The sequence below is a fragment of the Gossypium raimondii genome, chromosome 12 (genome assembly GCF_025698545.1).
Source record: "Gossypium raimondii isolate GPD5lz chromosome 12, ASM2569854v1, whole genome shotgun sequence".
NCBI classification, from domain to species: domain Eukaryota; kingdom Viridiplantae; phylum Streptophyta; class Magnoliopsida; order Malvales; family Malvaceae; genus Gossypium; species Gossypium raimondii.
Window position 1 is genome coordinate 45,033,980 of NC_068576.1, and position 144,179 is coordinate 45,178,158.

Here is a 144,179-nt window from a genome sequence, read left to right on the forward strand (position 1 = left end):
CAAATAGGGCCTACAAGACCCGGTACTTACTGAGGTAATTCAAATCTTCATTTCCATTTTATTCAATTCACAATCTCTCATGTTCACAATTCAAAACAATTTCTCAATTCAATATATATATATTTCAATACCACTCTCTCATACTATGAAACTTATATTTTCCCATCACATAAACCGAATTAACCAATGCAAATCAATGATATAATCACCCATATATCATTATTATCACACATATATATATCATGACTAAATTTCTTAAGTATTTGATCAATTGCTTTTCAATACCGCAATAGCTCCTTCAGTACCAATACGTATTTACCATTCGATTTAACATTTACCGATTATAATTGGGCATATGACCATTATACACAATTCTTTCATACATTTTATTGTCCTCCTCCTCCTCTCCATTCCACATCCTTTATGTATAAAACATGCTTAAATAGCATTATACATAATTTCACTATACACTTATATTAAAATTTAAAGCTGTCTATTTGAGTCAGAGTCACTAAATCATTTTTATTCGGAGCTACAGAGCTCCAAATTAAGATCCGTCAATTTTTCCAGAAACTAGACTCACATATCTTCTTGTCATAAAATTTTCAGAATTTTTTACTTTGTCAATTAGTACAGTTTATTCTTTAAAGTCACCCATGTTCCATTGCTCAACATCTCTGACCTCTCTTCACTAAAAATAAATTATCTCATTGTACAGAACTCGGATGGTATTTATGTTTGTTCCCTTTGAGAATATACTCATTAAGGATTCTAAGCATATAAATTATAACTCATAATAATTTTTGTACAATTTTTAATTATTTTCCAAAGTCAGAACAGGGGATTCTGAAATCAATCCGACCTTGCCTCACTAAAATTCAAATATCTCAAAATGTATAACTCTTTTGCTTGCTCTATTTCTTTTATGTAAAAATAGACTTTTTAAGCTTTCATTTCATATCTTATTCACTCTCTAATTCAATTTCCACCATTTTTGGTTATTTTTCAAAGTTATACTAATGCTGCTGCCCACAACTATTTTAAGGTCAATTTCACTCATTCAATAATTGTTTGTGTTCACTTTCATTTATATACACTTACACCAAAGCATATCATGTCTTGGCACATAACAATCAAGTGATCATAGACACACCTTACTCGTTTGCATCCTTATCAATAATGCATCATAATCTGAGCACATTATTTATGAGTCTCATATACATACCTGTGCCTAGTCATAATACTCACATATCCTACTCTTACTTATCTTGAGCATACTCCTTGAATTTCCCGTTGAACTACTTGTAATATTAGGGGTGTTCGGGATATCTTGTACACCTGGTAGGACGCCAATGCCATATCCTAGATATGGTCTTACATGGGATCACATATCGGTGTCGATGCCATGTCCGCATATGGTCTTACACGGCACTCAAAACTAATCTCGAGCCGATGCCATGTCCCAGACATGGTCTTACACTGACTCTCATATTGAGCCGATGCCATGTCCCAGACATGGTCTTACACTGACTCTCATCTCGAGCCGATGCCATGTCCCAGACATGGTCTTACACTGACTCTCATATCGAGCCGATGCCATGTCCCAGACATGGTCTTACACTGACTCTCATATCGAGCCGATGCCATGTCGCAGACATGGTCTTACACTGGCACACTCACTGCCATGGTCCAACCATGGTCTTTTCTGTCAATTCATTACGAGTTGTAGTACGAATGTACTTGACCCTGCATTTCTCACGATTGATCCTTCAATCTAATCTCGTACTTGCATAAAGGCATGATTAGATAACAAATTTATATATAAAATAATACATCATCTCAATTCAAATTTAATTCACATGTCAAACATAATTCACAAGTTATAAAAATATAACTATTATTTATACATAACTTACTTTGATGCAACAATATAAAATTTTAGCAATTTAGTCTTTAATCTTTTCTTTTCTCCGGTCAAGGTCGATTCCACTTCTTTCTTGATCTATAATAATACAATTGACTTATTTAGTACTCACATTTATCAAAACAGTCCTTGACTCAAACTTTGGAAAAATTACAATTTTGCCCCTAAACTTTTGTATATTTCCATTTACGTCCCTAGGCTCGAAAATTTAATTTCACACCTTATTCTTATGTTTTACAACATGCTGAACACTTTTCCCTTCTATGGCAACATCAAATTCTCACTCTAACATACACTTATGAACAATAAATATTTATACCGATTATGTCAATTTACCCGGTTTTACTTAAAATCACTTAGTAAAAGTTGTTTATCATAAATTCTAGCTTCATATTCTACCATAAAACAGCAAAATAAACACATTTCACCTCTGGGTATTTTTCCAAATATGCACCCTACCGTGAATTAATGGTAGAATAAGCTAAACCGAGCTACGAGGATTTCAAAAATGCGAAGAACATTAAAAACGGGGCTAAGATGCACTTACTATGAGCTTGGAAGCTTGAACAAACCCCATCTATGGCTCCCTGACACATTCGGCAGCCCCTCATGGAGAAGATGATGAAATTTGGCTTATTTTGTCTTTTTAATATGTTTTAATTACTAAATTACCAAAATACCCTTAACTTAAAAATATCTTATTTCACCTATTTCACGTCCATTTTTGTCCATGACATAACCAATGGTCTAATTACCATTTAAGGACCTCCAATTTAAAATTTCATAACAATTAGACACTCCTAACATATAGAACTCAACTTTTGCACTTTTTACAATTTAGTCCTTTTGATTAAATTGAGTGCCCAAACGTCGAAATTTTTGAACGAAATTTTCACAAAATTATTATGTGAAATTTTAGACCATAAAAATATAATAAAAATAAAAAAATTTTCCTCTTCGAATTTGTGGTCCCGAAACCACTATTTCGACTAGGCCTAAAATCGAGTTGTTACAACAAATCTTATCTCCCTAAAGTTGTAGTGGAGCAGATTAAAACAACCAATCTTATCTCCTTGAAGTTGCAGTGCAGTAGATTGAAGATAACAAATCTTATTTCCCTGAAGTTGCAGTGGAACAGATTAAAGCTACAAGTTACAAACCTTATCCCCCTGAAGTTGTAGTGGAGTAGATTGAAAATAGAAAATCTTATTTCCCTGAAGTTGCAGTGGAGCAGATTAAAGATAGCAAATCTTATCTCCTTGAAGTTGTAATGGAGCAGATTGAAGATAGTGAATTTTATCTCCCTAAAGTTATAGTGGAACAGATTGAAAATAGCAAATCTTCTTTCCCTGAAGTTGCAGTGGAACAGATTAAAGCTATAAGTTACAAATCTTATCTCCCTGAAGTTCTAGTGGAACAGATTGAAGACAGTGAATCTTATCTCCCTCAAGTTGTAGTGAGCAGATTGAAGCTACAAATCTCATCTCCCTGAAGTTGCACTGGAGCAGATTGAAGATAACGAATCTTATCACCCTGAAGTTGCAGTGGAGCAGATTGAAGACATCAAATCTTATTTCCCTAAAGTTGCAGTGGAACAGATTAAAGCTACAAGTTATTAATCTTATCCCTCTAAAGTTGCAGTGGAGTAGATTGAAGCGACAAATCCTATACCTCTAAAGTTCAGTGGGTTAGAACGGGGCTTCTTGAAAAAGAGAAAGCACCAAAGGAGTCGAGATTCAGCGAGACCAGACAAAATTGGCCCTTTTAAAGCCTTTGCTCCATTCCCATTACACGTCAACGAGCAAAGAGGGGCAGCTGTAACAGGTCAATTTTATTCGGCCCGAATAAAATAATGCAAACCAAAAATAAAAAAATAAATTCCAAAATAAAAACAATCCATTTACAACAAATATGACCCAATATACTACAAGCCCAGTGGCCCAAAACACTGAAAAATTTTCAGAAAGCTAGAAACCCTAAGGTTTCTAGCGCCGCTGCCCTTTTGCCACGTCAGCGCTCCTCGTCCGGAGGCCTGACACCCTTTCTGCTGTCATTTTACCAGAGTAGCAAAAGGTCTGCCCTTCTTTCCTCCGTTGACCTCGCCAATGCCTGCAAAAAAAAGATAAAGAAAAAAGATAGAAAAAGCAAAAGAATAGTTTCAGAAACAACAATGAAACAAAGAGAAATAAAAACAAATAATATGTATAAATGACTATAAAAAGTCGGATCCACAATGTAATTTTTTACTGAGAAGAGAAATAAAAAACAGAATTAAAAAATTTCAAAAGGTGATTTTTTTTCTTTTATTTTTTACAAATTTATTTTACAAAAAAAAAAAGAAAACAAAAAATAAAAATAAAAAAGGATGAAAACCTACCTGGTTCTTCATGTTCTACCACCGTGAGTGACTGAGGACCGTCATCTCTAAAGAAAGATAGCATTTTTCGGATGAAAGGGTTTTCGAAACCTAGACAACCAAAAGGTTCTTTAGGGATTTCTGCTATTTTGGCATTTAAAAAAAAAACAACCTCAGATCTGGATTTGGGAGGGTTGAAAGGATAAAATGAGTTTTTGTTGTGATTTTCGACCACCCGAAACGGCGAAGCCCCTCGCCGGACCTGATGGTCGGACATGGGGAGACTGGAGAGAAAAACGAGAGGGTTTTCAATTTTTTTTAATTGAAGGAAGAAATGATTTTTTGAATTTTTTTGGTTTAAATAGGCGGTCTAAATGGCGCCGTTTTGGGCCGATTTTCAGACGTCAAAACGACGTCGCTTTGAGACGACCTGCGGCTCGACCCAATCCATCCCCTAGGATCTGCGTGTTTTCACCTGGAGGGGATATTTATGCTTTCGATCCTTCCGCTTTTATGGCCAGTTTCAATTTAGTCCTGTTTCTTTTTTCTTTTTTTAAATTTTACCCTGTGATTTTGATTTTGTGTCGTTTCAGTCTATCATAAAATTACGCGTTTGAGATACTAGGAATAATTTTCCATCCAGTCCCCGTCCCTTTTCGCTCATTTTATTTTGGCCCTTCATTCTGCCTTTTCTTCTTTTTTTTTTTACAATCTATCCCTTAACTTTGTCTAAATTGTGACTTGACCCTTATTTATTTAATTTCAACCCTTTATAGATTATATATATTATTTTATTATTTATTTATCTATTTAGTATCTTTTACCCTTTTTTTTATATATTTAAAGATTATAATGTTTATATTTTCTATATTTACGCACTTGTTGTTCGTATTATTTTTATTCTTAATATCATTTTATTACTATTATTTATTTATTTATCCATTTATTTATTATTTGCTTTTTTATATTTAAATAAGATTGTTATATTTTTCTATTTGTACATTTTACTCATTTAGTATTATTATTGTTATTATGTTATGTTTTATCTTATTTTAATACATTTTATTTCTTTTATTTTTATTACCTTATTTATTTTATTACTAATGCCATGAATTAATATTCTTATTATTGTTATAATTATATTGATTTTATTATAGCATTCCTTTATTTATTATTTCTCATTCTAGTGTTCTACCCATGTAGTTTTACTTTATTATCATTATATCATATGCTATATTTAAACATATTTTTCTGTTTTCATACTATGCTCGAATAAATTAAATATATATCATCTTATGTATTACATTCGTTTTTTCACGCGATGCATAAAAAAAGAAATTTTTTAAACCGAAGCAAATTTTCATTATTTTGGAATTAGAAAAGTCGTGTTCCTAACTTACAGAATATGGCCTCCTTCTAAAACCTAGATAGTCGAATATTTACTTTTTAAAAAAAGAGAGAGATTTAAGTAATGATCAATCAACGCATATTCTCGTTTTCGAGGATTTAAGACATTGTGTCCTAACTTACGGGACATGATCCTTCCTTCTCGATTAACTTGAAATAAGCCCTTTTCATGAAAATTAATTTAGTAATGCCTTAATACAAAAAGGGATCATATTTTAAATTCTCTTCAAATTTTTAATTCTCGACAGTAAGACATCAAGTAATCAACTAGGTACCAATTTTGGGCATCACGAGGGTGCTAATCCTTCCTCGTGCGTAACCGACTCCCGGACTCATTTTCTGGATTTTTGTAGACTGAAAATCATTTTTAATAAATCAAACCTTTTATTAAAACGATCAAATTACGAGATGATCCGATCACACCTCCTAAAAGTGATTGGTGGCGACTCTCATTTTCACCAAAAGTCGATTTGAAAAAAAAAAGGATTCGACACATATATTATAGCATAGAAGCATATAAATTACTTTGTTAACCAAATACGTGAAAATTATAATTCTTTATAATTACAAGAAAGTGTAATTACTATACTAATAACCCTTAATCTTAATTTTAATTTTAACCTCAACGTAAACAACGGTGTAATGCAAATATATGAGTGAGAAAGAATACAAAATTATAATAGTTTTCATATTTACCAAACATTTTCTACTATTTATATAAAGTAAAAATGCTAAATAATTATAAATTTAAAAATTTAAAAATATTGTCAATTAATAGAAAATGATAAATATGGAATCATTTTATTTATCCATTTTATGAATTTATTGAAATTAATACAAAATAGATGAGATTATTAATAAGAGCAAATCTTTTCACAATCAGCCTGTACATTAAAACATCTGAAATCAAGTTTTGCAATACAACAATAATAATTATGTAACCCATTGCAAAGCAATCTCCGGCATGGTGACAATGTTATCGCATCGCTCTGAATTTTCTTCCCATTTTCTTCAAACCAATCCATATCATTTTCGGTACCTGCAAGTTTTCTTGTTTTACCTACAAAATTAAACATCCAATATATAATTATTTTTCTAATGAAATAAAATATATATATGATACGAATATATATTTTTTATTTTTATTGAGGAGTAAGAAATGTGATTTTTCTATTAATTTGAACCTGAAACCTCATATAAATTATGCCAATCATGTCATATACTTACATTCGTAAAGATTCAAGTTTTCAGCAAAGATAATATATAAGAGAGTTAGACAAATAGAAAAGAACTTGAAATTTGCCATTATATCAATACACAAAACGATGGTATGATTCAAATTGAGAATTTGGGGTTTCATATATATATATATATATATATACATCTTAAGCTTATTATTTTGCAATGACCGATAGTTACGGGAATCGAAAGTATATTTTTGGGTCTCCGTTTCAGTAAAATGGATTCGTAAATATTTATTAAAATATTTATAAAGCTAGTTGTGTAGTTAATTAGGTTTTGGTTGGGTGAATTTGTATGAATTAAGGGTAATTAGGTATAAGGATTAAATTGCATAAAGAGTGAAACTTGAATTATAGATTAAAGAAAAGTAAAAGTACTAAAGAAGCAATTAATTCTTATTTCAACAAGTGTATGGGAAAAGTATTACATGTGTAAAAATAATATACATATGTATATATTAATAAAATATGTATTACTTAATATTTAAGTATATATATATAATATAATAATAAAGTAAATATAATCAAATAAATAAGAAAGAAAGAAAGAAAGAAAAAAGGAATTGAAAGAACAAAGCAAAAACGAAACAGAGAAGGAAAGAAAGAAAAAGGAAAGAAAAGGAGAAAGAAGGATAATTAGGGTTTCAAGGGTTCAAAACTCAATTGCTAACGTTGTACCGGAAATATCGACTAAGAAGGGAAAAGATAAAGTCAACGAGAAGTAGCTCGGAAATTCTGGTTTGTATTTCTATAATCCAAATTTAATTATTAATTGTTGTATTTTGATTTAATGTTTATGGTAAGTGATTGAGGTGAGTAATTAGCGTTTTGATATTGAATTGAATTTATATAAATTTGTGATTAATGTGAAATTTGAATATTGGATATTTGTTGCATTTGAAAAGTAAATTGAAACCCTATAAATTGTATCGGGTTAAGTTGGATATAGATGGCATGCCATAGGATTGGAAGAGTTCAGGGATTACTTCGACTTCAAGTCGATGAGGCACTTGGTGTCAATTTATTACTTCGGATTAATTAGATGAGGCACTAGGTGCCAGTTTACTTCGGTTTAGCCGATGAGACATTGGGTTTCAAATTATTATTTCGAATTATCCGATGAGGTACTGGGTATCAAACTGGTGTGTTTTGGTTGGATCCGTGTATCCGTCCGAGTCTGAGTCGTGTTAATAGGGGTAATTAAATGAAATGGTACTATGATTGGTATTGGAAAACATTGAATGTGAAATGAAAATGAGACACATGGATTGTGTATCATATTGTGAAAAGCTATTTGAGATAGCAAATGATGAGAATTGAATATGTTATGAATGACTTGTTATGAACTGATTAATTGAATAGCTATTGTTATTGTATGATTAAATTTGCATGTTATATTAATTTTACTTTTAAATATTCGGATTATAGAAATACCACTGAGTTTATACTCAGCGTATGGTTTTGTTTTCCGTGCGCAGGTTAGGAACTTGATTTTGATTGCTGATTCAACATCTATCAACGATCCCGATCTCAAACGCTGTGATCTATATTTCTTTTGTGTCGGCATGTACCTAGGGTGTCTAAATGTTAATTATTTTGTGGTTTAGTTGTAAATAAGATTATGATTTTAATGTTGGTTGATATATATATATATAAGCATATGTTTGTGTTTGAAGCTTCAATATGGTATGTCAAATTGATGTTTAAGTGTTCATGATGTAGGTAAAATTTGATTGAAATTGGCATCATTATAAATTTGATTTGAATGATGTTTAAATTATTATGTTTTGATAATATAAATATGGAATCTATAAAGGAATTTTGGTTAGGCATTTAAGTTGATTGTTTTGATATGCTTCTAAGGTAGTGCTCAGGTAATTTCACACGGGCAGAGACACGGTGTGTGTCTCAGTCGTGTGTAACACACGGCCTAGCACACGGGCGTGTGACTTGGCCGTGTGAGCCCTACACCTTAATATAGCAAGTCAGTATGCTTACACGGCCTAGCACACGGGCGTGTGACTTGGCCGTGTGACCCAAGTCAGTATGCACCTAAGTTTGAACACGAGCTGGGACGCGGCCGTGTGCCCCTATTTCGAATGCCCACATGGTCTGGCCACACGGGCGTGTGTCCCCTATTTCTTTGAAATTTTTTGATGTTTTCAAAAAAATTGTCTAAGTACCCGGTTTAGTCCCGGTTTATTTCTAAAACATATTTTAGGCCTCGAGGGCTCATATAAGGGACCATATGATTTATTTACAATATATTTGTTAAACGATACGTAATGTTCGTATTTGATCTGAAATGTCCGATAATACTCCATAACCCTGTTTTGGCGACGAATAAAGGTTAGGGGTGTTACAATTTTTTATTCTAAAGTCAAAATTTTCATCAATATGGAAACAAATACTTTTAAGATTTCGTGTTTCCATTTGCATTAATCATTTCGAACTTGGACTTTTCATTCATATGGAAACATTAACTTATTCTTTCCTTTTTAAAAATCTTATAAAATCTTTTTGAGGATCTTTGTTCTAAATTTTTTCCTATAAAGTGAAGCTTGTAAATACATATAACTCTTTAGTTATTAGTTTAAATATGAAGGTTTGAACAAAAATAAAGCTTAAAAATAAGTTTAGATAATAATATTAAATCTATTTAAAATATGGGTTGAATTTTACTTCAATAATCAAGGCTCAATTTTTTCCATTTTCATTTTTTATAATATGTTGAAAAATTATTGCTCTTTTTTCTCTATCGTCTTGCTATCCCAAGGAGTGCTGCTATCGTCGATTCTGTTGGCTTCTCTAATCATGGTGAGAGACGTTTAATTCCTTTCATCTCATTTTCCTCACTGTACGGGTCACTGTTCTTTTTTTGTTCTTGTTTCCCATCTTTCGCCCAGTTTAGTTTGTGGAATAGTTACTTTTTGTTAGGATATTATTTTGTGATATTAAATAATATTATCTCTTAGCAATTTGATTCCTAATGGGATATTATAAGATATTATTATGGGATATTATCTTTTAGCAATTTGATTCCTACGTAACTACTACTATATAGATATATATACCCTTGAGATCTATCAATAAAAGTCAAGAGATTACCCTATTCTTGTCATGACATCTGAGGAAGGTTTTTAACACAATTTTTTTTCTCTTTCATCGTTTTAAATGGCTGGTAGTGAGACTTCTCCTCCACCACCACCACCACCTAAAATTGAACATAAACTCTCCATTTTTCTTGGATCCTCAAGATTGACCGAATGACTTTATTACTATTATTCGATTAAAACTCGACAATTTTAATGATTGGGGTTATGCTATTCGTGTTGCTCTATCTTCTTGGCGCAAATTTGGATTTCTTGACAGTACCATTATAGATTTTGTTTCCTCTCACTCAAAGGATGGTTGGGTTACCATCCATTGTATGCTTGTGTCTTGGATTCTCAATACTATTGATTCGAAGGTAAGATCAATGATTTCCAATTATGATAATGTGAAAATTTTGTGGGATGATTTACATGAATGTTTTTCTGTTGTCAATGGTTCACGTATTTAATAATTAAAAGAATATATTAGTCATTGTGAGCAAACCAAGACTATGAGAGTTTCAATTTATTTCAGTAAATTAAAGGTTTTGTGCGATGAATTAGATAATCATGAACCTTTGATTTGTTGCAAGTGTGGACAATGTTTATGTAACTTAGGGAAGGCGCATGGACAACGTCGTGAGCATGACCGGCTTCATCAAATTTCTTCTTGGTCTCTATTCTGATTATTATGCCCAGAATAGGTCTACACTGCTTTCCCAATATCCTTTGCCTTCCTTGAATCGAACATTCCAACAAATTACTCAAGAGGAACGCATACACAGCATTACATAGGTCAAGGAAGAGAAGCCCAAAATTCTGGGCTTTGCGGTGAACACAGAGGGTCGTAACAAAAGTCGGGCTGATCTTATTGATAAGTCGACCTTGTTGTGCACTCATTGCCATCGCAAGGGGCATGAGGTGGTTACCTGTTTTGACTTACATGGCCGCCCAAATTGGTGGCTCGAGAAGTATGGGAAGTCGGAGATGAAAAGTGATGGCCATAGTGGCAAGACAAGTGTCGCATCTTCCACGTAACAAGTTTCTTGTGGCAAAGGTAGTGTGTGAGCCAATGCTACTGCCGTTGATACCAACCATAGAGCAACACTAGCGCAGAACACAATAGGGGCGACACTTCCTAGTTTTACTGTTGAGCAATGGTAATCTCTTTTGGCGGTGTTCGGTAATAAACAATCAACTTCCACTCGGTTGAATGGTAAGTCCAAGAATAATTGGATTATTGATATTGAGTGTTCAAATCATGTTACGAGTGATCTTATGTGTTTGGCGAAATTCGAAAAAGCATGATGAACACATAACCAAGATGAAAAAAATGAACTAAATCAAGAAAACCAAGTGAGAGGTTGGGGCATGACGTCTTAGCTAAACAAATGGTGACACCGAAGTGTTGGGGCATTGTTGCAATGCGCATCGAAGTGAAATTCATTTTTGTTGTATTTTTGTGATCAAAATAATCAAGTTGGTACACATGTTGATACTTTTATTCACCCTATTCATAAAACATTAGACTATCAACAGATCTATCATGAATTAGGTAAAGAATGGCTAAAAGAGTGGACTAACTCTTCAAAGGTGTTGACAGGTTTGTTTGGAAGCATAATTGTTCGAGATTAATTTTTTTTGTTAATAGTGCATATGAACATTTATGGCAAACATACTATGGTAATGACACGACTAAAGGTTTTGGATTTAATTAGACTAAATTATGGAGCATAAAGATCCCTTTTAGGGTATGCGTGTTTATTTTGAAGTGCTACAATAATTTCTTACCCTCGAGCATTAAATTGAGGAAACGATCTATTTAGGTAAATGAAATATATACACATATTACAAAGTGAAGTTTGTGTACACGGCAGTCAGTCCAAAGACGTGCTGTAACATTAAATGGATCGAACGACGAAGTTAGCTGCTAACTAGAGAATCTACTCTACTCTAGCTGCTCATGATTAAAAATTGTTTTGTTACCCAAAATTCCTCCAACCACCGAAAAAATAACCCCAATAGAATCGATAGTTTGTTAAAAGAAATTATGTGTAGAAGGTGATTTCTCCAAGGTTGTCACTTGCACCAATAGCATGTGAGATGTTGAAAAACTGAAAGGGATAAGATAACAGTTAGTCCTTAAATTTAGTATTTTTTTCAATTTGATCCCTAAATTTTTTATTGGTTCACATTAGTCCTTAAACTTGACATTTTCTCTAGTTTTGGTCCATGTGATGATGTGGTGCTCTAAGATTGTGCCACATCATCACATAAAAATATAATTTTTTCTAAAATATTTAGGTGATAATGTGACACAATCTCAAAGTGTCACGACCAAAACTGAGAAAAGTTGTCAAGTTTAGAGTCTAATGTGTGTATCATATCATTTTTTGTTTATATACTGTATGCACGAATAATTATATTTATCTAATATAAAAATAAATTGATATATTTATTTATTCAAATGTGAGTGGTTGAATAAAAACTAAAGTTTAATATATATATTTGAACCACAATCAAAATTTTATATGTATAATTATATCAAATTAAAATTATGTATCAAATTGCATACCAGATTAAATTTTACGTCTAATTTTGAGATTTGTCCATAAAATGATGGAACACATTTCTGTAAACTTCGAATTTCCGGTAACAACCCACTTAGCTCCAATTTGGCCCAAAACAAATCATCCGAATCTAATTTTGAAATCTTGAGTATAAATTTTATATCAATTTTATTATAATTATTATTAGTTCTGGATTTCCCTCAGGTGCTTTTTGTGTAACGACTAACCATGGCGTTGAGATCGTCAGGTAGTCGAAAGCTCTCTTTCGAGATTTTAAGCAAGAATAAATATTTAGAAGGAGGAGGTCCATCTTTAATTTACCAATCGAGTTCAGATCCATTCCAATCCCAAAACGGCGGTAATCCTTCCCGCCATAATCGCAAGAAGAAGAAACATAAGAAGAGAAAGGATTCTACGACTGACCTCCCGATTATCGCGGAAGATCTGGTCGACAAACAGCGCGGGAGCAGTGGCGGCAGCGTCTTGGCTGAGTCGAAATCGGAGAACTATGGGAGCAGAGACAATGGAAACGTTAACAGGATCAGTTACGTTGGTGGCGGGAGCGTCGTGGTTCTGGAGGAGAGCGTGTGCCAGAATGTCTGTGGTTTTGGAGAATTGAGGCAGAGGAATGTAAATGGAGTGGTCGCTGGCGGAGGGGATGATATGGAGACCGTGGCAGCAAGGGCGGACGAGAGTGTTGTTGAGGTGAGTAGTTCGAAGGAGCCGTTTCCGCCAGTGGCGCCTCAGTCAATGGCCAATGGGAATGTGGTGAATACGCTGAAAACATCTGAGTTGCTGGATTGGAAACGGGTCATGGCAGAGGATCCTAACTGTGAGTTTTTTTCGCAATTCCATTCTTTTATGAGTTCCTTTGGTTTCCAAATTGACGAGAATCTATTTTGGTGTATGGAACATAATAGAAACGAAACTAAGAAACAAGTATAAATAAACTGTTCAAAGAAGATTTTTTTTCCTGATAAGCTGCTCAAAGATGGTTTTAATCATTACTTCCTTCCCAATTCAATAAAACAGTTACTATAATTTTATAAATGATGGTGGGTGATGGTAGAGTGTCAATCATATATCAGCATTAGCAGTTATTAAAAGGGTCTTGGTTGATGTTGTAGAGACTGAGAAAAGAGATTGCTATGGAGCACAAATTGTAATCTTTTGGAGAAACAAATGTAACTCATTAAAGCGGTTCAATGAGTTAAAGAGCTCTTTAGAGCTCCTGGTCTGATGTCCATCAAACCTCTTCACAAACCATAGTTGAGTCAAACGGAGGAAATCATGCAGCAGACCTGAAGTAGTTTCTGATTGAGGCTGACTTGTATTAATGTATGTTATCAAAATGGTCGCAATCATAATTCTGCAAAACATGAAAGAGAATGCTACTTATGCATGCATTATAGGTAGAGTTTGGCATGCTGTAAAAAAAAGCCTTTGCTTTTCTTTTGTTGTAAGTTGCAACCCCTGTTTTTTGTCTTTGTCTCTTTGATTCAAAGGGAACCTCAAGGTGCTGGCAGAAGCATGTACCGGTTGTTGAATGGTTGACTATCATATTTTTATATCTTCTTATCTTTTGATTCTCTGAGCGATGCTCCTGATGTTGGATCCAGAAAGTTATGAATGCTGACATACAGTCTAAATTCTTTGTGGAACTTTCCTTAGAAAGATGTCCTCTTTTTTTATTAACTGAGGATTCTGACCTTGAGTTAGGTTTCTTGGGGAAAAATTAGGGAAACTGACAATTATATATTTCTATAAATACATTCTGTGGTTTCTTTCAGTTATATGTTGTGGAAATGTAAGTTTAAGATCTACTCTTGTTTTGGTCCTTGGCTTGTCAGATCTTTATACTGTGGATAAATCGCCATTAAAATATTTTTTGGACGAAATGCATTATGGAAATTCATTGCGGAACACTACAACACTTGGTAGTGAGAAAGAACGAGAAAGAGTATATGACACCATCTTCCGCTTGCCATGGAGATGTGAAGTGGTAATCTTAGCTCTCCTTTTTTGAATTTTAATAGAGATAAAAGAAAATGGAGAAAACAAATAGATGGGTTTTGTTGTTAATTTTCTACCTGTATCTTTATGGATAGTAAGTTTCCTTACACTTCTTATTCAGTCTTTCTTTGATTTAAATTTTACCCCATTTGATTACTTAAATAAGATTGAATTGCGTGAATTGAAAATAAATGTCTACTCTATTTTTTAGAACGCTGAAATAATGGTGTACTACTGGTCGATTGCTTAATCTTCAATTTATGTTCTGGTAGCTTTACTTTTTGAAACATTCTCAAGTGTAGTAACATTATTTCAGCTAATATCTGTTGGATTCTTCATCTGCTTCGATTCATTTCTGTCCTTGTTAACTATCATGCCAACAAGGGTTCTGATTACGTTTTGGAGGCTCCTGACTACAAGGTTAGCTATCATTTTAAGATGTATATGCACATACATACTTTTGCTACATATGATTTGTTGGAAATGCATGCATGGAAATGTACAACTGAAATATATGCAAATAGATGAGCATTATTGGGTTGGTTGATTAATCTTACTACACCTCGTTACTCATTTAAAATGATTTGGATTCCCCATTCCTGTAACAAAATTGTGTCATACAGTTCTGCATTTACTCTTTTCTGCTCATGCTTGAAAGAGTATAACTATTCCCTTAAATTATGACTCATCCTTTAATTTGAAAGCTTCGCTTTTCTTAAAGACAGTCCTCATAATCATTCTTTTTTTTTTCTTAATTGGGTTATTAGAACTCTGATCCATGCATATATTTAATACTTCCTCTTACTTTTCCTGATTATTCTTTTTATTTTGTTGAGAAAACCACTTTATTCAAATAATAATTATGCTTCAGCAGATATCAGTGTAGATTCTGGCTTGTGATTTCTGGACATTGTGTAGCCCAAAGTGTAGTATTGTGATAGTAGGTGCTAAAATTGGAAACCTGAAAATTTTCAGGGTGTTTTTTTTAATGGTAGGCAGAATTAAATTTAAATGACCCCGTCCCCCCCAAAAAAAAAAAAAAGAAAAAAGAGAAAGGTGGTGAAATTAGGGTGTATAATTCTATTTTGGAACATAGCGCAGTTATTGTAACTTGTAATGATTGCAAAATAACCTAACCATGTTTGTGGCAGGCAGTTCAAATGGCCTTCTGCAGCAGAACTGTGTGATTTTGGCTGCTTTCTTGTTCTGGCCTGTGGAGTCATTGTCTTGGGTCGAACAGGTATATCTGCCCTATCACTGCTTGCATGTTTGTAATATAAAATCATTAACATATTGTGTTATTGCTGCTTCTTAAGACTTTGAGGCATAATTAGTGCTCTTCCACAAGTGGACCAAGAGTTGAACCAGTGGTACTGATTTATTAAGCGGTGTTCTTTTCTAATTTTTAGTTTTGGCTTCCCAGATATCAGCCTGATATATCACATGATTCGCGGTCAAGGAACAATCAAACTCTATGTGGTTTACAATGTGTGGGAGGTGAGAATGAACAGCCGAACCTGATTTTTACTTATTTTTAAATTACTTTGAGGGGTTTAGGATATGCATTTAAGGGCACAGACCAGAGGTTACAATAAACCAAGCAATGAACTGTCTGAGATTTCGGTACTTAATGGATTTAGGGGCTGACTTTGATGAACATGTTGGTTAGAAATTTTTTTTTTGGGGGGGGGGGGGGAGTTCTTTTCTTCCACTTATAGGTTAAAAGTTTGCATAAAAGCAGAGAGGGAAAAAAGTGGCAACATATGGGAAAAGCTTTTGGAATTTCTCTCCAAAGATTTTTAATTGAATGTCATCATCAACAGGGTGCAAAAGAACTTCTTCAAGCAGACTTTCTTTGTCAGTAATAGAATTTTCAGATCTCACAGTCTAGTAATGCTAGAATCAAACAAACTCAACAAGTGCTATTAGAGGTGTTTACACTATTGGACTGTGGTGGTGTTTATAATTGGAGTCCACTTTGGTTTTTCTAACTTCAGGAGACACAAGTGCTACTTGTTGAGAATTAAATATTGCTTGTTTCATATATTGAAAAATGAGAAATTTTAGCTCCCAGCCTTTTAATCATTAAGCTCCATAATTGAAATTTGTCTGCACAATTGCTTATTTCTTATATTCTTCCATGCTGTTAATCAAACTATTTAAAGTTGGGAGTTGGGACATTTCTTTTCTGAGGGAGAAGTATAGAAGAATATCTCAAAGGAAAGAGATTAAGGTCATGGATTCAAAGTTTGCTTAGTATGCTGCTTAAATAAATTCTATGCTTTTGGAATTTGTTGTTTATTTTCATCACAGTAAAATAATTACTAGTATGTTATTTTCAAAGAGTCATATTAAGGTTTTCTAAAGTAAGATTAGAAAGTCTTTTAGAGTTTCTTTTTTCTTTTTTTTTTCGTTTTTTTTTTTGGGAGGGTGGGGGGATTTTTATGATTGTTAGGTGGTATCTAGGGTTTCATTCATTTTGTATTTTATAACTAGCACGTGTTCCTCTAGTATTCATTTTATTCTACCACCATTAGCTATATCTTTTCACAATATCTAGCTGAATTTTCTATACATTATTTCTTGTGTCCACATACAGATATTCGATAAATTATGCCAAAGATTTGGTGGAGATGTGTTAGAAACGCTATTTAATTCTGCAGAAGGACTAGCTAATTGCTCTCAGGAAAACATGGGATTCTGGATTCGCAGATTTGTTTCTGACCAAGCATTGACCATGGCTTTCTCAAATATCCTTATGCTCAAGCACTGTTCTCTATCTCACTTTCTTCCCTCTTCATAAATATTCTTGTTCTATTTGTTTCCTTGACTATTATTACTTCTTCATTCTTTTATTTTATTAGCTCAGGCAATTACTTTATCGACTTGCATCGTCGCTCATAATAATGCACTATTTGCTTTGTTGGTATCCAATAACTTTGCTGAGATAAAGAGCAATGTCTTCAAGCGCTTTAGCAGGGATAACATCCACGGTCTGGCATACTCAGGTGAGTTGCCCTTTGCACATTTCTTTTTATGGTAATTGTGTGTTGTTATTGATGATGTTTTGGATTCTTGAGGAATTTAAAGTACGAATGGAGCTAGTGTAATGTTTGTCAGATGATGATGTTTTTTTGATTCATGGGAAATGTTGTAGATGGTTTCCTATTAAAGTCATTTTGAAAGTTATGAAACCAGAATCCAAGTTATGGCCATGGTCTTTAATGTTCCATATACCTGATAATATCTCATATCTATCATGGTTGTCATATTTGGCTTGCTTTGCTTTAGGCTGTATCTTTTTTTATATTTATTTTTCTATAAAGTACATGTATTCTTTTTTGGCAGCTTAGTTGAAATTTACCGCTTTACACTCTTCTTTCCCTTTTTCAATACCTCTCATTCTCTTTCCATCCTTTCCATCCAATTTTATTGTTGACTTCTCTTCCTTTTTTGGTATATTTTTTTTGACTCCTTGTGTTCTACCTTGTTTGTTGCTGCAAACTGCCTTATTCCTTTCCTGTGAGAGATAGTGTTTTTAGAAGGTATTTATGAATACTTCAGGGGAAGGCGATGGACCCCTCACCGATTTTAATCTTTATTCTTGAAACCTATCTTACATGATGGTTAGGATTTTTCTTACTGGCCATTGTGATTGAGTATGCTTGAAAATGCACATATCTTTTGAAAATATTGAGCTGCCAAGCTGATTGAAATATCAGTTAGAAAGCACAAGAAGTAACTGCAGAATGCACACATCGTATACCTGTATCAGTTAGTATGTAACAACAACCTTGAACTATTAAAATACATGTGCGTGCGCACACACACACACACACATATATCATTTCGTTTCCATGTTTCCTTTTTGTTGATACCAAAATAACAATGTTTCCTTTTTGTGGTATGGCTAATTGCTGTGGTTTTATCTTTTTTTTCAAATATAAACTATTGAATTATTTTACCTCTCAGACTCGGTAGAGAGATTCCACATTTCAGCATGTCTCTTATTCGTTTTAGCTCAAAATATTTTGGAAGCAGAAGGTCCTTGGTTTGAAAGTTTTCTATTTGTAAGTCACTGTATAAAATCATGGTACTTTATGTTTTAAGATATTTTCTTATCAGAATACTTTAGAGAATTTTCTATAGTTTGCTCATATGTCATGTATGAACTGAATTCTGCAGAACGCGTTTGTGGTTTTTGTTTGTGAAATGTTAATTGATATCATAAAGCATTCATTCCTCGCCAAATTCAATGATATAAAACCCATTGCATACTCCGAGTTTCTCGAAGATTTATGCAAGCAGGTACGTGCTTCTGTAGCTAATGTCTGCTGATCATTTCCCCTGAAACTGTCATTTTGGCAACTAAAACTGCCCTCGTATATAATTTCGTCTGTCATACTTGTCTTATTCCATTTTTCTTTCTGTAGATTAGCTTCTTTATTTATAAAAGAAGGAAAAAAGTAAAAGAAAAAGATCATTCTTTAGTTGCTTTAACAATCTTGTATTAATAAAATTTTAAAGTTAATCAATGTCAACATTTTCAGACCTTGAATATACAAACTGAAGATTGCAAGAAAAATCTCACTTTTGTACCTCTTGCACCAGCTTGCGTGGTAAGTGCCTGTTATGTTTTGTTCAGTTGTTTATCTTTACATTGTTTTCTCGTATGGCTTTTCTTTTGCAGTTCTTTTTTCTTCTCGTTTTAATGTTAAATGAAAAGGTTTCTCCATGATTACATATTCTTCCCTAAACACACTCTGATGGCATAGTAACGTTTGAAAGTAGAGCCCAATTTTTCAAATATTAAGGGAAAACCTGACAGATATTCACCAGCTAACCATATTAGGAATTACTTATTCTTTTGTGTTTTTTTGGTGTTTTTAAGGTAATTCGAGTGTTGACTCCGGTGTATGCAGCTCACCTTCCCTGCAGTCCTCTGGCATGGAGATTCTTTTGGATCCTTGTATTGATTTCCATGACCTATATCATGCTCACAAGCTTAAAAGTGATGATCGGTATGGGACTACAAAAACATGCAACCTGGTATGTCAGTAGGTGTCGTAAAAGAAAACATCATCTCGATTGATTTGATTCAAAAATGGTGGCCCGTTACCTGTTGCATGCATATGGTTGTTTTGGGTTCAGCACTTATCAATCAATCATATAATAAATGCAACAAGAAGATGGAGGTTTCAGAATGAGAGTGGTAGCAGGACATAGCATATGATATCGCGATCTGACTACCGACGAGTATACTGATTCTTTTGTAGAGAAGATGTTCAGTTGCTGGGTTCAGGGAGTTAGTCTTTTGATATGATTGAAGGTTTAAGTATTCCAACTCCTCTTTAATCTTATGCTGCTGCTGCATTTCTTGCATTTACATTGCTTCTTCTTCTTTTCTTTTCTTTTCTTTTTTTTTTGTTTTTGGTGTAGTGAGGAAGGGGATGGTGAAAATAGAAATAAAAATTATTTGTATAGTTTTAACTAATTTTTGGCTCCTAATGCCTTGTTGGCCCTAATCTTCTAACTAGTCCCACTTTTCCACTTTGTAGTTGACTGTTTAAAGTCCAGTTAATAAAATAAAATTTTAAGTTGAATTATATATGAACTTACAAAAGTTTAAATATTGAAAAAAAGAACTAAATTAAAAATATCTAAACTTGAAAAGTATGTTAAAATGATGATTTAGTTCGCAAAATCTAAAATTAATCTAATTAACTCCAACACTCAAATCGAAAGAAAACATAAATTCTGAAAAAAAAAAATGTAAGATGAAAATGATACTTAAAATTAGAAAAAACCAAACCTAAAACTGCCTAACGTCCCCATTTGCCTCGGACTAAGATTCGAGCCGTCAATTTAGATAAAGGGAATTTTTATAAGTTTTGATTTTAGATATCGAAAAAAAAAAATTGCATTTTGGTTACCAATGATCTATCCAATTTTAGTAGGCTTTTATTTTTATCACTTGTTTTATCTTTTTAACTTTTTATGTTTTCTAGAATTAGTTTTAATTATTCTCAACAAAGGAGAACACTTAAAATTTTACAAAAGATTACCTAAGTTTTATAGAAGATTTTTGGTTTTTATACGAAAAGTCATTTTATTTTTTAAATAAATTTTATTTTTCAATAAAAAGAGAAAACTTATGTTTCTACAGGAAAAATCATTTTGTCTCTTTAATTTCATTTTTTGTAGAATTAGTTTTAGTTTTTCTCATAAAAAGGAAAACTATAGTTTTATCTCAAGAGTTGAATAACTCAATTCTTTGTAAATATTCAGATTTTTAAAAATATAATAAAATTAGTTCTAAAAAAGGTATAAGTATCATGAAAACCTACAAAAGTTAGGTGACTAAAATGAGTGTAAAATCACATTGCATAACATCAAATTAACGGCAGATGATTAAAATGAAAACATTGTTAACAAAAGTGGCCAAGATGTAATTTTTTTATTTTCAATGCCCAAAATGAAATTTATGAAAGTTCAATAACTAACTATGTATTTTACCTTTTAGACATTAAGTCGAATGTCATAAGTTATAGTTTAGTCCCTTTTAGAAGTAAAGTAAATCTTATGAATAATCAACTTAGTTATGAGAGTATTTTTATTTGTCATTCAACTATAAAAAAATTCAATTTAGCCATTAATATTTTCAAATTTTAATTTTTGATCATTTTGCCATTAAACCTTTAGTGGAAGGCTGGCGTGGCCCTTTTGATTTACATAATTACAAATTTAACTCTCAAATATTTATATATTATATCAAATTGGTTATAATTCTAAAAAATCAATAAATTTAGGGGTAAATTTGTAGCAGTCTAATTTTCAGTGATGTCAGAAATAGTGGTTCGAGACCACCAAATCCGAAAAATAAGCTCGTAAATTTTTATTATTTAATATTTACGAGCCAAATGTGGTTTTTAAAATATTTTTGAATTAGTAATTTGTGTATTATAAGGTTTTATTAGGTTAAGTGATTTAGAAAAGAGGTATCGAGATCTCAGTCCTATAAACCGAGCCGTAAATATTTTTATAAATATTTACGGGTGTCATTAAGGTAGTATTAAAGTTTTGTTAGAAATTTTAACATTTTGGTAGTTAATTAATTAAAAAGGACTAAATTGAAAAAGGTGCAAAGCTTGCTAATTAAAGAAATAGTAATTAAATAGCCTAAATAGTAAATAAAGGAGGACTAAAAGGGCAATTGGACCCACATGGGATGGCTGAGGCGGCATAAACATAGAAATAAGGGCAAAATTGTAAATTTTGCCAAATTTAAGTGAAATAAAAGGGAAATTGAAATTCTAGACATTTTCATCATCATTTTTCAGTTCTAAAACATCCATTGAAGAGGGTTTAAACTGGTTTTTCAATATTTTCTTCATGTAAGTTTAATTCTTGCTCTTTCCTTGAAATTTTTTGTTTTGGGACTTTTACAATTAGGTCCAACTAACCATTTCATTAGTTTTTGATTTTTTTGAAAGTTTTGGAAGATACCATTGATAAGTTTATATTATTTTAGTTATTAGATGATGAAATTGAGATGTTGATGGATATTTAAAGGTGTTTTATTAAAGGATTTTGGATGAAATCATGATTGAGGGATTAAATTGAAAAGTTGCTGAATTCATGGAAAATTTTGAAATTTCAAGGAATTCATGGGCTGCTATTGATATATATATATATGAAAATATCTAGGCTTGGGATAATCATTTAAATTGCATGAATTTCATTTTCCGAGCCTAAGGATGAAATCGTCATTAATTAAAAGTATAGGGGCAAAACGGTAATTTTACCTAAGATGTGACTTGGATTGAATTGAATGTAAATTGTATTAAATTGATGTTAAATTTACTCTTATAGATCCTAATAGATAAAAAATGAAGTTAGATCGTGGAAAAGAAAAAGTATCGGATTAGTAGTTTACAAGTCACGAATAATTGTTGAGGTAAGTTCGTGTACCTTAATTGTGTAATACTTATATGCTTATATTGAGTGTTGAATATGTAAATTGTGTAAATGTCATATATGTGTACGTAATTGATCTAATAACTGAAAATATCTGATAAATAAATAAGTCCCGTTTGGATTATTAGATTCGGTGGATACAGGGTTCTGTTTCCTGAAATGGTAGTATCTCTGCATATGTTGCGAACATATTGTAGCTCGAAAGAGCGTCCCGTTACAAGCCCTCTCAAGCTTCCCATTATAGTGTTCTTGCGAGCTTCTCGTTAAATGCTCTTCAGAGCATCTCGATCAGTTGTGACCCTACATGTGTTATGGGCACACAACAGCTCTTATGAGCGTCCCGTTATATGGCTCTTCGTGAGCTTCCCGATTAAAGGCTCTTTGTGAGCTTCCTGTTAGTGCTCGCTTGAACTTCCCGTTATATGGCTATCCAGTGCTACCCGTTAATTGCTCTTTGGAGCTACCCATTATAGACTCTTTGTGAGCTTCCCGTTATATTGCCCGGATAAGCTTCTCGTTACAAGGCTCAATGAGCTTCCCCTTATAGTGCTTGAGAGAGAGCTTTCTGTTTAAGTGCTCATAAAAGCACTCCCGGATATGAATTGACGAATTTATAGTATTGTACACTTTAGGTGTACTACCCAAGTATCATTCGAGATTTCAAATGATTCAACAGGTAAAATTTTGACATGAGAACATGTGAAATCAAAATGAAACTATTATCTGTATATGCATGAAATACTTGAAAACTCGATACCTGATGAGCTTATCCTTACTCTTGTTATTCACATGAAATACATGACTAACATGTTTGTTGAGGTTATATGTGTTAAGCTAATTGTCAAATTGCTTTGTATGTATTATGCATGTTTATTATATAAGTAAATGAATGGTAAGTTAATTTCCCGTTATACGAACTTACTAAGCATTAAGTGCTTACTCTGTCTTATTTCCTCTGTTTTATAGTACTCGGAGGCTCGTAAAGGTTGGAAGCTGGTCGGAGCTACATCACACTATCTCACAAACTTTTCGGTATATATATAAATAGTAAACTAATTTTAGTAATAATGGCATGTATAGGTTAAATGTTACCATTAATGGCAATTTAATGTTGGTTGAAATTAGCCATTGGAATGCCTATTAAATGACATGTTTTGATATGTAAATAGTTTTAATATGCTTGATGAGTATGTTTAAAGAGTTGAATGAGGAAAATCATATAAGTATATTGGATATTAGTTTGTGATAGAGTATTTGGTAAAACATGTTTATAAGTATTAGGCTATCTTGGTAAGTTGGACATTTGATCATAGGTATTAATATGTCATGCATAAGACTTGAATTTGGCTAGGTTTAAATGTCTTGAATTGGCTCTTGAATGTGTTTAAATGTTTATATAGGTGGAAGGTGAAATTGGGTGAAGAATAAGGCTTGGAAATGGCCTTATTTTATCCACATAGGTAGAGACACGGGCATGTGTCTCAGCCGTGTGTGGCACACAGCCTAGCACATGGGCGTGTGTTCTGGCCATGTGTCCCCTGCATCTTAAAATTTTAAAACAGAATGCTCAAAATTGATCTCACGGCTTGGCACACAGGCGTGTGGCTTGGCACACAGGCGTGTGGCTTGGCCGTGTCACCCCTGCACTTAAATGTATTGCAAGTCAGAGAGTTACACGGGCTAGGGACACGGTCGTGTGCCCTACTTCAAATATCACACGGCCTAAAACACGGGGGTGTCACTTGGCTGGGTGAGCCACACGGGCATGTGCCCCTTGCACCTTGGAAAATTTTGAAATTTCGTGAAAAATTCTCTGAGTTTTCGATTTAGTCTCGACTTGTTTCTAATGTATGTTTTGGGCCTCGAGGGCTCATATAAGAGACAATATGATAAATTTATGACTAATCTCTGATATGAATGTAAAGTAATATGAAATATTTGAGTCTGATCGGTAAACCCTGGTAATGCTCCTAAACCCTGTTCCGGCAACGGATACTGGTTAGGGGTGTTACAAAATTACACCCATGGTCACTCTAAATTTTTTTCCTCAATTTAGTCATTCTAATTAAGATAATTGTTCAAAGTAGTCATTGCCATTAAAACTTTCGTCAATTCACCAACGACTTACTAACGTGGGACATTAGCCCATTGAGTGACTGATGAAATTTTTAAAAACTTTTGATTGAATTTTTTAATGGATCCAACATGTCACAGTTGTCTTGGGTTCGGCTTCAAAAAAGGCTTTGCCATCCCCCCCCCCAAAAAAAGGGAGAGAAGAGAAAGAAAAAAAATATTTTGGCCTAATTATAGAGAGGTATCCAAATTTAATCAAAAGTCAAAATATGTCACCTGTCAGTCACTCAATATGTAATATCCCCAAAACCCCATTGGTTGAAAATAATATAAGATAGATTTTTAGTGAAATAAGATATAAAGAAAGTAAAAGATAAGGGTGTTAGAGAAAATGAAACAAGAAGTATGTTGTGAAATATTAATTTGAGTTAGGGATTAAATCGTAAAATATGAAAAGTTTAGTGGTTCAAGTATAAATATTTAAAATGTGAGAGGTTAAAGTATAAATATAAAAAGTTGAAGGCCTAATAGTGCAGAATCTTAAGGGTGAAAGGGTCTATACAATAAGGAAAAATGGATGAATAAGGACCAAATTGAACAAATAAAGAAATGAGAAGGATTAAATTGAAAATTTTACCAAAAATATGTCATGAAAATGATGGAATTGTAGAAAAGTACAAGGGTAAAATAGTTATTTCCTAAATAAGATAATTATAAGAAAATATCTTGGATATGGACAAATTTGGGCCATTGGATTAAATTAAAAAGTAAAAAAAATTATGGCCACTGGATTGAAATCATTAAAACTTAGATTGTTTTATTAATTAATAATATTTTATTAAAGATATTTTGATAGAAAAATGGAGAAAATTCTCCATTTCTCCATGCTTCAATCGTCCAACACCAATATAAATAGGAGAAGAGTTTTGCTTTTTATGCAATTTAGTCCCTTACCAAGAAATCTCACTATTTCACCCAAAATTCTTGGAAATTTCAATAAACAATGAAGAGGAAAGAGGAAATAGAGTTCCTAGAGAGCAAGTTCATCACTTTAGAAGCAAGAAATAGGTAGATGAAAGTGAAAAAGATTAAAAGAAAATAGAAGGATGGTGAGGATGATGAGAAAGAAATGGAAGTAAGGAAAAAGGGAAGAAACTCTTGACAAAAAAGGTAAATTTTCATACAAAACCATACTTGTATGCAATAAGTTGAATTAAATATGTTGCGAATAAAATGTATGAAATGTGTATTTTAATCTAAATTCTTGAAATAGAAAGTATGTAATAAAACATGACATGTAGAATTTTGAAATTCTAAGCTTTCAAGTAAGAGATAATATAACGTGTGTTGTGAAAACATTAAGATTAAGAAATAAGCATCTTGTCTATACATAAATATGAGTGATTAAATTGAATAGAAATCGACTGTATAATGACTGTGTATGATTAAATAAAAGTAATGTAAAGAACCTTTTCTGATTTCAGACAAAGATTAGCCTCAGCTCCGACAATTATTGTCCAGTAATTCTGAATCTTTTGTTTCATTTCATGCTTTCAGAAGTTTATTATTGATATTTAGTTTTTTTAAAAGCTAATATAATGTATTACAAATAATATAAATATATTTCTTGGGTTTTATATTTTTATGTTTTTTTATAAAATTTTAGAATTTTTATCAAAAAGTTTTAACAATATTCCATTTAAAAAAATTTCTACTTATTATTTTTTGAATTTTTGAAATTAGGACTAAATTGATCGAATTTGTAAACATCAAGAGTTAAATTTATTAAATTTTTAAAATTATGATCAAATTGATAGAATGTGGATAATACAGTTAAAACCATGCAAACGAATGGAACTTGATGATTTGCGAAGCATATTTAATTGTGTTGATTGTACATATTAAAAAAAAGGCTTTGGACAAGGAAATAAAAATTGGGTTGCAAAGTAGGTTTGAAGAAAGACGAATGCAAAGTTGTTAGATAAACACAATCACGAAATTCTTACCCTTAGAAGTACAAATCCGCATAGTTGCAGAAGAAGAAAAAAAGGAAGAGAATATAAATGAATGTATCGAGCAGTTGCGCGAAGAGTTTGTCCAGAAGCATTGATTGCAATCAAGAAGAATTTTCTTTAAGTAGGTCCTTTGACCCTATTAATGGGGAAGGCCAAAGCATGAGAGGGTTGGAAAAGGGTTGTCCACGCAGAAGAACTGTGTTTAATTATTTGTTTTTTTTAAATAACTCATTTAAATTGACATAAAGAGGAGATTTTATATAGATGTGTATATTAATAATTTTTGTCTTTAAAAATGGATGACATATCTTTATTTCATTAGTTCTTAAAATTAAAGTTTTAGGGTCATTATATATAAGAATCGAATCCATACTCAAAACCTTTTGAAGGTTACACTCAAAAAAATTTACAATCTCTCAAGTTATTATTGTTGTTATGTAAAAATGCTTTTAAAAATTGTATTTGGAAAAATATTGTGAGAAAGTGCTGTAAAAAGTGTGATTTATTAATTTAATGTGTTTAGTATTATTAAAAATATTGTTGTTGAAAGTCAAAATGTCCGTATTAAAGTTAAAAAATTCATGTAATAACTAGTGTTAATAGTTCCACAATAACAATTATTATTAAAGTTAGGGTAAACTACATTAGTAGTCATTCAATTATGATTTTTTTAGTTATCCAACTATCTTATACTTTTGGGTAATTCTATTTTTACGTTAGTCACCGTCATTTGGTCACAAAAAAAAATTGAATAGTTGAACAATTATTTTGTAACTTTTCATAGTTGGATGATTAAAAAGAAAAAATCATAATTAAATAACATTTATTGTACTTTACCTTTAAAATTAAATAAAATGATACTTATATAATTTAATTTAATTATTTAAGTCATAGATAGAAGTAATATTATAACAATTATTATTTATGCAATTTAAAAAATTAATATGAGTGATAATATTTTCACATCCCAAACCCCTAAACCCCAAAGTCAATACACTTGAAAAGCTTGGCTCTAAAAGCATTTTTCAAAAATTAAAGTGATTCCGTATTTTTTATATAATTAATATTTTAATAATTTAATTTTGTATATTAAATTTTCATTCAAAAATTACATAAAAATAACTAAGTTGAACAATTTAATCATATAAAATATTATTTAAAGATGCAAAAACTTTTGATTTTACATTTTCATCCAAAAACAAAGTGATTTTAATATTAAGGAAGTTTCCTCAAAATATGTAGTCTAAAGTCTAAACAATTTAAATTTAAAATTAATGAAAACATAAATATATTTATAATAGAATTTATCACTTGAAGCTGGTATCAAATGCAGATATAGATGAAATGGCTTATGTCTATCAATTGGAAGTCAAAGTCAGAGAATAAGAGGGTGGGTAGGTCACTTCATTTTCTTTAGCACCAATTACTGACAAAATTTTCTCTTTCCATTTCTGTGTCAATAACTTTTACTGCACATTCCTCATTTTACTCTTTCCGCGTTCTCGACTCTCTTCTTCTTTTCCCACCATCTCTTCCTTTCCTTTCTCTATATTTCTTCATAACAGAACACCATTCATCACTCATCATATCTATATTAATCAGTCTCACAGCAAAGAAATGGTGAGTGTATTCTTCCATCACTAACTGTTGCTGTCTCCTTTTATATTGTTTTTTTTTATTTGATGTTAGTTTTTCTCTCATGGTTGGTTCCCAGGAAAATTTAGATTTTTGAGTATTGTATTCATTGCATCACTGATATTCTCAGGAAAAGAACAGGCAGTAAAGCTTCTTGGGTTAATATATATGGTTTTTGCTGAAACTTTTTACTTTTTCATGAATTCAACAACTTTATAGTTGGTGTCGAAATTAATATGTTTCCCAGATTGTGTATTGATTGCATCGTTGCGTATCCTTGGAATTTGAGTAATTATTAAAGCAGCAAAACTTGGAATGAATTGTTATTTGTAGGTGGGCTGCGGGATATACATAAAGAAGGAAAGAGATTGGGTTAGAAGCCTTGTGGAAAGCGAGTTCTTTGGGGTTTGTGTTGAACATCAAAACCTGAGAAAAAATGAGAAAAACGTGTTTTGCATCCATTGTAGTATTGGGTTTTGCAGGCATTGTAAGGCTCACACTCACCATCCCTCCTTTCAGATTTGCAAATATGTCTATCAAGATGTTGTTCGTCTTCAAGAAATCCACAAACTTCTCGACTGTTCGAAAATTCAGGTTTTATTTCTCTTTTTTTTTTTTTTTTTGTCATAGCTACCTGGGTGATTATGGTCATCTCTATAATTATTTCCCAATTTTAATTTTTTATAATTCCCACAAAAATCTGGGTCTGGTTGAATCATGTGACAGACATACAAAATCAATGGTGAGAAAGCTGTACATTTGAATCCTCGGCCTCAAGGTAAAGATGCCAAGCCATGTACAAAATCAAAAACTGGTGCTGCTTGTGAAATTTGTGGAAGATACCTTCAAGACCCTCCTAATCGTTTTTGTTCCATTGCATGCAAGGTAATTTCACTTTTAATTCTCCGACTGACATAAGTAATAAAGTGACCAATGCCTGAATCCGAGTAATTAATAATATTGAAATGGTCAGGTAACGGCCGTTGATTTGAAGCCTAAAGACCCAAGTCATAAACTGGAGTTGCCAATACAAGAGCTTCCAGATAAACTTTCCTGGAAACACAGTCAAAATGCAGAAACAAACTCGGAAGAAAAGCAATCCACCATCTCGTCAACCGATGTTTCGGAGGAGATGAAACCATGTTTAAGCACAAGTTTAAAGCCTAGGAAACGAATGACCAAAAGAAAAGGCATTGCCCATAGATCTCCTCTCACTTGATACTCAAGCAACAGAAATCCATAGCTATATAACAGTTGATATATAGGTAGAATTTCAACTGCATTTTTAAATTATTCCTCCTCAGATATTGTACAGTATAGGATAGAAAATGGATGAAATGTTGGATTGTGAAGCATTATTTTAAGTTCCATTTTGAATATTTTTATGTACCACTTTTTAACAGATCTTGTTTTCATGTTCTTTTTAAATCCCAAACATGATTTAATTATCTTAGTCATGTTTTAATTAGTATTATATATTAAGCATGGGTTGGAATGGACCAACTGCTTGTCTGGATCTTTGTCGGTATAAGGACTGGTGTTTATGTCTCATATCTGTTTTTGGGACCATCTCCTTTGATTATGGCAGCATATTTATTTATAAATATACACCTCTAGTTTTTTTTTTTAAAAAATATATAAGTAATTAAAATAAAAATCAAATAACATAAAAACCTTAAATTTTAAACAATTCTTATTACAATCCACTGTCTAGAAACTCAAATTTTTTAAAAAATTGATTGCATAAAATAAAAATATTAACTTCTGGAAAAAATAAAATTATTAAAAGTTGTAAAAGAAATAAATTTTGAAAAATTAATTATTAAAACTTATTTAATTAAAGTTAAATTAAGCTGGAAAATATAGTAGATATAGATGAGTGTATAATAATATTTTGCTATCTTTAAAATTTAATGACATGGCACTATTTTATTGATTCCTAAAATTATACTTTTAGAATATACTAATATGAATTATTCCTTAATAAAATATATGAAAATTATTTTTAAATTTGTACTTCAATTTCAAATAAAAATCATTTATAGTATTATAAAAAAATTCAAATATTAAATTTGTTGATAATAAATGATATATATATTTAGAAATATCCATTATTATTTTCAATATTTAAATAATAAGATAAATATTGTTGAGTGCGTTCGAATAATACATGTTTTACTCACGATATCTTACCTTAACAATAATATTAATATTAATTAAATCTAATAAATAATATTTTTTAAACAGTCAAATGATTGCCAGTCTCCTATACAGCAACAAACAGAGTATTGTATGAATGGATCAGAGTTGATAGATTTGAATCACGAAAAAATGATATGAAATCTGTGGCATAAGTGGTGGTGGACCCGCACGTTATTATAATAAAAAAAGAAAATGTTCCCGTAAAAATAAGGTGTGAGAATGAGGTCTCAAAGGGGTGGGTTGCAAAATTATTTTCACTGATGAAGTGAGTCACATAATGTTATTATTTTCATTTTTTAAAATAAGATTTAGATGTTATCTAGAAATTAAACTTGTTAATTAAAATTTTACTCTTTTGAAGTTAATAAACAAGAAGAAATTGGAGATCTCAAAAATAATATAAAAAGATAGAGAAAAGGAAGGCTTGAAAGTAATTTGTTATATGGGATCGATATGTTAAATTAATTCCACTAAAACTAATGTAACTACGAAACTACAAGCAACCATTCGGCTAGGAAGCTTTGCCTTTTTTTTGTTTTTCTCTTAAACCTAAAAATATCTGAATAAAATAAAACCTAGAAATATGAAGTGGGAAAATATTTCATCAGCCCCTGTTCCACTTAACAACAACGTGTCAATTTCTGATACATTCTAACACGGAGTGCCAAAAGACAAGATGGGAAAGAGTACAGGTATTAAAATAACAAATTAAAAGTACAGATGCCACATTGATAAATTTGTCAAAGTACAGGGGTGAAACTTGCTATTATCCCACTATAAAATATGAAAAAGAAAATTACAACCAGTTTTAAAAGAAAAGAAAATTAAATATTGATAAATAAAACTTGGAATCTCAGCCCATTTCCGGGGAAAGGCTGATTATTATCCGTTTTCTTACTGTTCAAAGTTAAAACTCAACGCGTTTTACGCTCATAAAGACGCTTTTGCCCCTATCTCTATCACAATCCGATTCCATCCAAGCTACATTTTTCCATTCATATCGTAGGTTTCTTTGTGAATCTTCTTCTTGGGAATTCTTTCTCCAATCATGTCGGTGAGTTTGTTTCTTTACCTTCTTTTCTTCTTCTTTTTTTTTTTTAATGTTTTTGATGAATGGTGACCCTTTGTTTAGTTAGATCCAACAGCTTATTCTTTATGGGGTGTTAAAAAAAAAAAGACTTACTGAAAGAGAATTGTGGGTTTTGCTGTGTTTGGTTGCTGGGAAAGTATAGGAAAAATGAGACCGTAAATGCTGGGATTATATTGTAGTTCTTCGGGTTTTTAGACTCCACCTTCGTGGGTTATGAAAACAACTTCGATACAAAGATTCAGTTGGAGATACTTCCTTTAGTTTTTTTTTCTTTTTCTTTTTCTTTTTGAAGCAAAACTTGGAGCTTATGAACTGTTATTGAAAAATCATGAATTGCCCTGTGAAAATTGTAATTTTGATGTTTTTAACCAAAAAAAGATCGTAGGTTTTCCTCTTATGTTGTATGACATTGGAGTTTGATGATCATTTTATAATTACTTGTGTGGATTTGCCTTACATTTCATGCTATTTCTAGTTTATGAATCTTGTTTTATAGTTTTTAATGCAATGTTTGAAACATGATTCGTTGATATATGATTTAATTACAATTGATGTTTTGTTTCCAAGCATTATAAGCATATTCAGCATTGTTTCTGTTGATGTGGCAATGACTAGTGAGCATTTTCCTTTGGTAAATTGTTATCTGTATTCCGCTTTTACTTGCCATCTATATTACTCCGACTCCGGTGCATTGGATATGGGCATATTCAATTGTTTAAAGTTTTTCCATATATTTGGAGCATCCTTGGAGGGTTATATGCCCTTACCATATCCAAATATGCATCGGATATTGTATACTTTAAGAAAAATGAAGAGCCAGGCAATGTAGCTTTCCGTGAATCCTCTGGTTGAATATCTTACAATTGTAATTGTGAACCTGGTTTTTGTTTATGTTTGTGGTGTTCGTTTAGTATATCGATGTCCATCATACCTGTCCCATGCTATTTAGCTCAATATTTCATTTTTTGCCAAGTAGAGCTTCTCTCTTTTACACCTTACTGATTGTGGCATATGCAGGTCACCTTGGATCATATGGATCTCAGTCTTGGAGCAGTACCACGTACAAATGCTACAACGAACTGGATGATCAATGTTTCGGATGTGAGGAAAAAACGTTTTTATTATTATTTTCTGTTGGTGCAATTAACAATAGAGCTCTGTTGATTATTATTTCCTATAGTTAAACCTCTTTTAGACTTCTAAATTAGATATTTATATTTGCAGCTTTTTTATAATAGCATTTAGTATCGAAAAATCCATGAATTTTTGCCCTCTCGCACACTATTTTTGGGTTGAGAAGAGTATAAATTAACTTAACTTTTATCTCTTTGTTTTTCGAAAGATTTTATACATATCATAACAAGTTTTATCTTGAAATTTTTTGATGAGTATGACTCTTATGATATCCACTGGCCGTAGAACTCGAAAACAAAGCAAGCAGGTTCATATTTTAGCTATATGTTTATTTAATTGCAAATTAAGGTATCAAAAGGTTGAGTTGTGAAATTAAGATACTTGAATCAATTCAACATGTAACAAACATCAAAACCTGCTTGTGACTATTCGAACTTTATCACCAGTATATAGGAATAATAATCAGAAATTCTAAAAGCAGTGATCCTTGTTATAAAATGCAAGCATAATTTGTCTGCTCTTGTGTTCTGTACAGATAAGAACAGTTAAGGTCAGTAATATCTCGCCATCTGCTTCAGAGAGTGATATCAAAGAATTCTTTTGTTTCTCTGGTGACATTCAGTATGTTGAAATGCGAAGGTGAGTACCGTCGATTGGAGTGCAAGTGAGTTGTTTCGGGAAGTGGTGCTTAAGATTGTGATGAATTTTGCAGGGAGACTGGAAATGCTCAAGTCGCTTATGTTACCTTCAAAGAGTCGCAAGGAGCGGATACAGCAATGCTGTTGACTGTATGTTAATCAGTGAGATTAAACTTGATAGTATCGGAGGACAAAAGCTAAATTGTTTTGACTCTTCATTTTTTTCTTGAAATACTCATGTCCAACACATGTCCAGACATGGGAATCGAGAAATGATTTTCAGAGGACTCTCCAAATTCATTAAAATTTTGGCAAAATTAAGCATATCCATGTCAAACACATAACTATATTCGACAGTCTCTTTGAGTCTAAGTAACATAGGGTAAAAGCGTTACCAAAGGCACTGAGATATCTTGAGATATTAGCTTTAATGCTTTATGAATTTTGAATTGATAGGAAACTTGAAACATCTGGAAATAAATTAATAATGTTTTTGCATGGTCAAACCTATTCGAAGACATCTTTCAAAAAGAGAAATCGGAAGCGAAGAATCAAACTTGACTCAAAGTTTAAAGGTCCGTTCTTTGCAAACTTATATCAACATTGTCTTTGTTGTATCTTAAAAGGTAAGGGGGTTCTTGTGAGAGAATCACTATCCGAGTCCTAATGGTAAAACCTCGAATATGCAGCTGTACATGCTTGCTTTCTACTTATTTGAATTGAGTGCTCATTTTGATTAATTCAACTTATTCGTTGATTCAGGGAGCTACAATAATTGACTTTTCCGTCAATATCTCACCGGCTGAGGATTATGAGCTACCCCCCGGAGCTCTCCAATCTAACGTGGTATAGTTCCTCCTTTAAACTGTATCATACAGCTTTTATCTCTATAGGATGATCGATGCAGTACAACACTTCTATTGTGCGTGCTTTTAGCTTGTGGAAAAATGCCAGAGTCTATGTTTTGTTTTTGGATGCATATATTAGTTATGCCAGTAGCTACTTACTTCCAGATACTATTATAGCAAATGCATGATCACTCGTATTTCAAAACTGTTGCTTTGATTCTTTATCATATTGAACACATATTTATGAGAACACAACAACTAATTCTTTTGCTCTCGCTCGAGCAGTCTTATTTGTATTTTTGTGCTTATATCTATTTGCAAGTCATGTTTTTCTCAAGCATTCATTAGAATTTGATGGTAAGAAATGACTGCATTTTCGCTGTCTTATGCTTAAATCATCATTTTACGGTTATCTTTATGAAGGAGAAAAAGCCAGATGCTACGGATTCTAATGTGAATAAGGCTGAAGATATGATGAGCACGATGCTGGCCAAAGGTTTTATCTTGGGAAAGGATGCTATCAGCAGGGCAAAGGCATTTGATGAACGGCATCACTTGATTGCAAATGCCTCTGCTGCAGTCACTTCAATTGATGAGAAAATGGGTCTGCGTGAAAAGTTTAGCATCGGGACAACCGTTGTAAATGAAAAGATGCGAGAGATGGACGAGCGGTTCCAAGTGTCCGAAATGACGAAATCTGCATTGGCTGTTGCTGAGCTTAAGGCAAGTAGTGCAGGAACAGCCATCATGAGCAACCCTTATGTATCCACAGGAGCTTCGTGGCTTTCAAATGCATTCAGTGTAGTTGCGAGGGCCGCAGAGGACGTGAGCATGTTGGCAAGGGAGAAGGTCGAAAAGGCTGAGGCAGAAAAAAAGGACATTATTTACAAGGAGAGAACAGGGATCATCAATGACTTTGCTCATCTCCATCTCGATGAAACTTCATCACCAAGCCTATGATAGTTCCGACTTGTTGATTCAACCGATAGCAAACTGTAAGTATGGAATGATATGATTGCTTTTGAATTTTTTCAATTTTCCCTTTAATGCCTTGATTCTTTCCATCCTTGCTTGTTGTACAATACACTGTTACAAGGGATTATAATTGATTCAAATAAATTTTAAATATAGAGTTTGTGTAAAATATTTTATTCTTTGGTACATATTTGTTGTTCTTCTTTTGAAAAGCTTTTAATAATAATAGTAATAATCAATTGATTATTATCCTTTTAATAAATGATTAATTACATTTTTCACTTATTTTTAATGAGATGGATTCGTTTTTCGACAAGGGTTTATTTGTATTTATTTATTTTCTTACATCTTAAATATGATGCATGTTCTTTGAACTTCATTCCATTGAATTTATCAAATAATTTTGTAAAAGTATAGATATAGTTTTTAACTTCTTATTTATTTGCCTTAGTTTATATTCACATGGGATTGAACCCTATACCCAAGGGATTGACCCCCATTTTAAGAGGTCCATCATTTATGTTTTGGTCAACTTTCGGTAGCTTTCAGAACGTATATAAAAAGCGGGAAAATATTTTCAAATAGAAAAAAAATGGTTAATTTCTCATTGACAAGTTAATTTTTATTTAAAAAAAACGCCAAACATTGTAAAACTATATTTCGAAATCGAAATTATTTTAGTTTTTCTTTCTTTAAAGAAAACACCAAGTTGATTTTAATGATTATGTTGGAACAGTCATAACTTAAAAAAAACTCGTCTTATATAACTATATGAATTCTCTTAAATTTATTCTAATTAATTTTAATTAAGTTTAAATTTAGTTATTCAATTAAGTGCTTTTAGTAGTTCCTTGTATGGATATGTTATAAAAAAAAAAATCTGTCTTCCTTATGTTTAGTATTACAAAACTTTTTCAACATACTGATTATACTTGCTATTCCTGCACATGCAGAAAAAAAAAATCACATTCGCTTCGGCTACAATTACTTACAACTTAAGACTGATGTCCATCAACTATCCTAATCTTATTATTCCGGTGAGGTTGAGGTGGCGGTGGGGGCAAATTTAGTAACCTGTAATCGGTGGTTTGATAAGGCTTTGCTGACGTCTTGTAACCCGCCTTCCCACGTGATGGAGGAACGAGGGTAATAGCAAATGATGTTGGGATTCCTTTCTTTTGCCACTATGCTACCTTATATACTGTACCAACCAGTCCAAGCTCTGTTTAGTCAACATTATCAGTAAATTTTAATGTAATGAAATCAGTGATAAATATGAAGCAGAGCAGCAACATTTTTAGGCATTATAACGATGTAATAGAAGATTATCTTTTGTAGCAATACTATTCCATTGTGTATTACTAGTCTTACCTTCATGCATTCAGGCAAATCATTATCTTTGGTTCTCATATGAATCTGCAATAAACACAAGTAAAAGTTATGTGAATCTTTGACACTTTTTATTGACAACATCAGAACATAAGGACGTTTTCGCATGAATTTGGATACCATATAATATATATGCGATTAATTCAGGTCAAGGAGTCATTTATGCTGTGTTTTTTACCTCAATGACTTGGTGATACGGTCCATGTTGATTGCTATCCATGGAAGCCATGATGACGACACCAGCGGCAACAGTTGAAGGCCAATAACGTAGCTGTTCATGGTCTGACAATGCAAGCACTGCCAGGTACTTGGCCCTTTTTTCAACATCTGCATCGGCCTTGGCTGCTTTCAGATAGAACCTAAGGATGATTTTTTGTAGATAAAATCTTGGTTCAGCACTTGTATAATGTTGTCTAGGAGGGTTTTTTACTAAACTAGGCTAAAATTTTTTTTTTTGTACTGAAATAGGGTGTCAGAAAAATTATTTACGAAAATGGTTACTTTTTTCATTGGTGCCTATCTCAGAGGCGCCAATGAATAAAAAACTATTAAATTTTTTTTCTTTTTTTTGAATAAAATATTATTTTTTTTATTTTTTTTAAATTTAAATAAAAATACGGGTCAAAATACGTCAACGGGTCAAAGGGGAAAATGGGTCGGGTGGCGCCTCATAGGCAGGCACCATTAAAAGTGCCTCATGGGTAGGCGCCAATGGTAATTTTGTATGTATATTGTAACTTTTTGTGTGAATATTATAATTTTGTATGAATATTGTAATTATTTAATAATTAATTTTGTATTTATAGTTATTGATTAGTATTTTGTATGAATATTGTAATTTTGAATGAATATTGTAATTATTTTATAATTAATTTTGTATTTATAGTTTTGGATTAGTATTTTGTATGAATATTGTAATTTTTGTATGAATATTATAATTTTGTATGAATATTGTAATTTTTTATAATTAAATTGTTAGTAATTTAAGATTATGCTATAAATTTTGTGTTTGTAATTATTTAAAATTTAATTTATTAGTAATTTGGGATTAAACTATAAATTGTTGTGTTTAATTTAGTATTTGGTGAGTTTAACATAAAAGTTTATAAAAAATTAAAATCATTTTATTAAAAGTTTAATTATAACTGACTTTTTAATTATATAGTTGTTGTTAACTCATTTAATTTTTATATAATGTAACTTTTATATTATGTAATTTTATTTGATTTTGTATTTATTTAACAGTATTTATTGATTTTTTGAAACAATTTTTTATATAAAATAATACCATTGGCACCTCTCAGATAGGCACCACCATTGGCGCCTCTGAGATAGGCGCCAATACTATATATTATACGGGTCATATACTAACCCGGGAAAATATTTAATTATATTTTATAAATAAAAAAAATTTAATATAAAATATCATTAAAAAAGAAAAAAAAAATTAATATTTTTTTATTCATTGGCGCCTCTGAGATAGGCTCCAATGAAAAAAGTACCCCATTTCGTAAATAAATTTTCTGACACCCATTTCAGTACATAAAAAAAAATTTAGCCTAGTTTAGTAAAAAACCCTGTCTAGGATCTTTCATTAGAACAAAATAATAATAAAAAGAAGTGTACCATAAGAAGTTATAGATGGTAGGCAGGAAACATTGGAAGTTGAGAACCTCCATCACCAGCCATTCCATGGCCACCACTTCATTTCTGCTGTACTTGTTGGTTCCTATGTAAATAGTCCTTTGCCGCACACTGACATAGATAATTAGCCACAAGTTCACATTAGCCAAAACCCCTTTTTTTTTTGCCAAAAGCTAGGTTCGTGGAAAGAGTGAATGGAACTTAGCTTATAACCTGTTGTAAGGCTGATTTTCTTCGATTCTGGTGGCCAATGCAAGGCAGGCTATTCCAACGATCTGAAGACTCCTTTTATTTCTGAAGAACCCTTTGCTTAAGAATCTGTCAAGCAAGCAAACGCCAAGGAAAATTGTCTCGTGCTGAAACTCCTTTGCAGTACATTGCTGCTTATTCATAATTAGCAAACACGAATCATCTTTAACAACAGATTATCATTAAACAAGTTTACAATATAAAATATACATTAAGTCACGCTACAGCCTAGTTTATAACAAAGACAGCCATAACAAAAAAAAAAACCTTCATACATCGTCTATTACGTGGAATTGCTTTAAGAATCGAAAATCGAATTCCAATGCTTTTTGATCTTTTCTTTCTCTATTAGAACTTCAAACCATCTAACTCACCATCTCGATATAAAAGGACGTCAGCAACAGAGAATCGGGTTTAGCTCAAAACGACGAGTTGTTGGACGCTTTGATTAAGCCCATTGAACGAGTTTGATTTTACACACAAGTCTCATTCGGTTACAAGCTAATTTGGGTGAATACGCTCGCTTTAGCACCGAAATTACTTGCCACTGTAAGTGAGAGCAGTCTATCACCCAACGGTTCAAACAAGATAAGATAGCCTTGGCCAAAGCGAAGCAATCCAAGGAAAGCGAACTAACTGTAGATTATTCGAGTAACGACTCAACTTTCATGAACGTAATGAGTGGTAGTATGTCTTTTCATGGACTAAAATGGTGATGTGTCGCAATTTGATTCAATTACACAGGGCTCGTGAAAAATCGTCAATGCAAAGAACATCTAAATGTACTTCTTTGCTTTGATTCAAGCTTATTTTCAAACGTGTTCAGAAAAATTAACCCAAAAAAATGACTGACCTCAACAATCCAGCGGATCATGAAAGAACGTTGCTGGAGAATAAGATCGCCGTAGTCAGTCATGAATCGGTATTCCTCGGCATAATCATGCAAATAAACTTGTCGTCTCTCTCTGTCCCTCAACCTTTTGTAACTCTCCTCGTCTTCCTCATTTTCAAATCTCGCCAACTTAAAAACAAAAAAGAGAACACAAATCATTAAATTAATTCAAATAAAAAATTCAACATATAACTGTAAAAAAGACTTGAGTAGACTTATTACTGTAGAATTAAGTTGACGCTCATCTTCAGCGTGCGAAGTAAATTTAGGATCTAAATGAGAGGATGATCTGGAGAATTGTTGTTTGAACTCGAGAAAAAGAGAGTAAGTGGCTGAAGTAGGAGAGTCATTTGTTGATTTCTCAGAGAATTGGCTTCCGGAATCAAAAGATAGTAAAGGAGTATAATCTGAAAAATCTAAATCCGATGTTTCAGGGAAAAAATCTGATTGCAACTCAGAGAACACGGTCTCGTGACTCGATGAGTAATCAGATACGAGTACGACTTCTTCCAATGAGAACTGTTCATTGCAAGCGAGATGTGAAGAATCTAAACCGGAGAAGCTCTTCGGCTTTTGGTCCACAACGGACTCCGAGTTCGAAACTGTGAAATTGGCGTCCACGACGTCTTTTACATTCTCTTTGATTGCAGCGTCTAAATTCGAAGTTGAGGAGTATTCAAAGCCGGAAGTCACAGAAACGAGGTCGTTTTCTTTATTCTCCGACGAGAGTTTTGAGATTTCATGAGGAATCAGCTCGACGCCGGAAATGTCAGATTGCGTAGACGCTCCAAGAGAAGCAGAAACCGCGTCGTTTTTCTCAGTTTTCTCCAAATCTTGGCTTGCCTTTCTCAACTTAGAAGTTCGTTTCCCAAAGGCAAGAAAATCAGTACCAGAATTCGATTCGACGCATGAAGATTCACTCACTTCAGCAGCTTGTTCATGTCCTTTGGCTTCTAGCTCCTTCTTGTAATACGATCTGGTGATCCTCCTAAACTTTGACTCTCCAATTCCTTCATTTCCTAAATTCTTCTTAGCTTTAGCTACACAGCCACCTTTGATTTCAGCGAACTTCCTCTTCTTTTGATTAGAAACACTGCATGAATCGCAAGAAACATCAACAACGTCGAAGTTGGAGCAAGAACCGGAATCAACGGAGAGATCAATGGTTTGGTTTTGGATAACAAAAGAAGCGATCTGAGAACGTCCTCGCCGAGGTCGCTTCGAACGGAGTTTCTTAATTATGAATATGGACGACGTTGCAGCCAGTGGCAGTGCCTCTGGTTCCATTATCTTTTGGTTCTTCGTTGATTTGATATTCAATTTCATTTCCAGTGATTTTGCTTAAAATTTGATTTAGGATTTTTGAAAAAGAAGTTTTGTTTGGAAATAGGTGTTTGAATTAAGCAAAAGGTGGCGAAGGTGAAGTTGAAGCTATTCGGTTATGGACTTTGTGGGGGGGCGTAGTGGGACTGGGACTGGTACTGGTACTGGTACTGGTACGGGGGACTACTGCGTGATAGATTTTTTATGTGCTGTGTGCGGCCTTACGTTAGTACCCATGAAGATGCATTTATACTAATGCTTTAATTAAATTGTTTTTCTATTCATTTTGGTATCCAATTAATGGTATAATTTTTTTAGTATCTAATTCAGTTTTATTAATTAATTATAATTTCTCATCAAATTAATTTTTTAATAATATATTCAACATAATTTTTATATAAACTTTAACTTGGCATGGTTGTTTAGACTTTTCTATAAATGTAAAATTGAATTAAGGTGTTAATTTTTATATAAATTTATAATATCATTATTTCATATACTACTAGAATTTAACTTTTTTTTATCTTTTATGTCTGCTCTAGGTTTGAAGTTCGTGATTATTCCTCTTAGTAATGTCATTTTCAAGATTTATTGTGTTTTCTTTAGAGGTACAATATGTCAAGGAGAAAATAACATCCGATTTTAAACAAAAAAACTGAGGCAATAGTTTGTTTCGATTTTGATTTAATCAGGTGATGCGGGTTGGTCAATTTTGACTTCGATTTAATTAATTTTGAAGGTTGATTCTTGATTTTTTGATCTCGAAATCAAATTGATCGAAAAACCCAACTTATTTTATCTTATTTCTGAATCATTTAAAATATATTTATTTTTATAATATATAATAAATATATTACTATATAAATCCAGCTCAATAATTCTATACCCAACTCAATCGAATTGACCGAATCAATATCATTTCAATTTGATAAATTTTTTAATTAAAATCAATTAAATTGATTTAAAAATCGATCAAATCAACTGATGTCTCCCTAAATATGTGATATACATCCTAATATAGTGTATAATACAATAATAATAAAATTTAAACGTTTCATCATAAACATGAAATTATCCGAAATAATAATTATTATGAGATTTAACAAATTGCTAGTTAGCCACATTCATGATCAACCTGCTGCATGGAATCAGTATTTAGACATAGCGTAATGAAAAGAAGAAAAGAAACATATAGAAATTTTATATAAATTAGACATAAGATAACAGGCAGCAAGGATGCGCGGCTATTCGAAATTTTACTTTTCTTCAAATATTTGTTTAAAACTGTGTCCGGTACATATTTGAACACCAATATAGAAATATGATTCTTCAAAGATATGAACAAAATTAAACAAAATTTGAACATAACTTGTATCAGACACATTCATATGTTCTTTCAGAAGTTCTAAGTTCTGAGATATCTGCAATTGCCATCCATTTACCAGTTGGTTCAATCTCCACTTTTTGTGATTTCCTCATAATTTTGTAGTAAAAGCTCGAAACTACAAGTTTTTTCCAAAAGAGCTCCAGAGCCTGTTATCTCCATTCCCATACCAGAGTAAAGGGATCCGTCTTCATCTCGATTTCCATCATCATCATTATTCCCCTGAAAATCGTTTGCAAGAAGCTTTTCCCATGCACCATCATCGTGCAAATCCGGAGGAAGGAATGGTGTGTGACTTTCATCCATAAGCGCTTTAACAAAATCAATATCCATCCAAAAATCTTTGGTTTCAGATTCATGAGGATTTTCAGAATCTATTATTGGTGTCAATACAGGCTTTGAAGTTTCGATCGTTGGTGGCTGATACCGGACTATCATATGCTCAGAAGCCACTGGTTCAGTGTCCTCTGAAACTTGTTCTAGCATATTGTTTGCTTCAGTCATGCGCCAATTATTTTCTTTCGGTTGAATCAGTTGGACCAAAAATCCCGGGCTTTGCATCGCCATTATTAAGAATGACAACAACTGTTGCTGACTTTTCTCCATTCCTTGAAGACGATCCTTCAAGAGAAGCAACTTATTGTCCGCAATCTGCTGGTACTGCCCAAGTTTAACTAATTCCTGCGTAAGAGCATTCTTATCGGTCTTCAAATTTTCAACCTCATTCCACAGCCTATTATTTTCATTGTTTTCGAATGATCCAACAGAGTTCTCCGGCTGCTGTTGCTGCTGCAGAGACTTACGCTGCTCAGGTCCCTGAGAGTATTTCCGCCTAGCAATATTCTTCAGCAAGTCTTTTTGACCTCTGACAAATCCATCATTTGCAAATTCCCAACGATCGGTATCAATTTTTCTAAAACCCTGGAAAAACTTTCAAGTGTTACTACTTGTCAATGTCTTCAATAATGGTTAGTAATTCAAATAGAAAACAGCCATGCATTACACACCCCCTCCTCCCAAAAAAATTGTATTCTAATGCAACCGGACAAATATATGGGCATGTACAAAACACACGTACAAAGATGCTATAATTGCTCACTAAATCAAACTGCTTCATTTCTATCATAAGCAAATGTATCCTGAGTATCAAGATTTCTGGTTTATTAATCCACTAGTATTGCCGGTTGACAGAAATGACAAGAGGTACATAATATAGGTCAACCGTGCCTCTAATTATCTAATGATGCTGCATCCATCTATGTTGCTTTGACTCTTATTATTTTTCGAAGCACCCATGTCTGGCATTCATGCCTGGCACATAACCAAACATGGGTATGGGACATAACTCTCCATGAACCCTCTAGATACGCAGAAATACTTCAGAACAAAAATTGAACACTCCCTTATCCAACACTTACGTCCAAGTGATATAGGTATAAGCTCATGTATCAGATACGAACTAAGCTGCCTACCTGCTTAGACTCGGCATAAAACATTTAAATTCAGCATTTTATGGGCTTGTGTGATTCAAAATGTCAAATTAATGCCCTAGACAGCAAAATCCCGCACAAACTGCACAACCATTAAGGATTCCATTGTTTGAAAGTTGCCCGAATCGAGCATGATTTAGTGAGAAACCTTCTAGTCCAGAAGCAATTACTTTAGTACATCATGTAAAAGCTTATTGTTCACGGTTACAACAACTATCAGTTGTAAACGAAGAAAATTCATTAGTCGACCAAGCCCAGCCTATATGTTCGGACCTTTATTTTCATAGTCAATAGATTTAACTAATGAAAAGGCACCCTGAGGCTATTGAAACTCATTTGACGAATACTTCATAGTGGAACAGATCTAAAAGGGGATCCTTTATCAATCAGCAGAACATTCAAAAACAATGAGAGACCGGAAAAAACAAGAGGAAAGACCGAGATAATGTCAACCAAAATGCCAGCGGAAAAGGGGCAAAAGTAGATAAAGACTCTGCCTCTTTTACCACCTACAACAAAGTACAAAATCGAGATGGAAAAAGTCGAACAAAGTTGCAGAAATACCTTATGATTACCTTCTAAATAATCATGAAATAAATCACTGAAAATAAACCACTGAAAAAGTATCAAGAACTTAAATCAATAAATCATTTCATTCTGCTAACACAAATAAGAACCAAATAGAGCAGGAAAACACGAGGGCAGATGACTGTAGGAAAATAGCAGTTGGATAAAATAATTTCAACAGCTTTTTCTGAAATCTAACCAAAGGGGCATTAGACAACATTTAGATGTTGCTCATTGTTAGAACTGTGATATTAGCCACGAATGACACTAAAGTGCCCTATCAACACAAAGAAATTCCTAATTTGAATTATGCTTAATCACCATTTATCACTCTGCAACTCGCGAATCGCACTTCAGGGTGTATTGTCAGTGTATTCTTCCTAACAGTTAGTCTATGAACTTTTTAAAAACGGTATAGAGAATCATAATGATGATGAATACAAGGCAAGAACTTTAGAGTTCCACCGAAAGCTGACATTTACTCTCTTTTAACATGTAGTCATGAATTAGGCACACAATATCAGGATCCAAAGCAAATAATTCCCCCTTTTGGTACCAACAAGAAATTTTACACTGTGATTTCGATTGAATCGAATCATCCCCATGAAAATGAAAGGATCAACTAACAAAACTTAGTCATAGTCAAGCTTTGTTAGGCCTAAGATAAATAAATAAAGAAGTCCAACGAAGCCAACCATTTTTACTCTCATAAATCCAATCAATCAAACAAAAAAATTGAGCAAACATTCAACCTAACTGCTAGTGGTAGCGTATAGTCCTTTCCCCATCATTGCTACGTATTGAAACCAAGGCAAGAATCTCTACAAATTTAAATTCCGAAACTTGAATTCCCACTACTTAGAATATAACCCCAAGACTGCAAAGTGAACACCAAAATCAAGCTCTCACAAGCAAAGAACCAAACTCAAAACCACAAATAAAGCAATATTAACAAAATCCCAAATATTCAAAACAATAAAAATTCCAGCACAGATGTACCAAAGAACCCGATTCAGAACTCCAAGAACCCAACCACACATACACACACAAAAAGGAAAGAAAGAAAGAAACCAATTTTGACGTGTTTTAAAAAGGAAGGAGGAGGAGGAGGAGGAGGAGGGTAGAGATACTGACATAAATATTGAGTTGCCTGATGAAAGAAGAGAAATTGCTGTGCTTGAAGTACTGAGGAAGCAAACGAACTGAAAATTCAGTCATATCCCAGATTACAAAGCTATCATTATTTTGGGTCCATGAAATTATTGAATTGGTAGCCTCATCATCTACCATTTCATAACATTTTCTTAGAAACGGTGCTATTGACTGACACCCAGTTTCATTGGGTTTCACCATACTGAAGTTGGGTAAGAAAAAAGAAGTTAGAACCTGAAAATAGAATGAAAATAATTAATTATAGATTGTTGTTTAAGAAAAGAGAATGAAAAGGGCGTGTTGGGGGTTCTATGAAAAAATCTTTGCTTCTTTAGAACCGCGTGAAGTTTGGAATATGCTGTGGAAATACAACACCTCCCTCTCTCTCTCTCTCGTCTATTTGAAGGGGTCGCAATTGATGCAATGTACGACCAATCACCATAACTTGCGTCACCTTTTGGAGAATTGAAGGGATAACCAAGTTTCTTTGCCCTTGGCTTTGCTTTGTAATTACAGTTTCACTCCTATACTATTCCGTTCGTTTTAATCGATGAATGTCGATTCAATTTAGTGGATCGCTATTAGATCTCTCCAAAGGTGGGGGTAGTCCGCCCGGCCCGCTATTTAATTTTAATAATAATAATTATTTTAAAATTTAAATTTAATTATAAATGTATATAAAATATATATTTTTTATTTTTCATTAATTTTTGAATAGTGAAATGAATTTTTTGGGTGGATAAGGTCAACTAAAAAAGGGGCTTGGGTATGAATTTTTTTTAGGATTGAATCGACTCGGACACTTTTAATCGCTATTAATAAATTTTATAATTTAAAAGGATTGAATTAATTGATTTACAATATGTTTTAAAAATAATTTTAAATATAATTTTCAAAAATTTTAAATATAATACTTAATCTATATAATCTATATATATGTCTATAATATATGTATAAGCATGAGTTTGACATATTCAATAAAATTGGGTGTCAGTCAATAACATCGTCCGATTAAGAAAAACTATTTTGTACATTAAATATAGTGTAAATATTTAATTATAATTATTTTTAAATGTCAAACCCTGTTTGAAATTGGCTCATAACTTATTGTAGTGGCTGGTTTGACCAACTGATTCTATTAACAGTTTATTTAAAAGTGTTTAGTAAAACTTAACTGATAGCAAAAGCTGATATGTGTAAAATGACAAATAAATGCATGACACATTTTATTGTTAAGTATTTATTTGTTTATAATACTTTAGTTTTTATTGGGGGAAATTATTGAAATAAAACGCTATTACCAATGAATTCAAATATCCATTAATTAGTGTATATTTTAAAATTTTAAATAAACAAATTTATTAACTTCATTATTTGCAAATATTAACCTTAGAAATTGATAAATAGTAATAGTATATCAATATAATTGTAAACTATATTATTAGTGATAATTATGTCATGTTCTTAATATGTAAATTAATGATAATTATGTCACACTCCGAATAAATTTGTCAAGTAGCATATATCAATTAATATAATCATTTTACACAAGTAAATTGAAAATAAATTAAGAGTACATAAATATTCAAGAAATAGATAAATCTGACAAAATGAGTCATTTTTGAACAATCATGTGGCACAGGAAGTAATTTTTTAGCGTTTTTTGTTTTGGAGATTTTAGTTCAACAAACTCTTACAAATCACCATTCACCAAACACTACAATTAGAGGATTTGTCTACTCAATCATCTATTTGTGCCCAAATCAACTAAAAAAAACCCAAAACTCTATTTACTAAACACCCCCAATATAGTAATATTCAATAAATAGTATGCAATAATTAGACATATTCAATAAAGTACCTTCTAATAAAAAAGGGGTTGGTTAGAATTAATAAGTTAGAATTATACAAAAATAATGAAACATCGAAGCAAGTTTGAAAAAACTTTTAAACCAGGAGAATACATTTTATTTTCTATTGTATTATTAAATTAATTTTAAAATAATTTAAAATTATTAGTTAAAAATTATGATAATTTAAAAATAGAGTATATAACTCTAAACATAAAATATATATATAAAAATTTGTGATAATTATAATTTAATTTACCATTATTAGTTAAACAATTTTGAGGTAAAAAAGTTGTCAATTTTTTAAATTATGCTCATTTTATTTAGGTAAATACTTATTATTAGAATAGAAGTCTAGTATCTTAATTACCACTTAATTAATATTAAAATTATATATCAATTAAAATTAAAATTAAAATTTAGCTTTATAAATAACGTGCAAACGTTTTTGCTACATCAACACTAAAAGTGGCAACACCGATATTTTTTTTATTTCTTGGTGCCACCTATTAATGTGAAAATAAAACTTACAAAATATGTTTTTTATAGACCCAAAGTCTCATTTTTCTTGTTTTCTTAAGTGATGTGGGATGTGGGATATGAGTATATATAGACTCATAATTCATTTGCACCTTATTCTTGGAGAATGTGATATTGCTTACTCTTTTAACTAACAATATAAGATTAAATGCTACACTATATTTTATAATTTTTTTATTTTCATTCATTTTTACCATGAAAATTTTATACATTACCGTATTTGTTTTATTTTTCATTTCTATAATAATGTATTAATTTATATTTAAAAATGTTATTTACACTTGCAAATTTTTTATCATTTTTATAAATAAAACATAATATTAAAGGATACACAAACTGTTTTATCTATAGGAATATATAGAGTATTCTAGAATATATATATTAAATTGCAAATAAAAAAATACGAATGTAGAGTGTTGTATTTTATTTTATATTGAAATTTTATTTATTTTTAATTAGTTTTGTTGAGTTCATTTCACTTAATTCATAACCAACTTTGAGTTTTAGTATTTGTGTACACACAAATGAAAAAGTATTATATGATCTCATAATTATCACTAATAGCCACGTTTGTTTGGTTATTATTATTATTATTATTATTATTATACAATTGTTGTATAAAATAAAAGTTGGAATAAGCAACCTTCAAATTATATATTTTTTGTTAGATATTTAAATTTATTTTTTGTCAAAAACGATCTAAACAATAATTTCATTACTATTATGGCCTATAAAAATCTTTCAACTAATTAAGTGTTGATACATGACATTTTAATAATATTAAAAATTAAATTTAATTGAAATGTTATTTAATAATCTTTCACACACACAACTTCACATTTCTCTCCTTTTATTCACAGCACCAAACATGGGAAAAATATTGGTGTAAGAGTAAGTAATCTCATATTGTTTAAGAACAAGTTGCAAATGAATTATAAGTCTATATATAAAAATCGGTTTTGAAAGTTTATATCGCTTAAGAAAACAAGAAAATGAGACTTAAGTTTATATAAAACACGCTTTGTAAGTTTTATTTCCACATTAAGAGGTGAAATCAAGAAATAAAAAAATATTGGTGTTGATACTTTTAGGGAATTGTTTTCGTTAAAACAACTTATTCCGTATATTTCCCAAAAATTGGCCTAATTAAGTAATCATTTTAAAAATCAGCATTTATGAGTATTTTAGTCAAAAATTACCGAGCTTGTCAAGATTAATAAATTAGAATTATATAAAAAAGAATTATATAAAAATAATGAAGCATTAAAACAATCATTCTTCAAAGAGGCAATATCGAATCATATTTGAACAACTTCAAAAATGATCAAAGATTGTTTTAATTGATGATAATATAATATAATATTATGAGTACTCTTTAAAACCATTGATTTATCTATTTGTTATTTGTTTGGTGTTGGAGGAAAATATTTTATGGGTTTTTTTTTTAAAGGTCAAATTTTATTAATTATTTTTAATCACTATTATTAAATGTATTTATTACTCTAGTGTATATGTTTTTAATATTTATCATGAACTATTATTATAATTGTTACCTTAATTTTTTTTAAATTAGTATTTACAAGTAACAATGATTTTAAATAAATTATTTAAAAATTAATTAAAAAATTAAACGCACAAAATGCAAACTAATAAAAATTAAAAGTGTGGCACGAAAATAGATTTGATAAGGAGCTTTCTAGTGGTTTAGACCGTGCTAGTGTTGAGAGCCATTTGCGGACGTTGGGTTGTCGGAGGATTCTGCGTAGGTTTGGTAGATTTCTATTTAGCGGTGAGGGATGTCCCATTTGTAAGGACACGACTTCCTTCAAATGATTATCTTATGGTGTATGGCCAATTCAGTTAAATAAACATGACCCCAATACACAGATGATGGCTTCCACCTTTACAATGCAGCCTCTAAGAAGATTCTTTGAACAAAATTTCCCACCAACTGGGAACATTAATTAATGCACCTACATATACTTTGAGATACAAGACCTCTAGTTGTTTAAGCTACAAAAACACCCTCAAAATTTTTTTCAACTCTCCAAAACATGTTACATGTATTTTTAAATACCAAAATTAAATAAACTCAACACAAGTGAAATCCGAATCTAATTGCCTGAATGAATTTACCCCCGGCAAGATCATAAGAGCAACTCAGCGATCTGAACAGCATTGAGGGCGGCTCCCTTCCGTACTTGGTCACCACAGACAAACATGTCCAACCTATTATAAAATTTCGTATTCACATCAAAATTATCTACAAGGGAACACACACAAAAGAAATGTAGGGAAATGAGAAAATTTACCCATGATTGCCTTCTTGAGACACATCCTGGCGAATCCGGCCAACTGCAACCTCATCTTTGTTTGATACCTCCAATGGGGTTGGGAAGCGATTAGAAGTCCGATCATCGATAACTACTACCCCTGGTGCAGTTTTCAAAATTTCTCTTGCTGTGTCCTGATCAACAATTTCCAAATAAAGAATCATGATAAAACCAATGTTATATTTATCATGAAGAAGATTTATTAGGCCAGAAAACAGTTTGTTTGTCAGTGCACAATTTCTCTACAAGATCAAAGCAATAAACAAGCTTCTAAAACCCCGAATATTCCAAATTTAGTTTCAATGTGTAACGGATACTCTCATTTCTGTTGCAGTCTGCCCTCTTCCGTTTGATACAGACCACTATGATTAGGGATGATATAAATCAAGGTCCAAGGCCGTTCTTCTAGTACTGTACATTTTCTTATTGAAACCAACATGCTAAGATATCATACTCAAACAATAGTGGTCTCCGACAATGTGGCTTGAAAGTATGAACATGAGATGTTTCTGCCATTTCTAATTTCTCTTGTTCTAGTCATAAACTAAAAACTAAAATGGATGAAAGGAAAAAAAAAAAAAAAAAAAAAAAGGGGGCGACAAACTCATAAATACAAGTAAAATGAGAAGAAGCCCTAAAAACAATTGACAAAGAGCTTCAAAACTTGAAAGATGATGCAATGCATGTAGAAGCACAAAACTAGCTATAATGACAAGAATAAGTCAAATGTTTGTGGCTTTTTACATTACTTTTATTTCATATACTGATGATACAATTGCAAATCTACAACTTATTAAAATATTACCTCGTCAAGGGGCTTCTCAAACTGAAGATTCACACTCTCAGCATGAGCACGCATCACAGGCACTCGTATGCATGTAGCAGTGACTTTAACATTCATGTCGTTCTGATTAAAAAAAGGAACACAATCATGCAAATAAAACATGCCTCTCTCAGATGATTGTTCTTCACAATAGAAAATTCAAAAGAAAAGAACATATTTGATGATTTATACATACAGAACACTGATTACTTACCCAGATTTTTCTTGTCTCTTTTAACATTTTCATTTCCTCTTCGTTATATCCATTCTCAAGAACCGGAGCATTATGTGAGAACAAATTAAAGGCATACTGCATACGTGCAAGAAATAAGAGAAAACTGTAAGAAGCATGGCGAGACGAAAAGCATTTTATACAATGTAAGAGAAATATGCATACTTGTTGTTTAAAGATATCACAAGTTGGTGGTTTCCCTTCCAAGACCTAAAATAATGCAGCAATTAACCAATTTAGAAGATTTAGTCAAACTATCACATAAAATAGGAAAGAATAAAATGAAAAGGGAAAAGAAACTAAATCAAATAACCTCACGGGTTTGAAGCTCAAGCTCATGCATAGCAGCAGCACCAGCACCACTGGCTGCTTGATATGTACTGACCACCATTCGAGTCACCTGCCACACATCATGAATAGAATCAATGTTTGAAGCATAAATTGTCGGATGTTTAAGTTGCTTGATGAGGGAACTGAAACTGGCAAAAAGCTCTAAACAATGAACAATACATATGCTACACTAAAGACTAAAAACATATAGTTTTGTTTCTCAATATCTCATGTAAATTTCACACTATAAAATACAAACGACACAAAGCATTATACCATACTAATTGAAACTCTCATTATTCATTTCTTACTTCATGTCTTCAATTTCTTAGTAGAATTCTAATTCATGCAAGTGATTCTATATATTTGGACGGTCATATTCTCATACTCATAAACGGGAAATAGGTGTAGGACATGGATATTTCAAGAAAAATGAAGATTCCCGGCATCATAGTTTTCAACTGCAACTTCTAAAAATCATCCATGAAATCCAAATTAAAGCATAAAACAAACAATGCAAAACTAAATTCTATAATTAATCTACCAATCAAAAAGCTTAAATATTTAGAACACCCCCCAAAAAATGAAATGAAATGAAAGTTTTTAAGTTATACCTTAGCATGGCGATGAAGAGGGGTAGCAGCCATTAAGCAGATAATAGTAGAACAGTTGGGGTTTGCAATCAAAGCACCCTTTTTATTACCAATTTTAATCCCGGCCATTGCTTCCGGATTTACTTCAGGAATAACTAATGGCACTCCATCAACCATTCGAAACGCTGAGCTATTATCTACCACGATGGCGCCTTTATCAGCCGCAATGGGACCGAACTGTTTGCTTATCGACCCACCAGCACTAAAAAGCGCAATGTCAACGTCGTCAAAGCTGTCGGCGGTTAGTTCTTGGACGGTAAAGGTGCGGTCTTGGAATGAAATGGACTTCCGAGCGGAGCGTTTGGAGGCGAGAAGCTTGAGGGACCGGTAAGGGAAGTCACGGTCGGAGAGGACGGAAAGAAATTCTTGGCCGACGGCGCCAGTGACGCCCACGACGGCGATGGAGGGGCCTGATTCTTGGAAAGACATGCGGACTTTGGTGGGGCATTTGTTGGTTTGAAGTTTGGGCTTGGGGGTGGAAAGAAAACGGGGTTTGAGAGGGTGGCTGAGAGAAGCCATTGTTATGAGATCACTGAGATGTAAAAGGCAGAGAGAATGGGAATGGAAAGGGTGGTAGCGGCGGCGGCGGTTTGGAGTGATTGTACTATGCAGACTGCTGCTCTTTTTAACTTTGATTTTCTTATTGAGACATGCAACGAGTACTAATCTAATACAACAGCATAAGGGTTTTGGGTGTGTGACATCCAAGTTACAAATAAGGTTAAAGAATTTACTATTAGTGTAGATTTTAAAGGTTAAAGAACTTATGACCCACAAATTTCTTTTTATTTTTAAAGAAGTTTTCTCAACTATTATATGGACAAATTTAGCAAAGTTTTTCACAGCCTCAACCTCATTAGCTTTACAATATCAAGACAGCCCAAACAACTAATGCGACTTACACAATTTAAACCTAAATCACTCTTAAAATAATAAAAATTCTTAATTATTAAGTTATCACATTAAGTTCACTAAATATTTATTTTTCATAATAAAACATGAGAAACACTTTTTAATTTCAACTTTATTTAATATAAATAAAATTTAACAACTTTTATTATCAACTTTCTTAGTTGTCCAAAAACTTATAAATGGAAATACATTTTCGTCATTAATTTTTTTAATGTTTTTCTATTTTAATAAAATAAAACGAAAACCACACTTTCATTCAAAAGTCAAATTAATTACCCTTCCAACCAAAAAGTTACATTCATTACGAGATATTTTAGAAAAAAAATAGATAATTATAGGTTAAAATTTATTAGTCAAAATAATTTTATATTCTTTTCATATTTGTAAGGATTAGAAATAGAGTCGCTTTATAGTTAAAACAAACTTAAAGAACACTTAATTAGAACTTTCCTACTTTCCAAAACATCAAATATGCTTGACTTTTCTAATTTTTCAGAACATTTTAAATAGAATAATGAAAACGTTTTCTTTTCCAGAATTCTCATATATTTTATTTTCAAAATTCATTTTTTCAACAGTGCTTGATTTTCCAACAAAATGAAAACAAAAATAATCCTAGTATCTAAAACCATTTTTGGTTCGGTAATTTTAATTAATTATAAACTTTATAAAAACCTTTAGAGAATTGTTGTGTCCTATTAAAAGATGTCAGTTAATATTTTTCTAACACTACGCATCCTCATTATGTTCATATTCTTTCTGGTTGTATATTTTATAGTATCGTATGTTTCATTAAAGTGATTTCTATAACGTAAACAGCTATTAAATTCTAAATTAAAAAACTTCTATGCTGATGTAGCTTAAATGTTTTTGAGTTCCGAACAACCTGAAAGTTAAACGAGCCAAACCTCTAATTTCCAGTTTAACTAATTAAACCGGCCAATTCAATTATAATAAACAATAAATATAATGAAGTTTATCTACCTCTCTTCTCTTTCTAATTTTCTGTTTTGAAATAAATGACCATTTCTAAGCGGAATCAAAAGTTTGCTTCTTTTTTCTTTTTCTTTTTTAAAAAAGGGAAATCATGGAAATAGAAGTAGAGGGACTAAATTTAAAAAAATCTGAAAAGTACAGGCACTGAGGGGGCATATTTAAACCAGGAATAAAATACTGTTGGAATCTTCTAAGGCTCGTTGGAGCCTCCCAAGTGCATAGGAGCGTCTAAAATTTGCTCTGAACTGCACCCAATAATTTCTAACAAACTCTTACTAGATTTTGGCGAAAAGGATGAATACATATACATCTATCACTAAATCAAATTGCTCGTTTAACGTATTGAAAAGTAATATAAGGGGATGAAAGCTATAAAATCCAACGCCACATACATTAGGTAAATCAACATCAATCACAAAACTCTTCCCAAATCGAATATGAAAATGGATCTATAGGGAAATAACAACAGAACCCCACCCACATACCTTCAACATAGTATAATATACCACCACTGCCCCTCTATTTCAAGTTTCCCCTCAAGTTCAGGGACTGTTAGTAAAATACAATCAACAGAGAAAATCATCCCACCATTGCAAGCACAAAGGGAAGGCTCCAAACAATTACCATTCAACAATACATCTAGTTTTAGATATTATACGATAAAAAATTCGGTAATGTCGACAGATTCCAAGACAATAACAGGTTCTTGTTATGCTACATGGAACAACAGTCAACATGAGTGGAAACCATGGGAGAGAAAGCAAACTTACAAATTTGGGGTAACCCAAGCTTGTTTCACTAGCTTTCACTTAGCAAAATAAAGAGTTCCTCGTCAGCAATGGCTCCCTTTTCCATAGCCCTTTCTAAAGCACTTAATCCACCCCAATCTTTAATGGTTGATCGTGCGCCTCTGCATTGTATTGTGTAATTAAAACAGTTTATCCATTTGAGATGAGATTAACAAATAAAGCAATATATTAAAAGTGATGCGTAGCTCATCCTTTTATCAAGAATCAGAAGAGCAATAAATAAGGTGAATAATGCAACCTATTACCTATATAAAATAGATTTATGAAATAACTTGGTATGTGGTAAAGCATCCATCTCCAAATTTGGGGACAATATGAAATTTCATTGAAGTTAAACCAAAATTAAGCCATGAGTATTCTCACAGCTCTACCACAAACAGCTTCTCAGTTACAGGTATTATACAATTTTCTGGTCAAACTAGAACGATCAGGACCTCCAAGTGAAAGAAGGCTATATACCAAAGGAAGAATTTTAACATTAGAATAATGTAACTAATACATATTTGTCGTGGGACTCGGCACACACCTGCACCACATGATGGCTCTGTCTGCCAATGAATTCTCATCAAGGTAAGTCAACACTATTTGGTATACAGTATCCTTGTGCAACCAAGTTCACATGATAGTGTCTCCAGAGGGAGCTATAACATCTTCATAGTGAAGGTGTATCGAAGTCCCACACTTCATGCAAATAAACTAGAGTTGTCTTAGGCATATAAATATATAAAAGGCGAACACCCCCACATAGCCCAGTCTTTTGGGTTGAAATCCAGGCTTGTAACAAGTGGCATCAAACCACTCTGGGGGAACAGTGATGTCATAGATTGCCCAAGAGAGCTGTTCAGGGGTGTGCAGGTGTATGCCAAGTCCAACATAAGATGTGTCTACAGAAATATTGGGCATAAGTAGAGGTACGGTCACCTCACCCAATGGGTAGTCATTTGAATTGAGACCAGGCTAAAATTAATATCCATCATTTGGACTAAAAGCATGCTTCGATTGTGTCATCTATTTGTTAGAAATATCAGATTTCTTGTGAATAAGTAATTACGCAAAACATGCAGCCTACCTTCTCAGTAGATGCTTTGCCAATGGGTTGTTCCCTTCAGAAACGCAATGGTGCAAAGGAGTCCTGCCATGGAAGTCGTGCATATTTATATCAGCACCAAATTGCAGCAACAGCTCAACCATCACAGGATTGCCACGTTGGCATGCCAGATGCAAAATGGAACAACCTTGTAGACAATTCCCTGGCTCATTCAAATCCTTGATTCTTGGACAGGATGATGGATCCCTTTCCTCTTTGTCACTATCAAGTGATGAGTCTTGTGTATCAACAACATGGTGATACAACTCAATGGTAAAAACATCATCAAAGGTGGTATTGACAATATTGGTGTCTGATATTGCAATTAGACGATACACTTCTCGTAAGTTATCAGCCTTAACTGCTTGCCAAATGTTAGCAGAGTTTGGAAAAACCCCAGGTTGCACTGCATCTCTGACGATTAGCAATTTCTCAACGTACTGGTTAAGAGAAGGAAAAAAGTTAGGCTTTGTATTGGAAATCACAGCATTTCTTATCAGAGGAATGCAGGAAATGAAAGACTACCTAAACAGCATGGCAATTCGCACTTATGCAAAATTGCAATAGTCTAAGGGAACAGGTGTGTATGCAAGTTCACCTGCTTTTCAGCAGTATACATGAATGCTACTGAGGGTATGAGGGGCAAAGAATCCAACATGAATGATCTTGAACATGAGGAATAACACATAATATCCTAAAATGGTTTATTCCTTTCTTGCGTAAGAAGCCAAATAATCCATCAATCAATATGTAAAAAGGAGGTGAGTATGCAAGAAGAGGCTTCCTGCTGACTGAAAACCCAGCCAACTGCCCCTTAAATGGCACAGTGCAAGGAGAGCAGAGATGAGGCAGAATGAATAAATGCATTGTTTGTTAAGTATGAATTTTGATGCATGAACATCAAAAGAAAAAGAAATCCAACAAAATACCTTAGCATTAATGTATTTCTCTCTATGGGAAATCGGATCTTTGGCGCATGGTTTTGTTATTGATGTGCCATGAGCATTTGATTCATCCACTCTGCGAAGAATTACATTTAGCATGAAATGGAAAGCGATTTATTGTATCGCTAGGTACTAGGAAACAAATAAGCTAACAGGTCAACCATTCATTGATCATAAGTTAAACCCACTATCAGCTTTTGATTTCCTCAAATTCAATCATTTAGAACGTAACCAATTATCATGCTAACATATCTAACAAACACAATGCATCATTTTAGGAAATTTCTGGCTCACATTTTAGGGGGAAAGGGTGTGTTATAGCAAAGAGTAGGACAAAAAGAAAGGATGTGATAACTCCAACCAAATGTCATATTATACAGAATAAACAAAAACAGAATGAGGGTTTTACTTTTCCCAAAAAATATAGAACAAAGCAGAACAAAAGAGAAAAGGATATTATACAGAACATTATTTAACAAAAAAGATAAGCTTTTCCAGTTTAAAGTTCATTGTAAGAAATAGCACTACAAATTAACAAATCAGTTAGGTCGCCGCACTTTCATTTTCTTGTTAGCCTGAGGAAATCTTACCTCTCATTCTTCTGAAGGGAACCTTCCCATACAGAGTTACAGTACGCATTACCCAGAGAACGAAATAATTCCACAATTGAGGATTCCCACACTTTGACATCTAACGTCAAAGATCTCACCTGCATTGAAAAAAAATAGTATATTTTATGAATGAATCTTAAAATAAAAGAAAAGTCATGATAGAAATTCTTATCAGCTATCTCCTTATTTGTACTTTGATTCTTAAATTTTCTTATTATGCTTGTAAAAATAGCAGGTGAACTTTCATTCAACTCATAAAATTCAGAGGTTGGAGCTTTACAGCATGACTCGTATAAAATCCACCATATTTTCACAGAAAAACAACTTGTAAATCAATGACAGGAAAATCATTTGGAAATATAGAAGGTTTGACACTGTTGTCCCAATAGCCTGCTGCAGCACCCAAACGTGTAGAAAAACTACTCAAGTCAATTGCAGCGAAGGTAATTGAAAGTATAAAAGCAGTTTTGAATGTACAATATATTCTCCTAACAGATAGGTTCAACACCCAAAAATGTAGGAGATGAAGGGAAGTAAATACTTAAGGGATCATAATTTGATATTTAATTCAATTTCAACAATCTAAAATGAAAGACTTGTTACCTGGTACACCAACTGTATAGGCAGTAAAAATTAAGACATGATATATAATGCATTAAGTTCAGTTTCATGAAACCAAATGTGGAAAGTGTAATATCCAAAATAACGACAAGAATAGGAAGAAGCCTTTGCTGCTACCTAATATCCTTCAATCTCCCCACTATAGCCTATAGGAATAAATTTTCAGTAGCATAAAAGGAACTACATCAGAGCTAAAAGTAGACACTAATTTTTAGTAATATCAAAGAGCATAACCTATATGTTACTAGGAAGTCTAAAACAGGTTGAAGACCAAATATAGAATATTAACTAGAAACTGAAAACCAGCATAGCAAAATTAATAAAGAAAAGGAAAAGGGAGGTCCCTTTCTCTTTGAAGAATAAATTGCACCTTTGAAACGTGTACACCAAGATTACGGTGAACACCTGAGCATTCGATGCATAATAATATGCCAAGATTAAGAGATGCCCAGTCTGGTTCTGGAGCATTGCATTCTGCACAAACATCATTTCCAGAAATTTCTCTGAGAACAGCTGAGACAGGTTTTGCTCTGTTGCTAACTCGGTCAGTCCCTAAAGGAGGAAGGCTATTAGGTGACCTAGCATTCGAAGACACGCTGTGAGAATAATCATTATTCTCCACATGCTTTTTTCCCGAATGCAGCCACAACAGACAACCAAATCACCATTAGTAGCAATTTAATGAGAACTGTTGCTTCAAAATCACAGAAAATGGAAAAGGAATGGCTTTAAAGGAAAAAAAACCTGCTGCCGGATACGATAATTGAAAAGAGAAGTAATAACTGCAGTTATTTTGTTAACCCAGTCCATTCTATCTGCCCCATTTTCAGCCTGCCCAGAACAGCGACAAAATGTACCAGCACAGTTATCATGAGGAAAATAATACTATCTAATTCAAATATAATCGTAATAATTGTTTCACAACTAAGTTTGGACAAGGGATTCGATCCATGCTTCTTTCTCCTTTTAAGGGCACTATATCAAGCCATCGATCATCAGGAGTTCAAATTTTGATCAATTCTAAATAGCTAAAATTAAGGTTTCATGAGAAAATTTACCATACACATAATATCACAAACAAAAATCAAACGATAACACCAAGAAAACTAACCCCTTTTTCATACTATATACAGCTAGCTAAATGGATCATAATGCGCCTTTGATTTGCTTATACCATTTCCTTGATTAGTTAAGTAAAGTGAAGGGAAAAAAAGGAAAAAAAAGAAAAACCTTCAATGACCAATCAATGTCACCTGCAATGTGTATGTTTTCAGTGGAGATATGATCCTGAAGCAAAGCCGTAAATCTGTATCTTCTGCATCCATTTTTATTGTTGAAATACGAAGATCAATGGTATGGTAGCCCAAAGTTTCTTCATTAAATGATGATGACCTATTATGATTAGCACGAAATCTTGAAAATACACCACTGTTGTGTTCAGCCGAACCAGTATACTGATGGAGAGAACCCTGGGAATAAAGCAGATAAAGTAAATATCATCCCTCATCAAGATCATTTTCACTTCATTTTCAAATTGCTCTATAGTCTAACCTAAGAATCTATGCAATGCTTCTTTCATGGAACCATCTATTGATTGCAATCTACTATCTATACATTTCATGATTGTTGCATTTCAATTTCAAATTAACTCTAATATCTGCATAAGTAGACAATTTGAAAATATAAGAGAAAACACTGAATCAAACAGCCAATTAGAGGGAAAATGAACCACTTGAATATATTATATGGGTTTCATGTTGCCGATATGTACATAAAAGTCTCCTGTATGTGATATTCATTCAAACAGGAATTACAGTCTCTCCATTTTTAAGTTGAGAGTTTTTGACACACATTTTTATCACTAGAATCATGTAGAATAATATTAATCATTCTCATTTCTCTCCAATAACCAAATGGAGAGATAAAAAAATGAGTCAAAAGAAACACTGTATGTCTTCCCTTTTCACTTCTCCCCTGAACTTGCTATGTGAATGAGAAATAACTATCTCTCCATTTCACTTCTTTTCTCTCTATATTTTCTCAATCTGAAAGACACTGTTATAGCACAACAAAACCATATAAACACTCAACTATCTCGTCACACACCCTCAAATTTGTCAAAACAACTGATTAACAAGCAACAAAACCAAAATCCAGATACATGCTCCCATTATCCCTAATCATATTTAAAAGACAACATGTTTCATGCTAAATCATTAAACTTGATCAACTAAAGACAGTAATAAAGACAATATAACATACCATTGGTTCAGTACCCTTATTCCTGTAATAGTATAAAGTTCCTTGACTATCAAGTACAAAGAACCTCCTGTTCCAGTCTCCCCTCAAACTTGAAGGGCGCTTTAACAAATATCCTTGCTTGATTACCTGGACCTGCAAAATGAATGCAAAAGAAAATATTATTTCATTCTCGAGTAAAACTGTTGGTGAAATAACATGATGCCAATATGATAAAAAAAGAAAACAGAAAGATACGAAGATCAATCACTCACCTCCCCATTTGTAAAGGACTGCATGATTGCCTCTATGTTTTTGTCTGAGTTCACGCCAATAACATGAATGCCACCAGAACTTGTTGAAGGCTCAATGTTACCAGAAGCTCGTAAACTATCTATCTCGGCTTGAGTCCTGAATTCTTGAATACGTTTTTCAAGCTTATTTTTCTCAGCATTTGCTAATTCTTTTGCTTGTTGAGCATATGTCAATACCTGTTATATCAATCATATTAATTTAAATTAGAGGATATACAGGTTAAGGGCATGGGATCCCAAAGTCACCATTTTGAGATGACAAGTGTGCCTGTATTCTACACACAATCTAAGATCATCTGACAGAGATGGAAATTATGCATTTATATAACACAAACATAAATGAATACTATTGCATTCAGGAGATGAAATCTGTTTTATATGGACTTGGTAAAAAACATCAGATACAAGTATGCACCCAGATGTCTGATTTGTCTTTTGCTAAAGTTCCAGACTTATGGATTTGAACAAAAAGTGTCCAAAAATAAGATATGGTACATGGACACTTAAAATTACAAAAATATAATATTATTGGTAAATTTAAAAAAAGAAAAACCCAGAAAAGACTTCGACAAAACTCTTTTGAATTATTTGTTCTTTTACAATATAAAGACTGCATACTAGTTGGGCCTATGCTGACCAAAAATAGTGCTGGCGTAGTGTAAAAGTGTGACCTTGAATTGTGCCTATCTAATTTAAGTTTAAATTGTGCTGGCATCGTGTAAAAGTGCGAGCTCGAATGCACTTGGTATTTTATTACTAGGAGTTCTGAAGACCATTAAACAAAAATCTAAAAAACTTTGATTGAAGAAGTCACATTAACCTCTTATATCCTGAATCTATTGCTCTTCCTCTTATTTAACCTTTCCCTTCTTCCACTTATCATTTTATCTTTTCCCTCTCTTTATATACCTTTACTTCTATAGGATGTTTCTTAGATTTCTCTTTTCCTCTTACTTTATCCTTTGTGAGTGTAATTTTATTGTCAATAACTGGGTTTAATCTTTTGTATTTAATGATTTTTAGTTTTATGCCAACCCAAATCCTCAAAGGCAACAAATTTTCTTAAGCCAGCAAACCCAGTATCACCTTTAGCATCCATTTTGATGTGGCTTAGGGAAGAAAACAGCAGCAATTAAAGAATTAGGGTTGAACAAACAAATAGGAAAGAAAATGGAACTCTAGAAAACTAAGGGTTATAGAAAACCTCCAAAATTTTAATTGATTCAAAGAAAATAATAAGAATAATAATAATGATAATGGCTGTAAAGCCTACAAGTTATTTATATAGGTTTTCTTTCTTGCAAATAAAACTTTATTCCTAGCCCTAGATTTAAACCCTAAAGATACTTAAAAATACTCACTGTTCAAAGTATATCTAAAACTAAATATTATAAAACTGAAATAATAAAATATTATAAAATAAAAAAAGCTCCTGCATCACTAGTTTTTTTCTTTTTACTTCTGAATTGATAATTTGCAAGAACCGAAACAGTAAGACCACTGACTGCCAAGTCCTTTTGTTCAACACCATATAGGACTAGTTTTCAGCACTCATTTCCATTTCATTCATGTCAACACAGTAAGGTGCATTAAATAGCTGAGCCTGAATAAAAAACTATGAAATTTGTGATACAAGAATCACTAAGAAGGATAAACCATACAACTAGATGATTCTAGGATATACGATAAATTTACAAGCATTGCACAGGCAGAATATTCTTTGACAAGGTAACCCCCAAAAGAACAAACACACAAGAATACAGCTGTGCGTGTCTTGTATGTGCCAATCTATTTACGCTTTGTAACTAAAAACACTTCTAATCATATGCTTGACAAAATAAAATGGGCATGCAAACAATATCCACACTAGCCTCTAAAAGGATAAACAGTATTCAAATAATTGTATGGATTATTTATATTGATGAAAATTCTTTTCTAATTTCCAATACAGCATCCAACACTGCTGTATTCATACTTCATAGGCTCGTAGCTAATTGCAGAGCCAACTTTTCTATGGAAGAATTTCCGAAACCATTGATTCTACTTACTACATATCATTGACTTATTTTAACATCGTGGAGCACAACCATCATTAAATAATTAATTCAGCTAATGGATAGTGGCAATCAACATTTCTCCCATTTTTTCTAAATAAATAATGTACTATATTACCTGGTGAATAAATGGTTCCAACTGGCTCAATAATTCATACCCCTGCAACAAAAGCAATCAATCATATTCAGTCCACAAACGCAACATGCATAACTAGCAAAAAATAAAATAAGTCATAAAAGAAAATACAAACCAGCTTAAAATATCTAAGATGGCCATCCATAATTGCACTTATAGATTCTAGAAACTCATACTTCTTTTTTGCTTCAATATTCATTAGAGAATTTACCTGTTTTCCTTAAACCAAAAAGAAAAGTCACGAAATCGTGCATGAAATATAACGAGAATTGAACATAAATAAACAGGGAGTTTCGCAGCCGAAGTGAACATACTAAATTGAAGCGGGTTCTTTCAAAAGCAGATTTTGAATTCTCTAGATCCTGTGAAAAACAAAATCCAACCCAACCCAGAGCACAGCCAGGTTAGTTTTATTAGGGAAAAGACAACTGCTCTCTACAGACAAGGTAGGATGTTATCATGAAAACACAAGAGATGTGGAAAATGATATGGCATTATCTGAACACATAATGCATCCATTACCAAAAAAACAAAGCTACTTTAATACAAGGGAATGATTAGTTAGTTAGGTTCCAAATTCTTGAAGAGAAAGAGGGAATGATTAGTTACTTACGGGATCTTGGAAAGAATGCTCAAGATTTGCTCCTAAAATATCTAATATTTGCACCTAATATTCAAGATTTCACCTAGGGGACTCAGAGGTATTTAAAATTTTATCAATGCAGATCAGAATAAGCTATCAGATACTGGAGACAACAGAATAGATACCTAAGCAGAAAAGACCAGATTGTGTAAACATTCCATCCAGGTAACTAGAAACATACTTTTTCATATTAAGGTGAGCAATGAGAACGAATCAAGCACATAAGTTTTCAAGAAAAAGGCATAACATCAGGATATATAGTTCAAATACAAAAGAAGTACAATTATTACAAGCTAATGTGATAGCAGATCCATAGTTCAATGATCAAGAGAAACATGTGTTCTCTTTCTTTCTGATGGTACGGAAACAGTTAAATACTTACCAAATAATGGACCAGGTTCAAAATGACAGAAAAGTGAGAGAACTAGTGAAAGACAAAGAGGATACTATACGAATATCATCTCTCAGCCTTCTTTAAAACAAGTACAATAATTACATCCTGACTAAAGACTCCGTTATGAAGAGTCACTTTCATCTTAAAGAGATGATCGATCAGCTGGTATTTTTGTATGACTGACCTGTAACAAACATGTGGGAAGTCAATAATTAAGGAAGAGCATACCTCTTCTAGCACAGCAACAACATCTCCCGGTGTGTTCTTCTTCAAAGACATGAACTTTTCACGTGCCTGGCAGTACAGAGCATTTAGCAAAAAGCATTATCTACTAAAAAAATCAAGGAACATGATGCTTTTAATGGTTTTATTATGCTTACTTGGCGATTTTTCATTAAATTTTAGAGGAAAAGCAGCTAATATTTAAGACTAATATAAATCCATCCGAATAACTTTTGAATTCACAGCACTTGTATCAGTAAATCCACTGGAGAACATTGAAGATAATAAACTAGCAACTAGTCTTTTTGCAGCAAAGAATACTCAAGAGTTTATAACACAAAAGACATTTCATCAAGTTGCTCAATCAGTTTCTCAGTTATTCATGGCTATTAGTTAGCTCTTGATTTAGAAGAATTCTGTGGTAGCACAAATAACAGTCTGCTTTTACCAAATAATTGGTTAGTTCCAAAATTTACTTCAGATGATCTCAAGGGTAAGGGGGTGAAAGAGCGAGAGAAATGGTGAAGGAGATACGAACTGTCATTAACATAAAAACCCAAAATTAACTTCATGTCAAAAAGTAAGTTACCATCATCTTCAATACCTGAGAATATCCATTCGTAGCTTTGTCAAATCGTTGACGAGACTCCTGAAAAAGACAGGAGGACAAGAGCTGTCATATAAATTTGGGGGGGGGGGGGGGGAGGAGGAATGAAGACATGAGTTTAGCTCTAGACTCTAATCTGATTAGCAAGAAAAAATCATCATAAAAAATGTTGAGCTACTTTCATAATGAATGTAATCAATATGTTTTCCCATCTGATTCAATCTCCACCCAGCACACCCACCCACCAAACTCCACCATCAGAATTTATTGTATTCTGACAAGACATCTCAACCCAAACTGCAACTATTTGGCCTCCACAATTATCAACAAGTCAATCCAAACGTTTCATCCACAACAAGTTCTTATGCAGACAGTATACAATCCCTCCTAAAAGACCATAATGTCCATGATTTGGATAAGAAACACTGTCGTATGTCCTCTGTAAAAATGAAACATAATATGGCTCAATGTTTCATTCTTCTATTCATTTGAGGATCCCATTTTTCCTGACATTCTGAGTTTCATATTCCCAAGTGGATTACTCAGGTTTGTTCAAGACGGCTCCACTATCAAGACAAGAAGAAAAAGGAAAAGAGGCAAATTTAATGTAAAAAGTCAAGGAATATTCTTACTTTAAGTGCATGGATTAAAAAAACATATTTTTAGGCTAACAGCAAACTACATGGCTACGTAAGGAGGTAGGATAAAGGAAAAAGATAAGCTTCAACCCGAAACAAGGGAGATGAGAAAACATAAAACAAAACCATAGAAGTAAAAAGACCATAAAAGAGTATGTAATAAGTTGTTTATAGTGGAGGAAATATTTCAATGAGGCATGCTCCCCCCTCTAAAGTGTCTCAACTTTTCCAAACATAGCACATGAATAGACTAAAGCAAACATGACAAGTGATTAAGTTGGTTATAAAACCAAAGTGGCTTGTTTAACAAAAAAAGGTTCCTCCTATACCATCCAATGTACCAAGATCAAATTTAAAGATTCACAAGAAAACCCAAGGAAAGTGTGGCAATCATTGCCAATCCCCGGTGCAAACACATCCAATTTTCAATGCAGAATCTCAACTAGGGAGTAATCAAGTTAATCTCTTAATGACCCAGACTAAACACAGCAAGTTAATAACAACTTCAATTCCAAATTGATGACCAAAACCACCAAATTTCGAAAAAAGGAAAAAAAAAAAAAAAGAGATATTAGCTAAATTATCTTCACCTTTGCATCTTGCAAATCAACAGTTGTAAAGTGCATTAGCCGATCAACTAACACATGCTCCACCTGTAATGGATATTCAAATTTCAAAATCAGAAACAAAATTGAGCATCCCAAACAAAATAAACCAAAGATAAGTTACTAATCTCTTCGGCATGTAGCATGGCATGAGGTAAAAGGTAATATTGGCTCTCCCATATAAAAATTGTTTCTGAAGTCATGCAGCGGGTGGCCTCAAGATTGTTAGCCTTCAGGCATCACATATTTAATGCTCAAAATACTATGATATTAAAGAGTAACGTAAACTAACCAGATTGAACAAAAAGACATCTGACACAAAACGTAGAATTTACAAAGTAGTTGCACATGTAGAAATTAACGTGTTAAATAGTTTTTAGAGCAAAGCTACAATCTGACCAGGTGAATCTATTTGGTAGAAGATATAATTCATAAGACCGTTTGTAATAAGGTACAGGTACCATACATAAGTGCACTTAGCATGTTTTTTAAAAGACAAACTGCAAAGGTCTTTGATTTTTATCACATGTCACCTAATTTCCTCAATAGAAGCAGGTTAAAGGAGTCGATGCCTTATACAGGCAAACCTTTTACAAATGCAAGCTTTAAAGGTCCATGATATATATCAACTAGGAGCTTATCTACTATTAAGTACGTCTTTAACACTCATGTTGGGAGTAAATCCGTGGTGATTATGACATCTGACACAAACTTTTCCCATGTAATTTCATTAAGAAATATCACAAATGGTTTATAACATCAAACAGCTTAAAAATATACACACGCATATCAATCCTTAGAGACCTATATATACCTGAGGCACCAAAACTATGTAATCATGCACAATCAAGTCAAAAACTGAAAGGAAACTTGAGTTGCCAGAGAAAATAACATTAAGTAGAATGTTGGTAACAAACCAGATACATTCGTAATAAGCATTAATAAGACAAATACTATGTATCCCAGCCTTATTCAATTGCAGAAGAAAGAATTGCTTTCTCTAGATGGTAAATTGATACCCACTTGTGAAAAAAGCAACTCCTTATAGCTAGCGAGCTCACGAAAGGCACTGATGAACTTGGACATGATCGGCCCTACAAAAGGAAACATTCAAACTTTCAGCTAGGTAGTTCTATCTTCAACAGCACAATTTTGAAATCAGGCACATCATCTTCTCTATTTTCATTTTACATCTTAATCTTTGATGAGTAAATTTGCGTAAGACACAACAAAGGGGGAAAAACATTATTGGAACCTACATATGGCCATCACATAAAGAAATAGATAACCAGAATAATAAAAAAATAAAGCATCAATTAAAATTCTCAACCTCCTTGTACAAGAACAGTAGAGAAAAAAATCTCAGTCAACAAACAAGCAAGCTCCTAAGAAGCAGTTTAGTAAGAGGAAAAGCTTAACCCTTATTAGTAATTTAATGGAACAAGAGGATAATCTCCCCATCATCTTCCAGGAGGACAACTCAACCATCAGAAGAGTTTTAGCCAGCAAAAATAAAGAGTAGGAATATAACACACAATCAGGCAGCTTTCAGACAATGATCTTGAGAGGTCCTATGGCATTCCAGACACTCATCTAAATGTAATATTTTACAAGCACCAGCATCAGTAAATTGTCATAGAGCATAATGCCAAATCTTCCTGGCACAACTTTTGGGGATTTTACATGGGTCAGAGGGTTAGTCAATACAGAGAAGTAAAATCCTCCCAACTAATGGGTCTGTAGCTTCTTTCTACAGCTAAACCAAGCAACTAAAAAACAAAAGCTTCATTGGTCATTAGTAATGGTAGAATAGGTTCTTAGGTTTCTCCTGATCCACAAGAAAGTAAGTATTTTGTATATAAGCATCTGAAACACAGGGAAAGCTAACCTTATAGAAGCTTGTCATTACCATTGTACTCACCCATATATTTCATCCCCACGATAACATGTCTTTCTACCACATATTTCACATCGGCCACACAACCCCACAAGAAATTATTGGGATATTTTCCTAAAAGTCTAAAACCTCAACTGGATAACATAACTTCTAATCTGGAATGGGAAACATCTTTTAGTGAACTAGAATATCCTGAGATAAGCTGGAGAGCTAGATGCATCCACTTCTGATCCAATCTTGTTCAGGCTTCAGCCCCAAGAGCTCTACCTTTAAAGTTAAGAGGTCAAATATGTTGCATCATGCCTACATCAACAACTCTGAATAAGAGTACATAGTTCTAAATATGCACCAAATAATCTGCAAACTAACTTCATTTCCTAACCAATTAAATCTCCTAACTTCTTTTTTTTTTTTTTGCCTTCATGTTTTAAATAAACTATACTGTAATAAACGCAAATTAAGTGGCCAAAAAGCAATTACCATTTAATAGCATTTGCTGTGCAAAATGGAAAAATAAAATTTTGTTAAATGGTATTCAGCTTTTGGCCATTGATTATACACAGTAGTTTACTTGAGAAATGTTATTTTGGCAGTCAGTAACACAGATACATGCAGAGCAAAATGCACATTTGCATTCATATCCAGTAATTAACAGAACTTGTTACACTAGAACCAAAACTTGTTAACATTAACTAGTAAGAAACAACCAGGCTGACTGGTGATGTAGTCAAAAAATTGAATAAGAGACATTGGTTACCTCCTATGGAGGCACTAAGAGGATCATCATGTCCACAACCAAATGCTTCTAAAGACTCAGCAAAGCTATTGTCTGCATTATATGCTTCTCCAAGAGCTGCTCTGCAAAGGAAACAGAGATGGAGCAAAATAAATAGATAAATACACATAAGAAGAGAGAGAGTGAGGAATCTTAGATAATTCTTGTATTTTACAACTTAGGTAACTAAAACGACCCTTGAACATTTTTCTCATGCTTTTATTTATTGGTTTTGGGCAATAATATAACCATATACTGTTTTCTTATTACAGCTGAAATTATATAACAGTAGCAAAGAGAGAGGATAAATTCAAGGTTGGATGCTAAGGGAAATAAGACCAAATATTTGAACCCTCGAGCTCCAAGCTTGCTAAGAAACTGATGCTTTTGCATGTAACTTTGGGCACATTCAGAATATCTTTTGGTCTATCTTACTCGAACTCGAGTGTGGGATATGTTTAATCTTCAAAAAGTTTTTGATGTATTCAGAGGTTCAGTGGAAGGTCATATTCCAATGCCCTAGTGCAAATGTGTGTCAGACATGGGTAATTAAAGAAAAATGAGCAACATAGTTGTAAGTTATTATCGTCTGGAAGCAACAAGAGAAATGGAAATCAATCAGAACAACCCTAATAAGAATGAAACTTACTAGTCAGAAATCATAACCTCCATAAATTATAACAGACAACAATTTAATCCAAGCATTTGTAGCAGGAGAAAATGAATAGGTGAAAATAGAAAGAGAAAAAAGTATGCATACATATATTTTCTACTTCCTTCGGTCAGTACTTGACAGCGATTTTTCAACTCATCAGCCATCGACTCCAAAGAACATACCTGTTCAATCAACAAACATAAGTTGTTTACTTTTCAGAAATAAAGAAAAACGGAACAACAAACTGCTAATCAGCAGAGATTCAACGGAAATTTTATTATTCGGTGAATGGATTTACACTCGACTGATTAACTAATGAAACAAATTTGAAAAATAAACAAAAAAATAATTCTGGAATCAGAAAGGTTAAATAAAGTCGAGAAAAAGGAGAATTCTGGAGTTACCTGCTTTTGAAACATAGGAGAATCTTCTAGCTTGAGAAAAGCCGCCATTGCTAATTTCGAATCTCAATACTGCAAAATCTCAGGGTCTCAATCTCGGATCCAGAAACGAAAATCTTTGAAAGCAAAATCCTTGTCGCTGTTGAATTAAATAAATATAAAGGAAGGATAACTCATGTTTGGTATCATATCATGTGTTTGCGAGTCATGGATCTCTATCTGGGCCTTCATAGTTTGGGCTTAAAACCGACTCTATATTTGGTTGGACCATCGGGTGGTTAATCATCTATAAAACACAAAACTACATTCGGTTCACTAGAATTTGAATAGTTACTCGGGAATAAAATAAATAAGTACTAGTATTATCTTGATTGACTTGAGTAAAACATGTATACCATTGCATTGTTTGGGGGTCAGCATGGAAAATATTCATTTGTATTTTCGTTACATATTAAATTTATAATATTTTTATAATATTAGATTTTTAAATTTAATATTTTTTAAAAAACCATTAATAAAATAAAAAGTAATGTAATTATAAAATATTTGTAACATTCCTAAAACCCTTTAGTCAAAAATAATATGAGATAGACTTTTAGTGAAATAAGATATAAAAAAGTAAGGGATAAGAGATGTTAGAGAAAATGAAATAAGAATTATGTTGTGAAATATTAATTTGAGCAGGACTAAATCATAAAAATGAAATATGTTGTGAAAATTTGTATGATTCAAATGTAAATATTTAAAATGTGAGGGGTTAAAATATAAATATGAAAAACTTGAAGGGCCAATAGTTAAAATATCTTAAGGATGGAAGGGCCCAAAAGGATTAAATTGAACAAATGAAAAATGAGAAGGACTAAATTGTAAATTTTACCAATAAGATGTCATAGAAAGGATATTGTAGAGAAAGTATAAGGGTAAAATAACCATTTCTTAAATAAGGTAATTATGGGAAAATATATTTGGTTATGGACAAACTTGAGCCATTAGAATAAATTGAAAAATAAGAATAAATTGTGACCAATGGATTGAAATCATGACTAATAGATTTTTATAATATTTTAATATTAATTAAGAGATTTTTTATCGAAACATGAAGAAAATTTTTCATGCTTCATCATCCCACCGTCCATCACTAGTATAAATAGGGGAAGTTTAGCTTTTTATGCAACTTAATCCTTTATCATGAAATTCTACCATTTCTCTCAAATTTCTTGAAAATTTCCCTAGGCATCAGGGAAGAAAAATAAAAAAGAAATCCTAGAGAGTATGTACATAAATTTAGAACAAGGAATTAGTAGATGGAAGTGGGGAAAATTTTGAAAGAAGTAGAAGGATGGTCATGATTTGAAGAAGGAAAGGAAAAGAAGCAAAAAAAGAAGAAATCCTTGGCAAAAGAGGTAAGTTTTCATGTTAGCTTTAATTGTATTTCAAAGAATTGAGTTAATTGTGTTATGATTAGAATGCATACTATATGAATTTAAATAAAATAGTATAGTAAGTAAGTAAATTTATACAAAGCATCAAGTTTCCATGGGAAAAATAAGTGTATTTACTAAAGCAATTTTGGATAGTAGCAGAGCTTAACTTTGAAAATTCACCAAAAATTGTAAAATTGAATAATATGATTAATTAAATATGAAATGAAAGCTTCTGAGTCATAAAAGAAACAAGTAAGTAGAGGAGTAGTACATAATGAGATATATGAATTTTGTGAGACAATGTCGAATGATTTTGGCTTCCTCTGTTCTAAATTTGAAAATCATTATAAATTGTACAATAATTTTAGGAAATTAAATTTATATGGATGAAATCTTAATGAATCTATTTTCTATAGAAACAAACTGTAACTTAATCTGAGACTTGTACTAAAAGATAATAGATTTTAGTAAAGAAGAGTCAGAGTTGCTTAACAGCAGAATAGGGGAAGATTTGAAGAATAAACTATATTGATAGGCTTAAGTAAAAATTCTAAAGTTTTTATGGTAAAAATTTCATTGAGTCTAGTTTCAAAAACAAAAGGCAGATCTTAATTTAGAATCCTCTAGGCTGAGGTATAAATATTTTAGCGATTGTCACTCAAATGGACAACCTTGATAAGAATATGTGTATGTGATTAGAAAATCCTTAATTAATATCATACATAGGCATGATAAGTTAAGAACCAATGATTTATGAATATAAAAACATTAAGGATGTGAATTGAGAGGAGGAGGAGGAGGAAAATAATTGAAGAATTATAATAGTAAGAAATTGTTACAAATGATGGTTTTGCTAATACATAAAGGAAGTGCAAATGTTTTATTAAAATACTAAGTAGTTGATATAAGATGAATTAAGGAGACCCTAATAGACAAATTGATTGGTAAATGTTAATAATAATGTCATGTAGAGAGGATAAACTATTTTAGTGTAAGTCCTTTAAAGGATTTTTTTGTAAACTGTTGATAATTGTGTTAAATTTATAAATTTGGAATTAATGGCATGTTCATAAGGTTCATTACAAAACATCATATGTTTAAGAAATAAGTAGTTGGGTAATGATTTTTTAGAATAATGTTGATATATTTTAAAGTGAAATAAAAGGGACTTAATTGTAAAACTTGATATTTGCTTAAAATTATATGAGATAAGTATATGCTTATGAATTGGTACATAAAATTAGGATTAAAGGATGTTTAGATATAATTTGGTATATGGATTGATATGGTTAAAGTTGACAAGTAAACAAAGGCTAAAAAAGGGTAAAATATGAAGGACTAAGGTGGTAAATTAACCCTGGCATAAAATAAAACATCAAATGACATTTTGGTATCGATATCAAGCTCATAGTATCGATAATCTGATGGAAATATCGATACATTGGACAAAGTATCGATACATAAGGTATTTTTCTTGAATTTTTCAACTTCGAAACTCAAAACAGTATCGATACAACACTGGGGCATTGATACCTAAGCCCATGTATCGATACATTAGTGCTAGTATCGATACTTTAGGCCTTGTTATGCATATATGTAACACCCCTAACCCATATCCATCGCTGGAATAGGGTTACGGAACATTACCATAAAAACGTAACTTAAAATCATTCATTTCAAAAACATTTCGTAAATCATATCATAGCCCAATCAAACACATGCATATTATCCATTATTCGAGCCCTCGAGGCTTTAGAAACACTTTAAAAATGAATCGGGACTAAATCGGAAACATGTGAAAACTTAAGGAAAAACTTAGAAAAATTTAAACTACAGGGGTCACAGGGCCGTATAGCCAGGCCGTGTGACTCATACGGCTGAGACACACGCCCGTGTCTTAGGCTGTGTAACTGCCTGATTACTACCTTTTGAAACTTACAGGGGACACACGACCGTGTTGCAAGGCCATGTGTCACACACGACCGTGACACACGCCCGTGTCTTAGGCCATGTGGACAAGAAATAGGCCAAATCCAAGCAATTTCTTTCACCCAATTCAAGTAAACACCTACAAGTCATTTGCACACACATTCAAACATTAAAACATACCTAAAACATGCATAATAAAACCAATTCGAATGACCAAATCTCATTCAACCAATATGCCATATAAGGCACCTCAAAAGCAAGCATTCAACTTAACCAAACAAATGCATAATTGGTCACCTTGCTAACATTTTATAACATACCATAATTGACTTATACCATGTCAATATAACTTACCATTTGAACCATTATTCTCATGCATTTCAAACACACATATACCTAAACTTATACATATTTTATCATAACTCATCCATATATATTTTGCTTCATTCCATACCAAGTCATACCATAATCGACCACATTGAACTACACCAACATATACCCAATTGGTCATTTTTCATACAAACACAATTAACTAAATTTCATATTCAAGTAGACCTTAATTAACCATATTGTAAACATGCCAAACTTACCTCTCTGGTCATAAAATCATGCATCAAGTTAAGAATATTAACACCAACCATCAAGATACCATACATAATGATACTTATACATACCAAAACAACCACTAGATTATTTATACACAAGTCCACCTATACATGCCATTATAACTTTGATCAAGACATCAGAATCTACCAATATAATCATTGGATAGTGTGATAGATCTCCGATGAGCTTCCAACCTGATCGAGCTTTTGATAATCTGTAAAGTAATAGAAAGACAACTACGTAAACAATGAATGCTTAATAAGCTCGTAAAACATGAAACATAACTTATCACTTCAATACTATAATACATAGATTAAACATGATTCAACACTAGTACTTTAAACTTAGTATAAACCTGTTGAACACCATTCAACTCATAATTGAGTATCTTTAATAAGATCACATATACTTTTCATATATAACATCTGGGATTTATAAGTCGTAATACATAATCATCAATCTTTTCATAATACTATAAACCATTCTATTTACATCCCAATTATAAACTTACCGTTTCAATTCATAATTTCATGACATAGTTCATTTGAAGCACATACCTTACTTTTCCTTTTTCATGTCTGTTAAACCAAATAAAACAACATCGGATAATTGAAACAATATTTACCATACCAGTTATCTAAATAACACGCTAAAACAAAGCCTGCTAAGTTCAAGGCCTGATACAATTACACCAGCACAAAGCCTACTAGGCACAAAGCCCGAATATCACCTACATAAAGCCTGCTAGACACAAAGCTCGAATATCACTGGCACAAAGCCTGCTAGGCATAGAGCCCAAATATCACCAGCACAAAGCCCGAATTAACGTTACGTTCCAATTTTTTAAAACATAGCTAAATGACATATAAGATTTAACAAATAATGAAATAGTATGAAAGATTCAATACAATTAATAATAATCGTATAACGAACTTACCTGGCTAAATTGCAGAAATACTAAAGTTTAGGGGCATTTTGGTAATTTTCTATTTTTCTCGATTTTCCACCCGATCTTGATTTAAATTAAAATTTTCATTCAATTTATCAATTTAGACAGTAAAAAATGTATTTCATGCAATTTGGTCATTTTTGACATTTTTACAAAATTGCCCTTAAAATTTTACTTTTATTCAATTTAGTCCATGAGCCCAAAACATGCAAATTAACCATTTTTAATGCCAAATTATAACAGTCGAATATTCATGGTACCCATTTCAGCCCATATTTATAATAATTTCACATCAAGTCATTGTACTTTTATTATTTTAACAATTTAGTCTCTAATAGGTAAATTCATCTAAAATCACTTAACAAAATACTTTTAATTATCAATCAACATTCCAAATTCATCATTTAACATAAAAAATCACAAGATTCATCAATGGCAACACTCAAAATCTTTAACAGTTTTCAAATCGAAGGTACGAGCTAGCCGAATCTAGTTGCAACAATTTCAAAAACATAAAAATTATAAGAAACAGGGTTAAATCAGACTTACATGCATCCTATGAAGTTTGGCCAAAGCTTGAGCTTTCTTTCATGGAGGTTCGGCATCCAAGATGAAGAGTGAAGAAAAATGTTGATGAATTTCATTATGTTTTAAGTTACATTTCAACTTATTTACAAATTTGCCATTAAACATATTTTATTTTATATTTTCATTCAAGTTACCGTCCAAGCATATTAATTAAGGCTAAATTACCACATAAGTCCTTTATCAATTAATAATAAAGCCATTTGGTCACTAAATGCATTAAATAACAAATTTTGCACATTTTCCAATTTAGTCATTTTTCTTTAATTAATTATCTAAACGTTAAAATTTCTTAACGAAATTTTAATACCACCTTAATGACACTCCGTAAATATTTATAAAAATATTTATTTATGGCTCGGTTTATAGAAACAAGGTCTCGATACCTCATTTTCTAAAACCACTTGACCTTAAGGTCATACCACTCGAACTTAATAAATCGCTTAAATTACAAAATTTACAAATCAAAAACCTTTTCTAAAATCACATTTGACTCGTAAATAGTAAATAATAATATTTACAAACTTACTTATCGGATTTGGTGACCCTGAAACCACTGAAATCGGGCTATTACAATATAAAGGATTCAAAATGAATTTTTACTGAAAAGTTTCACTTGATTTTAAGTTGTACATTGAAGATATGTTAAAAACATGTTCGTAGGGTTAAAATATGATCGGAAAAGGGTTCAAATAATTGAATTTAGTCAGGATTACTCTGGCACTCAAATGTGACATTCTTATATTCGACTTGGTATTCGAGTCGAGTATAGGGGTATTATAATATTTTTTTTAAATATTTAACTAGTTTAGAATTAGTTATATTAATATTATTTAATTTTAAAAATATTTAATATTAAGATAATACAAAGCTTTATCATGATTGAATATTAATATTAATATACTATAATTTAAATAATTTTATTAATAGTTTTACAGATTATTTATTATATGTATTGTCAAATTAATTTGCTTTAATGTTAAATTTATTAATATTCGATATTTTTCAATTTTATATCTTTGCTATAACTTAATTAATGAAGGTAACTAACTCTTATAATATTTGAAAAATATAAATTTAATTTGATAAATGTTATTAATAGGTGCCTTTAAAAAAACTATATCTTAAGTTTAACAATTCAATATTTATTACTTTTAATATTATAACATTAAAAGCTAACTCATTTAAATAAAATATTAAAGTAAAGAGGTAATTTATTTAAAATCAACTTTATTATTAACACATAAAAAATATAAAGAATAATTTCAAAGAAAAGACATGAAATAACTTTAAAAATTAAAAGGCAGGAGTAAAACTATATTTCATTCAAGTTATAAACAAGTATTTCAAATGGAGAATGTCATGTCTCAAAAAGTAGTATTGTGATATGACTATTTGTTAACCTCTAATTGCTATAATATATGTACATATATGATATGCCAAAAATTACTATTATTTTTTTTTGGTAAATAATAAAACATTAACCAATGCTAAACTATATTAGTATTAATCTTCAGCCATCAATGTACTCATTGCACGATGGATGTCATCTTCTAGTAGACTTCTCACGTATTCCACTAGATTTACATGGATAAATAACTATTCCATTTCGCTTCTAGCCTCTTTAGCAATACGATTAGCCATTTTGTTGTTGTCCGTCATGATCTGGCAGAATTTCACATCCCAATGTTTGAAGCACCATTCGTATATCTGTCGAATTTCACTATGCTTGCTACTCGTAGCTAACCCGTTCTAGATGACGGCAATCAATAAAGCATTGTCGCTTTCAATTTCCACTTGGCAGAATCCTTGTGCCCAAGCGAACTTTAATCCCTCAAACAAAGCTCGAGCTTTAACTTGAAAAATATCTGATAGTCCTATCATCATCTCAAAACCCCCATCCAACCTCCATTTGGTCCTCTCACCACTCCTCTTATGGTCGCATTTGGTCTCATTGTTGACATCGAGCTATCCACATTCACCTTAATCCATCAATTAGCTGGAAACTACCAACAACCTTTAGTCATAGAATTACAACTCCAATTATCTGAATCTCCTTTAACACCTAAAGACCTTGTCCAAGCTTCCGTCGAAGTTAACAGAGACTGACTACTACCACTTATCTGTTTGAAAATGAAGTCACTTCGGCTCTTCCAAAGAAACCAACTCATATGGAAAAGAATGTAGGCCATTCACCTTTTAGGAAAAGAATGTTCCAGATAATCCATTGAATAATTGGTAATCTAAAGAAAAAAATTCTAAAGACTTCTAGGTACAACTGATTTCCAAATTGATCTAAACTCGTTGTAGTGCTCTCACTTTCTCTGTCAGTTCATTGCTTGCAATTCTAACAGGCGTGTTATCAACAAACAAGTACTTATAAGATTTCGATATGGAGAAATTTCCCCTGGATAGCCATCTCCAAGTTAGATGATCTATTCATGCATTTAATGAACGAGGTGTACATGCCAGGATATGCTCCAAAACCTATTACGGGAATACTAAGGCTAGCCATTGTCGATCCTACATGTAACACCCCTAACCTTTATTCATCGTCGGAACAGGGTTACGGAGCATTACAAGAGTTTATAGATTAAATAAACAGACATTTCGTATAATATAACATTCATGCCAGAAACCAATCGAAATCAAACATATTGTCCCTTATAAGAGCCCTCGGGGCTCAAAATACGCGTTAAAAACAAGTCAGGACTAAATCGAGTACTCAAAGAATTTTTCAAAAAAATTGAAATTTTTCAAAGTTGCAGAGGTCACACGGCCAAGTGAGTCACACGGTTAGGAGACACATTGTAGCAGCCCGAATTTAGGGCCAGTCAGAATAGTGGTTTCGGGACCACAAATTCGACGAGAAAAAAACTTGTTTTCATTATATTTTTATGGTCTACGATTTCACAAAATTATTTTTTGGAAATTTCGTTCGAAAATTTTGACATTTGGGCACTCAATTTAGTCAAAAGGACTAAATTGTAAAAGTGCAAAAGTTGAGTTCTATATGTTAGAGGTGTCCAATTGTAATGAAATTTTAAATTGGAGGTCTTTATATGGTAATTAGACCATTGGTTAAGTTGGTGGACAAAAATGGGTATGGTTAGGCATGTTTCCAAAGTTTTTCATTAAGGGCATTTTGGTCATTTAGTTATTAAAATGAATTAAAAACAAAATTAAAAGCCAATTTTTGTCCATCTTCAACCCCTAGGCCAAAAATTGCATGGAGAACCATGGCTAGGGTTTTTCAATCTTCCAATCTCGATTGTAAGTCCTTTCTATCCCCGTTTTTAATGATTTTTACGTTTTTAAAATCCTCGTAACAAGATTTACCTATTTTTACCATTGTTTTGAACTAGGGTTTGTGTTTAAAAATTTACCCATGAATGATATGCATGTATTTTGATGTTTTATGGAAGAATATGAATGTTTGGAGTGTGATAAACGATTTGTACTAAGTAATTTTCGATGAAAATGCCTAAAAGGATTAATTTGTAAAAGTTATAAAATATGTCACAAGTGTTGGAATAAGTGAGTATTGTGGACTCCTATAGTTATGAAAATGGTTCAGCTAGGCCTAAAATCTAAGGAAATTGAATAAAAATTATTTTACGAGCCTAGGGGCAAAATCATAATTTTGTGAAACTTTAGGGGCAAAAATGTAATTTTTCCAAAGTATGATTTTTAGACTGGAATGAATAGTGTGAAGGTTATATAAGTTAAATGTATTGTTATAAATCAAGAAAGAGGAGAAATTGAAATTGATCGATAAAAAGAAAAGTGACAAAAAGTGAAAAATTCCCGAATGAACCTTTGGATAAAAAGGGATACAAATGAAGTGACAGAAATGATCACATGTGTGGCACGGATTGTGTGTAGGCCACTGTGTAAAAGTGAAAGTGATGGTCACGTGTGTAGTACTATGTGTAGGCTACTACGTGTACCAGAATGATAGGTCGCATGTGTAGTACTATGTGCAGGCTACTATGCGTACCGGATAGTTTTGATCACGTGTGTAGTACTATGTGCAGACTTCTACGTGTACCGGATGGTAATGGTCACATGTGTAGTACTATGTGCAGGCTACTATGTGAACCAAACATCATTGATTAGTAAGGTGGTTGCTATGTGCTGATTCCACTGGACATCATTGATTAATAAGGTGGTTGTTATGTGCTGAATCCACCAAGTATCTGTTATTATTTCAAAGTGTTCATCGGGAAATTGACTAAGTGTAATTGAATAATGAATATAGGTGTGGAATTGAATTGAATATCGACTTAGAAATGGAAAAGTGAATTTTGAATTGAATTGTGATTGAAGTGAAAAAGTGAAATTATGAAAGAGTACATTTAGTAATAAAACAGTTTAGACAGCAACAATTGTGTGGCTTTGAAAAATCACCAAAAATGGTGGAGGTTGAATTAGAGGCTAAATAATATATGAAATTGAATCTGAATGAGTCTATTTTCACATAAAAGAAATAGAGCAAGCAAAAGAGTTATATATTTTGAGATATTTGAAATTTAGTTAGATAGAGTCAGAATAAGTTTGGAATCCCCTGTTCTGACTTTGGAAAATTTTCAAAAATTGTAAAAAAATAATTATAGGATAAATTTTATATTTTAGAATCCTCAGTGAATCTATTTTCAATAGAAACAAATAGAAACAATATCCGAATTCTGTACAATGAGATAATTAATTTTTAGTGAAGAGAGGTTAGATCTGTCGAGTAGTGAAATAGGGGAAACTTTAAAGAATAAACTGTACTATTTGGGTAAACCAAAAATTCTGAAAGTTTTATGGTAAGAATATATTTGAATCTAGTTTTGGGGAAAATTTACGGATCTCAATTTAGAGTTCTGTAGCTCTAAATAAAAATAATTTAGTGACTCTGACTCGAATAGATAGCTTTGAATATACATGTGAGTGAATAGTAAAATTGTAGTTAATGTTGTTTAAGTGTGTTATACACATTAAGGATGTGAAATGGAGAGGAGGAGGAGTAAAATTGGAAGAACATATGAATGATTTGTGTATAATTGGCCATATGCTCGATTATAATCGATAAACGATTGAAAAGAAATGATGTTTATAATTGTGCATTATTAGTTATAGTTAAAGTTCATGTGAGAGAATAAAGTTTCATAGTATGTGTATGTGGTATACTTGGTATATGATTTGGTATGTAGCAATGTCAGAAATGGTTTATGAATTAACTCATGTTGATAAGTTTGATACATAAAAAAAATGTGGTGCTTATCCATGCTTATAATGCTTATACTATATGTTTATTTGGCTAGCATGTTTGGTGTGTATGCTTAGGGTTTGGCCAACTTGTGGCTGGATTACACCACATTAAATTTATAAAATTATGCATTGAGATGGTAAATGTCTCGATGGAAATATGCTTGTGATCATAAAAGGGTGGTAAAGTTTAAAGTTTGTAATCTTTATTAAAATGGTTTATCATGTGGTTAGTAGAGGTGCTCATGGGCCGGGCCGGGCCCAGAAAAAAATTTCGGCCCGCTTACTAGGCCCGGTCCCGGCCCGGCCCGAAATATGGGCCTGAGATGTAGCCCAGGCCCGGCCCGTAGAAAAAATATAAAGCCCGGGCCCAGCCCGGCCCAATTAGTTTTTTTTTTGCTTAAAAGTTAAAACTAATTGTTATTAAAGTTATATCAAATATCAAATTATACTTTTTTTTGTATATAATGAAAAAAATTAAAATAATAGCTTTCATCATGTTATCTATAAACTTTATGTTAGAATTGATGTAGTATTACAGTAAGTCAGTAATACACTCTTAAGTTTAAAAAATTACCAACTAATTGAATTTAAATGTTATTTAATTGTATATAATTACACATTTGTGATATTTAGGAAACAATCAATTCTTAAAAAAGAGAATAAAAATAAAATGAGTATACAAGTAATACCAAAAAACTGTCAAATAATACCAAAACTGTCAAAAAGCGCAAAAAACGTCAAATAATACCAAAACATCAATTTAAATATTATGTTATTGCTTTTAAGTTTTAAGTCGCAAAAACGCCAAATTTAATTAATTTAAATTAATAACATAATAACATAATTAATTTAAATATTATCTATGCATAATATCATTGCTTTTAAATCATATTAAATCAATTTGAGTTTTATCATTTACTAAATCTTTAATTTTGCTTCAAACTATCTTTGAGATAAGAAAACATAAGTTAAACCCCACAAGTACACATACCTCCAAAGTCCAAAATGACTTTGGAAAATTAAGCAACAAACCATAATATTCATACATTAATCCATCAACATATTTAATTTCATAACAAAATATAAATTGTCCATCAACATATTTAGAAGGAAAGTATCTTAAAAAGCTACCGAAGAAACATCATCATCCTCATCGTCGTCATCGTCGTCATCGTCGTTTTTGCAACCAATTTCTAACATGAAATAAGAATAAATAATTAGATAATCAAATTGATGAAAAAATATAAAACGAGAATAATAATTACCTGCTGAAAATCCCTTAGCTCGCATCCAATCATCCAAGCAAACAACGGCTTGAACCGTTTTTGGCTTAAGTGAACTCCTCAAAGGTGTGATAACTTTCTTACCCATGCTAAAAGCTGACTCGAAAGCTACAGTCGATATTGGAATTGCCAAAAGATCACGAGCCAATAATGAAAGCTCATTGTGTCGAACTGAACTTTTGCTCAAATAATCTAGAACATCTATTTGACTATTCAACTCAAGCTCCGGTTCTTCCAAATAAATGTCCAACTGTGACTTCTCACTCCTAGTGCTAGATTCATTTAAATACCGTTTATAATCATCACTCTTATCAAAATATCCCCCAAAATCAGCACTACTATCATTGTGTTCATCCAAACCAGAATCAATAGGAATTTTATCCGAAACATTAGAACTCCCAGCCAAAGAGGAAGACGTGGATTTGGATTTCTTAACATACTCATCAAACAAGAGTCTAAGATTGCTAAGAATGGTCTCAACAAAATCTGAAGCATGAATACCATATATTGTATTAAAGCAATATTGCACATAATTCAACTTGTAACGAGGATCTAAAATTGCAGCACATGACAATATCAACGAATACTCAGCCCAATACTTATTAAATTTCTCTTGCATTTGCTTAACCATTGGAGTTAAAAACGAATAAGGACCTTTAACTGTATCAAGCAAGACCTTGTGAACCTTCCAAACTCCTCTAAAATAAAGATTAGCCGTTGGATAATTAGAACCAGAAAAAACACAAGTCACATCATAAAAGACTTTCAAAAATTTACAAAGAATAGCAACATTACTCCACTCCTCATTAGAAAGTGCAAACATTTGATAATCTTTATCCCGTTGGCCCCAATAATCTAGCACATCTTTATAGTAAAGAGAAGATTCAAGCATCAAATAAGTAGAATTCCATCTCACACACACATCTTGACGCAACTTTTTGGTCACATTCAAATGAAAACTTTTGTCGGCCACATCATAAAATCTTTTCCTACGAATTCATGACTTTCTTATGTACCTAATTCCATTTCGAATCTTACAAACAACATCATCAGCAAGTTCCAAACCAGCTTTAACTATAAGATTCAATATATGTGCACAACATCTAACTTGAAAAAAAGCACCATCACACAAAATAGCTCGGTTTGCACGGAATCGATTTTTAAGACAAGAAACCATAACATCATTATAAGAAGCATTATCCAAAGTGATGCTAAAAATTTTCTTATCTATACCCCATTGAGATAAACATAAAACAAGTTCATCCGCTATGTTCAAACCATCATACGGAGGAAATAAAGATCTAAACCTTACGATTCTCTTTTGTAGCTTCCAATCTTTGTCAACCCAATGAGCAGTAATGCAAATATATTCATCATTAGTATGCTCTGAGTTCCAATTATCGGAAGTTAGACAAATTAAACCAGGTTCTTTAGCCAACTCTTCTTTAACATGATCTCTCTCTTTTGCATAATACATTAGGACATCCCTAGCAGCTGTATGTCTACTTATATTCTTAAAATTAGTACTAGCAATTCTCATCATGTATCTAAAGCCCGGTTCTTCAACTGTCCTAAATGAATGCTTGCCACACACAAGAAAAGTAGAAATAGCTTTATGACACTCATCAACATCAAACTTGTAGTTTTTTATAGATGGAACACCTTCGGGTGATGGTTGAGTGGCTATAGTGTATTGAATGATGTCCTTATTAACTTTTTTCAAACAGCTATTTAGATGACGTCTTAAATGAGAGGTTCCACTAGAAGATTTAGCAGAGAAGATAGTCTTACAGTGATTACATTGTGCCTTCAATTCATTTTTGTTCTCGCATTCAAGCTTTGTCATTTCATCCCACACCTTTGAAGTGGTAGACTTTTGACGTTTGAGAGAACTTTCATACTCATTAAACCCATCGTCCACAGGTATAGGAGTGTTTGAACTAGCCATAGTCATAAAACTCAAGTCCTGCAATCCAAAAATAATCTTATTTATAACTCGGTTATTGAATATATAATTATATATATACATGTATTAAAATTAAATAATCTTAAATTTAATCAATGCCACGCACCTTCAAAATGACACTACATTTGTGGGTAAATTACGATTTACGACATCTAATCATAAAAATATTGGATTTTAAATTTCATTTTGGGCAATTAATGACATAGTTTTCTAGTATTTTATTAAAAGCGGTAAGTAATTGTTATAAATTTAAATATTTTAATGTTTGACAAATGACAAGCAACACTATAATACATTAGGACATCAACATTTAATGTGTTACAAATTAAATGTATATTTATAACAATATATTAAAATTTAAAATTTAAAACATTATATTAAAACAATATAATTATAACAGTATATTAAAACAATATATTAAAAAGTATATTTATAATAGTATATTAAAACAATATATTATAAATTTTAAAACAGTATATTAAAATAGTATATTACATTAAAAATTATTTTTAATAAAAAATTAACAATATTAATTATTTAGTTAATAACATTATAAAAATATAAACACCATTTTATGTTAAAAATAAAGTATAGAAACTAAAATTTAATGTGTTACAAATTAATGTGTTACAAATTAAATGTATATTTATAACAAGATACTAAAAGTTAAAAGTTAAAACATTATATTAAAACAATATAATTATAATAGTATATTAAAACAATATATTAAAAAGTATATTTATAATAGTATATTAAAATAGTATATTACAAATTTTATAACAATATATTAAAAAGTATATTTATAATAGTATATTAAAACAAGATATTACAAATTTTATAACAAGATATTAAAACAGATATTACATTAAAATTATTGTTTTAATCAAAAATTAACAATATTAATTATTTAGTTAATAACATTATAAAAATATAAGCACCAATTTATGTTAAAAATAAAGTATAGAAACTAAAATTTAATCATTTTGTTAAAAGGATATAAAGATTAAAGTTTAGTTGTAACTTGTAAGGATAATAGAGGGATAAAATGATATTCGACCATTTTCATATAAAAATAAATACATATTACATAATAGTATAATACCGAACTCATATATTGCACGAGATAATAAACTAGTTATTTAACTATGCTAGCCTTGTGATACAAGATCAAACTTATCACATGTCTTTAAGTAATACTAAAAGAACACACAAAATTCAAATGAAAAGTCACTAAGGTTGACTGTTTTGAAGGAAAGGGTGTGAGATAGTGATAGTAGCAACCTGCCTTGGCTTGCTGTTTTTTCTGCCTCACTAAATAGCTTGTTTCTGCAATAAAACAAAGCAAACACCAAAAAAAGAGAGAGATTAAATGAAGAAACAAAGCAAACACAACTACTATATCAAACTAATGAAAACAAATTACAGACCCACTACAGCACAACATGTATAAATTACAGACCCTCAACTTCTTAGACATGGTCAAACTAATACAACTACTATATCAAACTAATGAAAACAAATTACAGACCCACTACAGCATGTATAAATTACAGACCCTCAATTTCGGACCTCTACCTAATAGTCCACAAGCTCAAAAATAATTGAGTTGCACTCTTTGCTATATTTATTTCCACACTGAAATAGACTTGTGGTTTTCTGACAATAGTAAGAATGAAGTAATATATTTGGTGGAAAGGCTACCATCTTATATCATTGGTCCCAAAATAATGGAAAACATGGGGAAATGTAAGAATTGGAGCAGAAATGCATGCATAGGCAATAGGTTGGTAGTTGGTACTTGGTAGTAGGGAATAGGGATGACAAATTAGTTTTAAAAAAATAAAAAAAATTAGTATAACCAGTAATAGGTTCGGGACATATGCATTTGCCGGTATTAGACATGATCAAACTAATGAAAACAAATTACAGACCCATTACCTCATGAAAACAAATAGACTTGTGGTTTTCTGACAATAGTAAGAATGAAAGAATATATTTGGTGGAAAGGCTACCATCTTATATCATTGGTCCCAAAATAATGGAAAACATGGGGAAATGTAAGAATTGGAGCAGAAATGCATGCATAGGCAATAGGTTGGTAGCTGGTACTTGGTAGTAGGGAATAGGGATGACAAATTAGTTTTAAAAAAATAAAAAAAAAATTAGTATAACCAGTAATAGGTTCGGGACATATGCATTTGCCGGTATTAGACATGATCAAACTAATGAAAACAAATTACAGACCCATTACAGCATGTATAACTATAAATAACAGACCCACTACAACATGTATAAATAACCCACTTTATCAAACTAATGAAAACAACCGTAAAAGAAAAGGAGAAGACCATTAACAGCAAAAATATGGCAACATTAACAGAACACCATTAACAGCAAAAATAAAAAACACAACCATTAACAGCATTAACAGCAAAATCCAAATCAGAACACCATTAACAGCAAAAATCAAAATCACAACCAATATCAAAAAGCAAAAAAAGGGAGAAGACGTTAAAAAATTAGGAAACCCTTAACAGGAAATAGGGTTAATTTGCTAACAGATAACTCACCTTTGAAGACGTTGAAGGCTAGATTTTATGGAAGCACCGTTAGAGCGGAGGTGGAGTCGTGGAGGACCGATCACCGGAGGTGGAATGGTGGGTCGGGCGAGGTGGTTTCTGATTTGGGGGGAAAAAAAGGGAAGGGAATGTGCTAGGGATTTCTCTCTGAAGATAAAAAAGGGAAGGGAAGGACTGTCGGGGAAATGGGGAGGGGAATTGGGAAAGTTATTCTAATAATAAATTTTAAAAATAAAAAATTTTATTTAGATCCGGGCTGCCCGGGCCAAAAAAATTTTACCCGAGGCCCGACCCGTTTTTTAAACGGGCCTATTTTTTTACCCGAGCCCATATTTCGGGCCTACTTTTCTACCCAAACCCTCCCAAATTTCAGTCGGGCCTTCAGGCCGGGCCAGACCCGCCCGGCCCATGAGCACCTCTAGTGGTTAGTCTTCAAAAAGACTAGCTTGCGACTATAGTTGAGTGTAATGTTTATATCTTGTGTGAAATGCATAGGAAACGGGAGTGGAAAGAAAATGAAATACTAGGTTCATGCTTGAAGTATAAAATGATGGAAAAAGGGGACGTTAAGTTAAATGATAAATATGTATTAGTATTGAACTTAATGAAATTGAATTGTATGTGAATTAAATGGAAATTTCAAATGATATAATTTGAATTAAATGAATTATTGTGGTATTGAAATGTATATTGGATTGAGAAATTGAATTGAATCGTGAACATGAGAATCGTGAATTAAATGAAATGGAAATGAAGTATTGAATTGCACGAGTATGTATTGGGTCTCAGAAGCCCTATTTATTATAAATATAGTATTTTGAAGTTATAACGTGAAGATTTACAAAAGCATGTTAAAAATTTGAAGAGTTTAAATTTGAATGAAATTTTATAACTCGGTTTAACACATTTATAAGTGTATGTGTTCTATTAATGCCTCGTACCCTATTCCGGCGTCGAATACGAGTAAGGGGTGTTACAATGTGACATCGCCAGATTCGGTCATAATGTTTAGACCGAATTTAGGGTGTTACACACGCCAATGTCTCAGGCCGTGTAGGCATTCAAAATAGGGACACACAGCCTTGTGCGTACCTGTGTAACTCTCTAACTTAGGTCACACGGCCAACTCACACGCCCTTGTGCTAGGCGGTGTGAGCATACTGACTTGCATTCTTAAGAAAATACAGGGGACAGAAGGCCATTTCACTTAGCCGTGTCACACACGGTTGAGACACATGCCCATATTTCTGCCTGTGTGGACGAAAATAGGTCATTTTCCAAGCCACATTTCTCACCCAAATTGACATCAACCTAGACTCAACAAATTGCACATCATCAAGCCATAACAAGCCATTCAAAACAAGCTAAAATCAAGTCTTAGACATGTATTATCACCACATAGAACCAATATGCCCTTAGGCATGCACCTCAAATGACAACTTAAAAACATGTCAACTAAGTATCCAAACTTACCTAAATAATTACCTAACTAAGTTACCCAAGTTCACTACAATTCAAATACATACATACATACATCACTCATACTAACATCACAATTATACCTTATTCTCATACCAATATATAAGTTGGTTATATAAAAAAAATATTATTCATAATATTTACATAAGCCAAACTTTAACCAAGACCGTACAAAAGCCTATACATGCAATATAAACCTTATTTAACGTTTCAAAAACTACTGAGATAAGTTGGATAGTGTGACTTGAGTGCTGATCCGATCGTCCAACCTTCTGAAAATCTACAAAGACATTAAACAATACAAATAAGCTTAATGAAGCTTAGTAAGTTCGACGGGTTAAATAAAAATCTTACTGAACCTACTATAACAAGTCGAATAAATAAAATCATTCACGTCAACTCCTTGTCTTTCACAACTTCAATTGATAAATACCTCAGTATTCAAATCAATACAAAAAATACATAACATGTCTTTTAAATTCATTAAATAAATCACTTTACCAAAATTTTTCATTTGAAAAATGACTTACGGATAAGAGTACATCGTCAACAGAAGGTCATAAGAGCTGGTCCTCCAGAATACGCCAACAGAAGCTCGAAAGCTGAACAGAAGCTCGTAAGAGCTAAATAGAAAGTAAAACACGAGAGTTCGCAACAAATGCTGAACCCTAGTTTACTTGAGAAAAATGTCATTGTCTCCTTCCAATACCATCATACACAAAAATACGAATGTACTCAAATCCCACGTTCCATTCAAATCGAAATCCAATTCAATATTATAATTCCAACAATAATTCATTTCCAACAATAGAATAAATAAATAATACCATTCACTAATTTATACAAAAATTACATTTTAACCGTACGCACTTACATGGATTGAACTGTAGTAATTGTAGAAGCTTAGGGACTATTCTGCTATTTTTTCTTTTTCACAAGTATCTATGGGATCTTGATCTAAAATATAAAATTACTCACTTCTTAGCATATATTTCATTTCGATTCACTTTACAATTAATACCCTTTTATTTTTGAATTTACATAATCACCTCAAACTTTTGAAATCTTTGCAATTTAGTCCCTTAATTAGTTAATCTATCAAATTAACTATTTTTCTCAATCAATAATCTATCCAAATATTCTAGGCCTTCATACAGCCCTAATAAACCCAAAATTCACTATCAAACCCTAATATTTTAACCTTTTACAATTTAATCCTAAAATCAATATTTAACAAAATCACTTTATAAAATCATCACACAACATAATCAAAGCTCTAAATCCATGTTATTCATAAAAAAAAAAAGCTTCAATGGCAACTTCCAAAATTTTAATAAAATAAAAAACAAAGGTATGGTTTAGTTGGACCTAATTGTAACAATCTCAATAACATAAAAATTACAAGAAACGGGTAAGAATTGAACTCACATGAAGCAAAAATTAAAGAACCAGCTTAAGCTCTCTCCTATGTCTGTATTGAACCAAAAATTGAAGAAGAAAATGTCTAGAAACTTTCCAATTCCAAATTTGTTTTATTTTAATTTCATCAAAATTACAATTTTGCCGTTGAATGACCTTATTTTATTATTTTCCTTTATTATGCCGCCTTATCTTTTAATTTAGGTTTATTTGCTTCTTAAGTCCTCCCTCATTTATTAATCAAACCATTTAATCACTTAAATATTATAATTAACAAGTATTGTACCTTTTTAATTTAGTCATTTTTAATTAATTAACTATCGAAACGTTCAAATTTTTAACGAAAATTTAATACTACCTTAATGACACTTCGTAAATATTTATAAAAATATTTACAGCTCGATTATAGAAACGAGGTCTCAATACCTCACTTTCTAAAACCACTTGACCTAATAAGTCATTATAAAACACAAATTACCAATTCAAAAATCTTTTTAAAACAATATTTGACTTATAAATATTATTCTTTAATATTTACGAATTTACTCATCAAATTTGGTGGCCTCGAACTACTATTTCTGACATCACTGAAGAATCGAGCTGTTACACCACACTCCCTCTATCATCATATCACAAACCCGGAGTGAGTCTAGAAGGGCCCCGTGCCTGATATAATAATGTCGTAGAATACCCAAATTTGATAACCAATCATCCTTCCAAAAGTTCACCAACCTGCCATCACCCATTGCCCAATAGATCCCTTTTTCACTTCATTCCATATATTGGCTATGAAACCCCAGATACAGGAGCAATTGCTTCGATGTATGTAATCTGGTAGTATTTCATGTACTTTGTACTTATTCCTCAAAATTTAAACCCACAACTCTTCTATCTTAGCAACCAACTTATAACCTAACTTCATAAGAAATAATTTGTTTTGATCTTACAATATTCGAATGCCTAAGCTCCCATATTCCCGAGGTTTACAATAAATCTCCCTATTCACAAGTGAAGATTTCCTTTCAGAAAAGGTTGATCCCCACAAGAAACCACGAGTCAGTTTCTTAATCTCATTACAAACCAGTATAGGTATTTTGGTTGCTATCATGAAATAATTTGAGATAGTAAGTAACATCGATTTAACCAATGTTAAGCGGCCAGCCAGAGATAGCTCCCTTACCTCCCATCCATTTAGCTAAGTACGAACTTTGTCCAAGATAAACTGAAAAGTATCAATACCAACTCTCTTGTGGAAGAATGGAACACCCAAATATTTACCCAACTCACTCACCTTAGTAAAGTTGAGTTTGTTACAAAAGGATTTAGATTCTTCCGCTGAGACATAATACCTGAGTCTTTTGACAATTAACCTGATGACCTGAAAAGTGGAAAAATACATTAAGAATCTATTCGAGACACTTAACATTCTTATTGTTAGCTCTGCAAAAGAGCACCAAATCATTGGCGAAAAAAATGTGAGACACTCGACCCTATTCTAGAAAGAAGAAGAGGTTCCCAACTTCTCTCCTCAGTAGCTGCTTCAATCAGGTGTCTTAAACGCTCTATTGCCAAAACGAACAAATATGCAGATAGAAGATCCCCCTGTCGTATTCCTCTTGTCAAAGTAAATTTGTCAGTAAGTAAACTATTCCATAACAGTTGCATTAATGAAGTGGAGACACAACTCATAATTATACGATTAAGAGGCGTAGGTAAGGCCACTTCATACAAAGTATCTTTTAAGAAATCCCATTTGACCCGATCATAAGCCTTTTCAAAATCCACCTTAACTACCATCCACCTTTGTTTACCTTTCGTATGTTTCATTGTGTGAATTGCCTCCTGCGCAATTATAATATTATCAGAAATATTATGCAACGGTATGAAACTAGACTGATTCTGCTAAACCAATGTTTACATAATCTGTCGAAGACGAATGTCAATTGTTTTCGTTATCACCTTGTATAAAACTATGCACAGACTGATTGCCCTATACTGTTTAATCAACTTCGCACCAAATCTCTTAGGAATAAGAACAATGAGTGTACGGTTAATGCAAGGATCTAGTTGACCACCCAAAAACACATTTTGGACCATCTTATAAACACTACTCCCCACTATATCCCAATTTGCTTGAATTTTTTTACATGAAAACTATCGATCCCTGGTTACTTTAAAAGGGCCATACTGAACACCGAATTTCTTTTATCAAAACCTCTTCCCTAAGTACTCGAAGTGATTGTGATGGAATTTTTGGAAAGCATCCCCTAACAGGAAAATCCCTAATCGTGTATTGCTCAACAAAATACAACTCTGTGAAATAATCAATCGCATATTTCTTTAAGTTTCCCTCATCATAGCACTAACCAATATTGTCAATCATCAACGCCTCAATCTTGTTTTGTTTCTGTCGTTTCATGGCCCGACTATGAAAAAAATTTGTATTTCTATCACCATTTGATAACCACTTACTCCTAGATTTCTAAAACCATAACATCTCTTCTTGTTCCAAAATATTTTCAATTTTAGTTCGAACGACGACTTCCTTTTTTTGAAGTCTAGCTGTACTTCGCCTCTCCAACGCTCATTTTATCCTTTCTAATTCCTGTATAGTTTGCCCTTTCCTAGCGAAAATATTTCCAAACACCATTTTGTTCCAATGTTGGACAGATTGGGTAAAGTGTTCCGACTTAAGAGCAATCCCCTCATCACCTTGTCATGACTCTACAACCACATCCTTGAACTTTGGGTGCATCAACCAGCTAGTGAGGAATCTAAATGGTCTATTAGCTCTCCCCATTCTCGCTTTATTAGTTGATACCAGGATCAGACGATGATCCAATTTCAATTTGTGTAAGTGTTGCACCATTGAGTTTGGTGCAAAAGATTGCCACAGATCATTATAGAGGCTTCGATCAAGTCTTTGAAATAGATTCCCTTTATTCCAGGTGAAACATGGTCCATAAAACCCCATATCGTGAAAACCATGATCGAACACGAACGAATTGAAATGGTTATAGACTGCTCTACATGACTCCGAACCTCCTTTCCAACGCATAGGTAAAAGCTTGTAACATGTGTACTATATGGTATAACAAAAAAAAAATTATATAAATAAATGAGACACTTTTCACTTTTTTCATTATACTTGTGTACTCTAAAAACTCTACAATTTATGTATTAAATAATTACTTTATTTAGGGGTGAAGCCAAAAAATTTCTTTTAGGGCCGGAATTAGACTATGCATTTTTATAAATACTAAATTGTAATTTCATCATTATATTAACTCATATCTTTATAAAATTTTAAATTAAAAATTAAAAAATATTATTTTTGAGGCAAAAGTGTACTAACTAATAATTTTATAGATGTTATGACATCAAATTCTATTTTTCATGAGAGGCCTTAGCCTTGTCACCCTCGCCCTCACTACCACCATTATTTTAATATACTCTTTATTTTTAAATTATATAATATTCATAAAACTATAATAATAAATTATTTTAAATTTATAATATATTAAAAGAATATAAAATAATTTTAAAATATAATATAAAATAATATATTTTCATTTTTATTTATAATGAAGTTTTTTTCCCCAATCTTATTAAGTCATCACATTCTCTTTCTATCTCTACAACGATTTCTCCACCTTCTTGTTCACCAAAATTAGAGAATACAACTTACAGTTTTCCATATTCCAACCCAAAATATCATCGTTGACCACCAACATCAAAGCTTAGGAAATTCTCAAAACTTCTTTTCAACCCTCTACTTTACGTATTTTTAGCTGGATTTCCTTAAAAGTCATTAAAATATCCTAAACTTACATTTAGATTTTATAATTTCTCATTCTCTGTTTTGTTATAATAGCCGCCACTTCGAAGAGCCCTAGTTTTAGATATATTGTCTCTTCCCAATCTGACAAACTCTTAATCCCAAAAGTTATAAGCTCTCACTTTGCACCTTTTTGTTATTTTTTCTACCATTTAATTTGAAGTTATCAAATAAAATTAAAATAGTGTTGATGAAATGAAAATAATAGTCTTAAAGTGAGATTGCGATCAGAGTTCAATCGGACCGGTTGAATAAAAATTGTTGTAAGAAAAAAATTTATATAGCCTTGAATATGGTCGTAGTCATTGTCGTAGTCATTCAATAGGAGGCCACTCTTGTAATAGAGATTGAAACGATAACATCAAGAATAGCCCAAAACGTATGTGAATCAAATAACCTATTGCATCGAATCACTTATTAATTCAACCAAACACGTTACAAGGAATTCAGTCAAATCAACTGTCATTCCACTGGAATTTTTTTTTAAGAAAAAAAAACCCAGCTACCAATAAAGCAAAAAACCAGCTGATAGCAGACAAAACCTAAAGGACGTAGGAAATCTAAAACAGCTGGTACAAGAACCTAAACCAAAAGATAAGCATTGGGTAAACACAAAACAAGAATAGGTTCAATCATTCACCATTCCAGGCATATGAACATAGGATAGATAGCTCCAGAAACCCAAGGGGAAGTTCAACAGACAAAGAACAAGAAGAAAAAGGAGCAGAAACAGCACCAAAGAATGCAAATTAGTCCCTTAAGCACCTGCCGCTTATCCTCCCGTATCTGCTGCACCAAAAAGCACGGCTCCTCCTTCATCCAGTAACGGTTACCCCCATCCTTCATCCCTGTTGCCGCAAGGAGGTGAGCTGCTTTGTTACATTCCCTGGGAGTGAAAAGAGCCTCCCAAGAGAGGAAATGTCGAAGAAATAACCTGGCATCCTCAATAATGGGTCTGATTGGCGAAAAATCCGGCGACCTCTCTTGCAGCTTCTTGATAATATATAGTGAGTCTCCTTCTAAAACTACTCTCCAAAACCCCATCTCCAACGCTTGAAGGCACAGCAGGCAGCCCTAGCTTCTGCTGCAAATGGGCTGGTAACATTTAAGGAAAATTTTGGAACAGGCTACAAGAACCTCACCAGCATGGTCCGGAACCAAAATCCCGATAGCAGCTCGCATCAAAATTAATCTTAACCATACCTTCTCTAGGCGCCCGCCACAAGATACAACGGCTCGCCATTTCCTTCACTAACATTCAACATCCGTCCGAAAATATATTATTTTTTTAATGGTTATTAGCAATTGGATCAAGATTTTCACTAAGAGAATTAATTCAAAGTAGTAGATTGTTTAGTTGACTAAGTATTTTGGTAAAATATTTGTTAATTCCATATTTTCAGTTTAATTGAATAAGATGTAAGTTATTTTTGTGTTAAGTAATTTTTTGTAAACTTTATACTTTGTTTTTAATCCATTCAGAGTTTATTAATTAATAATATAATAACTTTGATGGATATTATAATTGTCTTTTTCACATTTTCTTCTTCAATAAATTATCTAATTTTAATATATTATTATATTTCTTTAATTAAAATTTTACTTTAAAGGCTTTTAAATCATTTACTAGTTTACTTGTGGTTTTTTTGTCATAAAGGAAAATATTCATTCATAAAGATGTTTTTAGAATCATTCTAAGATTATCAAGAATGGAAACGGCCAACATGGAGAACAAGCACCAATAGTTTTTTGTTTGGCTACCTAGTCAACCACTTTGTTACCAGATCTAAGAACATGATTAAAACAAATAGACCTTAGATAAGAGGTTTGCGAAAAAAATATCACCCAGGACTGCAGCACTGCAGCATCCCAAGAAAAATTTAAGCTACCTCTTATCATTTGGATAGCTTTTGAGAAGTCAGATTCAATAGTTACAGTTGCCACTCGTTACGATGAATTAAATAGGAACCTAACCTTATAGCAAGGGTTTCAACCGCAAACGCATTAAGGGATTAGTCTGTGCATTGATTCGGTCTATCACAACTCCATTATTATGATCTCTTGCCACTGTCACAAAACCGGTCACGTTCAATTTACCGATAAAAGAAGCGTTGCAGTAAATCTTAACCACATTTGGTGGAGGGGGAGACTAGTGCATTTTTCTTGGCGAGGCTCTTGAGGAAGATTCCCTGGTTGGAGAGGTTGCCTCCATAAATTCAGGAAAGCTTTCAATAGTTTTTCGTAGATCCTAATGGGATCATCTTTCAATTCGCGGAAACTCCAATTGTTTCTAGAATTCCAGATACTCCAACATAGGCAAACAATGAGACTTGTGCTTGGAAGGAATTCAAAGTCAGGGACGTCAAAATTAATTTTGGACCACCAAGTTGCCATCGAGCTAAAACCTGTAGAAGCAGGAGAGTAGCTAAAGGTCGAGGCTCTCCAAACAACTTGTGGCAAATGGGCAAAAAAAAAAAAATGTTGGATCACCTCTGTTTCGGCTCCCCATCAAGAGCATCCTTTGAAGATAGAGTGATTCTTCTGTGAGGTTTTCATTGGATGCAACTGAGATATGAATCACTCTTTATATACAGGTCTTAATCTTCTTCGGAGTCTTCAGTCGCCAACACAGTATTCCGGTCCATACCACTCCATTAGTGTTGGAAAATTGGTTTGATTGGTTAAGAGAAATTGAAATTGCTTGAAATGAGGTGATAACCTATAGGAATCATGGAAATGGCTTCAACTTCATTTGTAGCGAACGAAAATTGAAGCAGATCTCTATTCCATATTATGTTATTTTCTCTAAACTAATGTTTAACAAGAGTCAATCTCGGTTGTGACTGTTGAGTGGAGGAAATTCTAAAAGATGGTATTGAGGGAACCCATTTCTCCTCCCATTTTGTTTCCAACATTCCATCTCAGTCAATTTCAAGAAAATCCATGCTTTGTGATAAGTTGTTCCAGGCCCAAGAGCAAGATCTTCCTTTTATGTCTTAAGTCGAATTCGAATTGGGATAATAAATCCCTTTAAGAAATTTTGCCAATTTCGCAACCGATTCTGGAGTGAGTCGCCAAGTCTGTTTGGCTAGGAGAGCCACGTTGAAAGGCCTGGAAATCTCCAAAACTCATTCCTCCCACTTTGTTTTGTACAACCAATTTTTCCCAAGACATCTATTGAATAGTGTTTTTGGAAGGATCCGCTCTTAATCATCAGAACCAATTGAGAATGATGTTCATTTCATTGCAAAACGTGATATGGATTTTAAAATAGTGCATGATGTAGATCGAAATCGCTGAAATGACAGGTTTGATAAGGACATCACACCCCATTTGTGTAAGAAACTTGTCCTTCCAATTTTTTACTTTGTTCATCATCATTTCTTTCAAGAAAACAAGTGCCTCCTTTTTGTGACCCCAAATGGATGGTGAGCCAAGATATTTGGAGTTTTCAGACACGGAGACACCCCACAATAGAATATTTCATCACGGCTTAAGAATTTGAGAGAAGAAAACTAAAGATTTCTCTTTGTTAACTGTTTTCCCCGTTGTCGCCTGGATTAATTAAATGCATTGGGAGATAGTTGATCCATTGTTCATATCAATAGTATAAAAGAGCAGACAGTCATCTGCAAACAAAGGGTGGGACATCTCTGGACATTGTAATTTGATAGCCGTCAATCATCTCTGAAGCTGCATCTTTATGAATAATATCGAGAAGACATTTGCGACTAAATTGAAAAGACCTGGTGAGAAGGGGTCTCCCTGAAAAGTCCCTTTCCAGGCATGATTACTGCAAGAGATGTTGCCAAAACGCAACTCAAAACTCTCTCTATCCAAGAGTCAAAAAAATCCCATTCGTATCATGGCTTTCTCACAAAATTTTGACGTACGCCTTGGGGAGATCAAGTTTTATAGCCATAATTCTTTTCCTCCCCCCATTTCTTTCTTTTTGTTCCATGGAAAAATATTTTACACCCGACTCGGTCCCTAGATTCAAATGTATGATATCGTTACATAGTCATGAAATTTAAAGCATAATTATCATTTAAATCAATTTAATCATCAATTATACTCACATATATACATTCATAGTGTTTAAGATTCAATTCATCATATTGTGAGGTTAAACAAGGTTAAATTTAGAGTTAGAACTCGAATTTAAATTTAACTATCAAATTTTAATGTTGTGTCTCGATACGAAGGGCTTTTTATCTCAAGACAGACCTTATTTATTTTAGGCATTTTTGTTTCAATGTCAATATGTCTCAAGACATTAAAGGTGGTATCTCGAGATAAGGTTCTTTATATCTCAAGACCAACCTCCACTATTTCCTTAATTTTGCTTTGATATTTAAATGTCTCGAGACAATATGTTCTTGTCTTGAGGCTTTAATAGGATCGTCTCGAGACACTAAGAATATAGATCAAAATATAAGGTAAATTTTGTTCTTATAGTTTCGAGAAATGTTCATACTGTCTCGAGACTCAATGGTAGAATAACTTAAAATGCACATTTTTAAGTGTCCAAACCATATCAAATGATACCTTAAACATACCTAAACTTCACATCAAATTAAAACTATCAATTGAACACGTATAAACATAACTAAACATCATCAAATTATAACCATTAATGCAACATCATTTAACCAACTAATTCACGTAAAAAAACTTATAAAAACTAAGATAATTATCTACTAATTGAAAATTAAAATTCTACTTAAAATTTATAAGCCAATATACCAAATATACCATGATAACCACTTAAACAATATGCCTAAAACAATTTAGGTACATATCATTTCAACTCAAACACATATAATCTACATCTATAATCTATGTCTACTCACTTCCGATACCTACGTATAGAAAACAAACATAATCGTACGCTAAGTATTGAATAGTACGAATTGATGCTAATATAATTCAAATTCAAACATATTGCATGTAACGCCCCTAACCCGAATCCGTCGCCGGAACAGGGTTACGGAGCATTACCGGAGTTTACAAATTAATTATCAGACATTTCATTTCATTTAGCATTCATATTTAAAACCAATCAAAATCATACATATTGTCCCTTAAACGAGCCCTCGAGGTCCAAATTTACGCATTAGAAACACATAGGGACTAAGTTGAAAACTCAAAAAAATTTCAAAAATATTTAAAGTTTCCAACATTGCAGGGGTCACACGGTCGTGTAGTCATGCTGTGTGGCTCACACGGTTTGGAGGCACGCCCGTGTCTCAAGCTGTGTGAGTATTCGAAATAGGGATACACAGTCGTGTTTCAGCCTGTGTCCGTGCCCGTGTGAGTATACTAACTTGAGTCACACGACCAAGTCACACGCCCATGTGCTAGGCTGTGTGAGCATTCTATTTTGTGAAACTTTAAGATACAGGGGACACACGGCCGTGTTACCTTGCCGTGTGTCACACACGGTTGAGATACATACATGTGTCTCTACCCGTGTAGATGAAAATAAGCCATTTTACAAGCCATATTTCTCATCCAATTTTGTGTCTATCTACAATCAACATTACACATATCAACAAGCCATAATTAGACATTCAAAACAAGCCAAAATAAGTGACTAAACTCAACACACTACATATAAGTCATCATTAAACAAAATACCTATACATGCCATTATAACCAAAATCAAAACATTCAAAAATACCAATAGAACCAATGGATAGTGTGATATATCTCCGACAAGCTTCCAACCTAATCGAGCTTCTGATAATCTGAAAAGTAGAAGAAAACAAATACATAAGCAATGAATGCTTAGTAAGCTTGTATAAACTTTAATCATAATACTTCCTTTTCAAATATGAAATTTATACTTATCAAGAATAATCTAATATTTCTACCACAATACTCATGAAGTTGTATTTAACAACTCACTAAGTGAATAAATCTACAGTATCACTTATACATAATATTCCTAGCATAGTAGGATTTTAAACAACTTTAACTCTTCCAAAATTTCTTTATTTTCATTTGTGTTTCTTTACTTTCCACACTCATTCCATATGCATAACACACCAGTCATAAGCATATCATTCAACCATAGATACAAGCTAGTGCATTTAAACATAGACCTTTTTCGAATTAATCACACAATAACTCATTTTATAAGAAATTGCATAACTTAAAAACTTACCACTCTTTCATGAGCACTAGTATATTTTCATTTGAGCACTTACCCTTTCAACGCATCATATAATAAACATATTACCATTTAACCAGTAACTTGGCACTTGTCTAAGCGTCAACAACAACACTTGTTAGCATACTTGAACATATTTCATATAAATTCAATATTGATAAACTTATTTTATCAACATATCACACTTGAGTTTATTACTCATCACAACTTACATAATTTCTATGTTTCAACATATCATGATATTGATATATATACATATCATGACACATATCATTCTCTTACTGTTTCTTCATGTACATATATCATCCAAAAACAATTCCTATTATTTTACCATTCGAAGAATGACTTACAGATATGAGTACATCGTTTTCAGAAGCCCAAAGGCTGAATAGAAGCTCATAAAAGCTAAATAGAAAGTAAACACAAAAGTTCGCAACAAATGCTGAACCTCGGTTTACTTGGGTAATTTACTGTCAATTCATCCTTTACATTTTCCGTCAATTCATCCTTTACATTCGTAATGTCATAACCCAGTTATGGTCTTATCATCAGAATGACATAGCCCAGCTATGGTCTTACATATAAACATTGCCATGGTCCAACCATGGTCTTACGTTCATAGTGTCATAACCCAGTTATGGTCTTATCATCAGAATGCTATAACCCAACTATGGTCTTACATATAAACACTGCCATGGTCCAACCATGGTCTTAAGTTCATAGTGCCATAACCTAGTTATGGTCTTATGCGTCAATTCATCCTTTGCCATAAAACGATTGTACTCAATCCCGCGTTCTACTTGTTTTGAACATTTAATTTAATTTCATAATTTAACAATAATTTTATTTTCAGTAATATACATGAATAAATACATAATACCATTCATCAAATTGATAAATAAACATTAAATTTTAACCATTCAAACTTACCTAAATTGAATTGTAATAATTGCAGGAGTTCGGGACTATTTCGCTATTTTTCCTTTTCATGAGTATCTCGAAATCTTGATCTAAAATATAAAATTACTCATTTATTATCATATATTTCAGTTCCAATTCATTTCACTATTTATACCATTCAATTTTTTGAATTTACATAATTATCCCAACTTTTATAACTTTTACGATTTAGTCCCTTAACTAATTAATCTATCAAATCAACTAATTTTTCTCCATTAATAATTTATCAAAATATTCTAGGCTATCAAAAACCCTTAATAAAACATAAATTTAATACCATACCCTAATATTTTAACCATTTTCATAATTTGATCCTAACATCAATATTTAACAAAATCATTTTATGATATCATCATACAACAAAATTAAAGCTCTAAACCCACTTGATATTAATAATTTCTTTCAATATATTAATTTAGACAATAAAACAATTCATTTCATGCAATTTGGTCATTTTGACATTTTATAAAATTACCCTTAAAATTTTACTTTTATTCAATTTAGTCCATGAGCCTAAAACATTCAAATTAGCCATTTTAATGAAAACCCATGCTATTTGAATATTCATATATTTTCTCCTCCTCCTCCTCCTCTCCATTCCACATCCTTAATGTATATAACATACTTATATGTAATATTATCTATAATTCTACTATTTACTTACGTTCATATCAAAGTTGTCCACTTGAGTCATAGTCAATAAATTATTTATATCTTGAGCTACAGAATTCTAAATTAAGATTAGCTTGATGTTTTTGAAACTAGACTCAAATATATTTCTACCATAAAATTTTCAGAATTTATAGTTTAGCCAATAAGTACAGTAAAATCTTCAAATTTATCCCTATTCTGTTGTTTGACAGCTTTGACTTTTGCTTACTAAAAATTAATTATCTCTTAGTACGGGGTTTGGATGATGTTTCTGTTTGTTTCAATTGAAAATAGAGTCATCAAGAATTTAAACATATAAATTTAAACCCCTAATTATTTTTTTTTACAATTTTTGATGATTTTCCAAAGTCAGAACAGGGGAACCCGAAATCAATTTGACATTGTCTCACAAAAATTCATATATCTCATAATATGAAATTCTTTTTCTTACACCGTTTCTTCTATATAAAACTAGACTCAATAGGCTTTAATTTAATACTTTAATTAACCTTTAATTCAATTTCTAATATTTTTGGTGAATTTTCAAAGTCGGACTCATCGCTCTTGTCTAAAACTATTTTATTGTAAAACGTTGATAACCAAATTTGTAACACCCTCTTTTCTTTCTCTACAATATTTCCCATCACCTCCTCTTATTTCCCTTAACTAAAATATCAAAATATAGAATCTTATATAATAAAATCTACTTTAACATCAATTTCATACTTTTTCAATAATATCAAACTCAAAAATATATTGAAATCTTGATGTTCTTACCTTGTCCTATTGATTTCAATCTTTAACTTGATTTTATCTCTCCTCTAGCTTCTATTTCTTGAATCTAACTTGATATTCTAGCTCCCCATTGTCTCCTTATTATTTTTCTCTGTTGGTAGCTATAAAAATTCTTTTGATTTCTAAGTGAAAATGGTAAATTTTTGATAAAATGACCAAATTGTAAAGAAAGGAAATTTTCTCTTCTCTTCTCACATGGGTGCATGGAAAGCTGATGAAAATTCTTCATCTTTCTTTCCTTTTATACTAAATAAAATAATAATAAAATATCATATTAAAATAAAATATCACCAAAATAAATCTCATATCATCATTGCCTTCTAGAGTTCTCTCTCTTTCTAATTGACCATTTTGCCCTTTATAATCTTTTAAAATTCCATCCTTGAGTCATCACTTAATTTGATAAAATTACGATTTAGTCTTTCATAATTCTTCACCTATTCAATTTGGTCCTAATTCATCAATTTTCCTTAGTTTCTAGATCATTCCACCCTTAAAATATTTTCACTATTGGTTCTTCAAATTTTCATAATTACACTTTAACCCTTCAAATTTTAAGTATTTACTCTTGAGGAACAAAACTTTTCTCACTTTTTGATTTAATCCTTTCTTGAATTAATATGTCATAATATACTTCCCAATGTTGATATAACTCAAAATTTTCTTTTTGTCACTTTATTTCTTTATTTTACTATATCAAGGAATACTATCTTACTTTCTTACCGTAGTAATTTTCGAGTATTACATTGCATTAAGAATAAACTAAGTAAACTAAGTATATATAACAAGTAAAAATTATTTTAATAAATACTATTTTCGCTTATCATATCATTTTCGACTTTCTTATTCATTTCTCACATGTTAGTATCAATTTCAATGCTTATTCATTCAAGCCCTATTATTCGATAATAGACGTTAGGACAAATACAGATCTATTTTATTCTATCATCTTAGGTTACTTGACAATGATGACTTTTAGAATTTTTATAGTTTACTATCCTAGGTTGCTCGACAATGATAACTTTTACTATTTGTATGTACTATTCATTCTATCATCTTGGATTGCTCGACAATGATGACTAGTAAATCACTATATCAATAACTCTATGACATGCAAACTATACTCGAACTATCTAGTATCATTTAACGGGACATTACATCATAATTACCTTTATAACACATATCATCATAATATCAACGTCTCAAGATTTATGTACATAGTAAACACAATTTCGAATATTTATCACATATTCTAAATATCACCAATTGAATCTGTAATACCCAAATTTGCTCCGGGCCCGTTAAAATAATAAAAACCAAAAAATAATAAAAGTTCAATGTTAGATAGTCCATTTACATAGTCCAATATAAATTTTAATTACAAACCCAAAATATCAGGCCCAACTAAATTTAACCTAACCCAAATGCCTAAACCCTAGCCCACTAGCCTGAAACAAATCAGCAGCAACAACTCCCAGCGCCGCAAGCAGCCAAGCCTTCCCTTCGCGCGTGCGCTACCTCCAAGCCTGTACTTGCACAGCAAAGATGGCAACAAACAATATAGGCAGAATAGCAAGAAAATCAGAAAAATCAGCGAGCAAATAAGGCATTTTAAATTAGAATATTCTTACCTTTTTCTTTTTTTCATAGTCTGCTATAAAGAGCAGACTCAAATCTGTAAAAAGGGAGGGGGCAAAATATTGTATTGAAAAATTAAAAAGAAAATACAAGAGAGAAAAACATTTCTGAAGGTGACGGATTTTGTTTTTTTTTTCCTATGTTCTTTTTACTGTTTTTATTTTATTTTTGTTTTTCTTTTGTTTCTTAAAACAAAACAAAAAAAAAAACAAAATAACAAAAGAGAAGAGAAGGAGATACTTACCTGTGTGGAGGAAGACTGAGCTCTATTTGCTCTGCCCGAATCGGGGCCGGAGGGAGACTTCGGGCCTGCTAAAATGGCGGCGGCAGTGACTGAGTTGAAGCCCTAGCAGAGGCTAGGGTTTATAATTTTTTTTTGTTGTAAATATGGCAGGAAATGTTTTTTTTTTAAAGAAAATGTTAGTTTTATAATTGATTTGAAATGGCGCCGTTTGATGGGGGAGGATCCGCACGTTGACCCGATCTGACCCGCGGGATCCGCGCATTTCTTTAAATTGGGTCATTTGCGCAATTGGTCCTCTTGTTTTACAATGTTCTTAAATGACTTTTTTTATTTCTTGTAAATTTCGTAACGTATTTTATTATTGTTTCAATTTAGTCTAATGCTGTGCAGTGTTTTGGGAGGCTTGGGTAAATTGCTCCTTCAGTCCTCCTCCTGTTGCGCGTGTTTTAAATTGCTCTCTTTCTTGTTGTTATTTTTGAATTCGTCCTTTAAATTCTGTTTGTTTTCAACTTAATCCGTAATTTGTTATTTTAGGTTTTCTTTTTATTATATTATTAATATTGTTTATTTGCATTATTACTATATTATTATTAGTTTTTTAATTTTTTATTTATCATATAATATATTATTATTATTATTATTATACCTACATATATATGCATATGTATGTTAATATATATATATATGTATATTTTGAACGTTTTAAATACATATGCATATTATGTATATATTTTATTATTATTTTATTTTCATAGTTTTATATATTTTATATACATTTATATTTTATAATATTTATATTTTCATATTTTATAATTTATATATGTTTATACATCCTTTATAATATATATATGTACTTTTTAGAATTATTATAAGTTTTTTGTTATTATTTTGTTTGGTATTTCATGTTTTTATATATGTATACTTAAATATGTCATTTTAATATATGCATATACATGTTTTCAAAATTTATTTATGTATTATACTTATATTTTGAAAATACATATATACATATAATTTAAATTAAAGTATTTGTTTCATATTGCATTAACATTTTGTTAACATATCTTTTAGAAAATACATATTTTGGTTTCGGCAAAACATTAAAATCATCTTCTTTTGATTCAAAGACTTTTAAATTTAAAATAAAAGCGATATTCAAAGTTCGGGATTTTCAAGGAAATTGAGCCCTAACGTATTGGGTTCCGATTTTCTTTGTTAATCCTAAATAACCGAGAATATTCTTTATTTAAAATGCATAAGTATAAAACTCATTTTCGGGAACTTAATTTGTTATGTCCTAATGTATTGGGCATGGCATATTGCCTTCTTGAAATGAAAATTTTCTTATAAAACAAAAGTGATATTCAAAGTTCGGGGGTTTTGAGAAATTGTACCCTAACGAATTGGGTCTCGATTTCTTCGCATGACTTGAACATTTGATTATCCTTTTCAGATTTCATCATTTGAGTTTTTAAAAATCTTTTCAAATTTTCGACATCAAGACATTAATTAATCAACTTGGTACCAATTTTTGGGCGTTACGAGGGTGCTAATCCTTCCTCGTACATAACTGACTCCCGAACCCATTTTTCTAAAACTCATAGACCAAAGTTGTTTTTAGGTGATCCAAAATAAAAGATTGGTGGCGACTCCAATTTTCATCGACAACTAATTTTTTTTCCAAAAAATAAAAATGGTTTCTACAGAATCCATTATTTAAAGTTTATAGAGAAAGATATTACTATCTCGATGCATAGACATATTGGTTATAACAATTAATTAGTCTACGTAAGCAAATTGAAATTGAATTATTAAAGCATAAACCGCCAAAGCTAAACGACATCCGACTTTTCTATTCTTTTTGTCTTTGACGTTCCAGCGCCATATTTTGTTACATTCGATAATGCAATTATGAAAACGCCATTAATCATATAATTTTGTACAATTCAACGAAATCAAACAAGAATGCATTTAATTCAATTTATCAGATGGAATTTAGATCCAACTTAATGAATATAGTACAAGGATTTCGTAATTTTATTATTTATCATCTAGAAATAGTTTCCATTATCAAAGAAATTGCTAACTACAACAATCACATCATCTTTAATAGAATGCTAAATATTTTTGTAAAAGACAGCCATAAAGCCACCGGGACCAATGGCCTTATAAGGAACACAGCATTATAAATTTCTTCAGGTAGGACTTCCATTTTTAATGTTTCATTTATGTCATCAAAAACTATCTAAGATTTCATGGATTCTGCATTCTTGAAGAGATTTGAATAGATGAATAAAATTGCTCATAAAGATGTTAGATTGATTTTCTTCCCCGATCCGATCGGTTAATCGAATCAAACTAGTATTAATTAAATTAATTAAATTTTTTAATTCTTTAACCGTTAATCGAATTGAAATTTTTTCAAAAAAAAAAAGTAACTGAACCGAAATTTATATGTTTTGTTTTGTTTTGTTTTTATTAAAACAAGTATAAAACATATAAAAAGAAAATTTGATAATGTTCATTTGACCGAATTAATCAAATTAGTAATAGCCTAATACATGTAATACATAATATTATTTATTTAGTTTGATTAATTATCCGATTTTGAACCGAATTAACTGTTAACCGAAATTCTAGAAAACTTTTAATCGACCTCCGACCGAACTAGATCGGTTAACCAACTAATTAACCGAATTAAATCGATTCGGTCAATTAATTTGATTTTAACTGAAATTTGAACACCCCTAATTTAAAGTGCTTTCATTTTGTTTCTATTATGATGACATCAGTTTCAAGATTGAAGGTCCTTCATTTCTAGTTTTTTAGGGTTTAGTTTTTTTAGATTTAAATATATTATAAGTTGATGTATTTTTTAAATTTTAATTTTAATTTTATGTTTTAATTTCTTGACATTGAATTTTTAAATTTTTATTTAAAATTTTAGTCCCTCTCAATTTTGCCATTGAAGTTACTAACATGGCAATTAAAGTAAAATAACTTTTTTATTTTAACCTTTACATTTTTTTATCAATTTGATAAATGTACATAAAAATTATAAAGAAAATTAAAATTAAAAGTTTTTCTTGTTTTCACTAAAAATTGAAAATAATAGTTTCTTATAAAAGAGTATAAAAAACCTATAAAAACAAAATTTTTATAACAAAAGGTCCTCATTCAACCCTTATCAATGAAATTATGACGGTTTTTTTGTGAGAGAGTTGAAGATTCATGTGGATAACGCTCAAAACAATGAAACTTTGACTCTCTTGTTGATTTTTTTTTAAAGCATTGACTTCGAATTTTTCATTTCTTTAAAATGATTGTTTTATTCAATAAAATCACAGATTATTTGTAAAAAAAACATTTATTTTTTATTTTGAAAGATATATTTTTATATATTTTAAAGAGTAAAGACCAAATTAATAAAACTGTAAACGTTGAGAACTAAAAAATATTTTACCTTTTATAATTGCCACATTAACAACTCTAAGAGCAAAATTGGAGAGAGGGACCAAAATTTTAAATAACAAAAATAAGGTACTAAATTTTAAGTTTCAAAAGAGTATATATACCTCTAACATATTTAAATCTAAAAAACTACCCACTTAAAATTGAACAGAAAAAATAAAAAAATGGGACATCAATTTCTTAAATAAACATTTTTTTGAAATAAAGGTTTAAACCACAAAATGGTACTTAAACTATACCAATATTTTTCAAATTGGTACCTAAACTTTTCATTGGTCACAAGTGGTACTTAAACTATACTCTATTATCCAAATCACCCAATCATTTTGAAACATTTTCTAAGATAATTACTTTTATTTTCTTTACATTAAGAGTTATTTTTAACTTCATGAATTATTTATTTTATTATTTTCACATGTAATTATTTTATTAAATTATCTAAATAATAAATTACATATATTAAAAATATTCTACATATAAAATTCCACATCATCCTATTAACTTTTTAAACTGTAATTTCATCAAATTTATTAAAAAAGCAATTTAAAAAATTAATGAAAAAACACTCAAAAGTACCATTAATTCTAATTGAAAAGATTTAAAGTTTGAAAATTAATTTAAAAGAGGAGAGAATGACTTAAACTTTTTTATAAGAACTTTAAAATACTGTGTTGATCGACCGCAAATTCGAAATTCTAGCCACTTGAACTCAACTTGAATGATGAATCAGATTACACTCACTGCTTACAATAATAAAGAAAAGAAAACAGAGATGGAGAGGAAAGCCAGTTAAAACTTAAAAAAGTGGAAGGTCCACAATAATTGGTATTAAATGCTTATGGGGATTCGCATTTCGCCCTGTTGCTGAATTCCGAGATTTGCAGACATCAATTATACATATATCTATGCCACATTTATAAATTTCACCTATAAAGAATAAACCTTTTTTTTCTTGGTTTCTTGGATCTTTGCCTTTGCCTAGCAAAGCTTTGCTTCCCCAGTTCCCATTGGGTGAAGTCTCTCCAGAAGAAAATGGAGAGATTAAGCAAAGTAACAAACAAAAACAAAGAACCCCACACCCCCAAAATAAACAAATAAACAAGTAATACGAAAAAAAAAAAAGTAGCAGTAAAACAGCAATTGTAGCAGTAGTGAAGTTTTTAGATTTTAGTGAGAAAGAAAAAGGCATAACCAATTAGGGCCTTGTCGGAAAGTTGCCCACAAAAAGGTAACTTCACCTCTCCCTGTTCACTCTGTTTTTAGCGTCGTCGTGTTCTTTGATTCTTTTTATTCAATTAAATTTGATGGGATTATTTTTTTTTTATAATTGTAGGATTTTGGGATTTGGTTTGGGTTGAATTTTCTTTTTCAGATTGCTATGGCATTTTTTTTGTCCTTTGGTATTTGTGCTGTATAGGGTTTTGTAGGATTTTGATGAGCTGAAATGAAAAGAAAAATGGTAGCTTTTGAAGGAAGTTGTTAGTTTAAATTTTAAAATGACGGGGAGAAATTAAGTTAAGATTTTCACATTTGGATTTGGTTTGGGTTTTCAGTGAAGTTTGTTCGTGAAAATAATTTAGGTTCTATGATGAATCAACACGACATATCTTTCCAATCAGCTGCTATTGACAGTAGTTCCGAGATGATTCCGATGGGTGGTTACTTTGCACCTCCCCCCATGAATTTCTCTGGGAATTCCAGTATTTTTACTACCTCCCCTGCTTTAATCGAACCTGGGAACTCTTCTGGCTCTTCCCTTATTGACTCAGTCGCAGGGTTCACACATGATACAGGGTTGGCTGTCGAATGGTCCGTTGACGAGCAGTACGTATTGAAGGAGGGCCTTGAAAAGTATGTCTTAATTAATTCTTCTTGCCTTTTGGAGACGTATTCGGTTTCTTACTTTTTATGCAAGTATTGTGATTCAATGCTACTAATATAAATAATGAAGTCAAATTGATAGTAGTTAATATTAAGTATTAGATCCCTAGTCATGTTCTAGTATTGCTGAGCTGCCACAAGATAGAACTGCTTATTTAGAATGTACTTATTTTGAAATAAAGATTCTGCTGATTTTCATTTTTGATGTACATGTATATAGATATAAAAAGGAACCAAATATTATGAAGTACATAAAGATTGCGGCTACATTGCCTGATAAAACTGTACGTGATGTTGCATTGAGGAGTAGGTGGATGCAAGTAAGCTCCTTTCTTCTTTGATGGTGTATTTCCATCTTCATATGATGTATCTTGTGATTTATGCCCCCATTCTTTGTCTGCATATGAAAAAGTGATGTGGAAAATGATTATGTTTAATACTCCAGTTGGAATGTTGAATTAATAATCAAGTGCTAAAGAGAAGTTACACCAAAATGCGTCTGCTTAATTATTTTTGCTCATTCTTAATCCATTGGGTTTTTTTATTTGATGATAATTTGCGTGTTCAACTTGATAATGGATTATTTCTCTGTAAGTCACTGTAGCATATGTCAATCTTATGTTGATTGAAATGTCTTCTGCCTTAATACTTTATTCAGTTTGGTCCATCCCTAAGTAGGCCAGAATGAGTTATTAAGCAAATGAGTCAGTAAATTATATTGTAGCTACGGAGCCTTATTAAGACAATAGCTAAAAGCTGCTGGCATCTTTTGATTCCTCCCATTTGAAGATATTGCTAGCTGCTATTTTTTATTATGGCAGTTTTGACTTGCCGGGTATAGATTTGTCTTCAAGAAACATGATTACATAGGAATTGACTGGAGCCAATGAAACACAATGAATCTTGTTAATGTGCTTTTTATTCTTTTTTAAAATTATTTGTTGATTCATTTGTTTTAAGAGATAAAGGTATGTTTTGGAAATTGGCAGAGAAAGCGAAGGAAACCTGAAGAACTTAATGCGGGTAAAAGGGTTAACAATAGGAAGGTATGCTGACAATTTTTAGTTCCTTCCCTAAAATGATTTTAAGCATGTTAGTTAAGTTTCTTGAGACAAGGCACATAGAGTATATGATCCATGAATTCTGATTTTCTTTGTATAAAATGGTTTTTATCATCGGTATAAACAATAACGTTTGCTTTGTCCATTGTGAAGTTTTTGTTTTTTGAACATATCCTGCACTACTATTTATGTCTCTTCCGCATAAGTTGATTGGGATTATCATATAACTACAAGTCATAATGTTGTATTTCTTAAGATGAATCTCAAGCTTTTTCACTAATTCGGTGAGCACACTGATTCTTTCACTGCTCTGGATGTGATGCTTTTATACTTTTTGTTGGAAAGAATTACAGTTTTTCTCAATTGTGTTTGTTCTTTCATTCAAATTACAAACAAAACTGCTAATTATGACAAAGAATTGACATGAATTACCTTTGCTGTATCTCAATTCGCTAAGTTGGATGCTACAACTGGGACTCCTGTTTTAATTTCCTGAATCAACTAATGTCTTTAGGATGTAATGTGATTGAAGAACCAGTATTCTAAAGATCATACTTCTTCAGGATAAGCTGGTGGAATCATCTTCAAAGATGAATATGCCTTCAGATTTGCCACAAAACACGGCTCCATATCCTCTCACAATGCACCCTCTAGACCAGAATGGGAGAATACCTTCTGAAGGTTTGTATTTTATATTTCCAACTAGAAGCATCCATATCTATCTTTCAGTCGTAATTGCCTTTAGATAATATCTTTTTATTGATATTTGTCCACATCTCCCATTTTATTATGTCAAGTAGTGTAAGAAAAACTTTTGGTAATCTTCCAAAATGATGTTTATAAAATAGATTTGGGTAAGAAACTAGGTTTGAGGTTTGGAATTGTGGTATAAATTTACAATTATTAATGAATTAGGGATGGACATCAGATATGAAATTCATGCTTAAGTTATGAGATTGGTAATATAAATATTTCTTATATTAATTAGGTTTTTAGGTATTGCAAGTGCTATTGATGGGTTTTAGGTATTGCATCATTAAAGTTAATTTCTTCTGAGTTGGGCTTGACACTATGTGTACATTCTCCTTGATTTATCAAAGTTATATTTATTTAGATTTCCCTTCACTTGCTTTTTTTTCTCTTGGGTGTTTATGTAAGGTTTTGCTTAATTAAATCCTTGTTTAGGTTGCGGTGAACTTTAAGGTCTGACCTGCAAATTAGGCCTGCTTGTGGCATAAATGGTAGTAGTTGGATTTGATATATTGTGAATATCTTGCATACGTGCTTGTGGTTAAATGTATCGGCTTTTTAAAATCTACTTCTATGATGCCTGTTTTCAGGAATATTTGGTACAACTATGCATCTTCTGAAGCAAAATTCTCAAGTACTTAGCCAAATCACATCCAACCTTTCTGCATACAGGGTGAGTGTATCATCCCTAATTTATGGCAGTCCTTGATTGCTAATATGCAGTCAGATGGTAAAAAATAGTTGTTGGATGAGATGAGCACCTTGTCGTCTTGCTTGTGCTACTTTTTATTGGTTAGTCTGCAAGTTATGTTTGTTTATGCTATAAAGTTTGAGAGGTTAACTAATGTGATAATTATCCATTTAATGATGAATGTTGATGGCATTATAATGAGAATTGGAAAAATATATTTCACTAATCAAACTAGGAAAATGAAAATTTTCAGATATATCATCATCCTCCAAATGTTTTAGCTTCATTTACAAACTGATGTCTGGGTTCTTAATCAGAATTATAAAGAACATAGCAACAATCAGGCTTATATACTTCTAATTGTGCTTTATTATGCTCTTTGACTTACAGTGTTGTAAACCTATTTGATAAGAAAAAAAAAAGCTTAGTTCTGCATCTGCTGCTAGATAAAGCTTGCTGTTGTTGATGGGGTTCAAATTATTATTGTTCTTTTAATTGTGCTCACGGAAATTTTGTATGTGATTGCCTCGTATCATATATATGATTCTTGTAGAAGTTTTATGAGGCTGGCTTATCAAGTAGAGCTTTTATGAACAGTTACAGGATAACGTTGATCTCTTTTGTCATGCAAAGAACAATATTACCGCCATGCTAAAAGAGTATGTGGACGTTCTTTCTAATTATCAATTGGTGATTAATGCCCAACTGGCAAGCATTTTCATTATTTCTTGGGTTTAGTGTTGCCTATGTGTTGGGTTATTAATTTCTACTGCAACTTTTTGCAGCATGAGAGATATGCCGGGTTTAATGAGCCATATGCTGCCATTGCCTGTGTCTGTTAGTGAGGATTTAGCAAATAGCATGTTGTGTAGTGCAACTCAGGTAGGTTCTCCTTTAAATTGACTCAATTCTTTATTGTGCTGAGGTGGATGGCCAGAGTGGTGGGATCATATAAACCACCATAAGTTAAAGAATTTCTTCACTTTATGGGATATATTGTTAACTTTATCTCATTAAGGTTTCATTCAAAGCCTATTTTCTCCTGGTTGAGATACAACCTTTCCAGGTTGCAATCTACATATGCATGTCATGTTAGAATTTCAAACTTTATAAATCAAATTCGTACCCTCTGTAACCTTCCCTAGTAAAACACCCTTAACTTATGAGCATGTGAACTCCCGTACTCCCATTCATTCCAGTGAGGACTTGTAATCCCCATCGCATTTTCTCCCTTAAAAGTTTTTCAAGTTTTCAGGTATCTTTCTCTCTCTAACTAATTGTTTTAATCTCTTTCAAGTCCCAGATTTCATGGAACCCTCCATCAACCTCCATTCTCCATTTGATGTAATCTAGTTTTTGAATGGATAGTTTATATTTTACGGCTATTGTCAAAAGCACAAGGATAAGAATCCACTTTCAGTTGCCTATTGACCAGACATTGTGAAGAGATTTATAGATGTCTTATGTAACTATCTGTGCGATTGCCTATGGTTCCTTCATATTAATGCTGTTTAAAATTTTACTCTGTCTTGCATTCAATATCGCATTAGCTTGTTGTTGGCACTGCAAACATCTCTTCTTGGCATGACTACCTTTTTGGACCTCTTGGTATGGTCTTCTGACCAAAACGGTTTCACGGCTAGCCGGTTGGTCATAATCCTGTTTTTCTATCATCATACTGCAAGTGCTGCAAACCTCATCTTATCTGCAAATTCATATTCTGTAAAGTCTTTGTACTGACTGTTTCATGGCTTGTTGGTCAAATCCTCATCTAATCATTCATGTGTCTCGATATTAAATCCGTATTTCCAAAATCTTTCTCCAATTATTTTCTCATATTTCACATCATACCAGCATATCCACCTCTCCTCGGTATTACATATTATTCATGTTATTCGGTTTCATTGATGTACATTTAATTTTTGAATTCCTTTGTGGAACAACAATCTGCGTGACTCCTTGTTGATGACATGCAAACTGGCATATATGGTCATCCTAATGTGTGGTTAGGTCACATAATTCAACAGCAGGAAATTAGTTGTCCAACAAGGTGTATGACATCTTGTTTTTACTCGTGTGTCCAGGCAACGATTCTCGGGATCAATCTCAAGCAGGAGCCAAGGTGCTGATTGGGAATTGTTGAGGTCGAGTTTCGATGTATCTGGTATGTATAAATTACGGAAAAAAAATTCTACTGTAAATTCATAAGAAACTGATATGAAGAATTTGTAGAAATCCCATTTTTGGAACCTCAAATATTTAGATATCAAATAAACCCTAGCACCAGATAATAGGAATGGTGAAATATTCATCATCTCATATCTCAAGTTAGAAAAGGGAGAGAAAAAAAATTATCCAACAGGTTCAGCTGAATTTTGCGTTGAAGCTTTCATGTGTTTAATTTGTAACTTGCTAACCTTATTTGGTACTTGATTTATACAACTTCTTGTAGTTTATTATCTCATTGTTCAGTATTTTTGGACCAGTTTCAACACAACTAAAATCGTAACATAATGAGTATCATTTAAGTTATTCACCGCATAAAATCGTAACATAATCAAAGTGATTGGATTCAACACAACCAAAATAGAACTAAAATGTCCAATAAATCAAACCATTCCCACAATGGAAGTAGCTTTAACATTCTACAAATGCGACCAAAAACAAAATAAAAGGCTTTACAATACAATTCTACAGCTAGTAGAAGAATCAAAGTTTGAATGGGAAAGAATTCGACATCTAAATCAATGCCTACCAAATCTTAAGCTATTTCACAGGCTTTTTTCTTCTTTTTTTTTTTTTATATGCTTAGATGTTCATCTCTAGGCAAACTCTGAACCGTGTCAGACCATCGCCCTGGCGAATGATCGCTACTGTTTGACGATACTTGAGCCTCGGCCCTCACATCTCTAATCATCTTCAAAACTTCTCTCATTGCAGGCCGGTTATCCGGTGCAATTGCAACACAAGCCATTGCAATGTTCAAAAGAGCTTGAAGCTTCCCTTCGGATGCTTCATTACCCGAATTAGGATCATCGCCAGACTCGGTTTCTTCTTCCCGGACTGATTTTACCCATCTAGGGATGTCCGAACCGTGCTCCTGAACAAGGTCTTGGAATGGAGTTTTGCCTGTTAAGAGCTCCAAAAGAAGAACACCGAAGCTGTAAACATCAGCCGGTTGAGTCGATGATTTCCGGATGTCCCGGCACTCAGGTGCCCTGTAGAAAAATGTAGCAGCACCAGGTTCTTGGACTGAATCTGGGTCTCGGAATATAGTGAGACCGTAATCAGTGAGGCAAGATTCAAAATCAGGACCTAACAACACATTAGATGATTTGAGATTTCCATGAGTTAAGCCTGGATTTTGGTGAATATAAAGCAGTCCAGTAGCCAAGTCCTCGGCTATTTTCAGACATGATGTCCAGTGAAGAGGCTTTCCACCACCACAAGTTCTTGTTCCTACAAGGTAATCCAAAAACAAAACAAGCTTATATTATGCCCATGGAACATAAACAACATATTTCCACCCATTTAGATGTTCGTATAAAGTAGTAATTCTCCAAAACAATAGACATATTTATTCAATCTGGTTCTCTTATTCTTCTCTGAATTTTTGTAAATAAAAATTAAAAGATAAGTGAGTGGGGCAACTGACAACGATAACATGCTGGGGGTGGTCAGACTCTGAACTATGAGTTGTCAAATTATAGTGATGCACCCTAATCGATGTTCGGCCTTGTTTCATTTTATTTGAAAATTAAATAAATAAAAAAGGAAAAGAAACACAACTCAGCCATGAATTGTCCTTATTTACCTAAATCTTTTAGGATCATGATTGATAGAGAAATATTTTCTATATAAAGGAAAATACTAGTCATGTCATTCGAGATGAAAGTGAATAATGAAATTTTACACACGATCATGAATTTCTTTAATGCAAAGCTTTGAATAATTTAAATCAAAGTAAAGAAAAGAACCCCAAAAATAATACAAATAAAAAGGGAGGTAGACAAAAGGTGGGGCATGGATTGGATTATTGGATTGTGAGAAGCGGAGACCCAAAGAAAAAACATGGGCCGCCTAATCTCCACGAAACACACTATGCCCCACAATCTCATGCACCACAATATTATCTGAAGAAAATAAATAATTAATTAGAATTTAGAGATTTGGGATGTACAATTATTGTAACTCCTTTTACGAGTTATAGTCATTTAAGTAACTAGCCACTTACAAGGATTCAAATTTTAGACTGCAAATACACCATGTTTTCAGCCTTTTCTTGCTTGGGATCTCCCCAAGGCCCAAGGCTCCTACTTGTCTCATCCAATTAACTTCATCATCAGGATCTCATGCCAAAAACCCTGACTTCCAAATTTCTTAAACTCAGCCATCAAACGGTCAAAAAGTACTAATAAAAGTGTTTTTCTAAAAATATGTCACTAATCTGAGAAAGTAATTGTAATGTCAAAATTAAATTTATTGATTTAGAGCGTTACTTAAGTAAAAAGAAAGTAACTATCATTACAAATTCCGCCCAACACTCATACTTTTAACCGTTTGACCGCTGATTTCAAGTCAAAGAAGGTTTAATACAATTTCAGGGTTGTAAAGAGTAAAGAAAACAATGAAGACCCAAACTAAATCCCATATACAATCTAGTTCACCATGGAAATATGTTAATAAAAATACACGATCTATAAAAAAATGAAACTTGTATGTATTAATTGCAAGTTATTGGATATTAAAATATTAATTAAAAGAAGTGAAATTTGAGAGTCACCGACATACCGTGAATAAGAGAGAAGAGGCTTCCATTGGGGAAATAGTCATATACGAGCAAGCGTTCCTCTTTGGCTTGGAAATAAGCTCTAAGTGGGACCAAGTTTGGGTGCTTGAGCCGTCCTATCAAATCCACGTGTCGCTTGAACTCCTCTAACCTTGGATATCTCGCATCTTTCAACCTCTTGACGGTCACGATGAACCCTGATTCCATCACCGCTTTATACGTACTCCCCATCGTACCCCTCCCCAATGTCTCCGCCGATGCCTTCAGCAAATCCTCTAAGCTGTAATTCATTTGCTGATCACCTGTTCCCAAGAACACAAGACTCCCTAGACCCTCAGCCTCCCAAAACCCCCCTTGTTTCCCACTATTATTACCTCTCATGCCACCACTCCCTCCGCCGCCGCCGCCATCCAACGCCTCCCCTCCTCCTTCAACCCCTTCAACGCTAACAACCCCTTTGCTTTTAACATCATTTTCCTTACCCTTTCCTCGCCTCCTTTTGCTAATAAAACGCACCAAAAACACACTGATAAGTAGCAGCGCTAACCCACCTATACAACTAACTATTACGATCTTGATCAACCTGCTATGGTTTTTCGATGTGGGATTTGAACTCGAATTGGGATAAATTGGACTCATTGCTGGCCCCAAATTGATCGTTCGACATGGGCTTCCAATCTGTTCGCCGCAAAGATCGATATTACCAGAAAATGAAGACAGGTTGAACCTAACCAGAGCTGGGGTCACAGGGATTTGACCATGGAGTTGGTTATTTGAAACATTGAAGAATCTAAGACTGGTTTGGTTCAAAGCTGGGAGTGTACCATTGAAGCTATTGTCTTGTAAGTAAAGAGTGTACAATCGTTTGAGCTTGAGTAAAGAAGCAGGAATCTGACCAGTGATTTGATTTCCAGACAGAACTATGATTTTCAAACGATGTAAGCTTGTAATGGACTCTGGGAATTCACCGGTGAAGTTGTTGTCGTTGAGATAAAGTGATTTGAGGTTGAGTAGGCCAGAAAGGTCAGGTATTTGACCTGAAAGGGAGTTGTTTTTGAAACTCAGAACCCGAAGTTGATCTAACTGGTTCAAGCTTTGTTCATCTAAAGGGCCACTCAAGCTTAGGTGTTCTAAAACAAGTTTTGTAACTCTTCCATTCATGCATTCCTTGATTCCTTCCCATGCACACACATTGGTTCCTTTCCATGGCAATGAGTTGAAAGGGTCGACGGATGATTTCAGGGTTAAAAGCGCCTCTGCATCCCCTGATCTGACAAGTGGAATAAGAGAAAGGAGAGAGATGAAGATGGAGAAGAAAAGAAAGCAGTACCTTGAAACAATGGGTTCCATTCTTTGAGCCTGTGATTTTCGAAAATACTCTTTGGATCTTTCAAATCATCACCGCTAAACAATGCAAACCCTTGATTTGAATTTGCATTGAATAGCTTTCCATAAGCAAAGACATTGACGTTTTCAACCTTCCAAAAAAAATATCAAAATCCTATCACTACCCCAAACTCCAAAACTTGAGATCTGCCATTGTTTCCACGCACAGCATGAGAGTGGTTGAGTACAAGAAGAAAGAAGCCAATTTGGGTCATTTTCAAGTGGCGCCCTCTTGACGGCATCTAAAGCATGAAACAAGCAGCAATGGGGAACAAGCTTATTTACTCACTGAAGTGACTTTGAAAACCCTGAGAAGAAGTCCGTGTGCATTTATGGCGAAAGAGGATCAGAGCGGCTGTATTGCATTGCATATCAATGGTGAAGTAGGTTATCTCTCAAATACAGCAAATGCAGCTGAGCTGAGGCATCTTTTTCTCGAATTCGTTACTTGCAATAATCACGGACAAGGCAGCGTATTCTTCACGTGAAACCTCAGAATTTGCAGACCATAATATAATATATGTATTTTACTTATGGTTTCTATATTCCTGAAACTGCAGTATCTAACAAAGAATCTTGACTCAAATTTCTAAATTGTTTCGGGCTGCTCAAACGTCGTTTAGCTTATTTTGAAAGTCGGAAGTAATGGGATCCAATACTGTCACTTTGATGGTTGTTGAATGCAATATGCATACGGTCAATCAAATCAAAAAGCCTTTTCAAAGTTCAAACCCTGAACCTTTGAACTTAGAAACCTGGGATTTTTTTCGCACAGACTAACCACCAAAAACCCAGAACTTTAAAATCTTCAAACAAATTATTGAAGCAACCAAAAATAATTTAAAAAGAAAAAAGAAATTTACCCAATTCCATAGATCATAAAAAAAACAGTAAGAACACCATTGTTTGTCAGATAAAAAAAATCAAGTTTTTCTTCAAAAGGAAAGAGTTTGAGGGTAAGTAAAAGTGAAAAACAAAGAACAGGTAAGGAGAACAGAGGTAGAGGATAGATAGATCTACCTGTACTAAATGTAATAAATCAAGAGAGAGAAAAAGAGACTGAGTTTCTGAGCAGTCTCAGGGAAAGGGTGAAGAAATTGAAAGCAAAGAAGAGAAAGTAATAATTTTGGAGTTCCAACATACCATTCAAAGATGCATGATTGCCTGACATATGTGTTATTTTGCTACATACACGTGGCAAAAGCTCGTTTCATATAAAGTGAGCTTCCGTATATTTTGTTTTTTTAATTTAAAATTATAAAAAAATTATTTAATAATTTATGTCATACGAAATTTGAGTCTTTAATTTATTAGTTGCTTTCGCGATTCATAGAAAACGTAAAGGGTAATCATAAATCTATTCACGCGCCTTTCATGAATTTGAATAAATATTATTTTATTTTTAATTAAATTTTCATTTTATGAATTAGATTAGATTAACTTGATTTTCTAAATGATGTAATTCACTTCATCGACATTTAAATTTGTTGTTATTAAAATAATATAATTTAAAGTTTAAAACTTTAATATTGACTTTAGATTTTGTGATAAATATTTCAAGATCCAACATGAATTGAGGTGAGATTAGTTATCGGGTGAGATTGGATATTATAGTAGTAAGATTAAATTCGGTGGTGAAATATGCATTTGGATTTAATTGCAGTTATAGCGATGAGATAAAAATATAAAATGATTATTAAAGATAATAATATGTATCATAATCTTTTTATAGATATTTTAATTATTTATTTTAAATTATTTATTATAATAAATCACTATTAAGTACAATAGTTCGAGTTTATAATATAATAAATAATTATTTAGAGCCATTTATATTAAAAGTTTAATTATGTTTTTGTTAAATAATATTTAAAAGTATTAAAAGGGCATGTATATTAAAAATTAAATTATTTAAGATTATGTTATATTAAATAATAATTTATATTGTATTTATGATAATAAAATTTTATATTATTAAAATATGAATAAAAATATATATTTTTATAATTTTATATAACAACAAAATTTATTTGTATTCACTTTGAATAATTATTATATTTTACATTTATATTATCTAATAATACTATTTTTTTTATAAAACTCAAAAATAAAAAATGGTAATAAAGAATTTCAACTTAGTTTTTCTCCACTAGTAACTTTGGGGCTTTTTACTTTTATAATACAAATTAAAAATTAAATATTGAAATGGTATGCCAAAACTATTATTTATCAAAATGAGGTGTTTGAAACCGTTCCAACTTCCAAGGGTGTTTGAAAAAAGTTTATCTAAACGAGTAACAACATATAAAATCAAATAATTGTTTGTAATATGTTAGTCTAAGAAAATATTCAACAATATGATTGCTAATAAAATTAACAAGAAAAATAAGCATATATATAATTTTATTTAATTGCTCTAGTATTTTGTATTTGTTAAGCTATTCTCTTTCCAACCTTAAACATATACTCATTGTCAATCTTGGTTGGTCTTTGGCTAAATCTGAAAAATTAATAATAAATAATATAAAGTTTAGTTAAAATTAATATAAATAATTTATAATAAATACTATGTAATTTAGTTAAATATTTAGTAGGTCAAAATAAATGAAAATTCTCTCATCTATAAAATTTTCATATTATTTAAACAAGTTTAGTGTAGGGGATCGACCCGTATAAAGCAACGAACAAGTGAATGAACTAAATCGAAAAAATCAAACACGCAAAATTTAACATGAAAAAACTCTTCAAATAAGGATAAAAAAACCACGGGCAAAAGGAGATTTTACTATAATAAAATGAGAGTACAAGAGATGGAGAGTATTAAAAGAAAACCTGAAAACCCACAAGAAAACCCTTACAAAGCAAAGAATAGAATTCTCTCAATCTAAATATTTCTAATGTGTGTCTAACTTAGAGTAACTTTGGCCTATTTATAGCCTAAAATTCATAGTATAATATGACTAGAATACATCCAGATTAATCAGAATTTAACTAGGAGAAGAAAAGTCGAAAACTTGAATTGGGCGTTGCGTCGTTACGGCGCTTCTTATTTGCTGGTCAAGACGAGCCTTTGTTTCTCACCAGGACGAGACCCACTGTTTAGTCCAAATAGAGGCATTCTCCCACAAATCTCCATATTGACTCGTATTTGGACCAACTTCCTTGCCGAGCCCTATTACGGGCCTACTAATTTGATCTTTGTTAGATACTTACTAAGTCCAAGCAATACTCAAACTTTGAAATTGGAAGACTCTTCGTCAACATGTCAATCGGATTGTGTTCTATGCCAATTTTAATAATCTGAACATCCTCTTGAATGATCACTTCTTAAACAAAATGGTAACGAATGTCTATATGCTTCGTTCGCTCGTGATGCATTTGATCATTAGTGAGATGTATGGCTCTTTGGCTATCACAGAATACGATAGTTACCCCCTTTTCACTTACCAATTCATAAAACATGCCCCTCAACCAAATTACTTCTTTCATTGCTTCGGTAATTGCCATTTATTCTGCTTCAGTAGTCGAAAAAACCAATGTAGCTTAAAGTGTAGCTTTCCAACTAATGGCACAATTCTCAAAAGAAAATAAGTAACCTGTGAGAGATATTCTTCGATCTAAGTATCCTACATAATTGGAATCAACATATCCAATTAAGCCATTTGGGCTTATTTCTAACTCTAAGCACATGTTAGAACTACCCCGCAAATATCTAAAAATCTACTTAATTGCATGCCAGTGTAACTTACCGATATTGGCTATGTATCGACTAACAACACTAATAGCATGTGAAATATCAGAACAAGTGCATACCATTACATACAACATAGTTAAACCAACGATTCTTTTATCGATGGATGGTTTAACTAGCCGACAAGCCTCGTTCTTATGAAGGGATTTCATCCATTCTTCCATTTTAACGAGCCATTTGCTAGAATCGAATGCTTGAACTGCCTCATAATAACGCGAATGATCGGTTGAATTAATGCTCTCAACAACACCAAGAGCATAAACCACTAGGTTTCCTTCACAATATTTCTATGGTGGTCGGATTTCAAGTTTCTTCCTGTCACAAGCCTACTTATAGTTCATTAACTAATGTTGTGAGGGTACTTGAAGGTAGATGAAACCCTAAACTGATCCAAAACATATTCAAAATTACAAAAATCAAGATTCTGTGTCGTTGTCGCGACGTTAAGTGACTCATCATTGGGACGAACCCTCTATTCGCCGTGTCGTTATGGCGTGGAGTGTTGACTCGTCGTGACGTCGCCTGCTATTTCTCCCTTAGTCCAAGACACTATGATTTGTTGTGTCTTTAAAGGTAAAAGGCCCATTTTTTTATCAGAACTTAGTAGATTCATCGAATGTAACATATTTGCTAACAATGATTTTGTCGGATTCCAAACACCACAACTTAAAACCTTTTGTATCGATAGTGTATATTAAAAAGATTCATTTAACGACCATTGGATTGAGCTTTCCCTGGCTAACTTTAGCATAAGCAGAACAACTAAAAATTCTAATATTAGAATAATTTGGAGGATTACCTGACCATATTTCCTCTAAGAATTTACCGTTCAATGCTAAATGATTAGATTGATTCACCAACTAACTTGTTAGATTTACAAATTCAGCCCAAAATTCCTTCCCTAAGCCTGCATCGAGCATTTTCTAGTAAGGTTCTGTTTATTCTTTCTGCAACTCCATTCTACTGTGGAGTTCCAACAACGGTTTTATGTATTTCAATTCCTTCCCGTTTGTAGAAATCGTTAAACTTTAACGAATAGAACTCAAGGCCATTATCCGTTCTCAACCGCTTCACGAATTTTTCGATTTGTTTTTCTAACAGTGTCTTCCACTATTTAAAGATTTCGAAGACTTCACTTTTCTGTTTCAAAAAAAAATATCCAAACTTTTCTAGAGTGATCATCAATAAAAGTTAAGAAATATTTATTACCTTTTATTGATATGTCGGGAGATGGACCCCATAAATCGGAATGAATGTAATAAAGAGTCCCTTTTGTTTTGTACACTGCTAATCAAAGTTAACTTTGTTTTGCTTCCCAAAAACACAATGCTCTCAGAAACCTAACTTATCAACTCTAGTGTCTTTTAGAAGACTTCTGTTGTACAAGGCTCTCATACATTTCTCACTCATATGACCTAAACGCATATGTTAATGTTTGGTTGAATCAGAATCAATGGAGAAGAAGTCACGTCACGTTGTCAGGACGTGGAGCGCATTTTTGTAGTGACGTCGTGTCGTCACGACACCATGATCTTCCTCATCTCGACGTGGCGACGATTTTGGCTGTTCTTCAATAATCGCAATCGCACCAGTTATCGTAGATCCTTGAAAAACGTATAGGTTTCTATTTTTCTGTCCTCTCATCACAATGAGAGCTCCATGAGAGACTTTTAAGCCATTTGATTCAACGACTATCCTACAACCATTAGGATCCAAAATTCCCAACGAAATGAGCTTTTTCTTTAAATCAATTACATGGCATTTGACAGTGTTCGAATGATTCTGTTATACGTCCCGATTCGTATGGTCCCTACCCTGACTATTTTACACGGAGAATTAATCCCCATTAGCACAACTTCACCTTCAACCAAACTGTACGTGGAGAACTAGTCCTTATTGGGACACATGTGATAGGATCACCATGAATATAGGATCCATTTAAAAGTATGAATAAAATTTTCACTTTGTAACATCAATAAGAAATCGTCACCTCTATATTTGGCTACACTAGCATCAGCAACATTAGTTTTCTACTTATCTCTCTCGTTGCTTTTGGCATTCCTTTTAATTTTATTTTGGAGTTTCTAACATTTTGTCTTAACATAACCTTTTTTTTTTGCAATAGCCACAAAATTTGTCATAGTTTCTGGATTTGGATCTCGCTTTAGACTTGTTACGATTTGTATTTTTGGATTATTGTCTACCTTTTGCAACTTTAGCTTGCCCGTTTGAATTTTTGTTTGAGTCTAACTCATTGTCGAGTTTATCATTGCTCAACAAGTTTCCCTTCACTTCCTCAAATAAGAGATGATCTCTCCCATAGATTAAAGTTTCCTTAAAAGTTTTATAAGAAAAGCGCAAAAAGCACAATAACAACATAGCTTGATCCTCGTCACTAATCTCTACTTCAATATTCTTTAGATCGTTAAGAAGGGTAACAAACTCACAAATATGAGATCTAATGGACTCACCTTTGGCCATTTTGAACGTGTAGATACGTTGTTTTAATATTAACTTGTTAGCCAAAGATTTCATCATGTATAGGGCTTCTAGTTTCTTCCATAACTGATATGTTGTTTTCTCCTTCAAAACCTTCTGTAACATATTGTTTGTTAGGCATAATTAAATTATGGATAGAACCTTTAGATCTAAACTATCCCATTCTAATTGTTCCATGTCTATCGATTTTCTTTTTGCAAGGATCCTCTCTAGATCCCTCTAGATCAAAATTGTTGACATGCAAACTTGCCACAAATTAAAATTTGCAATGCCATTGAACTTATCCATATCAAACCTTGATGCTGCCACCTTTGAATGGGTTGATTGCGAAAATCGATCTAGCTTTGATACCAATTTGTAGGGGATTGACCCGTATAAAGTAATGAACAAGTGAATGAACTAAATCAAGAAGATCGAATACGTAAAATTTAATGTGGAAAAACTCCTCAAATGAGGATAAAAAACCACAGGCAAAAAGAGATTGCACTATAATAAAATGAGAGTACAAGCGATAGAAAGAATTAAAAGAAAACCCAAAAACTCACAAGAAAAACCCTTCAAAGTAAAGAACAAAATTCTCTTAATCTAAATATTTCTGTTGTGTGTCTAACCTAGAGTAACTGTGACCTATTTATAGCCTAAAATTTGTAGTACAATATGAATAGAATATCTCTAGATTAATCAGAGTTTAAGTGGGAAGCTGAAACAGAGTTTAACTAGGAGAAGAAATGTCAAAAACTTGGATTGGATGTTGCGTCGTAGCGACGTTGCTTCTCTGCTCATTGGGACGTCAAGACAGTCGCGTCGTTGAGATGAGCCTTTGTTTCTCGTCGGTACGAGACCCACTGTTTAGGCTGAATAGAGACCTTCTCTCACAATCAGTAAAGTAACATACAATTATATTTTTAAAAGAATGTCTTAAAATTAAAATACTTTTATTAGTATAAAAATATCTTCTTAAGCTTAAATCATGTACAAATGTGTTTGGAAAGTCATAGGGTAATTGAATTTAAGTGTGACTATTTGTAGTAATTGCCTCGATTCTCATCTTTTCTTTGGAGTGTAATTGTGATACTTTAAATACACTCAATTTAATGAGATCCACTAATTATAATGATTAACCAAACGTGCCATGAATGTATAATTACAAAACCACTATACCTAAATTCAATTATTAAGTTACTTTCAAAATGCACCCTAAAAATACTTTGCTAAATTAGAAAATATTAAAATGAGATAACTTTAAAATTAATTGATGAACTAACCTAATTCAAATTCATATATATACAAACAATGTTTTTAATATTTTATTTTATTAGTTAACTATAATAAATTAGTATAATATTAAAATAATTAAAATAATTAATTTAGAAAGATAAATTCAAAATTTATCCTTTTTACGACATATTTTAAAAAAAACTTTAAGTGTTTTTTCATTAAATAAAAATTTAAGTTAATTTATTAACATTTTATAGTTTAATTAATTTTTAACATTAAATTAAAATATAGCAGAATTTTGTTAAATTTGTTTTCGAATCATATTATTTGGTAAAATTTAATACACTTATATATTCTCAAATATAATGACAAATTTTAAGATAAATTTACAATTTAACCCATAAAAATAATATACTTCATTCAGAATCAGACCCTCTATAACAAAGAAACAAACCACAGCGTAGATCCAAGGCAGAGCGTTTTTAGTACGTGGAACCAAAACTGAAACCTTGGACGGAAGAATCTCCCACCTCAACATTCACAGTTTTCACTATCAGAGTAAAGCTCCACGTATCTTGTTCATGCAAATTAACCTACTATTCTCTTACAGAATATATAGAATCCCCCACCTCACAATGTATGTAAAATTGTACCCGAAAACAATGGCCAAACTCACGCTCTTAGCAGCTTCCTTACTCCTTACTCTTTCTATTGTTAATGTTGTTGCAGTTTCTTCCTCTCGCAAAGGTCTCAGGGGTTGCGAGAAATTTTTGACTGAGAGCTGCCGGCGGGTGAGGGACGATAGCTGCCGTGAACGAATGAAGTTATGCTGTGGGGAACTAGAGTGTATTGAGGTGCAACGGCGGTGTTCGGTGATAAGGAGGTTGGTGAAGGAACTGCTGGAAGATTTCAGAAGTAAACAAAAGCGAGAAATGTTGCAGAAGGCTAGAAACTTGCCGGCTTTGTGTCGCATGGGAATCGGCCGTTGCGACATTCGAGTTCCATTTCCACCGTCTTGGTTTACTAAATTTGCCTATGTGTTCGGTTGAAATTTAAATCTTAAATGTTTTAGATTACCACTTCTTCTTTTTCTTGTAACTTCTTCTTGTCTTGCTTATCTGGTTTCTACTCGGATTTTGATTGCAATATCGTAGTTGCAGACGTAAATTTGAACGTATCTTAAGAAATTAGGTGTTGTTGAAAATCCAATACCTTCTTTTAATATACAAATGTTCTTTCCAATAATACATAATCAACAGTGTGTGTATATATATCCTTGCTTTATCTGTGTGTATAAATAAATGTGAAAGATAGTTGGATGTTTTGGTTGAAGGGATTTCATCACAAGTTACCAGACCAATCATAATCCTGATACATAATGTTAATATGGCCATCATCAGCCAAAAGATGGGCCAAAAGCCCCGATTGCGTAGAATCCAAGTACTTCATCACCCATTTCAGGATATCTTTCTCGGTTCCAAAATCTTCATTGTACCATTTGATGATACGAGTTAAATAAACGGTCCTCTTTTCCATGTTAAACTGAATTGCACCTCTCTGGAAATACTCCTTGGCAGCACATCTTAACTCATTTTCAACACCATCAGCAGTGAAAAACCTCACTGCAGGGCTGGACCTTGTCCCATTGCATAGTCCAAAATGTATCAATGGGTTCAGTTTGGGAGGAGCCAGCTGTGATTTTCAAAATAATTAATATTGAGATGATCAACTAAGACTGGTTACAACAATGGATGGGGATGAAGTAGAGAGGGTACCTCTAAGCGGCGGTCACCTTTGCTGAAGGGTCTGAAGAAGGAATAAGGGGAGGTCCGATTGCGACGGAGGGTACCGTTGAGAATAATGTTAAGGGAGTAAGGGTATCCACCAACTAGATATAGGAACTCATTGAAAAAGGCTCGCTTGTCAAGCACTCCTTCGGGGTGTCCGATGCTAATAACAGCATGGATGGCCATGGCGTTGTGCAAGTTTAAGAACAAGGCTAGCCTTTCATTGGGACTCAGTAATTTCATATTCACCCTTTGCAGATCTCGAGCCACATTTAAGTATCTGCATCACCCACACCCACCCACTCATAATCCATATGGCATGTTTGGCTGATGAGATAATTAGTAAAATAACAACAAGGGGGGATAAGGATGATAAAACCTTCGGAATTCTTCACTTCTGTCGATGCCACTATAATTAACGTGGAGCCTGTCATCCGATGCATAAGCTTCGAGAATGGCAAACATTAGTTTGGAAAGCCTATCGGCAAGAAAAGATGCAGGTTTGGGCTCACTATCGTTGGTTGAACTTCGATAATTGAAGCATCCCATTATGAATGGCTCATGTTCTAGGAATCGGTAAAAGTGGTTTCCTTCTTCAAATTCATTCTCTCTACACCATTTTCATATCATTAAATTATTTATTATTTAATGACAATCTTTACTACTAAAGAAAAAAGACTAAAAATTGAGCTGTTCTTACCCGAAAACATGATGGAAGAAGTGCTTCTGAGCCATAAGCTTTGCAGTTATGACGCTCTATGAAAACAAAAATTTGTAAATTAATGTTTGCGGAATTTCAACATGAGGAAAAAGAATATGTTGATGATTCTTAGAAAATATTAACCGCTGAAAATTACATTACCACGATCCACCCATTTCATATAATTTAAATATTCGAATTTACGAACAAATTTTTTTATTTTAGATATATAGAAAAAAAATACCTTAAATATGAAAAATCATATCCAAGGTCATCTGGATTCGCTCCATCCAAACTAATTCAACTGGATTGTTTAGTGAGAATATTAATTGAATATTATAAATACGACACATACAAAATAATATCTATAAAATATTATGTGAAAAGCAAATGACCTTAAATTGATTGAGGTTTTAGAGATCATGATATCAAACTTTCTATATATAGATTTAAATTAATTTCATTGAAATTTATGTTGTATGGTCTTAATTTTTTCACACTAAATTTTGTGTTTTTAGTCTATAACACTAATTCAATAATAATTTTAAGCAGATTCTTACACATATGTAAAGAGATAAAATAATTAAATTTACATGTATTCTTTGTACATATACTCATATCAACAAAAATATATGTTATATTGAACTTGAATTTAACAGAAGAAATTTAGTTATGTTAACAATTTAATTTACATTTTAAATTCAAAATGTAGATGACTTAAAATAAAATAACTAAATTCTAAATATTTCAAGAGTATACAAATTTAGAGCATATTTTAATCTAAATGTTTATGTTTAAAAGCATAGTCTTATGTTGGAATCTTATCACAAAATTTTAACAAGGTAAAAACATCCTTATAATAATATAATTTATTTTGTAAAACTAATATTTTTAATTAAATTAATACTCAATTGACTAATAACATCAACTTAATTAAGGGTTTAAATAATAACGTGGTTTACCAATTAATTCAACTTGAATTTTTCGATACTATTTAAGAAATCATGTATAATTTCAAACCTTATCAATAAATCACAAAAATAATAAAATTATAACAGTTATATGGTTTTTAAAAACATAATAAATATATTTTAAAAATACCAATTAATTTGTTAATAATATAAATTTATTCGCATGAGGGTATTTTAAAAAGTTACTTAATTCTAACATCATATCAAAAGAAAAAAGTGCTAAAATTATGGCATGTAATAAAATGGTATGAAAATCCTTTGATGCATCAGATATATAATTAGGATTCTAATTCATTTAAGATTATGTGATATAATTATAATTAAAAGTGATATAAAGTAAGAGTAGCAGTACCTTTTTCCTACCACGGTCAAGATGATCCATAATGCCTTCCACCAAATCAACACCAGAGAAGCAATTCTTAACCATTTTCATCTTAATCAAACGATCTTGAATAGGCAAAGTCTTCCTTAGAGACCTCACCGTCTCCAACAACACGTCATCTTCTTCCTCCTCATCATCCACACCATATACTGGTATTGGCGGCGCTCCCTCCGGGCATCTCTCCCCCACCATTTCCCTCAATTTCACTTCCATCTCCCCACTATTCCTTAATTCATTCAAAGCTGTCAATCCTCCATACCACTTCTCGTTGAAGAATATCTGCGGCACTTGGCTACTCCCCGTTCTTTCTATCAATTCCTTCTCCCTTTTCGGGAACACGTCGATGTTTATTTCCACGTAGATTAGCCCTTTCTCTCTAAAGAAATGTCGGACGGCGGTGCAATCTCGGCAGTTCGATCTCGTGAAAAATGATATCCGACCTTTCAAATCCAGCCCCAGTCGTTCGGCTTCGCTTTTCAGCTTTACTATTACTTTCACTCCTGGGATATGGAACTCCGTCACCTCTAAGTTCAACGAGTCGTTTTTCACCACCAAGTCCCCGTTATCCTCTTTCCACGACGATAAACGTCTGACGATTGCTGCTGAGAAACTGCTGCTTCGGTCGCTTATGTATTTGCCAATGGAAGGCATGGTTTCTGCGATGGACAACGATTGCGAACGTTCCACCCTCGGCGTCGCTGGTGGGTCGGGTTTAGGGAGATGTGCTTGTGATTTAATGGCCGGCAAGTAATGGTTGCGGGCATTGCAGTATATTTTAGGACTATTAATGGTGATCTCCTTATCGTTGAATTCTTCGGTTTTGCTGGAAATGGAAGTCGATTCTTCCTTGCTTTCTTGTGGGGGCTTCTCCTCTTTCTCTCCATTGCTTTTCTCAATCTCGACGTCGTAGAAGTCTCCGCTATCTTGATCAGCCGACGAGGCGGTTCCTTTCGGTTCGCCGCCGTCTCCACCATAACCGTTGGCAGTCTTATCCTTCTTCTTCTCAACACCAATATCTCCGTCAACTTTCTCTTGCTCTGATGAGTCCATCGCTATTTGATTTGTAAAGAAAAAGTATAGAAAAGGAAACGAACAGATATAAATATATAAAGGAGAACGGAGATTAAGCATAAACAAAGCGATGAAAACGGAAAGATTTAATGGAAGGGAAATATAGTTAAAGATGAAGAATAAAAAACAATGGTGGCCATTGGCAATAGCTTTTGAGTTGAGAGAAACTAGTAAAAATAGATTTTGGGAAATATTTCTACTTGCGTTAATTTTAGAAAATAATTGCATGAATTCACACGTCACAATATCACAATAAAACTATTTAAAATACATTTGTTGAGTCTCTACGTAATTACGATGTAAGAGGTTTTCAGTATGTTATCTACGAGTTTTGTCCCAATACTTTTTTATTTTTTTTATTGTGATATGTACTCATATTATTGTTTATATTCTTGACTAAGTTGATGTCACGAGTCAATTAGATACCAACTCGGTTAGGAAAATTATTAAAATATTCTTTCGCATTTAAAATAAGTTATATTATTCGATGACACTTTAATATTTTTATTTTTTAAAAAATAATATATACATATGGTGAGATTTCAACTCATGTCAATTGCATTAATAGAACTTTAAATTCATTATTCAACCAAAGCTTTATTTTGATATTTTTATATACTTTAATTTTTTATGCACAATTCACCATCAAATTAATAATGTTGTTGATTCAGATTGTGTCTTAAATTAACTCGACATCAACTCATGATTGATATCAACACCATAATAAACAATTTTATATTTATCTAGTATTCTTAATCTAATGTATTTATGCGTTTAAATTTTGTTTTCTCATAACTTAATTTGATTTTTTATCTTAATATCGTACATATTTCATATCTTACTATTAATTTGTTTCAAATTATACGTTTCATTAATTATTATATGTTATTTTAAACGCATACTATGTGTTTAAATATGTTGTTTTGACATGCATACACATGTGATAGAATTTCTATTAAATATAAAATCTATTGTTTTATAAAGAACATAAACCTTGTTAAAATTTAAATAAAATTTAATTTTATAAGTTTAATATAAAATAAATTGTTAATACTAAATTATGGCACACTCATAATATAGGTGAAAAAAATGTAATAAATATATTTATAAAATATTAATATAAAAAATTAAATAGAACTTTTGGTTGAAATATTAAAGTTGAGATGTTAATTAATCATTATTATGTTTTATGATCACGTACATGTAATTTTTCAATTTCTGAATAAAAATATAAAAGGCAATTACACTCTCATGGTAATATTTGTTACTTAACTTTTTTTTGTGTGTAATTTGTCAATCAAACTCATACTTATTGCTAAGTGGCACCAATCCAATTAGCCAATTAAAAAAATTATACATGCACAATTTTTTACTACTTTAAAATTGTAAAATAAACACTTTTTTATCAATAGAATTGATATCACAAATATTATAATATTTGTCTTTGTAATAGATGACTTGATTATTATTTGATAGTAATTGATTTTTCATGAATGAAGATGTAATGGTTACCATGAGATAAAATAGGATCATATTGGAAGAACAGATTTACCACAAATAGATTAAGGATATCCTATAATGGTAACACACTTATAACAAGATTATTAGGCGATCACTTATTAAGTAGCTTTAGTAATGATATGTAATTAGGGAGTCTTAGTCGCAATACTATAGTAGAATGACTTCGTAACTAAATAAATTTAAAATTAATGGACAAAAAAACTGGAACTTAATTATTAATTATTTGAGCCTTAATTATATATGTCAAACTGGTCCCTTCGCTAGCTCGTTGAAACCAGAAACGAATTGCATGTAGAACCAAATGAACAAAAATAAATAGAAATGAAGTTCGAGAAATAGGTCGCGTTCACAAATGCACATGTTTTCTCACTAAATATAGAAATCATTTGAGAATTAATTTAAGGTTTTTGAATTATTATTTATTTAATTATAATGAAATAATTAAAGTTTGAAAATGGAATTAAATTAATTAGTCATTATTAATCCGTTGAATATTAAAATTAAATATATTTCATTATAGATTCTTTTATGGTAAAGTTGTTATGACTCTAACGAATTAGAATTGGTTGAGAAAATTATTTAATTGAAAAATTAATTTATCTAATTAAATTAATTAACAAATAATATTTCTTTTGGGAAATAAGAAAAATATGTGTTGAGTTGAATTAAATTATAAACTGTTGAATTAAAAGCCCAGAAAATACAAACAATTGGACTCAATAAAAGAGAGGCCCAAATAACATCTTGAAGCTCATTTGATATACCCACATGAATCACGTTATTGGTCCACTTGTTCAAGTAATATGTTATTCCAAAATATATAATAATGAAAAAAATATGATAATTATATTATTAAATAAATCTTACCTTATTACGAGTGGAAATTGGTGAGGGAAATTTACTTAGGGACGTAAATATGGTAAGTGGCACCATGCCCCTGACTAAAGAAAGAATATACATCTACCAATTTTAATTTTCGGTGCTTTAGCACCTGGACACATCTCTCGGTACAATGTAGTCAAGATAGTTGATCCCCGACTAAGCTGCCTGACTTCTTTTAGGTTGATTAATTCAAAATTTATTTATATAATACATAACAAAATACCTCCCTAAATAACAATATTGTATAATAACTACCAAAAACATCAACTATTTACTCAAATTCCTAATGAAAGCACAGTTTTCTAACCAGATACTCAAAGTCATATTAGAAACGCAGCTTTGTAAAAGATCTTACAATTTTTTTAAAAAAGTGAACTTTTTAATGCTAAAAAAATTATACTTTTATGAATTTTAATAATTTTTACGATTTTTCAACATATTTATTTATATAACAACATTTTATATGGATAACAGAATCTATAATATATACCAATAAATCTATCTATATAATAAAATCTCTATTGGTCTGCACATACAAAGTAACTTATAATCGGTTGATTTGGTAAAAGCTTTTACTATTTTTTTGGAGCCTACAGCAGAAGCTCCCTATTTATAAACTTGGTATTCCCTTTAAGCCTTAATTTTAGGGTCACACTTTCTAAGAAACCACCACGATAACCATTTAAAATGTTACCACTTGTCACATATCTCATAATCACCTCCAAAAGGTGTGCAACTCAAGTAACGATTCAAATTATGCTTCGCTAAGTCATGCCTTAACATCAACTTAACAATCAAGTCATTATTTGAAATTCAAAGTCCAAAAAATTTAAAATCGTTAGATTTTCAAATTTTTTTCATTGCAAGGAGAAGTTATCCTCCACATTGGATAGAAGTGAGAAACTTTCACCACACGACACAAAAATGTCTGTCTTTGAGAAGGTGTAACAACCTAACTTTTAGTGGTACTGAAAAATGTAATTTCGGAACCCATTTCTGTAAACTAAGTGTGTAAATATTAAATATGAATATTTATAGGGTTAATATAAAACTATATTGATGTTTGGTCCACAATTTTGTCAATTAAATATTTAATTTAGGCATAGAGACTAGATTGTAAAGTTTCAATTGCTATAAATTTTTAATTGCCAAAAGGCTTGAGGATTAAAATAGCAACTAGCCAAGGGTCCTAGATAGCAATTGGACCATTTCTCAATAGGAGAAAGTGGATAGCGATGTTGGAGTCCACTAAAGTTGATTAAAATTAAATTAAGTTAATTAAACCTCGATTATGTTAATTAAACTAGTTTAAATAAATCTTAATCAAGGTATATAAGTTAAGTTAGTGGGAAAATAATGTCAAAACCATATTTGAAAGCTTAATATTCAGCCAACAAGCAGGTATGAAATTTAAGTCATTTTCTTGTAAATTCTATAGATTTAAGCTCATGGGAGCTAGATTTAGCTAGCCCATGTACCAATTTGTAAAACTACTAAAGTTTTAGAAAGTTTTCAATATTAATTTCTTGAAGAATTAGGCTTGAAATTGATAGATTTTAAGCTTAGGTTATGAAAAGGATTAGATTGTAAAGTTATTTAACTTGTTAGTTAACTTTTTACATTAGGGACCAAGTTGAATAAAAGTAAAACTTATTATGAAATTAGGTTAAAATAGAAAGTATATGGTCCCTATTGAGAATACATGAATTTAGATTTTTATTCAAGCTTCAAATCGAAAGTTATGACTATCCCGAGTTCAAGGACTAAACTGAATAAAATATAAAATTTTAGGGATATCGAAAAATGAGTTCATATAGGTTCATTCATATCATTATATAATATGAAAACATTTAGTATTGATTGATTGTATAAAATAATTGTATAGATCAAGATTTGGGTCCAAGAGGAAATTAGTCCCTGAAATATCCACTCTTTTCACATTTTGAACAAGAAGTTCATGGAAACTTACTATTTATGTTTGTTATGTATGATTTTATGGTTGGCTTCATATATGTTTGAATATAATAATATTATTTATTAATTGGCATGAAAGGCTATAAATGGAAAAATTGAAATGTTATGTGAAAATTGGTATGTATCAGAACAAGATTCAAATGTGATGATTTGATTTATTACATGCATGTAAATGAAATATGTGATCGCGTATAGGGTACGATATGAAAAATGGATAATTACAGGGATATGTGATGGTTATATGTGTAAAAGATGCTCGTATCAACTTTGTAAAGGGTTAGGATACAATTGACATGCTAATAGGGTCTTATGCGTGCTTGTACGAAATATGTGATTATACAGAGATTGTCATAGGTTATACCGAGATCCAACATTTGTTGCAGATCATCAAGTTTTATATGTCTCTATGGAGACCCTGGTGTGGTGGAGGGATGTATTAGCATATGAACATGCATATAATGCCTGCGGGCTTTGCACTTCGATGCCTTGGTGTGGTGTAGCTTTAGCTTGGACAAACAATCTGGTGTGGTGTAATTTACCTGTGTATCTGAGTCCGTTTACTAGGATTTCATTGGGCGAAATAGTTTAAACGGAATCAGAAACCTTAAAACATGATAAAATGAACTTGATCAACAATCAAAATGCTATTGAAAAGGTTCAAATGTAAATGTTACATAATTATGTATTGATGATAGGAAATGTGATTGAAATGAATTATGAATGATTGACTTACACTTATGAATTGTTGGTTGAATATGTTTTATGATCGATTATATGTACCATTGATATGATTTGAGTTGCTTATAATGTTTAATGTCATGGATATGTATGTATAGATATATGCTCACCTTGTTAATGTTGTAAAGTGATATGATCTAGCAAACATTGTGCCAATTTAAGGTAGCTAACACGCTTAGGTGAAAATAAGGCAAGCATAGTGCTTCCCATTTGAACTTATTAAGCATTCTATATACTTACTTTTATTGTTTTCCTTCCCTTGTAAATCGTCACCTTGCGGAACGTATTGAGTCGGATCAGTATGAAACACACACTATTGAAAGACGGTAGAATTATGTTCTTTTAAGTACAAAATTGTGGGATGTATATAGGAACACTTAAGTTTTCAAATGCTCATTTTGGATAGCTAGTTTTGTGACAAATTGAGCATAATTGATTTTGAATAATGTGAGTTCTTTGTGGCTTGGTAAGTCCATGGAAATGAACATATTTAATGCTATTACAAGTAATAGTCATAATATTGAGTGATTTGGTAATTAAGTTGATGTTTAGCTAGTAATGGTATTAACTCATGTAATGCTTGAAATATGTATTTAGTACTTGGTGGTTGTTCTTCATGCTAAGGTCACATAAGTCATTGATGCACAAAATGTATAGAAATGGGTAATAGCCCGTTTTCAGTAAAATTGGAACAGTGATTTCGAGACCACAAATTCGAGCAAGAAAGAAAAAATTATTTTAATATTATTGCATAGTCTACATTATGTTAAGAATGATGTATGAAAAGTTTCGTTAAGAAATTTTACTGATTACATGATTAATTGATAAAAGGACCAAATTGCATAAAATGAAAAAGTTGAATTCTAGTAGATAGAGGGATCAAATAGCTATGGAATTCAAAACTTGAGGTCCTTATATGGTAAATAGACCATTAATGAAGTTAGTAGATAGTTATGATGATTCATCCATGGAAAATTAGAAAAGAAAAATATTAAATTGGAAAGTTGAAAAATTAATGGATTATAAGTTAATTAAATGAATAAAATAATTTCATATCATCATCTTCCCCAAAATTTCTATAGAAACCCTAGCTAAGAGAGAGAATTTCAAGTAAACTTAATTAGGTAAGTAATCATGTCCCGTTTTTAGTAATTTTATTTTGGGGATCAATTTGCAAAGTTATCAAAGTATTAAAATTTTTCCATGGATGAGTATGCTGAAATTTTGAAATTTATGGTAGAAAATGAAAGGTTGTTAATAGATAAACAACTTTTGTAAAGGAAATTTCCATGAAATTGTCATTTAGGGACAAAATTGAAAAGATGTAAACTTTATGGAAAATTTCTGATTTTTGTGAAATGCATGAGCTGTAAATGTTATCTGTAAAAATTGGCTAGGCTTGGATAAGGATTAAATTACACGAATTTCATTTTCTGAGCCTAAGGATGAAATTGGAATTAATTAAAAGTATAGGGGAAAATGGTACTTTTGGCTAAGATGTGAATTGAGTTGAATTGAATATGAATTGTATTAAATTGAGTTAAATTTACTCGTATAGATCCGGATAAACCTAGTACGGAGTTGGATCGAGGAAAGTAAAAAGTATCGGATTAGTAGATTCTTGTATACAAACAAGTGTCGAGGTAAGTTCGTGTAACTAAATTATGTATATATATGTTTGAATTAAATGTTGTATATGTGTGAATGGTATAAATGTCTTATGTATGAAATTGATCACATGTAGCATAATGCCCTATAAGTAACAAGTCTCGTTTGAATAAATGAAACTCAATGGATACAGGATTTTTCGTATTGGTTGTGGTCCTGCATATGTTGCGGACACACCATAGCTCAAAAGAGCATTTTGTTATAAGCCCTCTCGAGCTTCCCGTTATATGGTTCCTGCGAGCATCCCGATCGGTATTAATCCTACATGTGTTGAAGGTATACCACAGCTCTTAGTGAGGTCCTGTTACATGATCGGTATGGATGCTTCATATAATGCAGACATACTGTAGCTCTTTATGAGCGTCCCGATATAAGCTCTTTGTGAGCTTCCTGATATGGCTCGCTTGAACTTCCTGTTATATGGCTACCCGGAGCTTCTTGATAATAGGTCTTCGGAGTTATCCCGTTAAGCTCACATGAGCTTCTGTTTTAAACTCTTATGAGTTTCTTGTATTAAGCTCGGATAAGCTTTCTGTTACATGGCTCACATGAGCTTCCTGTTATATGGCTTGAGAGAGTGATTCCTGATTATGTATTCTATAAGTACCCCTGAATATGAATTGACGAATTACAATTTTGTACACTTTAAGTGTTCTACACATGTATCCATTCATATTTCAAATAAATTCAACGGGCAAAGTTCTGACATGGTTAAACTGAATTTGAGATGATTTATCATAGAAATGTACATGTTATATGGAAATATGATAAGAAAAGTATATGTGTATGAGCTCATTCATGTTTCTTGGCAATTGTGTGAATTATAATGACTAACATGTTTTGATGAAGTTGGGTGTTTAGGCTATTAGCCAAACTTATTTGATGCATTTTGCATGTTTATTTTAATGGAAATGAATGGTAAGTTAAATTTCCAGTTATACGAACTTACTAAGCATTATATACTTACTCTGTTTATTTTCCTTTGTTTTATAGTGCTCGGAAGCTCGTAAAGGTTGGAAGTCGGTCGGAGCATCATCACACTAACCTTCAGCTCGTTTTGGTATAAATAGCAAACTTATTTTGGTATAAATAGCAAACTTATTTTGGTATAATGACTTGTAAAGGTTAAATTGCTCAATGTTATATCATGTATAAGATTGGTTTTAATGTCTTGAATTGGTTGGTGAATGTATTTAACAATTTTTGTAGGTTGAAGGTAAATTTGGGTGAGAAAAGTGGCCTTGAAAATATTTTCGTCCACACAGGTAGACACATGGGCGTGTGTCTCAACTGTGTGTAACACACGGCCATGCGCACGGGCGTGTGGTTTGGCCGTGTGTCCTCTATATCCTTAAAATTGAAAAATAGAATTCCCAGGTATTTTTACACTAGCAAAGACACGTGCGTGTGTATCAACCGTGTGTGATACACGGGCGTGTGATTTGACCGTGTGAACCCTACACCTAATTAATGCAAGTCAGTATGCTCACACAATCTAGCACAAAGGCGTGTGGCTTGGCTGTGTGACCCAAGTCAGTAGCTACCCTAATTTTGAGCACGAGCTAGGACACGACCGTGTGCCCCACATTGAATGCCCAAATGGCCTAGGATATGGGCATTTCACTTGGCCGTGTGAGCCACACGGCCTACCCACACGGGCATGTGTCCCCTACATCTAAAAAAAAATTAAAATTTCACGAAAAATTCTCTGAGTTTTCGATTTAGTCCTAACTTATTTCTAATGCATAAATTGGGCCTCGAGGGTCTATTTAAGGGGCAATATGATTAAATATGATTGGTGTCAGATATGAATAGTAAATAACATGAATTAATTGTAATTGTTATGTAAACTCTGGTAATACTCTGTAACTCTATTTCAGCAATGGAAATGGGTTAGGGGTGTTACATTTATTAGTATCAGAGCTACGATTTAGCCGATTCTCGAACTAATGTAGCAAGCAAGAGTTTAGCTATACATTCCATTATATGAATTATGATAGCATGATATCTCCTGACCATTTTAAACATGTTTTTCATATGGTAATGTCGTCCAACCGAGCTGAATCCGAGGAAGCTGAGAGCAATGCTCAAGCTTCAGTTCAAAGAACTGCATCAAGTAATAGAAGGCTCGTATCTGAGGGACAAGGTGAGGAGGCTAAAGAAGCCTTTTTTCAAATGATTGATCCTGGTTCAACACATTCATATATATGTACGAATTTAGTGTCTGTTAAAAATTTACCTGTTGAGTCCACTGAATTCGTGGTTAAAGTTTCGAACCCCTTGGGCCAGTATGTAATGGTGGATAAAATTTGTAAAAATTGTCTGTTGGTGGTAAGGGGTTATTGTTTCCCGGTTGATTTAATGTTGCTGCCATTTGATAAATTTGATGTAATTTTGGGAAAGGACTGGCTAACTCAACATAATACTGTGGTAAATTGTAAACAGAAGTATATGGTGTTAAAAAGTCAAAATGGTGAATTGCTTCGTATTGAATCTGATAAATTGGATGGGTTGTCTAATGTGATATCAGCTGTGTTAGCACAGAAATATATCAGAAAAGGGTATGATGCCTATCTTGTATATGTGTTGGATACTAAAGTGTCTGAATTGAAGATTAAATCAGTGCCGGTTGTTTGTGAATTTCTTGACGTGTTTCCGGAGGAATTACCAGGCTTACCGCTGGCCTAAGAGGTAGAATTTTCCATAGATCTTGTTCTGGGAACAACACCAATATCTGTAGCACCCTACAGAATGGCTCCGACGAAATTAAAAGAATTAAAAGCATAGTTGCAAGAATTTATTAACAGGGGCTTTGCTCGACCCAGTCATTCACCATGGGGTGCACCGATTTTGTTTATAAAGAAGAAAGATGGATCTCTAAGGTTATCTATTGATTACAGACAGCTCAACAAAGTCACAATCAAGAACAAGTATCCATTGCCTCGCATTGATGACTTATTTGATCAGTTGAAAGGTGCTACCGTATTTTCAAAGATTGATCTCCGTTCTGGTTACTATCAGTTATGAGTGAAAGACTCAAACGTACCAAAAATAGCATCCAGAACTAGGTATGGACACTATGAATTTCTGGTGTTGCCGTTTGGTTTGACTAATGCACCTGCGGTATTTATAGATCTGATGAATAGAATTTTTAAATCGTATTTGGATAGATTCGTTGTGGTGTTTATTGATGATATTCTAATATACTCCTGAGATGAAAATGAACATGCTGACCATCTGAGAATTGCACAACAAACTCTGCGTGTGAAACAACTGTATGAAAATTTTAATAAATGTGAATTTTGGCTTCAAAAAGTTGGTTTCATTGGACATATAGTATCTACGGAAGGCATTAGAGTGAAGCCGAACAAAATTTCAGCAATTGTTAACGGAAATCACTGAAGAATGTATCTAAAGTTGGAAGTTTTCTGGGATTAAATTGATATTATCAGAGATTTGTAAAAGGGTTTTCAATGATGACTTCTTCGATAACAAGATTATTGCAGAAAGATGTAAAATTTGAATGGACTGGTAAATGTCAGCAGAGCTTTGACAGATTGAAAACTTTGTTGACTGAAGCACCCGTACTAGTTCAGCCTGAATTGGGTAAGGAATTTGTGATTTACAGTGATGCATCATTGAATGGTTTAGGCTGTGTTTTGATGCAAGAAGGTAAATTAATAACTTGTGCATCTAGACAGTTAAAATCACATGAAATGTAACAGCCCGATTTTGGGCCTAGTCAGAACAGTGGTTTCGGGACCACAAATTCGACGAGGAAAAATTTATTTTTCTTATATTTTTATGGTCTACAATTTCACGGAATGATTTTGTGAAAATTTCGTTCGAAAATTTCGACGTTTGGGCACTCAATTTAGTCAAAAGGACTAAATTGTAAAAAGTGCAAAAGTTGAGTTCTACATGCTAGAGGTGTTCAATTGTTATGAAACTTTAAATTGGAGGTCCTTATATGGTAATTAGACCATTGGTTAAGTTGGTAGACAAAAATGGGCATGAGATAAGTGAAATAGGAAATTTTTAAGTTAGGGGCAATTTGGTAATCTAGTAATTAAAATGAATTAAAAGGGAAAAAGATGGCAAATTGGGCTCATCTTCTTCATTGGGACGAAATCAGCAAGGGGGGGGAGCCATTTTTAGGGTTTTCAAGCTTCCAAGCTCCATAGTAAGTGATTCTAAGTCCCGTTTTTAATGTTCTTTACGTTTTTGGAGTCCCGGTAACTTGATTTTGCTTATTCTAGCAATAATTTAATCTAGGGTTTATATTTGGAAAAATACCCATATGTGAAATGTGTTTATTTTTATGTTTTATGGTAGAATATGAAGCTAGAAATTATGTTAAGCAACTTTTGCTAAGCGATTTTGAGTGAAAACGAACATAATCGATAAAAATACTAAATGTTCATAGTAAGTGTTAGAGTGGGAATTTGGTGTTGCCATAGAAGGGAAAAATGTTCAGAATGTCATAATACATAAGAATAAGGGATAAAGTTTAATTTCCGATCCTAGGGGCAAAATTGTAATTTTGTGAAACTTTAGGGGCAAAAATGTAATTTTGCCAAAATGTGATTTTTGGACTAGATTGAATATTGTGAGTGTTAAATAAGTTAAATGTGTTATAATAAGTCAAGAAAGACAAGGAATTGACTTTGATTAGTGAAAAAAATGAGAAAAAGTGAGAAATTTCCCGATTGAACATTCGGAATAAAAAGGGATACGAATGAAGTGACAGAAATGATCACATATGTGGCATGGACTGTGTGTAGGCCACTATGTGAAAGTGAAAGTGATGGTCACGTGTGTAGTACTATGTGTAGGCTACTACGTGTACCAAAATGATAGGTCGCATGTGTAGTACTATGTGCAGGCTATTATGCGTACCGGATAGCTTCGATCACGTGTGTAGTACTATGTGTAGGCTACTACGTGTACCAGAATGATAGGTCGTATGTGTAGTACTATGTGCAGGCTACTATGCATACCGGATAGCTTCGATCACGTGTGTAGTACTATGTGCAGGCTACTACGTGTATCGGATAGTGATGGTCACATGTGTAGTACAATGTGCATGCTACTATGTGAATCCGCATCATTGAATATAAAGGTCGTTGCTAAGTGCTGATTCCACCGTATCCTTGACTGTGAAAGGGGTTGCTATGTGCTAATTCCCCGTATCATTGATTATAAGGTGGTTGCTAAGTGCTGATTCCACCGTGTAACGGTTAATATTCCGAAGTGTTCATCGGGGAAATTAGATAAGTGAAAATATATGTGAATCGAATAAGGTTACGTGATGAATATTGGGTTCGATATTTAATCGACCCTTAAGTAGGATGAAAAGAAGTAATGAAATTATGAAAAAGTAAAATGTGCAACAAAACAGTTTTAGACAGTAACAATAGTGTGACTTTGAAAAATCACAAAAAATGGTGGAAATTTAATTAGAGAGTTAATAAGATATGAAATGAAAGCTTAAGAAGTCTATTTTTACATGAAAGAAACAAGGGAAGCAAAAGAGTTACACATTTTTAGATATTTGAATTTTAGTGAGGCAGGGTCGGATTGATTTTGGAATCCCCTGTTCTGACTTTGGAAAATAGTTAAAAATTGTAAAAAAATAATTATGAGTTATAATTTATATTCTTAGAATCCTTAATGAGTCTATTTTGAAATAAAATAAATGTAAATATCATCCGAATTCTTTACAATGAGATAATTCATTTTTAGTGAAGAGAGGTCAGTGATGTTGAGCAGTGAAATAGGGGTGAATTTAAAGAATAAACTATACTAATTGGCCAAGTAAAAAATTCTGAAAATTTTATGGTAAGAATAAATGAGAGTATAGTTTCAGGGAAAATTAACGGATCTTAATTTGGAGCTTTGTAGCTTCAGATAAAAATGATTTAGTGACTCTGACGCAAATAGACAGGTTTGAATTTAAATATAAGTGAATAGTGAAATTATGTATAATGCTATTTAAGCATGTTTTATACATAAAGGATGTGGAATGGAGAGGAGGAGGAGGATAATAAAATGTATGAAAGAATTGTGTATAATGGTCATATGCCCGATTATAATCGGTAAATGTTAAATTGAATGGTAAATACGTATTGGTACCGAATGAACTATTGCGGTGTTGAAAAGCAATTGATCAAATATATAAGAAATTTAGTCATGATATATATATATATATATATATATATATATATATATATATATGGATGATTATATCATTGCGTTGCATTGATTAATTCGGTTTATGTGATGGAAATGTCAAAAACATTTGTCTTTGATATGTGATGATCATGGTTTAAGCTCATATGGGAAAATAAAGTTTCATAGTATGAGAGTGTGGTATTGAAATATATATATTGGATTGAGAAATTAATTTGAATGGTGAACACGAAATATTGTGAATTGAATAAAATGGAAATGGAGCTTTGAATTACATGAGTAAGTATCGGGTCTCGTAGGCCCTATTTGTTATGAATATAATATTTTGTGGATATGTTATAAAGAATTATAAAAGCATGTTAAAAATTTGAAGAGTTTAAATTTAAATGAAATTTTGTAACTCGGTTTAATACGTTTACATGTGTAAGTGTTCTAATAATGCCTCATACCCTATTCCGGAGTTGAATACGGGTAAGGGGTGTTACATGAAAAGAATTACCCGATACATGATTTGGAATTAGCAGCCATTGTATTTGCTTTGAAAATTTGGCAACATTACATGTTTGGTGAAAAATGCCGTATATCCACCGATCATAAAAGTTTGAAGTATCTGATGTCGCAAAAAGACTTGAATTTGAGACAGCGCATGTGGCTTAAGTTATTAAAATATTATGATCTAGTTATTGATTATCATCCAGGGAAAGCTAATGTGGTTGCAAATGCTCTAAGAAGAAAATCCTTGTTTTCCTTGCGAGCAATGAATACTCGTTTGTCTTTATTTGATGATGGTTCAATCATAGCTTAGTTAAAAGCTAAATCGACGTTTCGGTAGTAGATTTGCAAAGTTCAGAAAAATGATGATGAGTTATAGGCTAAATGGGTACAATGTGAGTCAAATTTTGATTCAGAATTTTAGATAGGGTCTGATGGTTGTCTGTTACTCAAAGGCAGAATATGTGTACCGAAGAATTCAGAACTTGTACAGAAAATTTTGCATGAAGCTTATAGTGGTACAATATCTATTCATCCTGGCAGTAACAAAATGTACAATGATTTGAAAAAGATGTACTCGTGGCCGGGAATGAAACGCGATATTTCTAAATTTGTATCTAGATGTTTGGTATGTCAGCAAGTTAAAGCTGAAAACCAGGTGCCTTCGGGATTATTACAGCCAGTTACGATACCAGAATGGAAATGGGAAAAAGTTACTATGGACTTTGTGTCAGGACTACCCATATCTCCGAAAAAGAAAGATGATATTTGGGTAATCGTCGACCGATTAACGAAGTCTGCACACTTTATTCCAGTACGTATGGATTTTTCTCTGGACAAGTTAGCAGGGTTATATGTTTCTGAGATTGTTAGATTAAATGGTGTAACACCCTTTACCCGTATTCGATGCCGGAATAGGGTACGAGGT

At 32.3% G+C, this 144,179-nt stretch overlaps 12 protein-coding genes and 1 long non-coding RNA gene across 19 annotated transcripts; 5 read left to right on the top strand and 8 right to left on the bottom strand.

Annotated features, from left to right (window-relative positions):
• Window positions 1-1,786: 1,786 nt before the first annotated feature.
• Window positions 1,787-2,531, bottom strand: LOC128035583 (uncharacterized). Its single transcript, XR_008192059.1, has 2 exons — window positions 2,472-2,531; window positions 1,787-2,002 (listed from the first exon to the last, which is right to left on the bottom strand). It is a non-coding gene; the product is annotated as an uncharacterized LOC128035583 (long non-coding RNA).
• Window positions 2,532-12,757: 10,226 nt separating this feature from the next.
• LOC105764399 (protein POLLEN DEFECTIVE IN GUIDANCE 1) lies at window positions 12,758-20,209 on the top strand. Of its 2 annotated transcripts, none has more exons than XM_052624680.1 (11): window positions 12,758-13,422; window positions 14,441-14,592; window positions 14,920-15,023; window positions 15,755-15,843; window positions 16,027-16,100; window positions 17,203-17,353; window positions 17,444-17,611; window positions 18,576-18,673; window positions 18,789-18,911; window positions 19,154-19,222; window positions 19,526-20,209. In XM_052624680.1, exons 1-11 carry the CDS (start codon window positions 12,819-12,821, stop codon window positions 19,577-19,579), a joined length of 1,686 nt encoding a protein of 561 aa, XP_052480640.1. In that variant the 5' UTR covers window positions 12,758-12,818; the 3' UTR covers window positions 19,580-20,209. The 2 variants fall into 2 exon arrangements, with proteins under 2 accessions (XP_052480640.1, XP_012438403.1); XM_012582949.2 differs by having other exon boundaries at window positions 12,762-13,422; window positions 19,495-20,209.
• A 7,896-nt stretch (window positions 20,210-28,105) lies between these two features.
• On the top strand, window positions 28,106-29,705 carry LOC105764402 (uncharacterized). The gene is made up of 5 exons (XM_052624909.1): window positions 28,106-28,288; window positions 28,637-28,708; window positions 28,823-28,897; window positions 29,030-29,188; window positions 29,277-29,705. The coding sequence occupies exons 1-5, from the start codon at window positions 28,286-28,288 to the stop codon at window positions 29,520-29,522; spliced, it is 555 nt and encodes a 184-aa protein (XP_052480869.1). The 5' UTR covers window positions 28,106-28,285; the 3' UTR covers window positions 29,523-29,705.
• Window positions 29,706-31,382: 1,677 nt separating this feature from the next.
• Window positions 31,383-35,359, top strand: LOC105764401 (binding partner of ACD11 1). Its single transcript, XM_012582951.2, has 6 exons — window positions 31,383-31,559; window positions 32,613-32,696; window positions 33,265-33,368; window positions 33,442-33,517; window positions 34,130-34,213; window positions 34,639-35,359. The coding sequence occupies exons 1-6, from the start codon at window positions 31,554-31,556 to the stop codon at window positions 35,173-35,175; spliced, it is 891 nt and encodes a 296-aa protein (XP_012438405.1). The 5' UTR covers window positions 31,383-31,553; the 3' UTR covers window positions 35,176-35,359.
• A 721-nt stretch (window positions 35,360-36,080) lies between these two features.
• Window positions 36,081-40,822, bottom strand: LOC105764400 (cyclin-SDS). Its single transcript, XM_012582950.2, has 7 exons — window positions 39,587-40,822; window positions 39,326-39,493; window positions 38,437-38,603; window positions 38,206-38,334; window positions 36,758-36,938; window positions 36,562-36,606; window positions 36,081-36,412 (listed from the first exon to the last, which is right to left on the bottom strand). Exons 1-7 carry the CDS (start codon window positions 40,688-40,690, stop codon window positions 36,380-36,382), a joined length of 1,827 nt encoding a protein of 608 aa, XP_012438404.1. The 5' UTR covers window positions 40,691-40,822; the 3' UTR covers window positions 36,081-36,379.
• A 1,102-nt stretch (window positions 40,823-41,924) lies between these two features.
• Window positions 41,925-45,661, bottom strand: LOC105764403 (heat stress transcription factor A-8-like). Its single transcript, XM_052625655.1, has 2 exons — window positions 45,263-45,661; window positions 41,925-42,992 (listed from the first exon to the last, which is right to left on the bottom strand). Exons 1-2 carry the CDS (start codon window positions 45,479-45,481, stop codon window positions 42,138-42,140), a joined length of 1,074 nt encoding a protein of 357 aa, XP_052481615.1. The 5' UTR covers window positions 45,482-45,661; the 3' UTR covers window positions 41,925-42,137.
• A 3,889-nt stretch (window positions 45,662-49,550) lies between these two features.
• LOC105764404 (uncharacterized) lies at window positions 49,551-52,776 on the bottom strand. Its single transcript, XM_012582955.2, has 7 exons — window positions 52,003-52,776; window positions 51,372-51,458; window positions 51,224-51,268; window positions 51,041-51,136; window positions 50,809-50,910; window positions 49,983-50,137; window positions 49,551-49,899 (listed from the first exon to the last, which is right to left on the bottom strand). Exons 1-7 carry the CDS (start codon window positions 52,558-52,560, stop codon window positions 49,818-49,820), a joined length of 1,125 nt encoding a protein of 374 aa, XP_012438409.1. The 5' UTR covers window positions 52,561-52,776; the 3' UTR covers window positions 49,551-49,817.
• Window positions 52,777-54,319: 1,543 nt separating this feature from the next.
• Window positions 54,320-69,746, bottom strand: LOC105764405 (ADP-ribosylation factor GTPase-activating protein AGD4). Of its 2 annotated transcripts, none has more exons than XM_012582956.2 (19): window positions 69,604-69,746; window positions 69,305-69,381; window positions 68,527-68,627; window positions 66,896-66,966; window positions 65,858-65,920; window positions 64,627-64,671; window positions 64,029-64,094; window positions 63,078-63,125; window positions 62,879-62,974; window positions 62,746-62,787; window positions 60,535-60,750; window positions 60,284-60,415; window positions 59,275-59,490; window positions 58,766-58,852; window positions 58,392-58,646; window positions 57,380-57,498; window positions 56,775-56,865; window positions 55,828-56,285; window positions 54,320-54,859 (listed from the first exon to the last, which is right to left on the bottom strand). In XM_012582956.2, the coding sequence occupies exons 1-19, from the start codon at window positions 69,649-69,651 to the stop codon at window positions 54,748-54,750; spliced, it is 2,343 nt and encodes a 780-aa protein (XP_012438410.1). In that variant the 5' UTR covers window positions 69,652-69,746; the 3' UTR covers window positions 54,320-54,747. The 2 variants fall into 2 exon arrangements, with proteins under 2 accessions (XP_012438410.1, XP_012438412.1); XM_012582958.2 differs by having other exon boundaries at window positions 68,527-68,622; window positions 69,604-69,659.
• Window positions 69,747-81,287: 11,541 nt separating this feature from the next.
• LOC128035415 (zinc finger BED domain-containing protein DAYSLEEPER-like) lies at window positions 81,288-86,335 on the bottom strand. The gene is made up of 4 exons (XM_052625056.1): window positions 86,169-86,335; window positions 84,880-84,924; window positions 81,615-83,598; window positions 81,288-81,542 (listed from the first exon to the last, which is right to left on the bottom strand). Exons 3-4 carry the CDS (start codon window positions 82,522-82,524, stop codon window positions 81,469-81,471), a joined length of 984 nt encoding a protein of 327 aa, XP_052481016.1. The 5' UTR covers window positions 82,525-83,598; window positions 84,880-84,924; window positions 86,169-86,335; the 3' UTR covers window positions 81,288-81,468.
• Window positions 86,336-107,641: 21,306 nt separating this feature from the next.
• LOC105764407 (uncharacterized) lies at window positions 107,642-114,828 on the top strand. Of its 5 annotated transcripts, XM_052624779.1 has the most exons (10): window positions 107,652-108,075; window positions 108,401-108,698; window positions 108,949-109,048; window positions 109,718-109,774; window positions 110,353-110,470; window positions 111,130-111,212; window positions 111,828-111,889; window positions 112,016-112,112; window positions 113,315-113,394; window positions 114,171-114,828. In XM_052624779.1, exons 2-9 carry the CDS (start codon window positions 108,433-108,435, stop codon window positions 113,357-113,359), a joined length of 828 nt encoding a protein of 275 aa, XP_052480739.1. In that variant the 5' UTR covers window positions 107,652-108,075; window positions 108,401-108,432; the 3' UTR covers window positions 113,360-113,394; window positions 114,171-114,828. The 5 variants fall into 5 exon arrangements, with proteins under 5 accessions (XP_052480740.1, XP_052480739.1, XP_012438415.1 ...); XM_012582961.2 differs by lacking the exon at window positions 114,171-114,828 and having other exon boundaries at window positions 107,653-108,075; window positions 108,428-108,698; window positions 113,315-113,689; XM_052624778.1 differs by lacking the exon at window positions 114,171-114,828 and having other exon boundaries at window positions 107,654-108,075; window positions 108,181-108,698; window positions 113,315-113,689.
• LOC105764406 (inactive leucine-rich repeat receptor-like serine/threonine-protein kinase At1g60630) lies at window positions 113,780-118,506 on the bottom strand. The gene is made up of 2 exons (XM_012582959.2): window positions 116,022-118,506; window positions 113,780-114,689 (listed from the first exon to the last, which is right to left on the bottom strand). Exons 1-2 carry the CDS (start codon window positions 117,367-117,369, stop codon window positions 114,031-114,033), a joined length of 2,007 nt encoding a protein of 668 aa, XP_012438413.1. The 5' UTR covers window positions 117,370-118,506; the 3' UTR covers window positions 113,780-114,030.
• Window positions 118,507-125,535: 7,029 nt separating this feature from the next.
• On the top strand, window positions 125,536-125,922 carry LOC105762208 (2S seed storage albumin protein). Its single transcript, XM_012580102.1, has one exon. It carries the CDS (start codon window positions 125,536-125,538, stop codon window positions 125,920-125,922), a length of 387 nt encoding a protein of 128 aa, XP_012435556.1.
• Window positions 125,923-126,214: 292 nt separating this feature from the next.
• Window positions 126,215-129,763, bottom strand: LOC105764408 (uncharacterized). The gene is made up of 5 exons (XM_012582963.2): window positions 128,684-129,763; window positions 127,361-127,416; window positions 127,040-127,270; window positions 126,649-126,940; window positions 126,215-126,565 (listed from the first exon to the last, which is right to left on the bottom strand). The coding sequence occupies exons 1-5, from the start codon at window positions 129,761-129,763 to the stop codon at window positions 126,215-126,217; spliced, it is 2,010 nt and encodes a 669-aa protein (XP_012438417.2).
• Window positions 129,764-144,179: the final 14,416 nt, after the last annotated feature.

Coding starts and splice junctions, on each gene's coding strand:
- LOC105764406 (XM_012582959.2), bottom strand. CDS start 117,369: ATGGAACCCATTGTTTCAAGGTACTGCTTTCTTTTCTTCTCCATCTTC. Junction 114,690..116,021: donor CCTCTTCTCTCTTATTCACG/GTATGTCGGTGA, acceptor ATTACCTTGTAG/GAACAAGAACTTGTGGTGGT.
- LOC105764400 (XM_012582950.2), bottom strand. CDS start 40,690: ATGAAATTGAATATCAAATCAACGAAGAACCAAAAGATAATGGAACCA. Junction 38,604..39,325: donor TGATCCGCTGGATTGTTGAG/GTCAGTCATTTT, acceptor ATGAATAAGCAG/CAATGTACTGCAAAGGAGTT. Junction 36,939..38,205: donor ACCATCTATAACTTCTTATG/GTACACTTCTTT, acceptor AATCATCCTTAG/GTTCTATCTGAAAGCAGCCA.
- LOC105764405 (XM_012582956.2), bottom strand. CDS start 69,651: ATGGCGGCTTTTCTCAAGCTAGAAGATTCTCCTATGTTTCAAAAGCAG. Junction 64,672..65,857: donor TTGATTTGCAAGATGCAAAG/GTGAAGATAATT, acceptor TGTCTTTTTCAG/GAGTCTCGTCAACGATTTGA. Junction 62,975..63,077: donor AAAGAACCCGCTTCAATTTA/GTATGTTCACTT, acceptor TAAGGAAAACAG/GTAAATTCTCTAATGAATAT.
- LOC105764399 (XM_012582949.2), top strand. CDS start 12,819: ATGGCGTTGAGATCGTCAGGTAGTCGAAAGCTCTCTTTCGAGATTTTA. Junction 16,101..17,202: donor TGGTTTACAATGTGTGGGAG/GTGAGAATGAAC, acceptor GTCCACATACAG/ATATTCGATAAATTATGCCA. Junction 18,674..18,788: donor GGTTTGAAAGTTTTCTATTT/GTAAGTCACTGT, acceptor TGAATTCTGCAG/AACGCGTTTGTGGTTTTTGT.
- LOC105764402 (XM_052624909.1), top strand. Junction 28,709..28,822: donor TGGAAAGCGAGTTCTTTGGG/GTTTGTGTTGAA, acceptor CCCTCCTTTCAG/ATTTGCAAATATGTCTATCA. Junction 29,189..29,276: donor TTTGTTCCATTGCATGCAAG/GTAATTTCACTT, acceptor TGAAATGGTCAG/GTAACGGCCGTTGATTTGAA.
- LOC105762208 (XM_012580102.1), top strand. CDS start 125,536: ATGGCCAAACTCACGCTCTTAGCAGCTTCCTTACTCCTTACTCTTTCT.
- LOC105764407 (XM_052624779.1), top strand. CDS start 108,433: ATGATGAATCAACACGACATATCTTTCCAATCAGCTGCTATTGACAGT. Junction 109,049..109,717: donor TGAGGAGTAGGTGGATGCAA/GTAAGCTCCTTT, acceptor GGAAATTGGCAG/AGAAAGCGAAGGAAACCTGA. Junction 111,890..112,015: donor ATTACCGCCATGCTAAAAGA/GTATGTGGACGT, acceptor AACTTTTTGCAG/CATGAGAGATATGCCGGGTT.
- LOC105764403 (XM_052625655.1), bottom strand. CDS start 45,481: ATGGTGAAACCCAATGAAACTGGGTGTCAGTCAATAGCACCGTTTCTA. Junction 42,993..45,262: donor TCAGGCAACTCAATATTTAT/GTCAGTATCTCT, acceptor AAGTTTTTCCAG/GGTTTTAGAAAAATTGATAC.
- LOC128035415 (XM_052625056.1), bottom strand. CDS start 82,524: ATGCTTGAATCTTCTCTTTACTATAAAGATGTGCTAGATTATTGGGGC. Junction 81,543..81,614: donor AGCTAAGGGATTTTCAGCAG/GTAATTATTATT, acceptor ATTTCATGTTAG/AAATTGGTTGCAAAAACGAC.
- LOC105764401 (XM_012582951.2), top strand. Junction 33,369..33,441: donor CAGTATGTTGAAATGCGAAG/GTGAGTACCGTC, acceptor TGAATTTTGCAG/GGAGACTGGAAATGCTCAAG. Junction 33,518..34,129: donor ATACAGCAATGCTGTTGACT/GTATGTTAATCA, acceptor TCGTTGATTCAG/GGAGCTACAATAATTGACTT.
- LOC105764408 (XM_012582963.2), bottom strand. CDS start 129,763: ATGGACTCATCAGAGCAAGAGAAAGTTGACGGAGATATTGGTGTTGAG. Junction 127,271..127,360: donor TTCTTCCATCATGTTTTCGG/GTAAGAACAGCT, acceptor AAAATGGTGTAG/AGAGAATGAATTTGAAGAAG. Junction 126,941..127,039: donor AGAAGTGAAGAATTCCGAAG/GTTTTATCATCC, acceptor TGGGTGATGCAG/ATACTTAAATGTGGCTCGAG.
- LOC105764404 (XM_012582955.2), bottom strand. CDS start 52,560: ATGGCTTCTCTCAGCCACCCTCTCAAACCCCGTTTTCTTTCCACCCCC. Junction 51,269..51,371: donor TTGAGCTTCAAACCCGTGAG/GTTATTTGATTT, acceptor GCATTATTTTAG/GTCTTGGAAGGGAAACCACC. Junction 50,138..50,808: donor TTGAGAAGCCCCTTGACGAG/GTAATATTTTAA, acceptor ATTGTTGATCAG/GACACAGCAAGAGAAATTTT.